This window comes from Haliotis rubra, unplaced genomic scaffold (assembly GCF_003918875.1).
Source record: "Haliotis rubra isolate DU_JTF1 unplaced genomic scaffold, ASM391887v1 Scf156, whole genome shotgun sequence".
Lineage (NCBI taxonomy): Eukaryota > Metazoa > Mollusca > Gastropoda > Lepetellida > Haliotidae > Haliotis > Haliotis rubra.
Genome location: NW_025765514.1, coordinates 1680942 through 1825120, shown reverse-complemented (window position 1 = coordinate 1825120; position 144179 = coordinate 1680942). Strand labels below are relative to the sequence as shown.

The window sequence follows — 144179 nt, the reverse complement described above, 5'->3', positions numbered from 1 at the left end:
TTCGTAGCGAAGTATAGGTCTGACAATATGGCTTCCATCACGAGTGGACGGTTATCTACAGTTGACTTATGAAGCAAAGTTTGATGGGTTGTTATTTTCATACTTCCAGGAAGTTGATATGATTGTGGCACCGATGACTATGACAGACAGCAGAGGCACAGTCATCGATTTCACAGTTCCTTACTTCTACGCCAACTCGGCTCTTATTCTCAACAAACAAGATCCCAACACCAACAAGTGGATGACTCTACTCTCCGTTACATTGCGTGTATCCTCGTCTCACTAATCTTCTCCACTGTTTCTTCCTGATAGAAGAAAGGTCACCAGTCCGTTCTCACTCGACAGACCCACGGATATGCTGACCATATGTCTATACTCTGGTATCATTTGTCTTATAGAAGAAATCAGCAGTGTTCAATAACAAACAGTCCGTATCATTTGGAATGACGACAGACTTTAATTGAATAATGCATATTCGACCTATTCGATAAGTCTTGATGGTGTAATTGATATAGTTCTTCCTTCCTAGTTTTGATTTTATCATTTAATATGAATAAATGCGGCATAGATGGTTCTTGATGGCCCCCATAAGGGGGCCTAAATCATCAGTGTTCAATAACAAACATATCTAAAACGCAACCCATTTTGGCAGTATGCTCATTTGTTGGTCATAATAACATGACTTCAATTTGTAGTGCGGCCCACTCACCTACTCTGACGCCCCCAAATTAGACAACCGGAATTTTTCGTCGGTGCTCGATTAATTTGAAAGCTAAAATTCAGTGAAAGTGCATTAGGAGCCCAAGCAAAAGACAAAGATCCGTTATTAAAGTCTTCAAATGTTTAAATATTCAAATTGTTTATTAATGTTCCGATGATTTTATTTCTCAGTGAAATAATATGCCAATAAGAAGTTAACAGGCTGCGACGTTTCGATCCTGATACATGTGCATCGACGTATATTTGTATTAGGAGGAGCATACCTTCCCAACACGGAGTCCGGACGCACGATGCTCAGCTGTTGGTGGCTGTTCCGCTGTGATAATGGCAGCCACCTACAGTGGTAACCTCATAGCGTTCCTCACCGACGGACGAGAAAAACGCCCTTCTCCAGTCTGGCTGAAATGGTGCAGCAGGACACGTACAATTGGGGATTTGTGGACGGGACATCACTGGTCACTCTCTTTCAGGTAGGAAGATAGGTTTTATGTCGCATTCTAAATTACTGCGCCTTGTGTAGCCACGTTTGAATCAGGATGCGGCTAGCATCAAAAGTACCACATTGTTGATGGCTTTACAATGCTGAGAATACCATGCCACAGATAACTTAACATTTGACCACTTCCAAGCTCCAATAATTGAGCTGGGCGCCGACGGTAAAAATAAGTACCTATTTTAACATATTTTGGTATAAAGCGATCAGGAATCAAACCACAGACCTTCTTCTTGCCGAGCAGACGCTGCATCCACTGGTCCACTGGTGCGGTTTCGAATCTTTCAGGAACGTTTTGTCAAAAGTATCTGTTTTCATGCCTGACTTGCAATAGGTGTGTGTGAGTTCCAATTGGCAGACTTCACACGTTGTAGCAGTGTCGATATCAAAAGGATCTTTTCTAAGACGAGTCAATAAACATTATCCAGTTTAACCTTTGATAGCCAATTACATTACCAGACAAAGCAACTCACATGTTGCCCGATCTGGAGGTTCCGCTTGTGGTGTATCCATGCTGTATTGACCACAAAGACTATCATGACATAGAAAACATTCATACAAGGCGATGACGGTACTGGAGGTTGTTCCTAGAGATCTGTGGTTTAATTAATTACCATTAGTTGTTATTTATCTGTAAATGGGACACTCTTGATTGTTTACATTGTTTGTTGATGATATAACATTATTTAGTATACATACGAAACATGTTTTCAGGACTCTAACATTTCCGTCTATCAGAAAATATGGCAACGCGTGGAGGAAACGACGGCAAGGGATCCTGATTGGTTGAGTCAAGATGGCAACGAGCACCTGCGCCGAGCGGCAGAGAGCCCATATGTCTATATTACAGACGCGTCTACCTTGGAGATGTGGGACGATCCACGGCGGTGTAATTTACAGATGCTGAGTGAGAACTTCCGTTCCATGCCAATTGCAGTTGGCCTTCCCAAAACAGCGAACAGATTCATGTCTTCTCCCAACAGTGAGTACCACATGTGTTGCGGTATGTTTCGTATTCGTGGTTTTCTTGCATTGATTATATATTTAATCCTGGCTATGGGTATTGGGTGAGTGAATGTACCCATACATCAACTTGACAGCACTGTTGTTGAATCGGATTATTTTGTTATCCCGCCTGACTACTATCAGTGGCCACGGTTTATGGTCTGTGCTGGCAAGGAATCGGATATAAACCCCCGTTAATAATTAGCAGAATTTAGACTATGTGCAGAATTTGGTAAATATGTAATATGATATTGACTGTACAAAGTAACACGAGAGAGATCATATCCCTATATTTTGTTTCCGGTAATCGCCTCTTTCGACAAGCATGGGTTGCTGAAGATCAATTTTAACCCGGGTCTTAAATAACTGTTATAGAAATCTTTATTCTTGTAAGATTGTATGATGTACAAATGTTCTGTCAAAATACAATCTTTATACTTTATATTTACCTTCACAGAATATTGAAGGTATTCGAAAGCGGCCTTCTGGATCTGTGGTGGAAACGGTGGAAACCCAAACATCAGTGTGAGCCTTCAAGCAGAAACGCAAAGAGAGTGGATCTATGGGCATTGCAGAGCACCTTCTACAGTTCGGGGTGGGGTGGCCATGGCACTCTTAGTCCTTGTGTTTGAACTGATTAATAAACGGAGATGTAAACAAAGTCAGCAAACAAAATCTCCATGAGATCTGATCCAGACATACCTTCTAGCACTTGACCGAAGCTGCACAGGGGCCTTAGGAAGCCTTATCATCTGTAAACCTGCCTTGATTATGAATTATACATGTATAGGCTTTCCAGTGTAAGAGAGTTACTCTTCTTTCGTGGCTTGGCATTTGTATTGCTAAATCATTCAGTTGGTTGTTCAGTGATCAATATGCACTATGTACTACAAAACGCTGTATCAGTTTTCAAAGTATAAATGAACTGTCACAATCCATTGCAGTAATGAACTACTGTGATATTATATACTACTTGTTAAAACTTAATTTGTTGTTACATGTAATTTCTATGGGCATGCAAACTTTTTTGATCATCCATCTATACTATTCAAAAAAAGAGACGCATAACCCAGAGATCTGTTGCGAAAATGTTGTATTTTCAAATATGTATAACTCGTCTACAAATACACTTTAGTTCATGAATTTTTACATCAGTTTAGAAGAAGAAATTTTAGATAACGGACACGTTGAGCGCGATGGTGACGACGTAGCACGGTCCCGACGTCGGGGCTGTGCTTTCACCTGAGGCAGTAGGATCACAGCCAATGTAGTACCCGGATGTACCGATCTTGGACTGCAGTGGTGACTCGAGGTCTGCCTGTATCGTGCTCAGACTAACATTCAGACGCTTGGCAACAGAAGATTGTTAATCTCCAGCGAGGATTCTTTCAATGGCGATGTTCCGTGTCGCAGCGTCAAGACGTAGCGTAGTCATTTGAACTTAAAACTCCTTCAAAAAGAATGCCGATTTCCGAAAGTAACCTGGATGTTTATAGACAGACAATACATGGTCTTTGCTGCACAATTTCAACTGGATGCTGATTGCTGTTGCGTTGTGGCGATGCCTTTTTAATCTTTGTAAGAAATCTCATCAAAATCAACATTTTCAGGTAAACTTATTTTTTACTTCTGCAATTGTGTAAAATCATGTTATCAACACTTTTGTTACATATCTTGACGATTGTCTGACCACAATAGGTAATTAATAGATTTTTAAAAATACAAAACGCATATGCGTTTCTCTTTGGGATAGTATATTATGTTTTTTTCTCTAATTTAATGTAATCGTGACTTATACAGTATGTGTTTTATATCCAATTCAAAATCATTCAAGATTTTCTGCTTTGGTTGAATGCTTCGACGTCCCTTCGTGTCCATACAGTGATCAAGTCTTCATTAACACAAGGCTTTCCTGGCATGTACTGCCAGACATGGCAACATACAATTGATGATAAGGGGAACCTGGTTGTTCCCAGTGAACTTTAGTTCGCTATTCAAATGATAATTGTGGTTTAGTCAGACAATAGACCGATCATGTGTTTCATTTTTAGCTGTAAATTCTTTCTACGTAGATTCTCTGGACATAAGATTATTAAATGCCCCTCAACGGCGTCCCTCTCTTTTGTGATCAGATGAAGAAAGCTGTATGGAATCCTTTGAGACCATATGATCCAAATACGCCAAGATCCAAAAACTTTCTTAACCTTCAGCCAAGCTTAGTTTTCTTTTGGCCAAGAGATGTCATTCCAACCAGATGAGCAAGTGCAATAGCACAGTTGGTCTCCATGTAGATGCCTTCTTCTTGCCTTAATGTCAAACAGACAAATTTCACTTTTATCTGTGCAGAAGTCTAGCTCTACACGTATTCTTTTCTCACTAAATTGCAAAGGACATTATTTTCAATATTGAGAAAATGTCCTGAAATGTTGTTGATAAAAATGTAACAGTATGTATGCAAGTAACTGTATGTATGGTCACCAAGTGTAGTGACACGTGTCTATGGATCAAGGACTGGGGTTTCCCTTTCAGGTTTTCGAGCTTGGTAGTGTTGTACAGGGGTTAAACGTTTGGATGTCTTCTGTGATGAAGTAGATCATGCCACATACTGTTTTGTCGGTAACCTAAGATGATACATGTTTTAAACTTTTGTTGCCTTATACTTAAAAAAACCTGTAGGAAAATGTCATGAAAAGGAAATAAAGGAGCAGCATGCTCGCTTAAGTTGTGACACTCAAATGCAGTGACAGGACTAAAAAAGGTCAACCGTCAGACATTTTGTCTGCGTTTGACGAGTTACTGGACGTGGGAACATGCCAGGAGTGAATGCTATTAATTAAACATCGCCATAATACGTCAAAAGCAGGATAGTTCTTGTCTGCACTTGCACGCCCTATCAACATGCAACAGAGCACCATACCTCGTTTATGTGATCGGTACGACCTCAGTTCACACCACAATTGTCCGATGAGTCCTTGCACAAAAAACTACATCCGAGTCTTTAATCTACGTCCAAACACAGCTCGTGTCACTGTTGACGTATTTAATAATTCAAATTGCAATGTCTTGGACGGGCTTTCACATCTCCGGATCTGAGCCGGATAGAGCACCACGGAAATCGATAATAAGAATGTATGCCAGTTCAAATAATTATCTACTTTCAACAAACCAAAGCCCAAACGATTCATGCTTTGCAAATGGACTTGAAAGAAATCGATGTTCTGATTTAACTGAGCCCAGTTACACGCATTTCGTCTTAAACATGTGTATATATCAATCTTTACTTAGCAATACTACTGTGTTATCTGCACTCCTCGGTTAATGAACCCAAGCAATTCTCACTTCTTTGTATACAGACAAATACGAGAGTACACACCTGACAACACCAACGTGTCGTTAACGTCAACAAACTTGATCATTACTCTTTTACAAGTGGGGTACCCAGCGTTACTATGGAGGATACATTATGAAGAAATGACACAGCATACTAATGGACGCTACACACGCTGACGGATATCAACACCAAAGTGTACAGTAGGCGTATGTCTGTTTGAGTTTGAAACAACAGAATCAAATTTCAGCGTTGTGTTCTGTAAATTGAACCGGGTGTGTTTTTGTATTGTCTTTAATCGACTATTTTGTGAGTTTATTTACGGACAAGCTTCCATTGTGGTTCTGATGATCCAAGAACAGTAATGATGACTTAATGTAAACAGGATGTCACTATGCAACGGCGATGTCAAATCACTGCATCGCATGCTACGGTCATTATCCAGTATCAGACTTCGTCCAGACACACTGTCTCTGAAACGAACGGACGAGGACAGTAATTTGTACCATGCGCATAATCATCTTACTGACGTACACATATTCGTGCGTTTGGACTCTATCTCTGGGTGAGTTAAATTCATAATGCTACTGTTTTGTATATAGATAGATAGATAGATAAGAGTGATGTAGTTTTATTCACACGTTTTGCGTATTGAGGTGTTTTGAACTATTCAAGGCCCATGGTCCCTAGTATGGTGATATACTTTCGGTTGTTGGCGATCTATAGCCCATTTTTATACTGTCTTGTCCTAATTCGACGTCCAATTTTAGGGAGATATGCTAGTTTTATTCTTAATACTGTGATATTCTAGTTGGTTTAACTGTCCTTCGTAGACAGGTTTTTTATAATTTACATGTATTTATGGTTAATTTGAAACTTGTTTTAGTCACGATATGGCTGAAATATTGCCGATGTGACTGTAAATTTTAACTCACTCACTCACTATTCAAGGGCATTTACAAACGATATGATATATATAATTGCGTGTTTCTCAAATGTCATTGTACTTTTAAACAGTCCCCCATTAGCAACCATGCATACGTGTAACATTCATGTAAGTATAGTGATGGTCTTTAGCTCAATATGACTCCTGTAGATGCACGATGATTTTTATATTCGGAATATATATTTTCAACGTAAAGAGAGTTTTTTTCATAAGGCCATTAGTACGTTTCAAAACAGTATTCTCAGCGTGAATGTATGACCTATGACATGACGATTTCGAGATTTATTGAGTTTTGGTCATGTCAAAATTGACGAGGAAAAGGCAAGTAAGCAGTACATTTAGAAGCTGGCCATCTGACTGTGTAGAATCCTATGTTATAAGTGAGTAAAAGGTTCGATGAGTCTGGTTTGCATCATGTAACCAGTTCGCTTTTTTATTTTATACCAGATATTTTGCTGAACATTGAGGCGTATGAGAAATGCCAACATCCTGTTGCGTGCCATAGAAATGACTCGGTCAGGGATCAGTTAAATGTATCAAATTGGCTGATTTCTGCAGGAGAGCAATTTGCTGCGTCGAAAACAGGTAACGTTTATCATTCATCTGGAATCTCAATAAAATATGTGCTTACAGTTTTCTTAATTTCTTTTCATTTTTTGCTTAAATCTGTTTGATGATGACTTTTAATTTTCATCTATTTCATTAAAATCGTCTTATATTCCCTACGGCTGCATAACAAAACGCGATGACATCCTGTTACACGTCATGTCAGAGCGCCCATGGTTCCTAGTGTGGTGATCTACCTTCAGTTGTTGGCGATCTATAGCCCGTGTTTTATACTGTATTGTCTTCTTTAATTGAAATGTTTTAGCTTTGCCCTCTAGTTGTCTCCCGCCGCAGCGCGGAACGGGGGACTAAGTATTCAGCAGCGTCCGTCCGTTCGTACGTCCGTCCGTACGTCCCGATTCTTGTTAACGCGATATCTCATGAAATGTTGTACCCAATGTCTTCAAATTTGGTGACAGCATACATTGGAGTATTACACAGACACCAGTTTATTTGGGTGACCTTGACCTTATCTTCAAGGTCACCACAACACTTTGACCATTTTTCAAACTGTTGTTAACATGATATCTCATGGACTGTTGTACCCAGTGTCTTCAAATTTGGTGATAGCCTACATTGGGGGATTACGCAGACGCCAGTTGATTTTGGGTGACCTTGACCTTATCTTCAAGGTCACCACGACACTTTTTACATTTTAACTCTTGTTAAAGCGATATCTCATGAATGTTGTACCCATTGTCTTCAAATTTGGTGACAGCATACATTGGAGTATTACACAGACACCAGTTTATTTGGGTGACCTTGACTATATCTTCAAGGTCACCACAACACTTTGACTATTTTTCAAACTGTTGTTAACATGATATCTCATGGACTGTTGTACCCAGTGTCTTCAAATTTGGTGATAGCCTACATTAGGGGATTACGCAGACACCAGTTTATTTGGGTGACCTTGACCTTATCTTCAAGGTCACCACGATACTTTGACCGCTTTTTAAAGCAGATATCTCATAAAACATTGCACCCAATGTTTCAAGTATGTTGACAGCCTACATTGGGTGATTATGCAGACACCAGTCATTTCAGGCATCTTGTATGTGACCCAAAAATAAAAAGTAGTAAATATAGATATTCCATTCTTTAGCGGCGGGGGACATTGCCATATCAGTGGCAAACACTTGTTTTATATTCATATCTGTGATTATCTAGTATTTTTACTGTCCATCGTCGACAGGTTTTAATCTTCAAAATGTTTTCACTTTTTATTGCATAATTTGTTTTCGTCACGATATGACTGAGATATTGCCGATGTGACGTTAACTTTTAACTCACTCACTCACTCATGTCAGAGCGTCTTTTCATTCGACAACGATAACGTTACCAAGGAGATCGTGAAAGTGGAGGTGGTAGTGGTTCTATTTTGATCATGATACCTTGAACAGGTTGCCATGAGGCTTTCCTGACTGCTGCCTTCCAAACGATCGTCTATATCTCACTTCAATGAGATTTTTAAAAAAACATTCTAGAATTTGCTTTTGATTAGTTTACTGTTTTAATCATGAATTTCGTCAAACACATGTAATTGGCAGTGGCTGTGCAGGTGTGTGTGTGTGTGTGTGTGTGTGTGTGTGTGTGTGTGTGTGTGTGTGTGTGTGTGTGTGTGTGTGTGTGTGTGTGTCTGTGTGTGTGTGTGAGTGTGTGTGCGCGCGCGTGTGTGTGCGTGCGCCTGCGCCTGCGCGCGTGCGTGCGTGCGTGTGTTGTAAAAGGATATTCCTCCTAGGAGGGTACGTAAGTCCCGAAATCTTTAAAGTTAATTTAAAACTTAGAGTAGTTTATGCGTAGTATTTTTGTGATTTTTAATTATGGCTAAATTTGACTACAATTGCCAGCGGCTGAGGGGTGATGTGAATCCAGCTAGGGTCCATGTAGGTAGCAAAGGTACTGTAAGTCTCCTTGGTCCCTACTATGGTGATGTATATTCACTTGTTGGCGATCAAAAGCCCGCCTTTTATATTGAATTGTCTTCTTTAATTAAAATGTTTTATTTTTACATGCTAGTTTTATATTCATATATGTGATACTCTAGACTGATATCCGCCATTCCATATTCCGACTTGTACCATCGGTTCCCATGTGTTTTCAGTAGTACAACTGACTTGTAGTAGTAGTACATGTCACTCATACACACATGTTAATGGTATAGCAACCAGGAAGGGTTCGTTGCTTTGTTGTTGTCTCTTTCTCTTACTTGCGAAGAGGTGGAAGGCGGAAGGTCAGAAACAAGCGTTATCTGGTTAATATACTTTCACTGGCGTAGCAATGATGGGATTTTAAAGAAACCATGATATATTAAATACATATTTCCATCTATTTGTTTTATGTATTTCAATGTTCTAATGCCTAACTGTTCCAATATGGATTCGGCTATGTCAACATGTTTTACTTTAAAAGTGAATATTTTTATAACTTTAATAGCAGTGGTAAATTGCTCCTAGTGACGATGTTATAGCAACACCGTGTTTTGAGTTTCAGTGAGATCGGTGCATGGAGATATGGTGGTCCTGGCATCACTCTCTCCCTGTCAGCGTCACTTCAGTCCCTCCACCAACAGGAATGACATCCCTATCAGTCTTTGCTCCATTGTCTGCACGACGTTCCTATCCAGCCACACAATATATGTCCAATCAGTGTTAAACGTCACAAACACAAGGCAAACAAACTTTGATGCCCTCGTCACACCCGATTCCATGGAAGACGTCATGAAAGGCATCAGCTCAATACTCAACCGTTTGAAGTGGAAGACGTTCGTTGTCATAACTTCATCTTATGACGGTAGGATATAAAGCACTGATTTTTATCCACACCTTTGATGACAGTGATTAAGGAAAATGACTTTATAATAAAAAAATATGAAAGCAACAATTTGTGAATATCCGAATTATTACAAATACATCAACCAGTTACAAACATAGTGTGCAACTGCCCACAACAAGAGCCGAATGTCCCAAAAGTATAGCCGATTTAATGCTCACTAAATGACACTTTTTTCACATTTGTGACTGCTCTGTTAACATTTAATGTCATATGTTGCGTCGACCAAAAACAAACAATATTATAAGTCAATATTCCATCAGAACAGTAGTAAAATATCAGACAAAATGGTTATATCTTATGAATTAATTTCCACATGTCTTTATTTACAGTTTTGACTGCACTACCTGGAGGCAGACTGGCATCGATCAAGTTACTGCTGTACATGATAGATGATCCCACCAATCCACTTGAAAGTATTGACCTGGCCAGTATCTACCAGCTGCTTCCGGAGGAGGACCTCAACCTTCTTGTGATGTGTCCATCCGACTGTATACAGAAACTCCTGAGTCAGGTAGTGTCTGTAAACTTCCGGTATGTTCTCAGTTCATGGCCCCATTGCATTCTACCTGGAATGGTTCGTTTCTGGAAACTTTTTCAGTTTTCATCATCACATAATAGCATATATACTCATGGAAACAAATAAGGGAACACATGAAAGTACAAGTGTTCCTTTATTCATTTCCCAGTATTTCACCCAGAGTTCAATACACACCGTATGAAGAAATCTGGAAAAGAATAAAGGAACACTTGCACTTTCATGTCTTCCTTTATTTGTTTCCATGAGTATATGACAATACCAGAAGGTGAGTTTAACATCTACTGTGGGTTCTAACGTTCTGATGCTTCTCATCTCAAAGCAATATAATGTGCTGTATTTGGTAATCTATCAGGTAACAATAACAAAGCAACACGAATTACTTCTTCGCTGTGTCATTTAGAACGAACTTTATAAGAAATATGCATGTGTGTATAATTTAAAAGACATAAGGCATGGATTATCTTTATACAAAACATGTACTGAATGCAACCCTGCATGAAAAGAAGAGTGTTTTTTTTTAACAAAGGCATATCAAAGAGTTGGTAGTATGAAGTGCAAACGTGTTTCTCGTCAGGCTCGCTGGATGGAATCAAACATGACAATGACGGAATCAACTGGGGGCTCCAAATGGCTGTTGATTCCTTCAGCTGGAAGTGTCATGGATATTGCTCACAGTCGTGAGCCATTCAAAACTGATGGTGTTGTGTTTCTGGAGTTCATGGCCTGCTCGAGGTATTATGCACCACTGGTAAGAAACTGTTAGGTGTAGGTTTGTCCCATTCAGTAACTGACTTACCATTAGGGCTAGGGACCCTCTACAATCATGTGACGCAAGCAGATACGGGTGCAAATTGATATTTAGCAACCCATGCTTGTTGTAAGAGTGACTGTGACTACAGGTGACTAAGGGGGTCGGATGGTCGAGGACGCTGATTTGATTAAACCATATCATCCTATCCAAGTTGTGTAGATCTGGATTATCTATAGGTGGATTGGCTGGTGCTCACTAGTGTTGGGAATTGGTTAAAATCTCATAATTGATGATTGGTTTATTACCACCGATCAATCATCGAAAATAATTGGTTAGCGTCATTTATGAAATTTGTTAATGCACAAGAAAATAAGGAAAAAAAACATGTAGTTACTCTGGAGCTTTTGGGGCAAATTTTCATATCTTTATAGGATGACTAGTGTGTTAGGAACATAAATTTCTTGGTGTCTTTAAGATAAATTCAATCATGACTTGGAACGAGCTTATAATGCTTATGAAATGTAACAGACAAAACCAACCTTGTGATAAATATTGTTGATGAAAACAAGTGTTCCAGAATTGTTTGTGTTCGATTATGAGAAAACATGATCGATTGTTTGGTCGTTTAGTCACTGCGACCAATCTTCGATTATTTCAATTAATCGGACCACCACTAATGCTCACTACCGTCATTTAGCTGGAATATTGTTGAGTGCGGTGATAAACGGCTTAACAACGAACCTGCAAGAAGACATAGTGTAGTACTAATGCTGTGTAGTGATTTCTGGGTCAAAAAGAAAACGCTTGTCTGTGTCACTCTACATCATTACAATGTGTAAATTCCTTAACATCCTCCAAGGACAGGAGCTGGCATCCTGAATTCGTACTGAGCTATTAGTATCCGCATTAGTGTTACTTCAGCCTTATCAACACTCTTGATAGGTATATATATAGCATCATTTTGTTACAGAACCTGGAGATTATCGCTCAGCAAAGGAGTAATAAGACACAGCAGGAAGCAGAACAGATACCAAAGGTAAATGTTCTCAACATCTAAGTGAGTGAGTGAGTGAGTTTGTTTGTTTTATTTCAGCAATATCACAATGGGGGACAACAGAAATGGGCTTAAAACATTGTACCCATGTGGGGAATCGAGTCCGGGTGACGAGCAAACGCTTAAACCGCTAGGCTACACCACCGTTCCACGAAGCTAAAGAGTGACTCAAATGGTTTGGGTGGCCACAAGTTTTTGGCTGAATATATCCCTGTCTATCGACATAGGTCGACTTAGGCATAATGTATCAGGCAACACCAGAGATATTACCTTGTAAAACCCCATGATTTCACTGTTGCAATGAGTGTTTTTGTCTATATATGTATCATGACAGCAGTATCTGTAACTGTAATATGTAAGTTAAGATAAAGCTGAAACACGTAAAAGGGAAATTTGTATTGCGTCAGGTTTTGTGGATTTAATATGTACTACTTTACTTCTGAACTTCACCTCGATATAATTTATGCATCAGTATTGTCTTTACGTATACCACAAATTGTGTTGAAACTTGACTTAGACATAAGGGCATGGGATGTCTTATATATCTTATATAATATGTATATGCATACATTTGCAGCGGGCGACCGCAAGTGATACTGTCGTTCAAGCTAAGCTTCAAGTGCTTATAAAAAGTCATATTGGAACAAAGGTTGAAACCGTGGGCTATATAGGGAGAGATCACTCTCTGGAAGTCAAGCATCAACTCTATCACGGCAGCGAATATGGATTTCAGAACCGGACGTTAATTGTGGGGACTCAGGAGGTATCTAAATTACTTTTGTTGTTTTAATTTGTTGCTTTCTTCCGAAGTGTTTAGTGGAGGAAGTCCATCTGAAGATAATACGGTAAACATTGATTTTTGGTCTTTCACTTTACGTACAATGACATTATGTTGTTGGCGGTTTGTTATTGTGTTGATACATTCCTCTGTGCATCAACACCGGATATCTGAATCTAAACATCAACTCTATCAGGGCAGGGTAGCTTGCTTTAAACCCTATGGCTCAGGAAACGTAACTCACGATCCCACAGTTAATGTAAATGCTCTTGAGTATTGCTTTGTCCTTCTATAAACGGTTATCAAAGATTATTTTTCCATTAACGAACTTCTGGATCCAACATTTACATAGCTCTGCGTTAGGATGTTGACCACCTCGCATTGTTTACAGTGTGTGCCTGAACGGGAAATTCTGCGTTTGTATTGTGGGTTGTGTATTCTGGGAATAGAGCTGCTGCTTTAACCTAGCTTCTATTCAAATCCAAGATCAATCGTATTTTAACACATAGTTTGCTTTGGTTGTTATTTAACGTAAAATTCCGGCTATATGACAGTGGTTTTAATTAAAAAAAATGAAAGCGAGTGTAAATATTTTAACGATGTTATATAAATAGCAATTGGTTTATGCTGACCGGTTCCAAATTAGCATAAGACTTCAGTAAAACGTTATGGATTGTTATGTGGCAGCTTCACCCAGACATCGATTCTTGCAGAACTAAACTGTGAAATCAATACATAGCAACACAAGACCAAACATTTACAAATAATGCTGAAACATTAGCAGTCTTAAGGTTACAACCACCAGATTCAAGACTGACTGACTGACTGAGTTTGGTTTTACGCCGCTTTTAGCAATATTCCAGCAACATCACGGCGGGGGACACCAGAAATGGGCTTAACACATTGTACCCATGTGGGGATTCGAACCTGGGTCTTCGGCGTGACGAGCCAACGCTTTTACCATTAGGTTACCCCACCGCCCCCCCGAATCAAGACAATGGATAGAAAAGTGGCAGCAATCAGTTCATGAATTCATGGTACTGTTGGAAGCTGGCATGAAATTTGTGTTTTCATAGAGGTATCCTTTCGAAATGATCTCAAAACGCCCTCATGCATCTGCAACAAGAAACGACAAATAGGAACGACATTGTCTTTGCCCTTGCTGTGCTTCATTTCAAGATCCCGCCTCATTAATGTACGATTTCTGTTCTTCCACCTGATGTTGCATAACTTGTCAATGACACCCGAATGGCGGTAACTCTAAACAACCTTCCAATGCAGAATGACAAGCAGTAGTGAGTGAGTGAGTCAATATTTATCGGTCACATCAGCCATATCGTGACGAGAACAATGAATCAGTATACTATAGACCAACCAGTCTCAACTGCCACCTACCAATATGAAGGTATGAATCGCAGCTCTGTATAAACGACCAGTGGATTTTAGAATATGGTTCATCGTACTTTGTAAAAGAAATATGGACTTGTTGAAATTAATCACAGGACCAAAATAATAAATATGTACATGAAATATTCGGGACAAAATATTCATAACATTTCATGGTATTTTGATGGTATTTCACAACAATGTTTTCGTATTGATACAGTGGGCGCCATTTGTGATCAAGAGGGTGGAGAACGGTTCTGTCAGGTTCGACGGTCTTTGCATCCAGCTGTTGCAGGAACTTGCGAAACAACTCAATTTCAGGTTTCAGTCTTTTAATGTTTGTTTGTATTACCTATTGCGTGTGCGTGCGTGCGTGTGCGTGTGTGCGTACGCGTAGTTTTTCGGGTTAAATCATACTTAGTATAACTCAAACGTGTAAGGTCAAAAAAGTTTTACTAGAACGTATTGAACGGTTGTGACTAGACTTTGTTTGTGTTTGTTAGTTACAGACTGATGGAGCCCAAAGACAAGGAGTGGGGGCGGGTACTCAATGGAAGTTGGACGGGGCTGGTCAAGCTGCTTAGAAATGAGGTACGTTACAATCAAAATACAAAGAAAGGTGACGGTTGTGCTGGCATCAATAGTTACTCCCAGCAGCAGATGTTCATAGTAGAGACTGACTGACTGAGTTTGTTCATTTACACCGCTTGGACCACCAGCAATGTTCCAGAGAACATCACGGCGGGGACACCCAGAATGTTCATTGTATTCACATTGTACCAATGTGGGGACGACGAGCAGTAGATCTTCGGCGTGACGAGACAACGCTTTAACCATTAGGCTAAAGTAGATTCATAGTAGAGAACGTGGACGACCAGCAGAATTATTACGGCTAACAACGTCTTTGTTATACATACACGTTTCATGGCTGGTTGTTGTCCATTCACTGAGTAATCAAGGGGTACTATGTTCTATGTTGTATATAGGCAACTGTAAATGCGACACTTTGTATCTGAGTCATTAAGCAATATATTTCTCAACATAACAAAACGTCAGCGAGCAGACAGAATGAACAAAATGAACAAAAATGAATTTTAAGTGCAAAACAGTTGACTTTTAAACCGAACGTGGTCCGTATTTTATACTTCCAGGAAGTTGATATGATTGTGGCACCGATGACTATGACAGAGAGCAGAGCCACAGTCATCGATTTTACAGTGCCATACTTCTACACCCACTCAGCTCTTATCCTCAGCAAACAAGAGGCTAAGACCAACAAATGGTTGACCCTACTATACCTGTTCGACTACGAGGTTCTTGTGTGTATCCTCGTATCCTTCATCTTCTCCACTGCCATCCTCTTCCTGATAGAAGAAGTGACACCAGTCCGTTCGTGGACGGACGACAGACCCACGGATATGCTGACCCGATATGGAGATATACTCTTGTATCATTTTGGAGCTCTTATGGCGAACGGTAAATCAGCAGATTTCAATAACAAACATTCTGAAATACCATTTAGAATGTGTTTGGGTATATAAATATTACTTTAATTGCATGAATTATACATTCATATTCACTTTTCGACAAATCATGATGTGATGCTGTGATTGGTCATATGTGTGTTTCTAAAAGAGAAAATCTGTGAATAAGCTGTTGATCAGTTTTCTAGCTTTTAACATTATTTACATATTAATATGAATAAATGCAGTAAGAGGGTTCGGTTGATCCTGACTTGACTCCGAATCAGATCAGGGTCCTTGTCCACTCTCCACACAACCCTGACAGTGATTGGGACTTCTCCAAAGAAGTGCTGCCTAGTGGAACCCACCAAGAACCTTTCTGAGAAGTCTAAATAAACTGCATCCTTCCGCATTACCAGAGAGTTACAAGGGCTGTGTTCCAGACAGCAGACCCGCGTACTCTCCTGATACTAGACTCTTTGTTTACATGTGCATCGATGTATATTTGTATCCCAGGAGGAGCATACCTTCCCAACACGGAGTCCGGACGCACGGTGCTCAGCTGTTGGTGGCTGTTCACTGTGATAATGGCGGCCACCTACAGTGGTAACCTCATAGCGTTCCTCACCGACGGACGAGAGAAACAACCCTTCTCCAGCATGGCTGAGATGGTGCAGCAGGACACGTACAAGTGGGGATTTGTGGGCGGGACATCAGTGGTCTCTGTCTTTCAGGTCAGTTTGTGTGAGATGATTTGGATTATCGCAATTTTGATTCATGTCCACATTTTTGATGGCTTTACAATTCTATGATAAAATTCCGCAGATAACCTAACATTTTACCGAGACATGGTAAAAATAAGTACCATACGTATTTTGTATAATGCGACCATCTTTGAGGGCCTTCTTCTGCCGAGCAGACGTTTATCTTTTGGTCCACAGATGGGTTTCGAATTTGTACCATGTTGTAAACCCTATCTTGGCTGACTTCACACGTTGTGTAGTGCAGCGATTGAAAAGGGATCTTTGCTTGACGAGTCATTAAACATTATCCAGCTTAACCTTTATTGCCAATACACATTACCACGTAAAGCAGCTCACATGTTGCCCGATCTGGAGATTCAGGTTGTTGTGTATTCATGCTGTATTGACGGCATGGACTATCACGAAATAGAAAACATTCTTACCAGGCGATGACAATACTGGCAGTTGTTCCTAGAAATCTGTGGTTTAATCAATTACTATGACCTGTTATTTATCTGTAAACGGGAACTCCAGATTGTTTACATTGTTTGTTGATGATATAACATTATTTATGATAAATACGAAACATGTTTTCAGAACTCCAACATTTCCGTCTATCAGAAAATATGGCAACGTGTGGAGGAAATGACGGCAAACGATCCTGATTGGTTGAGTCAAGATGGCAACGAGCACCTGCGCCGAGCGGCAGAGAGCCAATATGTCTATATTGCAGAAGAGTCTACTTTGGAGATGTGGGACGACCCACGGCGGTGTAATTTACAGATGCTGAATGAGAACTTCCGTTCCATGCAACTTGCAGTTGGCCTACCCAAAACAGCGAACACATTCATATCTTCTCCCAACAGTGAGTACCACATGTGTTGCGATGTGCTTTGTATTGTTGTTTTGTTGTTTATTTTGTAACCTGACTATAGCTATGTCAGTGAGTGGATCATACATCAACTTGACATCAGTGTTGTAGATTTACGTCAGATTATTACATAATTATCCCGCCTGATTACGGAAATTATGTTTGGCCCACCTTAGCATGTTGCACATTCACTACCAGGTGTCAATGGATCCCAAAACATTGAACCTGAACGCACCAGTATGAAAAATCATACCATGTTTCACACGTGCAAATGGCAAAATGCACGTGCCGCATGTGCAAGGGCGGCTATAAATGTGGGGTTAGGAACATGGCCATCCATCATTTCACGACTTTCCACAATGCGAATATTACTAGAAGACGAAAGATTGAAAACCATAGGGATGCTCCAGGCCGGAATAACACAAGCCCGCACAGCAGCACAACTGGGTATCTCGCAGTCTGTAGTCAGTATGTTGTGGACACGTTTACTACCACTTGAAGAGTTCAAGATAGGCCTTGAGTGGTCGTCACAGATGTAACACCAGACGCGATGACCGGCGGATCATCACCGGAGCCTTCCGTGATCGACGACAAAATGCGTCACAGCTGCAGCAAGAACACAGACAGGCCACATCTCCACACAGACTATACGGAACCGTCTCCATGCTGCATACCTTCGAGCAAGGCGACCTTACATCCCGTTGCCCCTAGCAAACCGTCACAGGCAAGCTCGGAGAGACTGGTGTCATTGTCACCAGCGGTGGAGCAATGTCCAGTGGTCCCATTTTATGTCCCAGCGATGAGTCATGGTTCACCATGGGCTTCAATAACGACTGTCATCGTGTCTGACGACGACCTGGTGAACGCTACCAGCCAGCCGCCATGATTGATATGGAAGGAGGTCTGTTATGGTGTGGGGTGGAATCACGATGACGGGCGGGACAGATCTCCACATCTGCCAAGGGTTCACTGGTGTCTACTACCGTGACCACATCATCACGCCACACGTCCTGCCGTTTGCAAGCCGCCACGGACAAGGTTTCATTTTCGAGGATGATAACACCAGGGCTCACCGTGCTCGCGTTGCCCTTGAGCATCTCCGGCAGCACCGAATTTAAACTCTTCCATGGCCAGCAATGTCCCCCGACCTCTCCCTCATAGAACATGTGTGGGATATGCTCGGATGACGAGTGCAGGGGCGGCACCCTCCATGTCAGGACTTGGCAGAACTGGGCGTGGCACTCCCAAGAGGAATGGCAGAGGATTCCACAAGCTGACATTGGTCACGTCATTAGGAGTATGAGACGTCGATGTCATTCTTGGTCGGCAGCTAATGGTGGGCCAACCCGTTACTAACCGGTTTGTAACATTTGGGTTACCACCCCTGGTGAACTTTGCAAAATCCACAAAGAACATCTGCTACGTTATCAATTTGTTGACAACTGGTTCTAGACATCCTTATTCCCACATGAATATTGTTTCCCAAAGACAATTAAACATACGTTTGCTTTAATTTGTCTCAACTTTTCAATATTCCCTACTTTTTGTGAGCAGTATATTTCACTCCAGACTAGACAGTCCAGTGATTGACATTATGAGCATTGATTTATGCATCTGGACTAAGTGAACTACGAGAACAGGTCAATGAATAACCACCTAACAATAATCATTCTTTGCTGAAGACAAATTTCATTTTTGTACAATGCGTGTTCTTGAGGGTCAGACCGACCCAAGGAAAAATAAAATTCTTTTATAGAAATCATTATCCTTGTAAGAATGTATCATTTACAAATGTTCTGTCAATATATAATCTTTACACTTCTTGTTCACCTTTACAGAATATTGAAAGTGTTCGAAAGCGGCCTCCTGGATCAGTGGTGGAATCGGTTGAAGCCCAAACATCAGTGTGAGACTCCAAGCAGAAAAGCAAAAAGAGTTGATCTTTTAGCATTGCAGAGCGCCTTCTATGGTGCAGGAGTGGGTGTGGTCATGGCACTCGTAGTCCTTGTGTTTGAAATGATAAATAAACGATATAAACAAAGACAGCAAAGACAGTCTGAAAGTGTTGAGGCAGAGTCCATGAGATCTGATACTTCATCGCAGGAACTACCCCATCCAGACATACCTTCTACCACCTGACCAAAGACAGTGTTGCACAGATGCCTTATGAAGGCTTATCATCTGTAGCCCTCATCTTGATATTACGATGATAAACTCCTGATACCTCAGCAAGGAACAGACCTGCTAAAACACATTTTAGCACGTGTTGAACCAGGAAGACCTTATGAAAGTATATCCTATGGGATCCTTCTCTTGTAATATCGGTACTGATTCAAAGACTTTAAGTAAAGGACCTTAGGTTTTGTATAGCTTGATCCCCGAGATGGTCATGAAATGAAAACACCAATGGTTGTAGCTGTCTGCAAATCGTTTAAAAAATGGAAATTTGACAGTTGTAAAGTTGAGGCCATCCTCCTTGTCACAGCCTCTTATGATTATATCTTTATTACTCTGAATGTTTGCGCATAGATCTGATTGAGAAACGGATGGTTTCACTGATGTCTCTCAGTACTTGCTCATGTAGTAAAACTCAGTGGATAAGAATTGGCAATTTGAACATTATTGAACGATAACATGTAATCAATAAACCTTCAGTTAAACATCAATTTCTTAGTTTGATGTTGCCAGTCTGAGCTGAAATGCATATGTTTGTGCATACAAAAACTTCAGCGGGAATGGGAAGCACAGCTGAGGTCCATGGAAAAGGAAACTTCTTGTCATCACTTCACGCATTGTTTACCCAGTAAACTTAAGATGACATTTACTATTGTTTCCTCATGTATGTCGTACTGGATAACTGTATTAAAATCAGACACATCTCTATATCTTTCAGCATTCACATGCTATATTAATTAAGCCATTTTCTTTCGTAGTTGAATATGGTTGTTCTTTGTGAAAAGGATTTTGTGGTACATTTGCTTGACTCTGCAATATATACTGAACCACAAAAGAAACGTCGCCTTTCAAACTCAAATGCAATTTTTTTTCTTACAAGGTGGTGTTTTTATTGTGATTGGACCCTTTTGTTAACATGTTTTTCAATCCAAATTGACAGTTATTACCAACATCAGTGTGTTTTCTGATGAAAAAGCATATCGACCAAAAGCACCGAAAAAGGCAGACATGGTAAAAGGTTTCGTATGACATTCATGAAAACGAAAATGCACGTGCATGTCCTGACTACCCTACCAATGAAAGCGAGTCCCAAACTCGGCTGAAATCATTTTGGTTTTGACACAATCACAATGCCTCGACTTACGAGAGATCAGAGGATCCAAGTCTTGGGACTATTGTAAGTTGTCCAGACTGCACGGAGGGTAGCCAATCATTTTAATGTATATGTTAGGACACTCTACCGACTGCAGGAGTGGTATCAGGTCACTAACAGCATCCAAGACGCAGTGAGCGACCTTCAGTAACAACCGTCAAAACGTCAAAACCGACAGAATGTGCGCAACCATCTGCAGGATCGCTTCCCAAAATCAATGGAAACAGCACGCCCGACCCGTGGGGCTGACAACAGACCCAGTAGTGCCGATACAGTGGGTCGACGTTTGCGCGTAAGAAACCTCTGCTGTCACAGACCATAGCGTAGTGCTATCCTCACCGTTCATCACCGAAAAAAACTATGGGCAGTGGGCAACTCAGCATCGAAATTACCGTTATCGACAATGGAGAACTGTGCTTTTATCTCATGAAAGCCGATATTGTGCTTCAACAGTCGATAGCAGAGAATGAGAGTATGGTGAAGGCGTGGGGAACTGTTTTTCCAGTGAGTGTATTGTTGAAGGAGACTCGTGGTGTGGTTTAAGCATCATGGTGTGGGGTGCAATCGGTCTGAACCAGTTATTTGATACCGAGATGTTCCAGAATTTTAATCTTGGTCCAGGATGAGGAAATGACGTGACAACTGCTCGCTATATTGACCAAGTCATAAGACCCCACGTTGTACCACATTTTGGACGTTGCAGAAATCACATCTTCCAGCAAGATAACGCTCGTGCCCACACTGCCAGAGCAACATTGGACTTCCGAAGACATCATGGCATCCAAACCCTACAATGGCCTTGCACTCAATTCGGATTTAAGTCTAACGAAACACCTTTGGGAAGAGATTCAAAGAAGACTGAATGACCTCCAACCAAGGCCGACAACTGCGGCTGGACCCAGTATGGACCCAAGTGCCTATAACCTTCATCAACCGGCTAATTCATTCCATGCACAGACGATACAACACTTTCATCAATGCCCATGGAGGCCACACACAATACTGACTTTGGGGTATCTTTTTTTATTTTGTTTGTGTGAACTCTAAATGTGATTCCCGTAAATGTGTTAACCATAATTGTCAAGTTCGAACTCAATTCTTCGTTTTTCACTGTTAGAGTGAATTAAAGTGTGTGCTTTCATTTCTTTTGTGGTTCAGTAAACTAGTAGGTTTTCGTACAGATTTTATGGAGCTTGATTTCTGTTCAAATGAGGAATAACTTCTGGTTTTATCAACGAGGAGGTCCATCGTTGCTACTTTCAAACTGGAAGAGGGAAGGGATGGTGATACCTGATTTAGAATAATGTTTTGGCGTTTGATGCGTCGCCTCAAATGTGCCTGAAAATGTTACTGACAGCGTTTCCTGTTTTGGACGTTCAAAGCAGGATCAAGAACTATTTCCTCCAGTCGATATGGTGGGCTCCTGCTGTTTGTTGACTTTTGGGTTCTCTCAATGACAAAGTGTATATTTTTATCCTTTTTTTGTGCAGTAACAATATTTCCTGGAGTGTGAAAATAAATCTCGCCAATCAAAGGAATCAGTTGACCTCCATCCTCTTGGATGCATCGGCATATGGTATGCCAGAAACAGACACAACACAGACTATATGGTTGTTTATGAATGATACATGATCACTGATATACCTGAAACCAAAGTTATAACTTCTTGGCCAAATTACCTTGATATATACTTTCTCAATCCTAGCAGAAATTCTTATACACATGAACAAAGACGCGAAGGAAGCACGGTGGTGCCTATGGACTCACACCATAGTCATGAGATTGACATCCAGTCGTATGCATCAGTGGTAATACACTTGCGTCCACATGGATTTCTGATGGATAGCATCTGTGAGGCAGTATACACTCATTGCCAAAAACTGGTATCAGTTTTTGTAACTCATAAGCACACGTTCATGACAGAATAATACATCCGTCAAAGAGGGATTTTGGCATCCCAGATTGGGGTGGCATTGTGATTACTAAAACACAAGCAGAAATGGGTCAGTTATAGAAAATAAAGCTTTTGATGCCATGGCCGATCAGAATCCTGTTAGTAGCTTTTGGCGGTGCCATTGATGTTTCTTGCTTCAAAGTTTCAACTTTAAGACAAAGTTCCAATAGGATGATCACTAGAGGACATAAGCTTGAATAGCTTGCAGTAAAACAACAGTCTGTTTTGGGGAGATGAAACAAAAAGCATATTACTTTCTTTCATGAGGTACTTCCAACCTCTCATTTTATTCGATGAAAATGCTATGTCATGAGAGATGATGACTAAAATGGCATGGTTGATAAAAGGTACCTTCAAGAATGGTTCTATAGAATCATATCGCACCACTAACAATAGTCAAAACATAAACATGGCACTCTCTCCTGCTTGCCAAAGGACAATATACAAGCTTTGTTTGACAAGCACGGTACAATAGGGGTCTAGCTAGGGGATACAACAGGCTGGTTTTACCTGATAACAAAATAAATCTTTTCTTAACAGCAATATAAGCCACAACCAGGACAACTCCTGAACAACAGTACATAGATACACTATGTACAGCATGGTTACACACTCACCACAAACATACTTCACACACACATTCACACACAGGTGATGTGCCAACAATGATCAACATACAGACAGGTAACAAGTCACTTCTACACTTATGACATACACTTGAGCCAATATGCTTTCCTTGCAGTAAGAAACATGGAAAACAATAATGGTTCTGTAACTCTACAACATCCCCTATAGTACTTGTTTTCTATGTAATTGAAAAGGCGCCTTCAAGTTTCTAAAATAATATAATTATATTATTTATTAGATCTAACAAACAGAGTTTACAATTAACCAAGTTTTATTGAGAAACTTTAATTTTCTCACTTTTGAAATTAGAGAGACATGTACACAATTGTTATCTGATTAATGATAAATTATCATGCCTTGAAAGAAAACACAAAAATGAAATCATAAAATGTTTACCCACCTTATTCAGTTCACCCTGAAACTGACTAGTCCTCAAAGTACTATGCATTACCTTAAGGATGAGTGACAAGAAGTTAACGATGCATACAATTCAGAATCAGGCTAGCTATTCTCGAAACGTTCGTAGCCCTACCAACTTCTTAAGCCCATTCTTAACACATTGGCTACGATCAAAGTTAAGAATTCTTAGGGCTACGAACGTTTCGAGAATAAGGCCCCAGATTACCAACATCTACTTCGCTTCATAACAATATGCACATGCGGAATGGCATATCATCAGCATTGGAATATGAAAATCAGTATCACCTAAGGTCGTTAATGCAACCAAGTGATTAACCTTTAAAGCTATAAGTATGGTATGATCATAAGTGTAGAAGCACTCCACCTAATGAGCAAATGGGTCATAGCTATGTACAATGACCAGAGAGATACAATTCATTAGAGGTGTGGTCATTAACAAACAGATGCATGCATACATTGTTAGTGCAACTTGATATGAGCATTATACTGGTAACATTCATTATGCCCTAATTCTCACTGACAAACATACATAACACTAAAGGTGGTAAGTATAAAAGTATCTCAAAGTATGTTAAAATCACAAGGACAATGTAAAAATAACATTCCATCTGCAACAATGGAGCAATGATTAGTGAAGACCATGACACGAAGCAGTATGAATTGCATGTCTTACTTTCAGCAACAGTTGACTCACCATATTCAAGCTATGAACATTTCTTAAAGAATTTCAGCTTAAGTTCCCCTGTAACCATTAAGGATTTGCAGTAATAGCTTTCATGTACAATAAGTTGGATCTGGAAATTCCTCCTCATGTTATGAAATTCTTGTGCAAACAGACTAGAAATACTAACTGCACCTTTCATAACTGAAAATATAAGCTGCAGATTTTAATAAAACAGGCTTATCAATGTTCTGAGTTTGAATGATATACTAAATGAAGTCTAGTACAGGCTATTACATTGGATTATTATCTTCATAAGAGCTGCTGTTTATAGTTTGTCATGCCGAGGCAAAACACTTAAGATTAGCTTCTATAAAATACTGGTTTGTACACTGAAATGGCACACTAACTTTCACAGAGATCTCAGAGTTTTCTTAATTGAGTGAGTTTAGTTTTACGCCGCACTGAGCAATATTCCAGCTATATGATGGCGGTTGAGTTTTCTTAAGGAAAGAATATACAATTCAAGACAATATCTTAACAACATACATAAAAATATTAAAAAGTCATGCTTATTCTTCTAGTTTAAGATCCACTTAAAATATGACGGTAACAAATGTATATTATTCCAAATATTGAAGACAATATTCTGCTATATCCAAGAGGGAAAAGATATTTGTATTGTACTGATAATTGTAAGGCATTAACAAACACTTTCGGTTCCAGTTACATTAAATGGTAGAAATATCAATAAATCTAAAACTGAGCCATTCAAGAATTTAATACATAAATGAACTTTGGTAAATGTAATTGACCATTTAAAATCTCTGAAAGCATTGATTCAAAATGAATTCCAACCTTGACACCAAACAATAACTCAACACATCATTAAACATTTTAAGGATTTTAATAATTTTGAATTACCTATAAAAATAATACTCAAAATAATTAAAACTGAAGATCATTCTTTCAAAACTGATGCATGAAAACAAACAGAAGAAGCAAACTGACACAACTTGAGAAACAAATCATAAATTCTAGAGAATATCCTGTGGTCAAGGTTCCCACTTGAAGTCAGGCAAAGTCAGAATGGACGGACAAGACCAATAGCAATTCAACTACTTTGGAGGCATTAAATCCAGTTATAAATACTCAAAGGAATGTTTAAAAGAAAATAATTGTGCCACCAGTAGTCAAGATATATTTCTACAAAAATGAGAACAACAAAACAAAACAATTATGCATCTATGTAAATTTCCTCATGTCGCAACATGCAAGTCATGGCTTTGTTTAAGTCTCCTTCCACATCTGGAGGTGTAGCTGGACCAGAAAACCATTTATTAGTTCTTCATATTTAATCTATGATATGATCTGAACTTATATTCTGAAAAGACACTTAGTCTTATCCCCAAATTATGGATTTGTTTGAGTATCACGATGTCAAGGTTTCATATTCATAAACAAAACGGATTAGAAAATAGCTTCTGGTCCCCAATATTCTGGTTGATCAAATTTAATGTACATAGGTTAATGGGTCTCAAAAATAGTTTTGAATAACATTCATTCACATATGAAGTCACTGCTTCATACACCAAGAAGAAAGAGGGAATCAGACCACGGCTGACAATACCTGTATTTGTGCCCGAGAGGAAAGAATTCTCACAACTTCCATTCTGTCAGATCAGACATGATTAATCCACTACATTATAACCTACACATTTAGGAAAGAAACAACACCTATACACATGAATATATCTTTGAAACAAAATATATGCCACTCAACATGTTCGTTTGCAAAGAACTGTATGTTTGATGATATGGGGATGCTTAAAGTGGCGGACAACAATTATCAAGATAGAAATCAGCAGATGAATACAGGTAAAACGTGGGTGAAAATACACCAGCCCAGCAATGCCAATGTCAATCTAATATATTAGGTGCTTAAAAAAAGACAGATGTGGACATTGAAATGTAGAAAACATTTGGCACATTTCCAACCAATAGCTTTTCAGAGCACACATACACCATTGTGAGCAATACAATGGCAAACAGACTCCATGAGGCCAGCATAAGTTCACAAAACCTTATATGCACCTAGTGTAATATGTTCCTAATACTGCTTACATGAAGAAAACTGCCATTTTGGTTTCATCAGATTTTTTGTGTCCTGCATTCAATTAACTGATATATTGAGGAAAGGGATACTTTCATTCATGACAAGAAGTGATCTGATAATTAGTAAGATGATTAAAGAAGATGATGAAATATTACAGATTTAGATCATTACTGAAGCAATGCCAACACAGTTTTCCCAGATAACCTTCCTTCTGCCTCCTTCTGAGGGTATTTTCATCTGTAGCAAACATGGCGGTCTAATGGTCTAACTCTCCTGAAACAGGCATGTTACTGGCCAACACGTGAGGTAGAGGGAGAGGCTATCTCTCAGTCCTATATTATAGAATGTAAGAATACTGTTTACAAGATCACTGTGCTGTCAGGAAAGGATATAACAAGTCTAATGTACTAGTTATGTACCTTATTTCTTTGCAGGGTCAAATTCTCACATTGATATCAAGAACTAGAATTCCAAATACTGTGTATGTAATCACTTTCAACAGTTTGACAGTACTCAGGGGTGGAAATAACCCATTGCCCAACATCCGAGTCCAGTGTTTTTTTCTGTCGGGCAAGCAAATTTTTATTTCACACTGTACCGGTGTCCAGTTGACTTTCCAATGTTAATTATGTTGTTTATTTAAAAAATCAGCAAGAAAACGGTTGGTATAGTGGGAAAATTATCAGGACAAGTGACTTTACATGTGCCACTGTACCGGGGTACACTATCAATTTTAAAGTTATTTCCACCCTGCAGTACACTTGTTCAGAAAATCCAGTTCTAAGATGAAGTAGATAGACAAAACCTTGGGATGAAGAATAACTTAATAAAATCATTACACCTTACATCGGTCACTTCTCCAACTGAACATAACCTTATAGCACTCTCATTGTATTCCATCAGACTGAAACTAGTGGAACATTAGCACTTCAACATGAGTTATGGCACAAGCTCATACCTGTACTTCTTGAAACTAATTTTAACTGAATTTTTCTCTTTATTTATCTGATTTGTAATTTATGAAAGATAATTCAATCCAGACTAATCAACCCCACATTAGATCAAGGATATAGAACTGGTCAGCATATATCAATAAAAAGTACATGCATCTGTACAGTGTACATAACAATATTTTTCCTTAAGCCTTAACTTTGAGAATAATACATGTATTTATATTCACATCAGACATGTAATGTGGTGTGGTGCAGTGTGGTGTGATGCAGTGTGGGGTGTTGTGTAGTTATGTGGTGTGGTGTGGGGTGGTGTGGGGTGGTGTGGTGTGGTGTGTAGTTATGTGGTGTGTAGTTATGTGGTGTGTAGTGGTGTGTAGTGGTGTGGTGTAGCTGTAATGCAGTGTATGTGATCCTTCATAAGGAAGCCTAGTGCTAATCCTCCACATGTCTGTAACAGTGTAATATAGGGTGTCACACCATGTCATTCTCAGACTCCCAACATCACAGCCACTGGGTCATAATAAAGCACCACATGAGTTAAATTTTTTAAGAACATCGTATAAAACATTCTTTCAAACATATCTACTGTCAAAGTCTTTCTAAAATGTTCTGCTATCTAAAAGGAAAGCTCAGGAAGTACACAATCATAAAAAAACATGGTAGGAGCTGACATGATATGAGGCCATAACTGGTTGTGTGACACGACCTTGACGAGAGTGTGCAAGTGCAATAAGTTCACATGAGCTATAAAACTTCAAGTCTCTTGACAAACTTGAGCTTCTGGTCTTCCAGCACACATTGTCATGTCTAGACAAGTAGAATAATGTCTTGAAGCTGCCATCATGAACTGATGTGGGATTGTCCATCCTCTGTATTTCTTCAAGGTTCAGAAGACACCGAGCCACCACACAGTTCCAGAACTGCGTCCATGGAACAGCAGATCAAAGAGAACACTAGCTACCTGGGGCACTGGAAGCAAACCACTTGCACAAAACAGCCTTCCTGATTACTGTCTCAACTCTTAGGTTGTAGCATGAAGATTCAGAATTGTTCGTAATATATGGCTGTTTTGACATACCCTGTTACAATTTCAGCATTCAGGAACCCAATTTATTCTACCCAAGTTTGAGGTTACCCAAGTGGAAAAGGTGTAATCATGATTCTGCTATCCTCCAGATATACAGAGATGAGCATTTTACATTTGCAAAAACGTCATGTTGTCACAAAGGCAAGTGTTGACAAGACAGCACTTTTCAAAGAACCTCTGCTGCCGCCTTTAACTTAGCAAGCCCTAATTCTCTGGCTTTGTTCTTCTCATTGTCCTGCACTTTGTGGCTCTTCATGTGAGCACTCCTGCTCTTCACCTTGTAGAACACTCTGTAAACAACAAACATTCCACATCATGTAAACATGGCCAGAAAATACAAAAAAAGATCGGAATGTGCTATATAAGAAACAGATGCAGTTAATGTTCTTGTCATTGAGACTGAGGTACCTTCTCCAAGTTCTGAACCTGCATGTTTATCTCAAAATATTTAAATGTTTCCAAGTGAGTGAGTGAGTGAGTTTAGTTTTACGCCGCACTCAGCAATATCCCAGCTATATGGCGGCGGTCTGTAAATAATCGAGTCTGGACCAGACAATCCAGTGATCAACAGCATGAGAATCGATCTGCGCAATTGGGGACCTATTCTACCCCGGATCTTCAAGGGTCAAATGTTTCCAAGTGTTCATCCTATTCCATGTGTTTGTCTTGCTCATTTAGCGGTATGTGAAAATGCATTACCGCTAGTTTCATATAACATCACAACAACTGCTGAAAGTATTTATATTACAGACATTTGTGCATATATCTGTTATCAGAACTTTATTTAAATCATACTTTTGTAACTTTAACCCAATAAATTTCAAAGGTAATGCAAAACACATTATCTATATATCATGGGACCTTCTATTATCGCGGTAGTTAATGTTGTCGCCATCGGGATTATGAACGGCTACTGACATTTAGTATTTTATATATATTTTCAGTTGACTGATGTTTAATTTTCATTTCTGTCACAAATAATGTGACACATGGTCACAACTCGTTTAATACTATTGCGGCAATTCCGATTGTCTCGTTTGACCCGGAAATTGAAGCAACTCTCTATTATCGCGGTATTGCTATTTTCTTACTATGGCACGCGGTACAAGCAGATGACACTGTGAAACGTTTACTATGACAAGTAACGAATCTAAATAGTTTGATCATTAAAAAATATTTAGGAATTTCACACACATTAGTAATATCATCATGCTTTTTACCCAAACATCAGAAACTTCTATTCATTTGGATACAAGGTAACAATTACGTTACAAAATATTGTTTTTCCGGCTTAAAACGTACCATACAAGTTGCTGTTGTGTGCAGAGTGAAGTTGCATAATACGTCACTTCCTGTTATATTTTTAGCACGGAAAATATGCAAATGACCTTATAGTTGTCGCAGGATTGCTCTTGATGAAGTCAGTTTTGATTCATCCTAAATGTAAGGGCAGTAGGGGTCATACTAGTTTCAAAATGTTCTAGAACTTATTGAAAAGATGAATGCTTTAATATTTCTCCGATTACACATAACATTCCAATGAAATAAATGACTTTTTCAAGAGCAATGAATATATTTTATGTAATTTGCATATGTAAACAGCCGATGCCGGGCGTGGTGTTTCTGCTTTCCCGATGTTTTCGTGTGCCGCGATAATAGAGAGCCCGCGATAATAGAGAGTCCCAGTATACATTGTCTGTAGAGTGAGTTAGTGAATTGGGTTTTATGCCGCTTTTAGCAATATTCCAGCAATATCAAGGCGGGGGACACCAGAAATGGGCTTAACACATCAAAACCGGGCCTTCGGCAACGCCTTAACCACTGAGCTACTCCACCGCACCTTATCTGTAGAATTGTGTCATGATTGTGCTCTCAATGAATTGTGCGGGAAACAAGTAGAAAATAACATGGACCTTACCTGTTGCAGAGTTTACATGGGAAGATGTCTCCAGTGCCATCAGTAGCTGGTGGTTTGCTGGGTGTGGCCGGGCGAGGTTTGCGATGGACAGGAGGGTGTGGAGTGGGATGGGGATGGGGGTGTGGTGGCGGCGGTGGTGGTGGCGGTGGTTGAGGGTGTTCTGGCATAGTATCATGGAATGGAGGGGGAGGTCGTACTGGGCCCCCTCCATGCATCCTTGTGTGGCCATTCAGGGCCTGCTTGGAGGTGAAGATCTGAAATATAGGATACACTTGCACACTGCAGTTTGGAAAAACAATATTTACCTTAACAAATCTACCATATCCAAATATACAAGCCTGTTCATTTCATGTGCTACTTGAATGGTTAACAGTTTGTACTCATCAAGGAAACATGAAGCATATTCTTCTATGTGATGTACTCTCAGGGGTTCAACATTTGTGCAAAAAGCCACTTGCCACAGGGCAAGTGACTTTAAGAAAGTAACTTGTCCTGACTAATTTTCCACTTGCCCTGATTTTATGACATAATCATGATGATGTAATATAAAAGAATAAATCAACATGGTATTTGATGTTAATGTTTACTGGACTATTTATTGAAAAGTGATAAATAGGAAAGAAAGATAACTCACTTTATTATCATTGCAAAATTTAGTAGCTACATTTTGATATGAAATTAAATCCTAGTCTATTTGCAGTTTGAAACCATAAGTGGAAATTATCTAGTAGCCCATTATTTGATTGCCCGAAATGAAAACTGACTTGTCCCGGGTGTCGGGCGATGGGATTTTTGAACTCCTGACTCTAGCTCTAAATGAAATGTGGGATCGATGTAGTCAGGGAGATGATCTTGATAATATTGCAACTAGGCTGAACATGATGATCAAACTATCTGAAAACTTCATACATGCAGCATATTTCTTAATTTTGGCAAATATATAGTGTATCACTATGAACTGATTGTATTATTACAATAACACTATCAAATCCAAAGTAACAGTTTCACTGCAATGAAACATTGCCCTCTGTGTGGACTACCTGATGAACGGATATAAGTAGGTTACAGGGATTTACAGGATGCAAATTTCCACGTCCTATACACATAAAAATTGAAAATGGAAATTTATTAGCGCATCGACAGGAAACGCAGAAAAAGTCCAAATACTTTTTGTAAAAATTTCGATCAAGTAACAATAACAGTAACTGAATCACAATAAAATTACAACAAACTACTAATAACAATATTTAAGTGTCTGGGACCCCCATTTTGTAGTCCAGGACCCCTGAAAATTAAGAGTATGAGTTCCAGGGACCCTCATATATAGGACTCAAGGTAAACCCCAAAGGTTATCAAATGTGATGACCACTGAAGAAAAGGACAACAGAAACTGCAGCAGTTATTAGAAAGTAGACACATTTAAGAAATAAGTCAACTAATTGTGGGAATCCGGTGTGTCAAATTACTTTAAAAAACCAAGGCAAATACTTGCCCAAGTCTCTCTCACATCTCAATGGTTAGAAAGTTTTCTTTCCAATGTGTTGTTGTTATTCAGACAACATGACTTTGTTGCAATGCAAAAATATGTCAGGAAAATAGAATGTGTGCATTAGAGACAAGTCAGTGAGTGAGTGAGTGAGTTTGGTTTTACGCCGCTTTTAGCAATATTCCAGCAATATCACGGCAGGGGACACCAGAAATGGGCTTCACACAGTACCCATGTGGGGAAGACAAGTCAGTGAATCAGTAAGTTAGGTTTAATGCAGGTTTGACATTTCAGAAGAAAGTTGTCATCATGAGGAGATTAATGAGAAAACAGCAGTCAAATACAAACACTGAGCATGCTGAGAAACATGTGGTCCGTTCCTCAAAGCAGTTATCGTAACTATGTTTATCATTACTCCCATACTTTAACATAGGCCTATGTCCGTTGTTGCGCAACGATCCTTTTGTGGAATGGGGTCCTGGTTTGCAGGCATTATAACAAACCAACATTGCTTAGTTTCCAAACTTATAACATTAAATACTCTTATTGGTTATTCATAAAAAATTAATAGAATGACATGAAACTCACAGCATTGCATTCTGGGTAGTCACAGGTGTATGTTGGGGCCGGGGAAGAGGACATGGAGGAGCTCTCAAGGTCAGATTTTATCTCCTGGAAATACATGAGATACAATCCAGATGGGAGACTGACAACATGATACAGGCATACTCTTTACATGACACCGACATGCAAGGCACTGAGTCAAGATAACATGGCACACTATGCAAGCACAAACTACACACGAATCTGCACACTATACATAACTCCACACTCCGACACATACTAGACACAACACCACAATGCAGAGATAGAAGCTAACATTTACAGTCCACTAGTCTTTACAATGAGCTACACAACACACAGTAGCATACAGACTACATATAAAAAAACACAAAGTCACACTACACATGGAACACACATACACATTACACATGGAACAACACATATATACTCCACATGGAACACAAAGTCACACTACTCATGGAACACATGCACACACACATGGAACAACACACAGAGACACATTACACAAGGAACAACACACACATTGAACAACACACAGACACATTACACAAGGAACACACGCATTAGACAAGGAACAACACACAGACACATTACATATGGGAAAAAAACATGGAACAACACACACAGGCACATTACACATGGAGCAATACACACAGACACATTACACATGGAACACACACACACACAGACAAACTACACATGGAACAACACACACAGACAAACTACACATGGAACAACACACACAGACACACTACACATGGAACAACAGACACACTACACATGGAACAACACACAGACACTACACATGGAACAACACACACAGACACACTACACATGGAACACACAGAGACATACTACACATGGAGCAGCACACACTGACACACTACACATGGAGCAACTCACACAGACACTACACATGGAGCAACACACACAGACACTACACATGGAGCAACACACACTGACACTACACATGGAGCAACTCACACAGACACAATACACAAGGAACAACACACAGACACATTACACATGGAACAACTGACAGATACCCACTACATACAGAACAACATACAGAGACACACACCGCAACACACAAACATGAACAGATCTTTTTTTTAAATGATCGTCTAAAATTCTGTAAAATCCATCAGAAATGATCTGCTGTATACTGGACACTCTGATGATCAATTCCAATCAGTCACTGCATGTCACTTAATCATGTTACTTTCCCCACATCCCAATGTATACTTATGATACTTTCACACGGACACCCCTGATTCTGAAACTGATCAAAATCTGCCAACAAAATATCTGGAATAACAGACAAAGCCTATATCAGCTGTCTTTGCTGTATAGATGATGTCACATGCACAATCAGTTGTATTCATCGGAGTCATCAAATCAGTCCTTATTCAACAATCGCATACCGGGGTTATCTCTTCAAAACAGAGCATCTCATAGTCATGTGTGTTAATTAAAACTCTGTAACATGCACATCATCATGGCTCATAAGTGAAAAGCTTTCTCATAAGACAGGCTGTGAAAATGCAGAGCTCAATTCACTGACTACTATATACATGCCTCGATGGGGGTTATTCATTCAACAGTACCACTCAAATGTTAAGCTCTTGTTGTATACAGAAGTTTATGGTGACTTACGTTTGGTTCTCCAGAGTGTGCAGAAAAGCTGTCCTCAGAGTCGGACTCCTCTTGCTGGTGCGGCTGGTGCGGCTGGTGCTGCTGGTGCTGCTGCAGCTGTTGGGGCTGTTGAGGCTGTTGCTGAGGCTGCTGCTGTTGCTGCTGCTCCTCTCCCTGGGGTCGGGATCTCAGATTGTACAAAGCCTCCTGTTCTCGTTTACGCCTCAGTGCTCTTAACTTTTTGTAATCTTCAGGGCAAACTTTTTTCCACAGGTAGTAGAACTGAATACACTGCTTTGTGGTCTTTGTTTTCACCTAGAAACAGAGCAACTCATCACAGTAATGAAGCAGCAGTACAAACCCCATGTTTATGGACACTTCTCCTGACTGCTTGATCTACCTTAGAAATGTGTGTGGTGTTGCTTCTCATAATGTTCCAACACAAGGACAAATGAACATACAAAACGTGTTCCTATTGGAACATATACAACTGATTCATGGTGGACACATGAACATATAACTTCTGTAGAGGAATCCACTTAGAACCATTATGAAGAGTCATTTTGATTGTTGTTTCATTAAAGTGCATAAACCACAGAAGTTACGTAAGCAAAAGGTGTTCTGGAGATTGTTACATCACATTCAAACCTATCATATTAATATAGCACATGATCGAGAATGTCTTGGGCAAGAAGGAAAACTCACTCCACACCAAGGCTTGTTCCTCACAAAACTGATTTCCCTATTTGTAATTCTTAGTATTGTGGTAGCTTTCACAACTTTGTCTAAGTAATCATTTTGTAATTGGATTATCAATGTTCGCTTTGTAGGGACTCTTACTTTCTGCAAAGACACTATGACAAAAAAAATAACAATAATAACTAAATTTGCAGCATCTTGAATGCTATATAAGACAAACCCTTACATCACTAGTTTTCATTCAACCTCATTTCAAGCAGTAAAATATGTCATACAAACCTCATTTGAAACAGCAAAGAAATCCTTGCTGAACCGAAGCAGTGCCTGGTGAAAGGCCTCTATTTCCTGAGATGTCCATGGGTCAGATTCTAGATACACAAAAGAAACGACTTTCAAAATGCTGCGTGCCACAGTGAATCAGGAACTAATTGTAACATGCTCTTTCATTTAGTCAGCATTCTTACTAGCCTTCAAAATGTGTCCTGGCTACAAAAGGCTGTGACTGGCCATTTTCCATGATATTACTTTAGTATGTAAAAATAGGATCTGCATGTACAATCAGTGTCAATCTCTGTCAAACACACTTCGTTCCCAATATTATGCAACACATATACCATCAAAGATACCTATGTCACAATAATTAGCAATACACATTTTAAAGGTCACATGCAACGTAAAACACAACTTTGCAGATTCTGATACCTTTCGGTACGGACTTACCGAAACAAATAATCAAAAATGCAAATTCAACTTATAAAGTGGAAAAATAAGGCGATGAAAAAAAACGCGCGAAATCGGATTTCAAACGATTTACTAACTTTCCCCCCAGCGCTTGGGTCATGAGCAGGAGTAGTCTAATCAAAACAAATAGTAAATAATCTACTCATTACATAAAAGAACCTTGTTAGGATTTAGATCTACTCAGCTATGTGTCAACCAGTGAGGCGTTTGACATTTCAAGATGGAAAACCTTCGCTGGCGGTGAATACTCGATGAAGGCTTTGATGTGAGCTATTTTTCTAATGTTTTGTTGATATTTCACAGGCGTGAGCTTTCTATATGTTAAGACAGTAGATTACCGATTTAACTGTTTATATACTTTCATTTATCTATTTCACCACACGTTCTTCTTACCGAGTCACTTTCTCAGTTCGATATTTAAAGGTCACATGCAACCAAAAATCAAACATAATTAAAACACAATTATCACTTATTCATGACATATAATATACATTGCTGGTTATGAAAAAACATATAAACAAAATTATAAGCGTACAATCGCAAATCAAAAGTGCAATATTGTGTACTCCGCTTTACTTCCCAAGAAACGAAGCAGCCGGGATACCGAACCCAGTCAGAGCGGGTGGGTGTGCACTCAAGTGTAACGGCTGGTTCATTTGCAGATGCCCTCACGGGTCATTGTGTGTGTATATATAGAGATGTTGGGTTTTGTAAATACATGCTCATTTTTTGTGTATAACATTTTGCAATCAACAGACATCATAACATGTCATGTGTTCAAGTATCACACCTGCCTGTCTGTGTAATTACATAATGTGACAGAGGCCGAACTCGGGCCATTAATCAACGCATTTTGTTTATGGCGTATAGCCTGATTGGTGTTAAGTTCAAATTGCATGTGGTCAGTGATAGCAGCTGTGTATTGAATATTGTCATTAGCAGACAGGCAGGCAGACACACAGGTGTCAATAACACAAGACATTGAGTTTAGTCTGTGACAACGACATATCTATATCACAGTTGGAAATTCTGTCAACGCTAAATAATGGCATTGCTTTTAAGTATCGAACTGAGAAAGTGACTCGGTAAGAAGAACGTGTGGTGAAATAGACAAATGAAATTATATAAACAGTTAATTTACTGTCATAACATATAAAAAGCTCGCGCCTGTGAGATATCAACAAAACATTAGAAAAATAGCTCACACCAAAGCTTTCACCGGGACAACCGCTTCCAAGCTGCGCGAACCTACTTCACTGCGCACGTGCTATAAGCGCAGCCCAGCTGTTGAAACCCGTTTTCCCCAGAAAAGTCGGGGGAAAATTAGTGAAACGTTTGAACTCCGATTTCGCGCGTTTTTTTTCATCGCGTTATTTTTCAACTTCATAAGTTGAATTTGCATTTTTGACGATTTGTTTCCGGTAAGTCCATACCGAAAGGTATCAGAATCTGCAAAGTTGTTTTTTACGTTGCATGTGACCTTTAAAAGCAATGTCATTATTTAGCGTTGACAGAATTTGTAACTGTGATATAGATATGCCGTTGTCACAGACAAAACTCATTATCCAGCCTCATGTAAGAATGTCGAGTTTTGATTGGTTCACGTGACCCGTCACGATCCGCGAGCAGGGAGTACAAAAGTCATATTATCCCGCCACGCCTCAGTGACCACGCGAAGTGAGAAAAGCGTGCATCGCCAAGCCTTTAGTAACGTGCGCTGCATTGAGGTCAATCGATCAGCTGTTGTCAACATGGCATCTCACATAAATAAAAGCAAGTCGATTCGATGCGTATTGTTTTCTTTTAATTTAGGAAAAACATTCGGCTAGATAAATGCGTTATCACATCGTGTCTTGGGAAATCACGGGGTTTTATCAGTCCGGGTAAGGTTGTATTCCCCTCCAGCTCGGGGAATACAACCTTACTCGGGACTGATAAAACCCTGTGTTTCCCGAGACACGATGTGATAACTTATAATGTCTGTTTTATTGACACCTATGTGTCTGCCTGCCTGTCTGCTAATGACAATATTTAATACACAACTTCGATCACTGACCACATGCAGTTTGAACTTAACACCTATCAGGCTATACACCATAAACAAAACGCATTGATTTATGGCCCGATTTCGGTCTCTGTCACATTATGTAATTACACAGACATGCAGGTGTGATACTTGTACACATGATATGTTATGATGTCTGTTGATTGCAAAACGTTATACACAAAAAATGAGCATGTATTTACAAAACCCAACATCTCTATATACACACACACAATGACCCGTGAGGGCATCGGCAAATGAACCAGCCGTTACACTTGAGTGCACACCCACCCGCTCTGACTGGGTTCGGTATCCCGGCTGCTTCATTTCTAGGGAAGTAAACCCAAGTACAAAATATTGCACTTTTGATTTGCGATTGTACGCTTATAATTTTGTTTATATGTTTCTTCATAATCAGCAATGTATATAATATGTCATGAATAAGTGATAATTGTGTTTTAATGATATTTGATTTTTTGGTTGCATGTGACCTTTAAGCAAATACATAGACTTTGTGATGAAACTGCAACCAACAATCTTGTCAACCAAGAGCCTATATTCATCAAACAAAATGGGTTTCAAATCCTCATACCTTGATACTTGAAACCTGTTATTCCATGGTTCTTCGGCAATTTTGGTGGGTCATCCATTAGCATCAACATTGCATTCTGAAATATTGTAGACAACATATTGGTACATGGAAAGACTAACAATTACACTGTAGACAACATGTATTTAACAGGCCTTTCCCTCACCATATAGTGTAATTAATATATTCATTCCGCATATAGCCATGGTGATGATTTGTCAGGGTTTTACATGACGCATGATTCCTGCGTATTTGACACAACAATTTTCTAAAAGACTCAAAATATTATCATAAGAGTCAAGCTTGACGCAAGTTTTATGAGTGACCCTCAGAATTTTAGTTCAATAAAATCGATTTGATAAGCAAACCATGATCGTTTTATTGCAAACTGTGTTAAAAATGCTGGTGATATTAACAGAAAGTACGGAGTGGCTAAATATATAGCCATGCTAGAATGCGGTAAAGATACCAGCCAATAGCATTTCAGTATGTTATTCACTATATTTAGACAGCCAATAGACTCCCAGATATTGGAAATGACTCCCAAAAATAAATACTGTGAGTCAGCATGACTCCCATTTTTCAAAGTTTGTGTAAAACCCTGATTTTTTCAAATATTTTCAAGCTATATCACAGCAACTGTAAATAATTAAAGAGCAATCGATATTGTGAGCATTGATTCACACAGCCAACCAAGTCATGATCTGACGAATTTTGCTGTCTCTTACAATCAGCAAAGGTTGCTTGAGCCTTACAACCACACCCCATCCACAGTGATAGATAAATACTCCATGTTTTGGATGTGAGTTATTATTGAAATCATTTTTTCCTCAATATATCACATGGGTACCAGAAAAGTATACATTACAAGATAAATCTGGAATACTCATTATTATGCTAGAGCATGTCACAACGTTCCAGATCTGGTAGAGAGGCTAACATGCCAAATGACAATACCTGCACATTTCCCTCACACAGGTAGAGTAGATGGAGAGCATATTCAACATTAGAGCCGTTGCCCTTCACAGCTGCAGAACATGCAAAGTCCTGGTAATATTGCACTGTAGACAGAAAATAGAAACATCACAATCATAATCATAATCATAATCATAATAATCATAACAGAACAGATACACATGTAATTAAACTTTCAAATTAAATGTCTGACTGACTGACACTGAGTTTTGGTTTTACGCCGCTTTTAGCAATCTTCCAGCAACATCACAGCGGGGGACACCAGAAATGGGCTTCACACATTGTACCCATGTGGGGATTCGAACCTGGCCAAATTAAATGTCACAGAAATAGCTAATAAGATAAGATACCGATATAATTACAATCAAGAAGTGTATGGTCTTATGCCTCTGTGCTGCAAATGACAATGATAGTACACCTCCCCCTTGAAACATTCAGTAACACATTCACCCCTATAACCTCAAAGCTACTCTAGTGCCCCCTAGAATCATGTAACTGTAGTGAATGAAGTAGGTTCTCTTATATTGTAGATACTTGCTAATTCTGGTAATAATCCAGAGATTTGAGAAATTATGTAGTGCAGATATAATAAAGAAAATTATAAGGATTTTTTTACTGCACAGGCTTTTGAAATGTTCACAACTTCAGATTAATCACAGACGGTGTCGGCCCGGGAAAGCGACATTTCATTTTTTAGTATAGCGTCACACCAGATTCTGTCGGGTATTGCCGGGAAAGCGTCAACATGATAGTTGCAAAGAAAACATCAGGTTACCGTAAATTAGTTGAGCGTCCATGTGTTTGGTATGTTAACAAACATATGAGAAGTTCTGTTTGATCCAAATTAATGCTATTAAAATCTGAGAAGCCATGTTATCAGTAAAGAAAGAGTTTAAAAACAAATTGTTTGATACAACAATAGATCAGACAGTTTTGTTACTTTGTTGTGTAAACTATAAATTGACACTGAGTTCATCCTTATAGTTTCATCCCTTATAATAACAAGAGTGATCAGAAGATGACAAATAACTCCGGCCCCCACATATATGAAAGAACAAATCATCTGACAATTACACCCAGGAAAAATAAAAATGCCAAAAATCTGCAAATAGCAAAAGGCACCATTTCAAGATCTGCCTAACATATCTGCCAAGTTTTGCTGAAAGATATGCACTGGTTTTCGAGTTGTGCTCCGGAAACGAAGCCAACCCCTCCCTTTTGAGACTAAGTCCGAATCGTTTCCATAGAAACTGGGAAAAATAAAAATGCCAAAAATCTGTAAATAGCAAAAGGCACTACTTCAAGATCTGTCTCATATATCTGCCATGTTTTGCTGAAAGATATTAAGAAGTTTTCGAGTTGTGCTCCGGAAACGAAGCCCACCCCTCCTTTTTGAGACTTAGTCCAAATCATTTCCAAGGAAGCTGAGAAAATAATAAATCACAAAAATCTGTAAATAGCAAAAGGCACTACTTCAAGATCTGTCTCATATATCTGCCAAGTTTTGTTAAAAGATATTGAACGGTTTTCAAGTTGTGCTCTGGAAACGAAGCCAACCCCTCCCTTTTGAGACTAAGTCCAAATCGTATCCATAGAAACCGGGCAAAAATAAAAATGCCAAAAATCTGCAAATAGCAAAAGGCACCATTTCAAGATCTGCCTAACATATCTGCCAAGTTTTGCTGAAAGATATGCAACGGTTTTCGAGTTGTGCTCCGGAAACGAAGCCAACCCCTCCCTATTGAGACAAAGTCCGAATCATTTCCATGGAAACTGGGAAAAATAAAAATGCCAAAAATCTGTAAATAGCAAACGGCACTACTTCAAGATCTGTCTCATATATCTGCCATGTTTTGCTGAAAGATATTAAGAAGTTTTCGAGTTGTGCTCCGGAAACGAAACCCACCCCTCCTTTTTGAGACTTAGTCAGAATCATTTCTATGGAAGCTGAGAAAATAATAAATCACAAAAATCTGTAAATAGCAAAAGGCACCACTTTAGGTTCTGTTTGATATATCCACCAATTTTTATTGAAAAATATTGAACGGTTTTTTAAACAAAATGATTACGGACGGACGGACAAGGCGTCGACTACAGTAGGACCTCGTTTATCCGAACACTTTGGTTTTTTATGGAATTGTTCAGACAAACGAATCATTCGGATATCTGAATCAGGACCTAGGCGGTCGGCTACCAGCAAAAACAAAACAACTAAAAATAACAGTGAAACATAACTACATCTTTACTTAACATAACATCTTGCATAACATAAATTACATCGGCTTGAAAAAGTCTTTGACTGATGATTGTTGATGTACAGAGTTGTTATTCGCTGCTTGGATTTTTAACAACAGCTCAAGGTTTGTGAGGTCGCCGACATTTTCAAATCCATTGCATCCATTGGCTGAATGTGTGCGGTTGCGTTGCCACTTGGGTGGCAGGAAATGGACAGTCACGCTGTGCAGTTTCAGATTTTAACAGTTGTGACTACCCGCATTGTCAACAAGCATATTGACCCGCCTTACACGTGACCTCATCTGTCGATCAAAAGACAGCAGCCAATCATGAAACAGCTCTGCTGCCATCCATGCCTTGGTGTTGTTTCTATATCTAGCATACACCTCCGTCTTTATTTATGCCTACTCAATCAATGACTCGAATCAGTGTCAACTCAATGTCATTTAATTGTTTCTTCTCTAACTAACCTACACGCCCTATGATAAATATTCAATAAACAATGAAAACAGATCAAACAATGAATTAACTAGCAGCTTTGCGGCACAATGTTTTGACACGCGGTAGACATGATAGCACTGTTGAGGAGCGGTAAACATCAGACATCTTGCCGACGTTAGCCTTGGTGTTCGTATATATGAGGCAAATTTGTACATATTTGGCTGTTTCGTTACTAAAATTGACCGTTCGGATACGGAAACCGAACATTCGGATATACAAGGTAAATTGTAACTAGAAAATCTTGTTTTTTGTGAAGAATGTTCGGAAACCGAGGTATTCGGATATCTGAAGTTCGGATATACGAGGTCTGACTGTATATCACCCGCATTACATGCCGCGGGGGAATACAAATGAAATGAATAAATGATTGTTACTAAAATGGCTCATGCACAGGTTCTAATTTCATTCATGGAGACAGTCAGAGGCGGTAAACACTTGTTTTCCGACAAGTATAAGTTCAGATGCAAGACGTGAAGGAGTGAGTGAGTTTAGTTTTACACTGCACTCCGCAATATTCCACCTACATGGCGACGATCTGTGAATAATCAAGTCTGGAACAGACAATCCAGTGATCAACAGCATGAGCATCGATCTGCGCAGTTGGGAACCGATGACATGTGTCAACCAAGTCAGTGAGCCACCCCACCCAATCCCGTTAGTCACCACTTACGACAAGCCTGGGTTCCTGAAGATTAATTCTAACCCGGACCTTTACGGATTCAGATGTAAGTAAAGTCGCGGAGAAAAGAAGTACTGTAACTGCGTAATTGCTGGTTACAATGCATCTGTGGCAACATGCTGTTCTGCAGGTGAACCACACCCACACTCCTGTACCCTTTGAGATGGAGGGTGAAGTGTTCAAGTCCAAACTGATTCACCCGGGCAAAGACCGAGAGAACCATCTATGGAGATGAAATACAACGTGACCACAACTTATAGTTTGGCATGAAATGCATGTGGACCCAGTTTTTTTTTAAATATCTCTTCATCCAATGACCCAGTCGATCTCAAACTGTGCAAGTGGATGTTTTGTCAGACAACCTAATCACATTGGAAATCACCGATTTTATGCATTTGTATTAAATAATCTGTCTATGTAACTGTCAACAAAATAAACAGCAGAACACAGACGGCTTGCAGAGGGAGGGAGCCAATGACCTGTAACAGCGGCAGTGTTGGGTCATAAAGGTCAACGTTCGTCAATGTAGGTCAGCTATGCTGATGACCCTGATGTCAAAAGAATCTAACTTTGGATGCCTACCTTTTTGTACAAGGTTTTGTTTATTGGTTGTTGGTTTATTTTTCACAATTTTTAGCATGATGTTCTTTTTCATGCCAAAAGCAAAAGTTGTACGTTTCATGTAATCCGACACCTTATAAATCGGTTTGCTATGTTTGCTCTCTTTTTAAAAAAAATCCAACACATTTCTAATTAAACATTTAGCATCATCTGAATAAGCTTTCATGATGACAGCTAGAAGTAGTCAATGTGAATGATCCAATCGGTCTATCACTGTGCAGTGCACAGGTAACTATCATGAACTGCATGTGCATTTACCTTTATGACCCAACACTGACGCTGTTAACATGCAAACATGCAAATAATTTTCCCTTTCACACAGATGGAAAACCTAAAACAATGATTGGACTCACCATCCTCATCAGAGTTTGACCCCATTCCTCTAGGTTCCCAAACCAGGTCTTCCCCAAACACATGTTTTGCTGCTCTTGATCGATCAGCTGAAAATATAACACAAAAGTACATATTCATGAAGAATTGCTGAAGTACAGCACATTAAGTAAAATCAATGTAGAGATTCATGCCCATTTGTTACCACCTTTAGTACTTCTGAAGGTGCATGTCCACTGCAAGATAATCATAGTGATCATTATAATAAGAACACATTAATAAGACAGAATTAATAACAGAAATAGTGAGTGAGTGAGTTGAGTTTTACGCCGCACTCAGCTATAATCCAGCTATATGGTGGCGGTCTGTAAATAATCGAGTCTGGACCAGACAATCCAGCGATCAACAGCATGAGCATCGATCTGCGCAATTGAGAACCGATGATATGTGTAAAAACCAAGTCAGCGAGCCTGACCACCCGATCCCGTACGTCGCCTCTTACGACAAGCATAGTCGCCTTTTGTGGCAAGCACATGGATTGCTGAAGACTGATTCTACCCCGGATCTTCACGGGTCAATAACAGAAATAGTTATCATGACTTGTAGGCCCTGACACATGATACCAAGCCAAGCCTTTCTTGAAATTGTTTCTGAACTCAGTACCTTTATAGCTTGATATATTACTGTCACATACCTTTTATGATAGAGTGACATTTAATGAAACAAGGCAGTGGAGTTTATATTACAACCGCTGGCAAGTGTTTCATTTGTGTTTCAAATAACTGCAATCACAATGATCTCTTTTCAATGACCATCCGTTTACAGGATATCAAATCAACCTTTGCTGGTTCTAAAAGGCCATTTACCAGATCAGGTGACTGAGTATCATCATAACACTATGATGCTAATACAGGGATAAACCTAGGATGTGTTTCTGCAGCATTTCCACATCAAAATATGAATTGCTGCTGTCAGAAATTTGGGTTGTGTGTGGACACAAAATATTTGAAAACTTCACATCCAAAAAATACAAGTGCGGCCTAAGTAAATAAAATGCAATAAATATTGTTAGTGTCACCACAATCCCGCAAAAGACTATTAAGTGAACCAGTTTTACTCCACATGCAATAATATCCCTGACTGGTAATAAATTCAGCCAATGAAAGAGTGTGTTTCTAAAAATCTTTCATTTGGTAACTTTTTGGTTTCGGTTTTCGTTCATGATAGTGAATGATCAGGTCTCCCAAAAAATTATGAGGTTATGTAAACAGTTTATTAACATGCAAATTAAGTAAATACATTTAGCTGAAAACTTGAAACACCCAAATCTAAAAGGGGCCCACATAAAATTAACCTGGTGGGGCACTTGGACCCTCCTATCACCATTGGGGTCCACCCAAATCAAGGGTTCAAAAAATCCCATTGCCCGACACTCGGGACAAGTCAGTTTTCATTTCTAGCAATCAAATACTGGTATCTTACTTGTCTGTGGGCTACTAGATAATCTCTGCTTACGGTTTCAAGCTGTAAATAAACTTGGATTTCATTTCATATCTGTTCAAAATGTAGCTATTAAATTTTGCAATGATAATTAAGTAGAGTTATCCTTCTTTGCCATATATCACTCCTCATTAAATAGTCCAGTGAACATTAACATCAAATAGACAAATACCATGTTGATTTATTCTTTCATAATTACACCATCATGATTATGTCATCAAAATCAGGGCAAGTGGAAAATTAGCCAGGACAAGTTACTTTCTTAAAGGCACTTGCCCTGTGGCAAGTGGCTTTTAAAAAGATTTTTGAACCCCTGCCACATTTAACCAGGTGAGGCATTGGCCCACCCAAAATAAGTTCTAGGTTTATCCCTGCTAATATCATAATATCAATCACTAGATTGTCTGGTCCCAGCATGTTTAGACATATAGCTAGAATATTGCAGGGTGCAGCATTAAAACAACAAACAAGATAACTTTGGCTTTGACACTTACAGTTATAAGCTGGTAACTCTGCTTGGTATTGTGTTCCAACGTTGACATGTCTGAAAGAGGGATGCTCACTTTCACAATTCTATTACAAACAACACGTGAACTTAATGTCATAACTCTTAAAATATATGCTTACTGACTGACAAGAATGAACAAAGAGTGAGTGAGTGAGTGAGTTTGGTTTGACGCCGCTTTTAGCAATATTCCAGCAACATCACGGCGGGGGACACCAGAAATGGGCTTCACACAATGTACCCATGTGGGGATTCGAACCCGGGTCTTCGGCGTGACGAGCCAACGCTTTAACCATTAGGCTACCCCACCACCCCAATGAACAAAGAACGAAGACAAACATATATTGTTCAAGTACTCATCAATATTGTGTCATACTTACATTTCCAACCATATAACATTTGAACAGTCATATTTAACACATTCTGGCATACTGTGTAATACACACCTTGATAAAAATAACTCAATCGATATGTAGAAATATCCAGTTGCCATCATTAAAATCTATCATATCTAAAATCATTTCATAATTACAACTAGAAACCTTAACTACCAGTATTAAATTTGGGCTGAAGCAAATGTTCCATGTAGGTCTGTTACGTCAAGGTGATGTTACTTACGGCTGAATATCGGTCTCTGGTGGAGCCTCTTCTTGTTCTTCCTCAACAACCTCTGGTATGGCTTCTGGCTTCTGCCCATGGCTCGCTAAAACAATTGTTTACATTCAGTCCTTACTGAATCATTTTTAAACTATCATAGCACATTCTTAAAACCTGTTTTTACTTAATTTAACTCAGAAAAAATGGATTCAACGATATACAACATCTGATAAGAAACATATTCTTTTTCAAAATCAAACATGTCGAGAATGTGACTATATCAAGCAGTCTTTAAATGTTTACTTACCTCTCCTGTTAGCCAGAGAAAGCTTTGGTGTGATTGGTGCCGACCTGGGAGTGATGGGTTTGATGCCTGGTAAGGTCCAAAATAAGCCACTGCCACTTCTAATAGGACTCAGCATTGGTGGTGGAGTGTATGGTGGAGGAGTGGAACCTCGGAGTCGCCCATCACCTCCATCCCACAGACGTGGGGAGCGAAGACGACTCTGGAAGCTATTTAGATGCAATGGAATAAACAGAGGAGCTGGTCTATGTTTTCGTTTCACCTTCATGGGACTGGCGGACATGGGATTTCTGAACACACCGGCACCATCAGATCTGGACAGCATATCATCAGGGTGACTCTTAGCTCTCCCAATAATTGTGTCATCAACTCTACTTTTTGGTCTATATATTGATTCAGATTCAGTGCGACTTCTTGGTCGCATGAATGTGTGATCAACACTTTTTGATCTTTTTAATTTGTGATCGTCTCCTGACTTACTCCTCATTCTAACCCTGCTCAAAGCATCCAAGTCTTTAGTGACTGATGGCTTAGCAAAGCTATCACCACCTGGTCTGGTGAGGAGCATAGCAAGACTGTTCTGCGAAGTTAAAAGTTTCTTAGGGGAGCTCCTATCTAAATCAGCAGACAATCTACGTTTAAGTTCACTATTCTGTTCTACAATTGGCTTAAAGTCACTTTTGTGTTTCGGAGCCATGCTCCCTTCTCCCAAGACTGGACTCTGAACGTCCATTGGCAAAGGTTCTGATTTAATAGTATATAAGTGAGGCATTGAGGTAATGCTGTCCAACATTTGTTGTGGTGTTGGAAGAGACTGAATTGAGACAGACTGTGGCATGTGGAGAGGGTTAAATGTTGACTGAATATTTGACAAGTTATCTTGTTGAAGGGTCACAGATGGCTGACTCTGCATCACTGAAATGTCACTGGGGATTCCTGTCTGTGTTTGACTTGTGGGCTGCAGTAACAGACCCTCCTGAAAGTTGGCCATACTGTTAAGTAGCTGAGCAACAGTCACCTCTTGGTTGTCTGTTACAGGTGACAAAGATATTGGCCCCGTAGTCAGATGTGGGGCACTGACAAACTGGGTCTGTCCACTGCCTGACAGCACATGTCTTTGTTCAAGATGAGGCACTAAACTGAGTGCATTTTGCAAGCTGCTCTGTATAGCCACAGAGTTAAGTGTTATAGGTGGAGACTGGAGGGGCAATAACTGCTGTGGCAGTTGGAGTTCCAAATTTGGTGGCAAGTCTCTAGCAGCAATATCCAAGTTAATTTGCTGTGGTAAGTCCTGAGACTGGTGTTGAGCAATCTGAACATCTCCTGCAGATGTAAACTCTACATTCTGAGGGAAGGGATTTTGCTGGCTGCTACTCTGAGCAGTCTGGGGGTCCACAGCCGCCAGATGCTGCTGAATCTGCTGTATTTGCTGCTGCTTTTCTGCTGCACTATCCTTCGAATCATCCAACATCTCCTGCACAGGAATGTGTGTGATCTCTGCCAGCTGCTGCAGCTGTTGCTGTTGCTGGGGTGTCAGCTGAATGAACTGTTGAGAAGATGAGATTGGCTGGGAATGGGTGGTGATTACCTCTGCTTGAGATACCTGCTGCTGCTGCAACTGGTGTAGATGATGCTCCTGCACGAGTTGATGAAGCTGGGTTGCCTGGAGCTGAGCTGGCAGCCCAAGTTGTAAGTGTTGCTGCTGCAACTGCTCTATCTGCTGTGCTGACAGTTGGGGCAACTGATGAATCTGTCCTAATGGCTGCTGAACTTGTATCTGTTGAGTTGGTTGTTGCTGCAGCTGTTCAAGCTGCTGTACTGTAAGTTGAGGGAGCTGGTCTGTTTGCACACTTTGAACCAACTGCTGGATCTGCTGAGCAGCTTGTTGAGCATGTGAAGTTGGAAGCTGATCCTGGGCTGCTGCCAGCTGATCTTGCTGTTGTTGTTGCTGCTGCTGCTGCTGGAACGCTTGGGCTTGAAGATTCTTTATTTGTTCTTCTATGGAATTAGTACTTTGTTCTTCTAGAATTTGTGGATTGGGATGAAGCTGAAGCTGCTGGTGGATGACCTGCTGTGGCTGCTGCTGCCTAAGAAGCTGACTGTCATGACTGATCTGACCCTGGTGCACAGTGACAGTGGTCAGTCCACAAGCCTGTAGCGTACTCTGACTGGTGCTCACTTCTGGTGTTGTGGACAGTGTCTGGAATGCCTGGCTGATGTTGGGCAACACTGGACTCATCTGGACCTGCAGCTGTGTTGGGTTGGCTGCAGCTACTGTTTGTCTTGGGGAAGGGGGGTGGAGGAGGTCCCATCTCTGTCTTTTTAGCCGCCTTCTTTTCTTCTTTACTCTGCACATACAAATAAAGCATTTACTCAGAAGACGGTGATGAGAATAGAATATGAGGTAAATAATAATATGAAATCCCCTTGCAATAAAAATTATACAAACCTGTAGAGGTTATGAATTCTTTGAAGAAAGTCCTCCTTGGGGTACATATAAGTATTTGAGTGTCCATTTAAAATCCCACGACAGTTGTAACTATATTTTTTAATAAAATATTTACAAAACAAAAAACTCCTTTTTGTATTGTGAAACCACCCCTACAGGGCCCCCTCGGGGCCCCCTACAGCCAAGAGCAGCATGAAAAGTGAGGTGCGAGGTTGACGGCTAGAGTTACCTGCTCTTGGCTGTAGGAGGCCCCGAGGGGGCCATGTAGGGATGGGTCTCACAAGACAAAAAGGAGTTTTTTGTTTTGTAAATATTTTATTAAAAAATATAATTACAACTGTCGTGGGATTTTAAATGGACATTTAAATGCTTATATGTACCCCAAGGAGGACTTCTTCTGAAAAAGAATACTGTGATTTATTAGTAATAAGAAACACTTTTCATGTTTGACCATAATGACCATAACAGTTTTTTTCGGACAATAGAATGATTGACTATAGATCTAAAATTAACTTTTACAGTAAATTTTACTGATACATTTATTTAAAATGAAATAAACAAACCTTTTTAAGATATCCTCCATGAAGACGCATATGACCATTGAGAGCTGGAATATTTTTAAACCGCCTCTGGCAGATGCTGCACTGGACAGGTGGCTTGGTTTCATCACTACGAAAGAAATCAACATGAACTTATAGCCAGTGAAACCGTCTTTTGTAACAAATATGGTACACATACAACATTACAAACACACAGAGCATTTCTTACCTCATCTTTACCTGACTTACCAACCACTTATTTAAAATTTTATTGCAGAATATTGTGCAATCGGAAACATTGTTACTGCAAACAAGAGTTATCTCCCTTGGCAAACCTAGATTGTGATTCTCATGAAACGTAAAGTTCCTCTTACAAAAAAAAACACTGTACAAGAATGGTTGTCAAAATGGTTTATTGACCAGCTAAATCCTGTTCAAAAAAGAGACTATATTTATAGTTTTAAAATTGACAATTCCACCCAAGGATCATGGCTGCAAGCATACTTATCTCCCCTTGATCATCATACTGGTAAGGTAATGTTCCTACCTTGAAGTCTTGTTCTCCGTCTGTGGTGCTGGTGTGGTAGTGAACCATGCTGGTCGCTGCTGTCCTGTGAGTGGACTGGTGGGTTGGTTGTGGGGAATCGGACTGACTGGTGTCACTGGGCTCACCTGAGCAGCATACCCTGGCGACTGATCCCCACTGTGTGGGCTGGGTTGGCTGGAGCCTGTGGTGCCTTCAACAATAAGAAAAGAAAAACAAATACAAGCATGGGTTCTAACAAATGCTGATAACTGCTCTCATTTAGACACCAATATATAACTTCAGGACAGTACCCCCAATCTGACAACCAATTAAACTCTATTGGCTGAAACCTCAAACATACAAGAACTTGATCCATGGTACAGGCAAACTTCCAGAAACTCAGCTATGGACATGATATAAGGCTCATACTCTCAGTACTCTTACATATTAATTTGTGACCATGTGCATGATGTTTGGACACAATTAAATGTAGGTGGAAGCAAAAATAATCTCTCTCTATTGAATCTTATAAATTAACTTCCAATTAGTCACATCAAAAATATGTTAAAGAAGTCTTGGTAGCCTTGAAGACAATTCAATAAAAGTTTTCAATGTTACAATTTTGCTACAAATTGGACAATGTTGGAACTGAACAAAACTAACTAATAATGTAAACAGAGTAAATACTTTATCTCATTCAAGCTGGACTTGTAATACACAGTGTGGACCAGTGAAGTAATCTTTACACACGTCTTTGCCACAAGTCTTTGGGAACTGGAATTTCTGAGTACGTCAAAGGATGATATTCAGTATCTCTCTGCTTAGACCTTACCTACAAAATCATACACCCTGGCTCTTTCCTGCCAGGATTGGTCCTGGGGTGGTGTAGCTTGTTGTGTGGATACAACAGTGGTTGGCAAACCAGACTGGGGCTCAAACTGGAATATCTGTCCTTGTGGGTTGGGGCTTGTGTAGCTGGGACTAGGTGAGGGGGTTGTGTTGGCGCTGTAGGAGGGGGGACCCCATCTGCATCCGACTCACAGCCTCCTGCACCGCCAGCTTCTCTGCAGGTCGGGGTTTTCCTGTGGTGGTTGTAGGAATACCAGCTGCAGCCATACTGGCTTGAACACTGCTAGCAATGGCCTCAGGTGACTGGTGGTGGTTTGCCTCCAGGTGACGCCTCAGAGATCGGGCATCACAATAACTCTTCTCACAACCCTCCATCTGACATTGGTATGGCTTCTTCTCTCGATGTGTCATCATGTGACCGTTGCTGTAATACCAAGTAGCCATCACATTATGTGCACATTCAAAGAATATTTGGAAAAGAAAAACATGACCACATGGGTCTTTCTCCATGTGTGTGAGTGAGTGAGTGAGTTTGGTTTTATGCCGCTATTACGGTATTCCAGCAATATCACACGGAAGGGGACACCAGAAAAGGGCTACACACAATGTACCCATGTGGAGAATTGAACCTGGGTCTTCGACATGACGAGGGAACACCTTAACCAATAGGATACCCCACCGCCCACTCTCCATGTAACAAATCACCATTAACATGATTGGAATGTTAGGAAACCATCATCAGCCAAGTTGAGCAGGGTCAGCTGACCTTTAACCATGATGGTCAAAGTAATCAACTGATCAGATGAGACAGACTACTTTGGGTTGTTTTTTTTGTAATTTATTGCCTTGCTCAGCAATATTCAAGCTATATGATGGCAGTCTGTAAACAATCACGCCTGAACAAGAAAATCCAGCGATAGACATCATGAGCATTGACCTATACAATTGGAGTGAGTGAGTGAGTTAATATTTAACATCACATCGGCAATATTTCAATATTTCATATCGTGATGAAACACAATTGGAAGAAGATGATATGAATCATCCAAATCAGTGATCCCAGCTGATCCCATTAGGTGCCCTTAAGACAAAGGCTAATTACAAACCAATTACAACCATAAAAGGACCCAGTTTTCATCCAATGCATCTTAATAATATGTACATTCTAATGAAAGCAATGTCATCATAGTGATTGTCTATTTGTGGCGTCTGAACTAACAAAGTATACATTCCTTATATACATTCTGTTTCTTGTATATTTTGTTCAGTATCAATCTGACAAGATCACAAATAACAATCAGTCCTTCTGACAGGATTAAATTATTCATCGTTCATCACAAAAAACACAGAATTTGAAAAACGAATACAAAAGCGCAAGCAAAGAAGGTACTGGTTATTGAACATCCAGGATTGACATTTGAAAGCATATAGCTTTCCTTTAAGGGTTGGTGATTGAAGCAAATGCTAGTCAACGATCTTCAAGTAATTTGATAATCAACATTGGTGTATGACTCCTGAAAGTTTCTAGGACTTATGTGCTACCCCACAACGGGCGAGTGGCGAGTTTAGTTTCCCAGCTTTCAGCAATATTCCAGCAATATCACACGGAAGGGGACACCAGAAAAGGGCTACACACAATGTACCCATGTGGAGAATTGAACCTGGGTCTTCGACATGACGAGGGAACACCTTAACCAATAGGATACCCCACCGCCCACTCTCCATGTAACAAATCACCATTAACATGATTGGAATGTTAGGAAACCATCATCAGCCAAGTTGAGCAGGGTCAGCTGACCTTTAACCATGATGGTCAAAGTAATCAACTGATCAGATGAGACAGACTACTTTGGGTTGTTTTTTTTGTAATTTATTGCCTTGCTCAGCAATATTCAAGCTATATGATGGCAGTCTGTAAACAATCACGCCTGAACAAGAAAATCCAGCGATAGACATCATGAGCATTGACCTATACAATTGGAGTGAGTGAGTGAGTTAATATTTAACATCACATCGGCAATATTTCAATATTTCATATCGTGACGAAACACAATTGGAAGAAGATGATATGAATCATCCAAATCAGTGATCCCAGCTGATCCCATTAGGTGCCCTTAAGACAAAGGCTAATTACAAACCAATTACAACCATAAAAGGACCCAGTTTTCATCCAATGCATCTTAATAATATGTACATTCTAATGAAAGCAATGTCATCATAGTGATTGTCTATTTGTGACGTCTGAACTAACAAAAGTATACATTCCTTATATACATTCTGTTTCTTGTATATTTTGTTCAGTATCAATCTGACAAGATCACAAATAACAATCAGTCCTTCTGACAGGATTAAATTATTCATCGTTCATCACAAAAAACACAGAATTTGAAAAACGAATACAAAAGCGCAAGCAAAGAAGGTACTGGTTATTGAACATCCAGGATTGACATTTGAAAGCATATAGCTTTCCTTTAAGGGTTGGTGATTGAAGCAAATGCTAGTCAACGATCTTCAAGTAATTTGATAATCAACATTGGTGTATGACTCCTGAAAGTTTCTAGGACTTATGTGCTACCCCACAACGAGCGAGTGAGCGAGTTTAGTTTTACACCGCTTTCAGCAATATTCCAGCAATATCACTGCGGGGGACACCAGAAATGTGCTTCACACATTGTACCATGTGGAGAAATAAACCCGGGTCCTCGGCATGACGAGCCAATGCTTAAACCACTAGGCTACCCTACCACCCCTACCCCACAACGAAGTATACTTGTGGTCTCAAATTAGGCAAGTGAGCATGTTCAAAATTGGCTACCAGGTAGGATAAGTGAGGACCGTTAACATTCTAGTGCCTCACAGACAGCTTTGGTTACCCGGGGTAATGATGTCCACCATGCTGTATTCACTTAGAGCATGTCCCTGTAGCATCACGTTTATCGCTATATAAGTGACTGTATTACTATTATAAAATTACGGTTCCTTAATCCTAACGGAAATCAAGCTACAATCATAAACATGTTAAAATATGCACACAATCATCACAACTATATCACATCAAAACCTGCTAGTATATATGGAAAACAATATCAGAGCAAAATAAACGCAAAAATCTTACAGATGATCCTGTCGTTTGAAGCCCTTCTGACAGACGGAGCAAACATATTTGCGCTCATCGCTGTGTGTGAGGCGATGCTTGGCCAAGGCACTGGAGTTGTTGAAAGCTTTGTTACAGGTGGGACACTGTATCATAGTTTTAGACGGAGACACCTGAGCCTTGGGCTGGCGGTTTTTACCTTTGGCTTTACTAGCACCATCAGTAGGAGATTCTACAGACTGTCGCCGCTCACCACTACCTGCTGTCAGACAAGTGTGTAATGAGATAACATTTCAAATTGTTCTTTAAACATTATAAATAGCCAATACAAAACAAATAAACAAGCAGAGATATCTGAACTTATCAAATAATTGTTCAACTGTACAATATTCATGAAACATCAGAGGCATTGTTAGGTCATGAGTACTTCAGTTACATTTAAATCAGAAAACATATTTTATTGTCCACAAGTCCATCTCAAAACACATCAAATGACTTTCCAACCAATTCAAACAGATTGTGGTGTTTGATCAGCTTATTCCAAAAATACCCCAAACAACTTGATGTTAATTTTGTGGCAATTTTGCCAAACAGAAACTCAAAAACATGTTTTCAAAGTGTTTCAGCTTATTTCAATTGTGTTTATATGTACTAATTTACTGATAGCAATATGCTAAAACAAAAATATAGTAGTTGTAAACTAATATTGAAACTTCACAATAATTATGAGTGAGTGAGTGAGTTAAAATTTACCGTCACATCAGCAATATTTCAGCCATATCGTGATGACAATGATTATGAAAACACACAAATCAACAAATATAAATGGTGTTTCAAAACAAGTCTTAATCCTAAAGCATGTTATGAAGGATATTTACAGCAATGTTCACATGTATATATGTTTTACAACTGCGTACATAATTGGCTATTATCCAATTCAACCCTATGTCTCCGAATGCAGCTTCTCCAGCTGTTTGCACATTCAGAAGACAATCCACAACATAAACAATTTAGTCAGATCTTCGTTGATATTTGAACATTTGAGGTTGTATGTTAAGATAGAAAATGAAAATCACCTTCTGAATCCCCAGTTGTAGCACTTAAGTTACTTGTTTCTGTAACTGAAAAAACTTGGATCCGAGAAAGGCTGAGGTGAAAGTGACAATGTGTCATGCACATTACTGTCAAATAAATCAAATGAATGAGTAGGATGGCCCTCTGTCAAACGGATATTCTGAGCTGGGTTTCCCATACTGCCAAGAATTCCATCATCTAAGTGTGGCAGGTTTGGAGCAGAATTTGCAGCATTCATATCAAAGGCACTGTCTGGCAGCATGTCGCTGTCGTTGTAGTTTATAGCACTCAACATGGCATCCCCTGCACCACCTGCAGACTGAAACCGAAGTCCTTGCGCTCCAGCTTGAGTTACAGAAGGACTCTGTTGACCAGTGTCAGGATACGATACCACTAAAATGTTCAGGGGTGACATGCCTTTATCCTCAGTTAGATTGCCACCAACTGTCTGCATGTCTTGTCTTTCAAAACCACTTTTCACATCTTTTCCACTGTCACTATTCTGTGTAAAATTAGAATCTGACATTTTTGTGAAAGGTACATATAAACCTGAATTAACAATGTCTTGCAGTGCTTGTGTTGTGACTGGATCAAATGTTTGCCTTAATCCTTTTTCTTCTTTCACTACAGGAAGAGTTTTTAGTCCTTCTGTGAGCAGTGGTATGGAAGCATTGATTGAGAGCGGAATCGTGGGGAAAACATACGAAAGAGATGTTCCCTGATCTGGAAATGCCTGACAATTTTGTAGATCAGCTGCTTGTATAATGGGCAATGGCAGTCCTGATGTATCCATCTTGGGAATTCCTGATAAGACCAACTCTGAATTATCTGCCCCTTTCTGACCTGCTTCCATTGCCCAGCACAAACAACACACATCCCTGAAGACTTTCTAGTAAACACGAGTCACCATTCTATTCATCATTTTATGAACAAGCGTAGTCTTTTTAGTTGATATATTATGCCGTGCAGAATGAGTGGCCATCTGTTGTGTCACATCTTGGCAATATCCTGAGAAAACACAGATGATAAGTTTAAAATACAACAAATGTGAATCACAATATAGACAGGTTCCATTTCACATTCATGAACCATAATCCAATAGAAGTTACATACGTGACAAATGGTTATGTTAAATATTGGTCATCTGATTAACACACATTGGATTTATTGAGGTCACACACAATAAGCTAGTCTCAATTTGGACAATTCAGATGACACGTTCATTTATATAAAAGTTAAAATACAGTTCCGTAACTGGATTAAACAATAGAACTAATAATGTGCGACAATACTTAACACCGTACATCCAAAGATCAACTGATGTCAATTTATCACAATCCGCTAAATTTGACAGATCACATTCATAACGCAATATTACAACCGGAATTTCGGCGATTGTTTACTGTTGTTATTTTGCGGCTACACGTATCTCCGAGATATCTAAAACGAAAGCAACATACGAAATCGATAATCTTTTATTGACACAGCTACTCACAAGTTCCTGACACAACGGTGCAATTTTATAACGATGTCGTAGCTTCCAGATATCTTATTGCGAGAAACGTCAAATGATTGAAATGCGATTTCTAACTCGTAGAGGGTCACTGTATTAAAGCAATACATACTATGAATAACGTGATGCACATGCAAATTAGAAGCTATTTCAAAGATCTTAAGATGTCAAACTATTGCAGACACATACCTTCAGATCTTAAATTAATACAATAAACAGCACAGCAAATGTGAAAGTTGGGGTAAAATCAGGGCAGTCGAACAGCCATAAATTGCCACGGCTGCTTCACTCATTTCTACTGCGACATTCCCTAAAGAGTGCGTGTACAATTTACCGTTACGCTAATCACATAAAATATTTAACCAGAGTGGACAGGTCAAGAAAACACACTAGATATTTACTTCCATTTACCCTCTATCAGATACCAGTTCTTACATAAATATATTTTTGTTTAAATGAAGAAGCTTGCCCATTGATATACTTTCGAGCCGGATGGTAAACAGGTTCCCAAAGTAGTGCATGACGTCAGGTCATGCGAAAGGTACATGGATTACCACTAGCTATATTTAATATTATGGCATAGAATCGCCTGGTTGCAACCTAACATTTCCACTTGCAACAACTAAATATAACATATTAGTTTATTGTGATCCTCACAAAGTTCGTGTCTTTTTCTGTCATTATCCTGCCCAATGATGTAAAACGAAGTACTGATTCGTTACCACGACTATTACACCACGAGATGAATCATATTAATTATTAAATGATTGTCAAATCTTGAACCCATAGCGCCACACAATTTTCCACGATAAATCTGTCATATTGTTATCAGTGACCCGCCCCCTACAATCCGAGAAAGCATTGTCTTTTTTTTTCAAAGCATTGTAAAATCATGTATACATATTATTTTCAGGTATTATCATGAATAAGTACGTTTATTTTCTAATTGCTGTTCACCACAAGTTTGCAGCCTTTGTGTCATGCTCTAAAAATCAGTTCACAACTGATACAATTTAAGTTATTAATGTTACAAGTATTGTTTTTCATTAAAATGTTTCATGACGTACGACTGTAGAAAACGACTAATGTTTTTATATTTTTTTATTAACAACAATTTGAAAGGACAGTTTGTGAGATAATAACAACAATGAAAATAATAATGATAAAGTTGATGTTTACTAATTTATGTCAAAATATAAAACGTCGTTATATATAATTTTAAGCGGTACTTTATTATATACGGCCATTATCATCAGTATTATAAAGGTCAGGAACACACTGTATAAATTAACACTTGTCACTAAACAATATATCACCTCAACACCTACATAATGAACCCTTACTAACAGGGCACCCCCTTCGTTAATTGAGGATAATAATAGGTTGCTATAGCAACAAACAACAATGTAAATCCCCAGCTAATTGAAACGGGTTAATTAGTCAGTTACACCTGGCGACCAATCAAATTAATATTTATTCTTTATGTGGCTCCTAAAGAGGTTACCTTTCCAAATTAGGAGCAGCAGAATTATGTACATGTCTAGTGTGCATTTGTGTTGGTATTTCTTCGTGAAGATCTGTACATGTTGATGATTGGTAATTGTTAATGCAGAGACATGACTTTTCTGTGTGATTTTTTAAACGAAAACATACAACATAGGAACGAATACATTCTTTTCATGTGTACATCTGTAGTCTTGAACCATACACGACGTTATGCCTTGGTCCATAAGAAGACCGTTTTGAGAACCATTTAAAGGAAAATAGGTCGTGTTGAACATATTATTGAAATAGTACACAAGTGCCCGAGAAAGCTACTTTGACCTGAAATATAGAGTGTCAGTTTACACCATCTATATATTGAATAAGGGAAGTAACTGGTAAAAATTCACAATTTCCCATTTGTTCTTTCGTCATCAGAATATGTGCTTGTGACGTCATATTCAAATCTGATATGGCGGAAAGCCGTCGAAGCAAAATGCCAACATACGATTCTCCACCTGGTAAGATGTCATTGACTGTTATTTGAGCTGTCTTTACCTTAAATTTTGATAAATCAGTCACATATTTGCCACTCTGGACAGAGAACGCAGAATAGTCTTTTATCAACAGTCATTCTGAAGGTGAACTCTACACATATTTTCATCTCGATTTTACACAACCACAATTTGCCAGCATGGAAGATATGAAACGGATGGATTTTTTAGCAGTGACTAGAGTGTGTGAATCATGTAAACATCTTTTACAAGCCAAGTCTGGATTGTATTCTGTTTCCGCACCGTGAATCAAATATTAACTAAGACACAGAGTCCTGCATTTTTAAGAATACAGCAAAAACTTCAAGAAAAACTTGAAAATGAGCAACCGACCATTCGAACTGGGATGATCCTCCACTGAGCTCCTGTATTTGGCCTATCGTGATATTCTGTAAATCAGATCGAGTAATCGTGTAGATTAATGTTATAGATCTAGATAAGACAAAGAGATATCATTAAACCATATGCGTTACATTATTGATGACTGCTCATCATATTCAAGCGATGCAAAATAGGACAAACAAAATTCAATAAATATAATCTACTGACAGGTGTTTTGGTTGTGTTTATTTGACAACTAGATCTGTTCGTGGTAGAAGAGATAGGACAACAGCAGCATCAATAAAATGTATATTCAGTGCTTTACTTTATCACATCTGCCCTTCTCAACATGGTCAAGACAAGATTGATTAAATGGGCACTGATCTAGAGCAATTCCCCAGGACTGTTTTTCACTTTGTTTATTTCTTTTTTTTAACCATGGGGACCCAGAAGATATTCCAGAATCCCATTTTACGACCTTTGAGGGGGACCCCTGTAAGCACAATTGATTGTATAAGGGTGTATCCTCACATTCAGCAGCAAAGATGATGTATAGTTTCGTATTTCAGTTAATTGGGAAATGTAGTCATCTTTGAGACACTTTAATATTTCAGGTGCTGTACAAACTGATTGCAAAATATGTCCATTTATTGTGGTAACAATTCCAAACATTTTGAAGGTTAATTTTCCTTCCTACTGACTTCAAATGTTAGGATCGAAGGAAAACTCAAATCAATATACATTTTTGGTAATTTCGGCTTATAATCCAAGCATGATAAATGTTTTATAATGTATTAATGGACTTTTGAAAAATATTTAGTCAATCTGTTTTTAGTGAATTTGAGAAATGTCCGTATTTTACCCATACAGGCCTATCCAGAAAAGGCTTGTGAAAATATGTCTATCTCACATCGAAGAAATTCTCAACAATAACGTAAATAAAGTGGATTGGTACTGTTGAATGCTGCAAGAAGTGAATGAAATCAAAATGCAAATATCAAAATTAAAACTAACAAAAGTTATGTTAAATATATCAGGCAGTTACCTTGTTCCAGGAATGTATCCATCAACGTGATCCATATCCACATAAAGGAACAATATCTCATCAATCTAGTGCTGACAGAAAAGTATTTTTGATAATTTATCAGTATTTAGTAAATGATAATCAATCTCATTGATGTATATCAATATCTAGCCCTGATGGCTTGTATCATCCATATACTATACATATCTCAACAAAAGAAACCTATGATTAGTGAACTAATCACAGATTATGTCAGCACCATACCCATGGTCACAGGTTTCACCAAACTGGTAAACATCTGTCACCTGTTTCAGATTAGGCCAGCAACAAATATACTATGAGGTGAATATGATATGGTTTATGAATGTATTGTAACAAATATCAATATTTATTCAGGGATACTTTGTTTGATAGCAAGGAATTAAAATAACAGACATAATGTAATTACTGAGGTTGAAACCTTTCACTAAAGTTTCAGTGATGATTTCTGTAAAGCAAAGGAGCAATACTAAGTGGACAATGCCACATATAGTCTGAAGACAGTGCTGTAAGTAGCCTTGGCAAAATGACACAGGGTACACTGCTGCATGGCTTGGATATATTTGATTTGGCTAATCACACTTAGATAAAAAACAAATTAGATCCCAGTGAAAAGAACACTGTTAAAAATGTTTGTAAATCACAAGTATTGAATTGAATTCATACGTATTATTTCACCGAATACGCGAGTGGACTATTTCACCCTTTCCTTGAACAGACACACCCGTGAAGATCTGGGCTAGAATTGGTCTTCAGTAACCCATGCTTGTTGTAAAAGGCGACTAACAGGATCAGGTGGTCAGGCTCGCTGACTTGGTTGATACATGTAATCATATCCTAATTGCGTAGATCGATGCGCATGCTGTTGATCACTGGATTGTCTGGTCCAGGCTCGATTATTTACAGACCGCCGCCATATAGCTGGAATGGAGTGCAGCGTAAAACTAAACTTACTCACTCATTGCACAGACACACCATGATAAAACTGAGATACTGTTGCAACAAACCCAATCCACTCACTTGTAATGAGTTGAAATGTTTCACAGCTGTTCCTGAACTTTGAACACAAGCTTAATATATATTTGGAGGCTCATGGTTTTCCAAGCATGCAAATTGAAAATTGTATTTTTATTATGGAAATCCAAAACAAATCTATCAAATTTTGAAAAGTTTATTTTTATTGCTTTACAATTTTGCACCAATTAGGGCTGCAATGAATCCACTATGCTTATTATGAGGCAAATATGATACGTATCAAGAATATTGGGTGACCATATCACTGTCCAGTTCAATACGTAAGAGTGTTGACTATTTACCTGACTGGAGTGGATATATTCCAGTTAGCATATTTCATTTTGATAAGTAACTCAAATGCAAGTAAAAATATTCCTTTTTTAGTTTTTAAAAACAATCCTGATCACAAATAACTAATTGAATTTGTGAAGGGATACTGTTCAATTCGTTCAAGTGAATCGTAACATCCCCAGTTGCAAGTGGTTAACTTTGTCATGAAAATTAATGCAAGCTACAGAAATGAAACACCACTACTGTTGTCAATGTTACTGGGTCCTTTAGGTTTCAGAGTTCGAAATACCCCATATACTAGTGTGCCATGGCACAGTAAGTACAGAAATGGCCCGGCTAAAAAATGTTCTCGGTGCCCTTTTGACACGCTAATTATTTTAAGAGACATAACTCACATTTAGTCATTTAATCCCCAAAACAATGTTGTTGTTTTTCAAATTGAACAATACCAGACATATTTGAATGCTCATAAGGGGTGGTGGGGTAGCCTAAGTGGCTCATCGCGCCGAAGACCCGGTTCGATTCCCCACATGGGCACAATGTGTTAAGCCCATTTCTGGTGTCCCCCGCCGTGATATTGCTGGAATATTGCTAAAAGCGGCGTAAAACTAAACTCAGTCAGTCAGTCAGTGAATGCTCATAAACCCATATCTTTATTTAACAATAAACTTCAAATGATCATCATCATTGTCATTTATTGTAAAAATATGTGAGCATACTCGATTTCAGAAAGGCACACCTAAAATATTTGTCTGGTGCCCTTAGGTACACTTAGAAAAAAAGTAATTCTATCCTTGGGTTTTCCCTGAAAGCATGTAGAATAACTGGACCATAATTTTTCAACTGAGGTTTTGACAAGGACTCATTGCCTTTCATGCAAGCTTATTTTGTTAACTAATTGTTTGACCGGCATTCTAGAAATTGCTGGTTCAATAACAACAATCCGACTTCAAGAATAACCTATGAAGATCCGGGTTAGAACTGGTCTTCAGCATCCTATGCTTGTCATAGATCGGGTGGTTAGGCTTGCTGACTTGGTGACACATGTCATCGTATCTCAATTGCACACAATGATGCTCATACTGTTGATCACTGGATGGTCTGGTCCAGACTCAATTTATAGACTGCTGGCGTATAGCTGGAATATTGCTGAGTGCAGCGTTAAACAATGAAACCAAAAAACAACTTCTGTTTATTGTATAGAGCGATATTTCATGGTAAATTCTTCTACCTTTAAGTCATATTCTTTGGTTTATCTGACACTGTCACAGACACTAGTAGTAACTAGGGCTGCAACGAATCCGGTGTGAGGTGAATATATGATACATATCATGACTACTGGGTAACAAATACAAATATTGGGTAATGAGTACGAAAACATGAAGACAGCTGAAGCATTATTCATTATGTTCAGTAAAACAATAACAAAATTACACTTTGACATGTTTTGACCGAAGTGACCTTTCTTAATATATCGTGACAATGACCAGTGACCAAATTACTGTAAAAATAAAATATATATGAGTGTTGACAATTATCCTGCGTGGTTTAGATGTAGTCCCTTTTGCATATCTCGCTTTGATAAGTTACAACCAAGTTCATATAATGAAAGTTTCCTGTGCGATTCAATGAATACGAAAGTGAATCAATCATATCAGTCCCAGTAGGAACCACTATGTATTTGAGAAGGAGAATGTGTAAGTGAATTTTGGCATTGTCAACCAGAAAGGTAACATTTAACACCCTGTAGTATATCAGGGCTCCAGATAATTTTTCATGATCAGGAGTACGTACTCCTTATTTTTTCGATATAGGAGTCTTGGACAACAATAAGAGTACATTTAGAGTACTGAATGGAATTTAATGGGGTATCAGTAATCTTGTGTTTCGTTTCATATATGCACCACAACATTGCTACTCTTGTGTAAACAGGTCAGGAAACAATAAAACAATACTTTTTCAGATAAATATGTCTGTAAATGATTCTGAAACCGTACACCATTGCTATGGTCCATATTTGCTACCTTTTTAAAATTGTTTCCTACCGCATCGTGCTTATTTTATATCCGTTACATACGCCGATACGGCCCTTATCTGTAGCCCTGTATATGTTTCATTACTGCAGTGTTCATGAATAGTGTTTGACCCTCTGACAAATCCGGCAGATTCACCAATGGTCCGATAGAAGTCTACAACCCGCCGGCCCCAGTGTCTGACTATATTTCACAATGACTTTGACTGAAGTTGTTATATGTGACATGTGAAACTTGTTTGCTGTTTATAAATCTTATGTTTGTTAATAATTTCAATACCCATTATAAGAAAAGTTGAATCTGAAATGTGTGTTTAATTCTATTCTATGGGTCCTGTAAATTTTCAATATGTGATGGCTTGGAAAATAGATTTGTTTAAAGAGCCTGAGGTGTTATTGTTACATTGACTGTTAATAATAATATACAATTTTAGAATGCCTCTGAATTTAACAAAATATCAGCTTTAGAAAATCAGATTATAATTTCGAATGTTTTTTATTGTTTCACAACATGCCTGGGTGCCATTGTACAAAGCGATCTTAGCGCTAAGGTGACCATACTTTAACATAGACTTAAGGTAGTTTTAGGGCTAAGGTTTTGTACAACGGCACCCTGGTAAGGACACTAAGTTTGAAATTACGTATAAAATCTTGTACATGTGGAACTGGTGAAATTGATCGTTGGTTTGAGTAACAGCCAGTGATCAATGATTGATCATGAAAGATGTCAACCTGTGAAAATGATTGATGTGTTATCAATCATGAATTAGAAAAAAGCATAAATTTAGAGCTGTCATTCTGTATAAAAATCACAGCATATGAAACTGCAAAACTTGAATACTAGTGTATCATTTGTTCTGTACTATAAATACAGCGACATTCCTTTATGATATTGAAACATTCTGAAGCTTTTGTGTATTTGCGCATGTGATACTCAATTTATTGTGGTGTGATTATGTAGCCCACACAAATCATTCCACACCATGCTTTTGTTTGTTTGGTATTTTTGCCTGTTTAGTTCAGACAAAGGTTGTTAGTATGTGTTAACACTCACGCAGGTCATGTCAGCATTGTTCTGCATGCCATATGTCATGACATGTACTGTGGCTCAACCAGGAAACCAGTTGTCCTATATGTTGTTAACGACATATCATAATGCAGTTGGAAGTTCACACTGCATTGATCTGCATGTCCATTATGTATAATTAATTTGTTGGGAAATAAAGGCTGACATCCGTCAGCAATCTGCAACATGTCCAACTTCACCTCCATGTTATCTATTGACATGTGGGACAAAGTTCAGTCAGACCAGCTCCTGTAGCCTGCATCAAATACTCTCTGCAAGCACTGACTGGGAGCTCTATAAGAGCAGTATTTACTGGTAGAATCAGACAGAAGGTTGTTGAAATTCTCCCTGCAGGGAGTTTGTGTGGGAGATCTTCAAATGGAGGTTGTTCACAGACAAGGTAGGGTGTTGTATTCCTTCTTGTTGAGATAATATCTCGACACTTCGTTTTCAGTTTCAGGCTGTTGTTTTGAAGCTTGGAATTTCCGAGTTGTTTGAAAAACATAATGTTGCAATGGTTTGATACTTTTTCCATGTCTCCCTCCCTTTAAGAATAGAGCAGACGGCAAATGAAAATATGGCTGGATTCTGCATTGATCTTTCAATTGGCTCATTATTGACGGGTTCAGTCAATATTCAGATTGAACTGGTATGTGCTACTTCATATTGCTGTGTTGATGAGTTTTGTTGAAAAGTGTTGCATACAGAATTGACCTGAAATCTCTTGGGACTTACTTCAGTTCACCACACAACAAGTTGAACAACAAGGCTTTTGGCAAGCTGTCATCGTGTGAGATAGGTGTAGGGAAGATGAGGTCAAAGGTGTGTTTAAGTGTGTCATGTGCATGAATGTATGTCTAAGGTCAGTTGTATAACAGTCAGTGGTGGTCATATATCATTCCCCGTGCTGATGTCACTATTTACAGTTTCTATATTTAGTATAACCAGGCTATAGTGGAAGAGTAGACACCTAGAATAGGACAACATGACAGATGAACCTGTTCAACTAGATTTAGCATGGAATCAAAACTCTTTCTAATGGCATACAAATAAACAGCCTTAGTTACTTTCTGAATGGAGTTGGGGACTTATTTTATAAACTTCAATTCAGATTCACAAAGATTCTTTTATGTGATACTGTCCATGTGTTGTACAAACTGTAATCATCTGATGTATTGTTTTATTTTTGGAATAATCTTGAATCCATTTATAACTTTGATTGATTTAATTCCAGTGAAAGGAGAGATTTTTGTAATGTATAGGGGCTTCTTCATGACTACCTGGTTTAGAATTCCAGTGAGCAGGCTGATGATGCCAGATCAATGTCTAACTCTGTTCCAGACAAACGATCATATTGAAATTGATATAAGGCACAGTTCCATATTAGCAGAACATAATAGTTACATTTTGTCAAAACACAAGTCAATAACTAGTATTTATTGTGAATGAGTTATATTTGATACATATTGCTCACTATCATTGCTCTACATCACATATCAGCTGGTGTATCATCATGCAAATGATAATTGACATAATTGATTCATGAACAGACCCAATAGGAGCCAGTAAACCTATGTACATTTAGTTTTGTCAGATCATATTAGTTTGTCTTGTACATATTGTGATTGGTCTAAAACCTTGTTAAGCCAAACATGCACCCAGAATGCACAAGTGTCAAGATTGGAAAGTATACTCATCCCAAGAGACACACAATAATATTCACTGTCCAGGGAAGCTATGGGCAGGGCTTCAGATAAGGGCGACCGCCTGTGTGGTGTAGTGGTTAGAGCGGAAGGTCGTGGGTTCGATGCCTGACCACGTCATACCAAAAGATTAAAATATGGTACTTATTGGTCCCTGCCTGGCGCTCGGCATTAGTGGGTACAACAAGGACTGGTTGGCTCGGAGTCAGTAAAATGTGTCTGAGTTGGGTATTCATGCTTCACTGCGGCATGGTGTCTCAGTGGGCTAGCACTATAAAACCAGCTTCAGTCTGGGCTATAGTCTGTCTCACAGTCCCTGAACCACATTAATTTCCCTACTGCCAAGCCCATTCTGCAGTGCTAAAGCCTTAAAGATCACATAAACCCTAGGGGGGTAAAAATACATAAATCACTAACTGGCATCGTTATAAATGAAACCCCGTCATTAAAACTACTCATTTCGACCTTTAATTGACTTAAATCGACCTTTTTGACAACAGTGCACAATTCTCACCCGCGAACGAAATTTCAACCAATCAGAGCGGCGCGACTCTGTGACGTCATATGAGGAATAGCTTTGAGGGCCGATGCAAAATTCATCTACATTTTAGGGGGTAAATTATCTTGTTTACAGGCTTGTATAAACCTGAAATCGTGACAATTGTTGTGGAAAATGAAAGCTATATGTTCTCACAATCTACTGTCATTTAATTTTGTCTCCTGCTTTGCCTAGTTTCCGAAGTTACAACTTGTTTTCATAGACGCTTCTGTCACAATTGATTGGTGTCGTTAGGCCCTATTTGTATAATGACTGATCCAAATTGATCCCATTTCTGTGTTTTTACCTCGATATTTAATCATGTCATGTAAAAATCTGTTTGTATTCTCAAAACAGTGTCGGCCCATAAGTTTTCACATGCAATACAGCAATTAATACTCCCTTGTTGTAACCCGTGTTAGGTGGTATAAACCTACACATGTTATTTGTCATCATTCACTTGATGGTCAGTTAATGAATTTATAACAGGTATAATTAGTGGTAACACACTTAGATTACCCGACAAAGGTTCCCATTTGGCATTTCTTGTGTCTGGAGTAAATATTCAACATTATAAACATCGATCAAAGGATTAACCGATAACACGCTGATTGATTAATTACTTTTTATCTTACACAGCGAATTGTCAAAAGGTAGTGTTTATGTATGTAGATTTACTAATCTATACTGAATACACTCTGCCGTGTCGGTGTCTGCGAAAAACAACGCCCTTCTTTCAAAGGATTAACCGGCAATACATTGATTGATTGCCCATTATTGGCTAACTAAATTACTGTTTTTAATGAAAGCGGACATTATGCAATTAGTTGCCAGGTGTGCTATCTTGGGTGACCATTGAGACTATACACCAATACCTGAAAAGATTTATCACTTTTCGTATATTAAACTGTTAAAAGACACATCATTTGGAACAGTTTTGTGGATATTGATGGATACATTCCTCAAACAAGGTAATGGCCTGATATTGTTCCTATAACTTTAATCTGTTTTAATTTTAATATTTGCATTTTGTTTTTGTTCATTTGTCGTAGCATTCAACAGAATCATTGTTTTCGCCGTGAAGTGTAATGAGACAGACAACATACACTAGGGTGTGTGCTAATTATGATTCACATTGGCAAACTATAAAATGTCTAGATATTACAGTTCTGTTATAAATTCACTATAAGTATCAGCAGATCGTCAGCTTTTATTTAGTTTCAAAATGCATAAAAGTATGATAATAAACTAATTAGGATTATAAGACCAAATATAAAGCACATTGACTAGTATCTACATACTGGTGAGTGGACATTAACCATGTGAATGTAGCAAGAAATTTATTGCGCAGTATTGTGACTTCGACCCCACCTCGCCTCGTGGAAGAAATCGTTATGTTATAAGTTGTGTCATGCAAAATCCTTTTGGTTATGATTCCAATACATATTTAACTACTTAGTAGAAAGTAGTTTTGATTTTCTAACTTGATGAAACAAACTATAATCTCATTAATTCTAACAGACTTTACGATTTTCAAAAATGGTAGCCCTGTCGGGAACATCCGCCAGTCTGTGCATAAATGCTATTTAGGTTTGTTTTCACCGAAGTTACAAAATCAAAACTACTTTCTACTGGTAGTAAAATATGTATTTTATTGATGGCCAATAGGATTTTGCGCGTGACATAGCTTGATAACATAACAATTTCTCTCCTGGCAGCGTAGGTGGGTGTCAATATAATACTACTTACAATATTATTGTTACTTCGACCACAACCTCACTTCCGAGGAAGAAATCGTTATGTTACAAGTTGTGTTATGGAAAATCTTTATGGTCATCAATCATATACATATTTTACTATAACTAGTAAGTAGTTTTGATTCTTTAACTTCCTTGAAGCGATCTTAACACAAGTAAGATATCGCTTCAGGCTTCCTGGCAACGCCAAACCGCGACTCACAAACATAACCCATTTAGCAACTAACTGCGGGGTCCTGTGGAAATCTGTGCATGGTGACACCATCACCCGACCCAGGAGCAAATTGACGACAAAGCAACGATTCGATCATGTAATGCGTTCATGCCGAAATCATCAAAATGATGAGCGTGCTACACACTTTCTATACAACTAACTGAAAATCGTTCCTCATATGACGTCACTGCAGTGCTCTTACGTAACCTGTCTGTGGTTTCGTTGGCGGGCGAGAGGGAAGCAGGCGACTGTTTGGCCACTTTTAATCGCTCGGTATTAATTAACCACAAGTTTTTAAAGAATAAATTTGGTGTTCCGCATAAGACTAACCACAAATCTTTCATATGTAATGGTTAAAAGAGTAACAAAAAACAAAGTTTAGTGGTTCTTTAAATAAAGCAAGTCTAGATTTCCTCAGGTTCAGGTTCTGAATCTCTGGTCTCCCTAGGGCTCCTTTTCAATATAGATGGGGTTGTTTGTTACTATCAAAATTATATATATTCAGAGACTAAGCCTTAGTCTATCTGGGCTAGTACAAGCTGCCGCACATACACATACACACACATGCATGTCGTCATATGAGCGAAATATTCTCAAGTACGACGTTAAACCCAATGTCACCTCACCTCACCTCACCTCAGATACGGGCCGTATCAGCGTATGTACGGATAAAAAATATGCACGATATGGTAGGAAATAATTTAGAAAACATAGCAGATACGCACCACAGCAATGGTGTACGGGCTTAGAATCATTTACAGACGTATTTATCTAAAACATATCAATCTATTTCAAGCAGTGTCCCATCTTTGGATTTACGTGATAGCAACACATTGGGGTTTCCCTTGTTGTGTTTTGGGAATCCTGGTTGCTACGGTTAATTTTGATTGGTCAAAATTGCACACATGTATGTAAACATGGCGGCACAGAAACAAATTACAAGTTTCTTTCAGAAACAAGACTGTGCCTCAACGGCTTGTAAACCGTCAAGTAATCAAATTGCTGTACGAATAATGAACGGACAGCTTACTAGTGTCACTTGTTCGTCTTGTCGTAGTCACACTCCATTAATTCCATTCACTACTTCAGTAGATGTACACTTAAGGTTTTCAGTACTCCTATGTTGAAAAAAATAAGGAGTATGTACTCCTGAAGTTGAAAAATTATTTGGAGCCCGGTATAGGTGTTAGTTATTTCATTCTCATAATGAATACTGATCATGTGATCATTGATTTATTTCAGACAGAACAGTAATTTTCAAAATGTACTATATTACACCATTTCATAACTTGAAGGACCCTCATATTTCCTCTGAGGGCCGATGGGGTAGTCTAGCGGTTAAAGCTTTCACTCATGCCGAAGACCCAGGTTCGATTCCCTACATGGGCACAATGTGTGAAGCCCATTTTTGTGTCCCCCGCCGTGATATTGCTTGAATATTGCTAAAAGCGGCGTAAAAACTCACTCACGCACTCACTCAAGCACTCACTCGCTATATCCTCTGAGGACCCTTCTAACAGATTATTGGGGTCAAGGGACACACATTTTATAAGTCATGGTAGAAGCCTGGCTTATGTACTGGTACATTTTCAGTCATGTGTATAGTGCAGGTCACTATTGCAGTGTTGGTTAATTATATGATTGATAAAGCTCTGTGTGTAGAAGAAACTGGGTCTTTTCATCATAGGTTCCCCCACTCCTGATGATTATGTCATATTGGTTTTGGTTAGTTTCTGTCAGCGTTCCTAATCCCATTGTTTCCGGAACTTAACTCTAAAACTACTTGAACAATCTTCACCAAATTTGGTATACTGCCTCGCCAAATCATGTAGATGTGCCTCTTTGGGGATTAGAGTTTATTTTTTCAATTTCACTTTTTTCTATTTTCATGGCAACAATTTGGAGTTTTGAAGGGTAATGTTCGTTTCCAGAGCAAAATTCTGAAACTAATTGACCCACCTTCACCAAATTTGCTATACTGCCTCTCCATATCATGTAGATGTGCCTTTTGGGGGTTTGAACTTTTCTTTCAATTTTATTTTTTTCTGTTGAGGTCTTAACGTTGAATTGGGGGAAGGGGGAGACATCTGTTTTTACGAGTAAAAACACTTTCTAGTTTGAAATAATTGTACATTGATGGGTAGGTCCCACAATTTCTTGAAGAGAATACAGATGATTTTCTCCTAGCTACTCTTGAGATTCATTTACTCCTTACTGCTTGGAGACAAAAGTCACAGTAAAGGTGTTGAAATAAGTAGTTGTTTTTATCTTGGTGTTCTAGTTTTGCTGATTAATTAGTAAGTTTAATGATTGATGAGTTTATGATGATTTAATCATCAGTTTACAGTCAAATCACATGAATCAACCCTATCCATCCTTTCATACATACATTTAGAAACCTAAATACAGTGATGAAGTTATTGTAATTCCTACACAGCCCATACAAAGAAATTGGTTTCTAACCCTTGTAATCTGCAATGTGCTTTGAACGTCCTGTTGCTTGACGCCTACACTAAGTTTCTTCACCTTCCCGATGGGTAAATGCAGACGTCCTCACATGTTTACAAACTCCTACACCAAGTTGTTTCCTTTCCCCTCTCTTACTCCAACATCCATGTGTGCTGGCTCTGCGATGAGTTGTGAATGCTAAAGTACATGCATCTGTTTGCAGGGATTTATCTAGTATTCCTAAGTACCCTTGATAGGTGAATTTTTAGACATATATTCTAAGTGGGGATATTTTAATGTCCTTATCAGTGATGGAAATACAAAAATAAATATTATATTTTAATGCAGCATTCAGTGTAATTATGTAACACTTAAGTATTCAAGCCTATTCTTTTGGTCTACAGTTAGTAAAATACAGGTTATCTCTAAAAAGTTATATAGTTGCAACTAGGGTAATGTGAATTTGGAAATTTATTAATTTCGTGAGATGGGACAAGTATATAAAAATACAATTTATAGTTAAAATTTTCAAATTCCAATTTTGGAATATTTACTGATATTTGCTGCAGAGTAAATAAATAATCTGTTTCCAGAGTGTAGTGTTTTGGACAGGAGTCCAAACTGTTGATTATATATAGGTTGTTCTTGCCCCACACATCACATATTGCAGGGAATTGCTTGTCTTGGCAGGAGTAATGAATGCATGCCTTGCTCTCGTGGAAGATGTTTCCATCATGAGCAGTCAGATATACTTGACAAGGTGATTTTATTTTAAGATCTGTGTGATGATTCAGATGATGTGATTGTGATTTCGTGCGAAATTACTAAGCCGTTGATCACGGTTCTATTGTTGGGAAGATGATTATCAGCCAGCTAAGAATACGTCGGCATTAACAGCTTCAGACTGGGGTGAATACTGATGGAGCAAGTGACCCATTTACCTGTGAATATTAGAGGCCAGAAATACTTAACCAGGAGAACCAGTCGACAGTGCTTTTAGAGCCACTAGTCCGAAGCGAAAGTCTAGTAAAACTTCTTTGGGTCTAATATCATTATGTAATACCAGACTGTGTACTCAGATAAAGACTGACTGGAAATTAGTGTTGGGAAGTGGTTGAAATCTCACAATATTGGTTCATTACCAAAGGGAATCATTGAAAAAAATTGGTTAGCTTCATTTTTAAGATTTTCCTACCCAGGTTGTTATTGCAGATAAGTATAACATGGTTCTCTGTTGTTTTTTGTTTTATTTACAGACTCAGCAAATTGCATTTGCAAATTTCACTTCCAATTTAAAATGCTGCAACTTGCTACCTTAAAGTGATGACTAATATATCATGAACATAAACTTCCTGGAGTCTTCAAGATATATTCAGTCATGACTTTTCAGTAAGTGAAGTATGTTTTCTAGGAATTAAACATGTTTTCAGGCCCTGACAGCGACTAAGATATGTTCCGTCGTCAAGTGTTTCAAACACTAAAACAGTAGTTCCAAAATCGTTTGTTTTTGATTATGAGAAAATGTGATCGATTGCTTGGTCGTTCGGTCACTGCGACCAATCTTCAATTATTTCAATAAATTGGAACACCACTACTGGAAATAATGCTCAAATACAAGTTTGTGCTAGTAGACTCAGAAGTGTTGGAGCAGACTGTAGTATTGATGTGGTTTAGAGTTCATTTAACAGATAATTTAGAGACCTGACCTCGACACCTTGTGAGGATTCTGGGTTAGAAATTACACCCATTAAGCTATGCAGGTAATAACATTCTTATTATATGAACAATTCCTGCACTAAGCCTGCTCATGTCGACAAAGTGACATATATGCTTCATTACGTAGAAGATTTCAGTGGAACCCTTCCATCAGTATTTCCCCTGTAAACCCGGTAGGCGGGAGTAGCCTAGTGGTTAAAGCGTTAAGCTCGTCATGCGTCAAGGCTCAGGTTTGATTCCCCACATGGGTACAATTTGTGAAGCCCATTTCCCTGTTGTCCCCCCACATTGATATTGCTGGAATATTGCTAAAAACTGCGTAAAACCGTACTCAGTCAGTCATTTTAGTCCCCTGTAAAACCCGGTCTTCGCTCTATGTATATCTGTACTTTGTAGAGGGTCATCATAAAGTCTGCAGAAAATAACCATAATTACTAGATATTTTTAAAATTTTAACAACATGAAATTAAATTGGTTTTTTTTTTTTTTTAACATGTTGCTCAAACAGCGCAGCTATGAAATGTCTTGGTTCAATGCTGATCTTTAGAAACATTGGACACATTAATTCTGCACTTGACTTAATAACTACTGTTCTTGAATCCAGTCTGGAAGTATGCTATAGTTATATAATCAAAATGGTATAACCATCATATAGTCTTTCATACAGACCCTGAAACAAATATACCTAATGCAGCCCATGCAAGTCTAGAATGTGTGGCAAGTAGTGGTGTAACGATTCATCGATAGTATCGATGTTTGCATCGTCAACTACGCTGATATGAGTGCATTGATTCAAAACATATTCAGGCGATATATCAGGATATTTATATCGCAAGGGTCCATAATACATCGATGTATCGCCACAAGGGACGAGATATATCCCGATACTACTTAAATACTATAAAATACCTAAAGTTGTAAGGAGTATTACATTAGGATTAGGAGGGAGTCTCTCTTGAAATACTTTCTGAATTTTAAAACAAACTGAACCTTATAGGAATTTATAGAACAAACTTTATGGATAACAACTTCTTTTATTCTTGAGTCGGCGTTTCAATACAGATTCTTGTAACCGTTGTCAGGCATGTCAAAATTTAGAAAGCATACTTAAAGAGTTTTTTCAGTGATTCTGGTATACATTACATGAATTGTCTGTGAAAGCATTTGTGCAGAAACACAACTTTCAAAGGGAAACCTAGGATCAAGGTATACTGAATATGTTTGATTGTACTTTTTCAGCATTAAATGCTGAAACTTTATTACATGGGCAGCATTTTAAGTGTGTGTGAATGTAACACAATTCTCCTGTATAACAAATAAAGATTCAGTCATTTTATCTGTCATATATGTCCTGTTTTAGAATTGTAAAGTATCGGGATCGTGTGAAACCACCATTATTATCATTGATTATAATGGAAGTACAAACCCACTGGTTCCTTTGGAAATATTTCTTCTGATATGTCGCTCCAAAGCTCCAGATTAAACTGGTATCATGATGTGTCGCTCCTCGCCACTCTTACCGTATACACAGCTCATAGTGGCAAGTGGAGATTAGTGTACTGAGAATTTTGAAAAGTACTGATAATTGATGATTGGTTCATTACGAGTCAATCATCGAGAAAATAATTGTGGTTTTGTCATTTATGACGATTCATCGATCACTATTTCCAACCATGAATTGTTATTTGAAGATTTAATGGCAAAAATAACTAAAGGCGACTAGTATGAAGCATAAATTTCTTGGAATCCGACTGGATATAAATTAGGAACAGTGTAGTGCTGTAAAATATAACATCTAAAACCAACCATGTAGAAAATATCGTTGCATGGAAAACAAGTGTTCCCTACATTGTTTTTGTTTGATTATGTCAAATTATGATGTTTGGTAAAAATTAGTTTATCGATCAATCTTGATTAGATTTCCATTTCGGACCACCACTAGTCTAGATTAGCACTGTTTCTGAAAATAAAGAAAGTGTTCTGGGCTCATTTTATTGTATTTTTTAACATAATTTTTCCTTGTAAACAAAGAGATTCAGAGACAAGATGTTAGTCTGAATCATCGCGGAAAATATGGTACAACAATTTTACTTGTCATTGTCGTGGATGGAAGTACAAACCACTGGTTTCTGGAAATGGATAGCTTCTGTCACATGTCCAGGAATGCATCTAGGCTCCCTAATTCTTAATTTGGGAGAAAGTGGTTATATTGCTCAAAGTTCTTGTTCTTTTAAGATGAGACGTATTTCAGTATTGCATTCAAACTCTAAGCTGTGTGAAACTAAGAACTGGAGCTTCCATCTTTAGTATGGTCAGTGATATGTATGTCATCCCAACAAACTGTGTGTTAACTGGGTAACATGAACTTGGAAGTTGGTAATTCCAGTGTGGAAATATTTACTGACATTTGCTTCTGACTGTTGTGCAAATGTCGGGGAAGGGGAGCTGTTTACAATCAGGCGAAGTGAAAAATACACATTGTTTTATTCCCTCACCAGCAGCAGTACTAATCTTGAAGTTGAAAGAAGAGGTTTTCGTCACATAAAAATTGAAGGAAGCAATTAGCATGTTCATCTGTCCATCCACTTGTAAGCAGGGGGGTAGAGCAGTAAAATGTTTCATCTTGAAACTTTCTATACAGATCAGGGCGGTGGTGTAGCCTAGTGGTTAAAGTATCCACTCATCAAGCCAAAGAACCGGGTTCGATTCCCCACATTGGTACAATGTGTGAAGCCCATTTCTGGTGTATTAGCTCAATCACTCTATACAGATCAGTCTTGTGATGATCATCTGATATTATAAAAATACGGAATATCATTATCTTTACTGAACTGAAGATCTTCACTATCAGTGAACCAAAGTGTAACTAGCTAAACTCCTTTTCGGAATTGTCCAGACCAGGGGATATGTCATTTCCTGATAACTCTGGGCGGTGGGGTAAAGGGTCAACTTGTCACGCCGAAGACCCGGGTTGATTCCGCACATGGGTACAATGTGTGAAGCCCATTTCTGGTGTACTCACTCACTCACTCACTCACTCACTTACTCACTCCTGATAACTCTTGCTTATATACAGAACAAATTTGTTTTCATCCAACTGAAAAATAAATATATTAAACATTTAACGTAACATGCTTTGAACATTTGAATGAAAGTCTGAAGTGCACAACAGTGTGAAAGGGTTCCAATTTAGTCAACAGTATATGCATAATTGCATAAGAGATTGGAAAATCATGTTCTCGATCGCTTTGGGTGATATTGATGCAGTTCGATAAAGTACATGATCAGGTTGACATATTGAAATCAATACAGTATCTGCTTCCCTGCCTCTCTGCAGGTAGAAACTCATTACAACATTGCAGACAGGTATTGTTCACAGGTAATAAAGTGCAGAAAATAAATGGGCCGTTTTTTGCATTAACGACTCGACGTCCTTGATGGGATATGCATGAAAGCAGCTTTATTGATGAAAGCCAGGCAGCAGAACCAGTATAATTATGGGTGATTGTAATGAATAAATGTGTTCTAAAAATTAAATTAAAAAAGGTTACTTGTGCATTAGCATCATATATATTCCTTTATGGATATTTTAATGAAAATAGACTGCTCCGGTTGAAATGCATTTTTACTCAACTGGTGTTCAGAATGTCACCAAACCTGCTAAGTTTAAAAATCAAATGTAGATCAGGGGTGGAAATAACCCATTGCCCGACGCCCGAGTCCAGTGTTTTTTTCTGTCGGCCAAGCAAATTTGTATATCACACTGTACCTGTGTCCAGTTGACTTTCCAATGTTAATTATGTTCTTTATGTAAAAAAATCAACAAGAAAACAGCTGGTATAGTGGAAAAATTATCAGGGCAAGTGATTTTACATGTGCCTCTGTACCGGAGTACACTAGCAATTTTAAAGTTATTTCCACCCCTGTAGATGATGTACATGTTCCAGTTGATTGTAAGTCTTTGTGTGACAATACTATACATGATACTTATTTCTGGATTGATCAATTATAATACACTTTCAAATTAGTTACTACTTGTTTTACTGACCCCACTCCCTAGTGTTTCGTCTGTCAAATGTCACAACATGAAATTTAATGAGTGTTTGGAGTTTATTACTAAACTAGCAGATGGTACAGTCTAACCTAGAATGTCATGTTCAGAGATTATTCTAGACTAATATTAACTCTGAGTCCCTGAATATTTATATAATTGTGATAGTAACAAATAAACACATTTGTATTGATGTATTGATTGATTGTATTGATGGTGATGTTTGCACAATGTTTGATGACGAGGATGTGTTGTGTATGATGCTTTTGTACTACAACAACAACAAATGTACTTTGGGAAATAAAAATTTTAAAAAAAATAAATAAATAAATAAACACATTTGAATTGAAAAGGAGCCCCAGTGAGTTGGGACATTCTCTGAATAAACAATGTTGATCAAAACAAGCAATTCCTTTTTAATTGAAAACGACATTGAGAAATGAGATTCAGAACCTGAACCTGAGGAAATCTAGACTTGCTTCATTTAGTGCTTTAGCATTGCAGGGAGGGCTGGACAATAGGGAAAATAATGTGCTTCGGGGACTGTGAGACAGACTAAGATTATTCTTCCATGGACTTTTCAAAATGGGAAATTCTTCAGACATGTTATGAAAAAATCGAAGATCAGTGTTATGAAATAGTGATAGTTTGTGGTTTTATTTTCTCAAAAGCAAAAAGCTCAATTAAACTTGGTATTCCTTCTCAGGTATAGGTCTGTGATTTGAAAATGTTTTTGTCAAGATTAGTGAAACGTGAAGGTCAGTTTTCAACTTTTTTTTGGTTATTTATACAAGTTTTGTTGCTTTTATCTACAAATATACAGGCATGGAAATATGGTATTTGTTGCTTTAATCTCTATGAATCCCAACAAATCTAATGTTGGTGATATGTCTTAGTTGAGGTCAAGGTCAACATACACACGCATTTTTATGTGAAATGTATAACCTTTATTGCCAGTTACTGTTACACTTTAACGTGGATAATTGATGGATTGTTTGAAGTTTTATTGAGTAAGGTCAACTGGAAATACTTGATGGTTCATAAAGACTTGGAGGAAATGGAGATTTTCCTTGATGGTTCATAAAACTTAAACACTTAAAATTTTCTTTTTCTTAAATAAACACTTAAAGTTTCATGAAAACTTTGAAAGACAGTGGTGAAGGTATGTTGAAGTACACCATATGCAGTACGTCTGTGTTGACACTCTGTTCTGCTCTGTTTCAGTTTCTGTAAATGGGGTTCCCCTAAAGGGCCACCCTGTGCAGATTGTCGTTGCCTCAGATGACCACACATTTGAGCTTGATGAAGAGAAGCTGGAGAGCATCCTCCTGCATCCCTCCATAAGGGATAAGAAGGCGGTGGTCGTGTCAGTTGCAGGTGCTTTTCGCAAGGGAAAATCTTTTCTCCTGGACTTTTTCCTGCGCTACCTCAATGCTGATGTAAGTATGATTCTATTCTTCTTTCATCATGTTTCAGGGGCGGTGGGGTAGTCTAGTGGTTAAAGCGTTCGCTCGTCATGCTCAGAGATGCCAACCCATACGATTTTATCGTATTTGTTACGAAAAAACTAAACAAAATACACTAGTACGATAGCAGTAAAAATATATGATCTTTTAATAACATACATTAAATTAAATTATCAAATAGCATATGTACCATACACAATAAATTTCAACCACATTTTATTCAGTATCAAGCTATGTGTGGATACTTAATACTGATTTAGGCGAGTACACTGTTAATAACAAGCTCTTAGAATATCTATATATATTTTTTATTAAATATGAAAACCTTTAGGAAAAGTTAATACTAATTTTGGCCAGAAAGTACTAAGTTTTGCATCAGTTTTTGGCCAGAATACTAATTGGGCTAAATTAGGGTTGGCATCTCTGCATGCTGAAAGCCCGGGTTCGATTCCACACATGGATACAATGTGTTTCTTGTGTCCCCTGCCGTGATATTGCTGGCATATTGCTAAAATCCAACTCACTCACTCACTCTTAGCATGCTAGAACCCTGTGATGATGGGTTTGAATCTTTAGTCCCAGATTTGCCCAGATTATGACTCTTGGTTTGTCAGTGACATACATATGGTTGTGGGTTGTCTCCCTTCGAGGTTTTCTTCCCAGTCAAAGTAATTAAGTTGACAAGCCAACTGATGACTGAAAGGCTAATACTGCTCATATAAGGGGTTGACCCAAAGTCTCTCACTTCTTTCTGTTGGATGCTTCGCAGTAAGAAAGGCAACTGAAGGCAACTTGTAAAAGTAACAGAAAACAAAGAAAAAGGGAGTGTATGCAGTGTTCGAAATACCCACTGGCCCGCCAGCCCGTGGCTAGTAAAAATCCAGTCAGGCCAGTAAATTTCCACAGTCACTGGCCCGAATGGCTGGTGAATTTTCATGGGGTCATTTTGTAAATACATGTATATCACTCTCTCCAACTTGTTAAGTTATAATACACTTTTAAATCATGCAAGATTATGGCCTGATAATAATGGTCATCATATTAGCACCGTAATGATAAAACCCATGTCTACATTCAGTAGCCAGTGAATAATTTTGTGGGCTAGTAACTTTCAGGCGTATCTAGCCTGTCTGGCTAGCAAAATTTGGAAACTATTTCGCACACTGAGTGTATGCATGGCTGATTTAATAAATATGCAAAATATAAGATGTATTTAAAAGAATAAGAATCATGCTTTGTTCTTCAACATTTGTATTGGTGGACAAAACATAGAGGTAAGGCCATTCCACATCAAAAGGGCTGGTTCATGACAAATGAGAATGCTTTATGAAGTGTATTTTATATATTTATTCATAAATGCACTCTAAACTAAGCTGTTATGATTTTTTAGATGTAAGTGGGTTGTTTTTTTACTCTGGACAAAAACTAAATCAATGTAAACATATATTTACATGGTTGTTCTGGTGGTGTTGTTTATATTTTTCAAGAAAATATTTTCTCCTCAGCTTTCAAAGAAAGAAAACTTTATTTGATTCAGATAAATATAGGCTTGCCATGGCATTCATATGAGAAAAATACATAAATTCCATATTTATGGAGCAGGGGAACTTTTTACCATGTATAAATGCCTTCTTGCAAATACTTTCATGTTAAAATTTTTAAAAGCAAGGTTTATGAGAATTGTATACAGTTTACATTGTAATTTTGGCAAAAATCCTTGTCTCACATGTTTTTCTGCATTCAGATGGAGACATGTATTTCCATTACTTGATGACATAACTATATGCATGTCTGTGCCACAGCTGGTAATAATAATCCACAGCTGTGCTGGAGACTATTGCCTTTTACTTCCCTATTCACAATATTGATAAACAGGGTTTTTTTATGTGTTGTTTATGCAGGTGTTACTGCGTAGTTGATGGTTGGAAATCAGTTTGAGAATATTCTGCTCACTGTCCATATCAAATGCACAATAAAACATGTTCTTTTCCCTGGTGTTCTATTTCAAAGCCAAAGGTAATTCGTAATAAATCCTTTATCATAATAATATTTCATTTCTGACATTTTCAATTTATATTCAGAAATTTTCTCTTTTTGAATGGTTTAATGTGGTTTCACCATGCTGGCTACAACTCCGGTTTCACATTTGCTGTTATTTGTGGAAAAAAAATATCCATGCTCGCTGATTAATAACTTTCTTAATTCTGTATGTGCAATGATAAGCAGTGCAAGATTATTCAAAGGTAGACATTAAACTTCATGTTTTTTGTGATTTTATGTTAAAAATAGATATCTTGATTATGTTGAATATTGTTCAGTAATTTAAATGTTATTGATGAGTGAATTACCATCTTACAGACCATTTCTGGTGTCCCCCGCCGTGATGTTGCTGGAATATTGCTAAAAGCGGCGTAAAACAAACTCAGTCAGTCTTACAGACCAGGGTACCATTGTACAAAACAACCTTAGCACTAAGACTCTGGTGAGCCTATGTTTAGGTACGGGAGTTACAATCATCTTAGCCCTAAGGTTGTTTTGTACAGCGGTACCCTGAAAGATAAACTTTAGCCATAATGGCAATGTTGGAAATCGAGAGTGAAGGTCAGGAGGTCCAGGTTTACTGTAATGTTCACAGAGAGAGAGAGAGAGTTATTAAAATGGACTCCGTCCGTGCGTGCATCCGTCCGTGCACATTTGTCTTTTCCGGAGCAGAACTTTAAACCGTTCAATATTTCTTCACCAAACTTTGCACATGGATAGACCTGGTGGTGTACTAGTGCCTTTTGGTAGTTTTGGAATTCTGAATTAAATACTTTGGCATTTCCATGGCAACAAATTTGACTAGACCGAAATTGGTGGTAGTGCTCTTTTCCGTAGCAGAACTCTGAAATCACTCACTATTTCTTCATCACACTTGGCACATAGATTGGTCCGGTGGTGTGCTGGTGCCTTTTAGTAGTTTTGGATTTCTGAATAAAATATCTTTGCATTTCCATGCCAACAAGTTTGACTTAGACTGAAACTGGTGATAGTGCTCCTTTCTGGAGCAGAACTTTTAAAACCTTTCAATACTCTACTTTCACTTTTCTATATACACCAAAACATTTGACATAATCATGACTCGTAGACATATTCATGAAGGATATTTTGCCATTGTGGGGGATATTGATGACTTTGTCTTCTTGTTTAGTTTACAGACTATGTTGAAGTTGGTATGTTGAAAAACAAATGAAGGTAATATGCACTGAACTGGATTTTTTGTAATAACTGTACTAATAGGTGATGATAAAACGTTAAGCTTTTAGCATGTCGTGTGATTATGAACAGAACTGGAGTGATATCAAATGATGGAGCCGTGACTTAATGTACTGGCATGGTACTGCATGGCATTATGATGAGGCTTTGTTATGTAGTGTTCCCCGGACTGGCTTGGTGATGATGACTCTCCACTGGAAGGCTTCTCGTGGCGGGGAGGATCCGAGCGAGATACCACTGGAATCCTCCTGTGGAGTGAACCTTTCATCTGCCATATCCCGAGTGGAGAGGAAGTAAGTTGATCATATCAGTGTTAAGTATATATGGGCTGACTTACATGGTGTTGTGGAGGTTGTCCTGCCATTGTGTTTACATATTTAGTTTTTAGACAATATCTATAAACAAAAAGCCAGTTTTTGCCAAATTTGGTTTAACTTGTAGACATTTCATTAGCAGATCAAGTTAGTTCAGTCCAACAAGGGAGGATTAGTATATTAGCAGGGGTTCAAAAATCCCATCGCCACGACGCCCGGGACACGTCAGTTTTCATTTCGGGCAATCAAATAATGGTATCTTACTTGTCCGTGGGCTACTAGATAATTTCCACTTATGGTTTCAAACTGCAAATAAACTTTGATTTAATTTCATATCTGCTCAAAATGTAGCTATTAAATTTCGCAATGATAATAAAGTAGAGTTATCTTTCTTTGCTATTTATCACTTTTCAATAAATAGTCCAGTAAACATTAACATCAAATACCATGTTGATTTCTTCTTTCATAATTACATCATCATAATTATGTCATTAAAAATATCAGGGCAAGTGGAAAATTAGTCGTGGCAAGTGGCTTTTTAAAAAAAAATTGAATCCCTGATTAGATATTAGCAGTAGTGAAGGAAAGAGGAAACTTTCTGTATATAAGAAAAGAGGACATAAGTACATGAAAGAAGCACAAACTATTGGTACCAATCAAATTGTGGGGGGTACTTTTCATTCATTATGATTTACAGGTGGCTGTCATCTTGATGGACACCCAGGGTGCGTTTGACAGCGAGTCCACCGTGCGTGACTGTGCAACAGTGTTTGCCCTCAGCACAATGATCAGTTCCGTGCAGGTAAGCTGAACGTTCATAACTCTGGACTGTTTGTCCTTTAAATTTGTAATGGGAGCTCTGATGCTTGACTTTACCGCTACGGTAATAAACACTAAACAAGATGTTTCTTTCTCATCTCAATACAATGGACATAGTCATAGATAGGTAAATGTAGAACTTTGCTATTTATCTTAATATTGATGAAATGATAGAAACCATTAACTCCTTACAAGGTGTAGAAAAAAGTTGTCATTAATTATTTAGTATTCTTTATTTGGAATACTCATTCAGCTTGAATGTCACTAAATGGAGCATCAGCAGCATTCAGTCAACTTGAGGCTTTCATTGTGAATGTCTGTATATCCATTCTTCAACTAACATTCATCTGTCTTTGTTTTCGTCTTGAATAATCTATAATGGAAGGTAGTTGTGTTCTGATGGTTGTGTGGTGGTGACCAAGCTGTAGTACAATGCCGTCTGGTAATTCCGCGCACCTAAGCACATCGATCGCAACACGGCAACTAACGTCTCTTATTGTTTGTGGTTTACGTGACTAAACATGCTGGTATGCATCATATTTACCTAGAAATATAAGTTTTATTGACGACCACAAGATTCTAACGTTGCATTATGCCATACGGTTGACCTTACCAGCGTTCTGACAACATCACTTGCTGTCCGGTAATTCTGCACAGAAACTGATGCACATAACATCCAGCTGGAAGCGTATTACGGCCAGATTGTTTTTAAAAATCACTTCATCAATATAAGGAAGAGTGTTTCATATTAAATCCAATTATGAATAACGAAGAAAAAGGTTTAAAAGTCTGAAGAAAACGAATTTTCATAAAACTGTCAATTTATCTGTCAATTACTGTTATTTACTTACCTTTAGTGATTAAAAGCCAGTCCCTTGTAGAAATGTCCCGATTTCAAGCGTAAATGTGGTAGCAGACGATGTTTACCTTCGATACGAAATACGCTATTGCAGCAGCGCAGAATTACCGGACGCACGGAATTACTGGACTCATTTGTATATTTACCTGAAACTGTACAATATGTGTGTTGTATTCCAGGTGTACAACTTAACACAGAACATACAGGAGGACGACCTGCAGCACCTACAGGTAACTACACAAAGCTGGCTACACTGTAAAGTAACATCTCTATAAACTATAAGTGATGGCAGAAACGTTCTCCACCTGACTAGGAGGCCTGTGTTGATTTAGATAGCTGCTTATTATTTTTTGACACTATCTCCTCAGCACACTGCTGCTAACAGGCATAATGCTTGCTTGACAGTTCTTGCTTCAAGTAAGGGTGTATACAGAAATCTAGTGCTGCCTACCTTTCAACTCTTGCAAAGGAAGAAGTACCATCCCCTAAAGTGGACACCATGTCATGGATAGCTGTTGGCCGTTTAAGTTGGATATACTTGATCAATGTGTGTCTCTTCTCATCAGCACAACTATTGCCACATTTCATCGTGGACTGTCACATTTCATCGTGGACTGCCACTGTTTCCAATAGGTAGATGGTGCTTGTGGAGCAAAGCAGTTTGTGAAAATATGTTGAGTTTTGAGACTGGGGTTCTATGCAAATCTACGTCATTGTGAAAATGGTGTTGTTTGTTTTCCAGCTGTTCACAGAATATGGAAGACTGGCTTTGGAAGCAAATGATAATGTGTCCAAACCATTCCAGGTAAGGTGACAATTTCCTCAGACCAGAGATATGTAACCAGGAACAAGAGAAAACTGTGATAATAACCACTGAACTGGGAACATAGTAATTGATAGTTAACAGGAAGATGTATCAAAACGAAGTCTATTCTTCGATGTGTGTACATATTTTTTGCTACTTTAGTAGCTGAGCCTTAAGTCTGTTTTGCTTGGTTTATATACGGATCTGCAATAGTTCAAAACTGAAATATAATACAGAATGACAACATTTCTGTATAAATCAGAAGGTAATGATCACTTAAGAAATATAAGTAACAATGAAATGCTAATTGCAGATTTTTTTAGTGATTATTGCAGATTTTAGATTCATGGTTTTAAAATTTATTTTAATCTTCTTATGTAACTGCTTATCAATCCAATGAAACTTTCAGATGATTATTGAAATTCTGTTCAGTGCATTCTTTACAAAGCAATCAACCTACTTATCAATTTTTTAAAAATTATTTTTAGCAAATTCCATAACAATCATGCATGCACATGATACCTGACGCAACACACACACATAACCACATAACTGACACAACTGCTTGAGAGAATAATGAAAGGTGCATATCGTATATTACCGCAGGTAAGCTGAATTTTGTTATGTTCTAGAATCTGCACTTCCTGGTGAGAGACTGGAGTTTCCCCTATGAAGCAACTTATGGTGAGGCAGGTGGAAAGAAGATCCTGGCCAGAAGGCTGCAGGTAAGTCAAGTTTACAGACTTGAGTCACGCTGAAAGATGTTGATTTGTTGCAGCAACAAAGTGACTACATAGTCAATAGCATGTAGGGATATTAATGTTCATACAGTTCAAAGTTGTCTTTTGATGTGTGTAACAGATAAATCGTCATAAAGGGATCTCCAGAAAATTGTCCTGAAAATGAAATTATCACTTCAGATAGTTATTCTTAATATCAGTTTTATGATGTATGCAGAGTTATGTCCCTTGACTCTACAGCTGTCATGGTCAATATGCTGACTATCTTTATATCAAGTTGGCATATTGGCGTATGAGTTATATTGCAATATATCCAACACACAGAGGCATATTTTAAGACATATTTCAGCCAAAAGTATCTTTGTTATATTACATTTGTACTATTTAAATGGTGAAGTAAGAACTATGTGACTGATGGTCTGGGTTAATCTTAAAATGATCATGTCAGCTAACTCACTCAGTAATACATACTGGATCATATGTGACAGGACAAATATACTACACTGTTACATCATCAACATGGAATGTAAACAGCACAAAGGATGTGTTATTTTAGCCTGCTGGTAGTAGATCATTCATCAGTGATACGACTTTCTCAAAATTTTGACACCAGGAAGATAATTAGTGCATTCTACACGAAACAGTATCTTTGTAACTCGTTCCATTTGTCATCAGATTTCCAACAAGCAGCATCCTGAACTGCAGCAGCTGCGTCAACACATCAGCTCCTGCTTTGAGTACATCTCCTGCTTCCTCATGCCACACCCAGGCCTCAAGGTGGCCACCAACCCACGCTTTGATGGACGACTCAAAGGTGCGTGTCATATTCCTGGATATAGGACTGTATGCAGGACAGAGTGAGTGAGTGAGTTAAGTTTTACGCCGCACTCAGCAATATTCCAGCTATATGGCGGCGGTCTGTAAATAATCGAGTCTGGACCAGACAATCCAGTGATCAACAGCATGAGCATCGATCTGCACAATTGGGAACCGATGAGATGTGACAACCAAGCCAGTGAGCCTGACCATCCGATCCCGTTAGGCGCCTCTTACGACAAGCATGGGTTGCTGAAGGTACATTCTAACCCGGACAGAGTGAACTCAGGGTAGAGGGAGACAGTTTGTGTAAAGGAGTAAGCCATGTATTATGGAATTAGGCTCATGAAGACTTATTTTACAATTCGCAGATATTGATAGTCTCATTTCTTTTATATAGGAACTAGATTTTTTGTTAATGTATCTTAATGAAATGTTCTTGAGGTTATATGACATTTTGACATTCCATGTCAGTCCGTTACTTACGTGAGTGACCACAGAACAAGCATACTGAGAACTGTGTCAACTAGCTGTAGGCTAAGCTAAGCAGATATTTGACTTGCGATATGATGGACTGCTTTGTGTTGCAGACATCGAGACAGAATTTAAGGAGCAACTGCAGATCCTCATTCCCCTCCTCCTGGCCAAGGACAATCTGATCATCAAGGAGATCAATGGCTGTCAGATAACCTGTAGGGACCTGGAGGAATACTTCAAGGTAACAACTAGGGACAGTCAGGAGTGAGTCATTGTTGAGGGAACTATATTCCAGCCTTTTCAAATCACTGTTAAAATTTCAATCTGTACCAAACGAACAAAAGACTGAGTTTCCACCCACAACATCGGCTTACAATGACACAGAAGCAACTGAACCACGCTCAATCTCTGTACTGATAGGCTTTAACAAGAACAAGATGCTTGGCACTTTACCGCCGTGAATTGTTCGAAGGGATGGTAACAGCTGGAAATAGAAAATTAACAAGTCATATGCGTTGTTGATTTTGCATGACAAAACCCTAATGGAGAAAAATAGTGAAGAATCTCTTTCGTGCAAGTGACAGTGAATATGACTTGTGTGTGGTAAGAAGCTGTGTACCCACAATGTTGTTGTTTTCCTACAGGCCTACATCAAGATCTACCAGGGAGAAGAACTACCAGAGCCCAAGTCCATGTTGCAGGTGAGTCAAGGGAGGTAACTCCTCTATGTTGGTGTCTGTTGAAGAGTTACAAGCAGATAGGCCTTGACATGTTCCAAACTCTCCTTAAAACCTTAGTAATGTATCTAGTTACAGTCAAAGCATCACAGTAATTTCCCCTGTTCGGATTTCAAGGAGACTAAGAAAAAATGCAGATTTAATGTAGTCATGTGTCTTAGTGATTAATGAGGATGACCTTTCGTGTGTGACATGATGAAAGAACAAACTTAAAGCAGAAAACTTTCATTCCAGCTTTCAAGATTTTGTCAGTGCAAGACATAGTAAACATTTTGAACATTCTGTTCATTAAGACTTGTGGTAGTGACACAATGTGGCTTGAACATCTTTATTCGAAGTGGTACAGACTGATCAGAATATGTTGCACTATATGGCTCTAACGATGTCATCCTGTTGTTCTGGTTGAATATTATTTTCAGGGATAATATATCCTGTTTCTTGTGGCAAGTCCCTGGTGGAACTCAACCCCAAGAAAATAATAGAATTTACACTCTAAGAAAGTGTAATCCCCAAGTGTAACATGTTTTACATTAGACCACTACTAAAAGACAATGTGCAGTCACAGCTTGTCATGGGTTCACAATTTTGGATTCACAAAATTGAATGTGCCTTGGTGGCTATTTGCACCCTATGTACGTGTCGATCTTGTTGATTCTTATGGTAATCGTTCTCTCCAGGCAACAGCAGAAGCTAACAACTTGTCTGCCGTGTCCCACGCCAAACTACAATACACCAGAGAAATGGAGGAAGTAAGTGCCGCCGTGTGTACTGAAAAGTTCTGGAAGGACTGCTTATGGCCATTATACTGATTTGAGACATCAGTGTAAACAAATGTTGTTCTTCTTTACTTATCATGAAATTGTAACTCATTATAATGTTTTCAAATTGGTTCAGAACTGTTGCATGTATGATTTTCTTTAAATTTTGGAAACCCCCCAAAAAAAATGGCTTTTTGAAGAATTAACCAAAGAAATTATTGTAAAATCAAAGATAAAATGGCTCCCTCTTATGTGCATTTTTGCTACAAACTTTCAACAAAAAATTTTTTCTGGGAGGGGTATGTTGATAAAGGGTATCTTTTGAAATGGTATTTCATCAAAATATGAGAAATGTGCAGTTTGATCCATTCTGAGACCCATGGGGTAAGAATTTAGATCTCCAGCACAATGGTTGTAAAGGGTGACTAAATAGATTGTATGACTTGATTGCATGTCATATCTCTACTTGATGTTCATGATGTCCCGCAATGGATTGTGTGGTCAAGACTTTAGTAGATGCAGACTTGTAGATGGCTTCTTGGAGGTAATATTGATTAGTGCAGCATCATAAAAGCAAACATCTGATAAAGAAGGTGTCTGTTTGTAGCTCATCGGTGGTGACAAACCCTACATGAACCCTGATCAATTGGAAAGAGAGCACTGTCAGTGTTTGGAGCGAGCGATGGACCTGTTCTCAAGCACCAAGAAGATGGGAGGGCCGGAGTTCAGCAGAATGTATGCAGACCAACTGAAGGAAGAACTGGAGGAATGTTTTGACAACTTCCAAAAACACAACGCAAGCAAGAACATTTTCAGTGCTGCCAGAACACCAGCAGTGTTGTTCACTGTGATGGTGGCGTCCTACTTGGTGGCTGGTATTCTGGGAGTTATTGGACTTGAGTCACTGGCCAACTTGTTGAATCTTGTGATGATTGGTTTTCTCGGTATCATGTGTGCATGGTTATATGTGCGTTATAGTGGAGAATACCGGGAAATCGGAGCATACATCGACCAGCTTGCAGATTTTATTTGGGAACATGTAAGTTCATCCATTTTCTTATTTGATTCAAGTCATTTTGTTATTTCTCATGGTACTTCATTTTGAATTTGATTTCCTTATCATCCATTCATTTGACAGTTTTTAAAGATCAGCTGTAATGAAATGATATTTTGTAATAATATCTTGTCACAAATTGACTTTTCATCTAAGTTTATTTTATATGACTATTTTGTCTGGCATGGACCAGGATAAAATGGCTTTGAAAAGTTCAGATATTGACTATGCGTAAAAGTATGAATTTTAAACAGTGAGGCAGCTTGAAAATGTGATTTTTTAGTTTTAACTTCTACCCCTGAGCTTTGAAATCAGTATTCAAGATGTAAGACAAATTTATCTGGTATGATGCGATAAGTACCTCATTGAACAAAGACTCATGTTTCCCCTCTGTTCCAGGCTTTATCCCAGGTGTATTCCAAAGCTGCAGAGCATGCCGCCCAACAGGCGGCCAAGCAGGCCACGCGGAAACTAAAGAAGAACTAGCAGTGCCATCTACTGGGCATTCTAGGTGTAGGCTCAAGATAGAGCTTGTGCGTTACTAGAAACCCCACAGTGCTAGATGAGGAAACAGTGGACTGTTAGTATCAAACAATGTGACAGATGTAACTTCGTCAAAACAGGTGCCCTCTCAGCTCTGTATCAGCCATAAGGCTAAATTCTCAGAGATGAATGAGTAGCCTATTAGAATTAAAGGGGAACTGATTTGTAGGCATGTCACTGGATGAGAGGATTCCATCATAGTTCCCACTCAAGGCAGGAATGGCTGTATTGTTGTATATTAGGTAATCAGGTGTGTGGAAATATCAAAATTTTAAACTTTTCTCTTGGCAAATGAAATGTAAATGTTCCTTTGTCCGGAGACAGTCCACTTGTCCAGGTTGTTAACTCAACACGATCAGGATTTTCTAACCACTAAACAGGCCTCTCACTGTCAATCTGATGAGTCAGTATTTTGTCCTAATGGCTTTTCCCACCATTTCCATGCCGTAATCAAACAAAAAAACATTTTTTTAACAACAAGCAAAACATTTTACAATGTGTTTAGCAATTGACTATTTGGTCCCCTTATGAAGCAGTGAGAGTGAGCTGTCATTTGGGTTGGTCATACTCACAATGTTTGCATTTTATCAAGCTATATTTAGTTCCTGGAAATATTTTATTAAAATTGATGCAAGCTCTGCTAAATTTTAAGGCTTTCTTTCTGATGGTCACATGCATTGATTTTCCACACCCTGGTAGTCCATAGTTTGTCAAGACAAGCTCCCCTTTAGGGTGGCACCTGGGGGGTTAATCTGTTCACATTACACATGTACAGATGGTTTAATTTATTCTCTGTTTACCCCCGACATTTCAAGTTATTTTGTATAATCACGGTTGTCATATCCTTCACCAGCCATATCGCTGTAGTAACATGTGAAACAGTTAAACACTAGTCACACAAACTGCGTTCTAAACTTCTTGAGATCAGAGAATTAGAATAGATCAGTAGCACAGAATGATTAAGGTAGCCAAAGAATGTAACAAGTGCTAGTTTTTGTATCCTGCATTCATGCCATGTTAATGAAAAGATGATCAGTCTATTCTGTTTGTGATGATATTGACGTTATACTCAGGAAATCCTAGTAACCTTCTCAGTAGTTCATATGTTCTGTACTAACCTAGAATCAATGAGTTCAATGACGATGAAACCCATAAAGCAAGGATGGTACAAATCTTATTGGTCCATTAGTTTCTCTATTCATAATATAGTTCAGATGGTTTGATACAGAGTACTCTCCCATGAAAATCTACAGCAGTAGTTATTGTATTGCTTGTACATACTGAATAGGGCAATAAGGTTGGTCTGTGGCGTACACATTCTGTATGCTATTTGCTGTATGCCTGTATGAATGATATGGTCAAGGTTGTAGATCTGTGAATTGTTCAGTCTTAGCCATGTTAAGATGATCTGGCTTTTTGAGCAAATTGTTTTGGAAGTGGCATCCACAGGAAATTGTAGATGACTTCTATCCTGTTTCATAGCTTTATAATGCATTTGTTGACTCCTAAGGACAGGAGTACCAGCCCCAACTGAGCATATATATCACACTTGGAAAGTTAATCCCTTTATTGGTGTCAGTTTTGTCCATATTTGTTTAATGATTACATCACCTTGTGTTCAACAATCACACAAAAGGCTTCCTATATCCATTTCATAGGGGCGGTGGGGTAGCCTAGTGGTTAAAGCGTTGGCTCGTCATGCCATAGACCCAGGTTCGAATCCCCACATGGGTACAATGTGTGAAGCCCATTTCTGTTGTCCCCCACCGTGATATTGCTGGAATATTGCTAAAAGCAGCGTAAAACCAAAATCAGTCAGTCAGTCAGTCCATTTCATAGAACGGGGAACAGTATGATACTAAATAACAGGAGTGGGTTTGAGTTTTTGAATTGTAAACTTTAGCCTTAAAAAATAGTAAAATGTAAAACAAGCCCTCAATAGTATGGACAGACTATTAAAAATAGCTACACTGGATAAAGTAGTTGATTTTCCGTGTCAATGTAGCTGCAATAGCCAAGTGTATGTATCCATATAGTGCCTTCCAACTGGATAAGTCATTGCTCATGTGTGCTGTAGAAGTTACCTCCCCTTTCTCTATCCTACTCCCAGCCTTCATTCATGTTCAGTGTTAATCAAGCATTCAGTGTTCAGTGTTTCACTAATGGTGCATATTAATGTGTTGTGTACATAAAATATTTAGTCCTATTTGGTGTTTGTAAATACACGAGTTAAAGGGTATAATAGTTTATACATGTACATTCAATTAGTGCTATTGTTACCAGCAGTGGATATACTCAGAGACAATGTATAGCCTGTTTATGTTTCGAGGCTTGTTTATGGCATCAAGGTGTAGTGCTGGGATTCAGCGTTGCAGAAGTAAGTCTTGATATTATCAATCAACACTTAGAATTGTTGCTTTCATCAAAAAGGTGGCATGTATTTGCGAGTTTCTTTTGAAAAACCTATTAAAACTTTACTGTTGATCATGAAGGGAAAGTTAGACCCATGTACATACTTGTAAATATTTGATAATCAAAATGTTTTGTACAGTACTGCCGACAATTGTCAGGTTATGTGTGACCGTTCCAGCACATGCCTGCTTCAATTGGTGATGGATGTAACGAATCGAATCCTGGGTTTGTAGGTTATTTATTGTAGTCCGGTGGAGAGTAATGCTTGTTACAATTATGCTGGATAATGACATTTTATAAGATCTTTTGTCACCATGGACAGTTTTCTGTTTACTAACTTCAGTCATTGTGTTCTAACATTCTCCAAGGACCAACAACTGATGCTTTGGTCGTGTGAAGGTGACGAGTTTGCCAATGATAATGCGATAGCTTGTATTATTTTTATTTGAGCATGTGTACATTTTGAGTTTATTGCCTGCTTGCCAAATGTTCCTGGAGAAATGGACGCGAGAAAAAGATGCATTCCACCTTTTCTAGACTCTGGATTAATAAGCAGCAACATGTGACAATTGTCTTTCATTTTCATTGAATGTATTTTTATAGAAAGACAAAGTTTTGGTCAGCGTCATGCTCAGTCATCTCATGTTGCTTGTCCGACTGATCGTGTCCGTTTCTGTTGTATGTGATGGGATTGTATGTTTATTTTGTGTTCCACATATTTTTATTCTTGTTAATAATCTTGAGTCTACATTTCGGTGTCAGTATGTTGGTATGGATTGTTTGTGAACCTCAGTGATATGTGGTTTATCGGGGTTGTCTAGACTACCAACACACACACACTCTACACTATCCACAATACACCATGCTTCAAATACTGATATATATTTCACTTTTATATTAGTCAGTCTCCTATATGATCTGTCATCTTTGGAAAGTCGTTAGATTCTGAACTTTCAAATTTTGAAATGGTGTACTGTTCTGTAAATAAGACATGCTACTGATGTAGTTGTGACCATTAAGCCATAAAATATTTTAAATCGTTTCGTTTGAAAACTATTCCCTATAAAATATATTTTTCACAAATTCAGAAGTACACTGATCCAGGTGATGAATATTTGAATATTTAAAACAAAGACTTGAATTTTGGCCTCGCAGGTCTTTCCTTAATCTTCACTTATGCAAGTAGTATGGTGGTACCAAGCAATAAATAGTTACTGAATGCAAGACTGCGTTGGTTTCGCACATGGCATCAGTTAAGTCGACTGTCTGCGCCATGACTGGTTCCAGATCGGGTATGATGTCCCTCTTAGCTGCAGTGTGTTGATTCTTCCATTGTTTACAGATGTGGATGATTCATGTGAATCGTTTGTCCCAACAACAACCTAGGTGTGGGTAGTTAGTGCGGTCATCTGGGCGGGAAGGGCGCATTTCTCCATGAACCAGTCATCCCTTTGTTATATGAAGAGATCGTCTTGGTGACGTTTCAAACATTTTATAAATGTTTATACCCACTTCTTTCAAGGATTTGATATTTTTATGGTATTATGTTGCACGGAACCAACATGAAAATCTGGTACCTACTAAGAATAGTGCGCAATCTTTATCAAATTCTTTTCATGTTGCAGCGAAAGTATTTGTCATATATCGGCAACACTTTGTTCGTCTTTATTTTTGTACTGTGTCCATACATGGTGTTGCACTAGCACTGCTGCAGTAGAAGAGGACATCCCAAGGTAATTTATCAACAAACTTCATGTACAATAATTTCCAAAAAATTACGAAACAACTGAGGACATTTCCATCAGCAACGCAAATCTTGTGACACGTGTAGTCTGAAGTATGGTCCCATCAGCTACTGTCCTCCAGTCCAGTGCAAGTAGCATCGGTACAATGACTGATCATTCCAACACATAGAAGGTGATTGGCTGATCTCTCTACAGGTGCGTGTCTGGTCCGAGTTCCAACTCCCTCGCCTGTTTTTGTTGCACGCACTCCTCAAAAAGGAGCTCAAATGTCAAATGATGTAATGGTATTTTTTAGATTTAACCTATGCAAAATGTTTGTACCTACCTTTTGGATGTGTTTCTTTAACATCTAATTACCATTGTCGAGATTGAATAAAATTTCATCCAATTTCTCACTGTATTGTTATATGTGATTACAGCCTTGCTGACCGCCTCCTGGTGTAGTGGTTAGAGCGTCCGCCCGGAGAGGGAAGGTCGCGGGTTCGATCCCCGACCACGTCATACCAAAAGACGTTAAAATATGGTACTTGTTGGTCCCTGCCTGGCGATCGGCATTAATGGGTACAACAAGGACTGGTCGGCTCGGAGTCAGTATAATGTGTCTGAGTGGGGTATTCATGCTTCACTGCTGCATGGTATCTCAGTGGGCTAGCACTATAAAACCAGCTTCAGTCTGGGCTAGTACAAGCAGCCGCACATACACACACACACGCATGCACGTCGTCATGTGAGCGAAATATTCTCAAGCACGACGTTAAATCCAATTTCACCTCACCTCACATCCTTGCTGATGTTAATCATCAATGCACACTTTGGAAGGCTAGAAGTGCTTAACAAGGTCCATGGGGCGGTGGGGTAGCCAAATGGTTAAACCAGTCACGCCAAAGACCTGGGTTCGATTACCCACATGGGTATAATGTGTGAAGCCCACTTCTGGTGTACCCAGCCGTGATATAGCTTGAATATTGCTAAACGTGGCGTAAAACAACTCATTCACAAGGTCCTGGTTCCAGTCACTATGTGGGTTCAATGTGTGTTTCCCCGCCGTGATATGGCTGGAATATTTCTAAAGGCAGCGTAAAACCCAACTCACTCACTTTGGAAGGCTAGATTATCTCAGAACTGATTGATGGATGACCCGTCCCTTGCGGCAGCAATTCGTCTTGCAGAGTTGCATCTCTTGATCATCATGGGTTTGTTCCGATGTTAATGTTAATCGTTTGTAAGCACGATACCATTGCTCAAATGTCTAACCAAATAAAAGTTCTAAGACCTGCATCTCCTACTTCACACATTAAAGTGGGCGGTGGGGTAGACTAATGGTTAAAGCGTTGGCTCGTCACGCCGAAGACCCGGGTTCGATTCCCCACATGGGTACGAGTACAATGTGTGAAGCCCACTTCTGGTGTCCATCGCCGTGATATTGCTGGAATATTGCTAAAAGCGGCGTAAAACCATACTCACTCACTCCCACATTAAACTGTGATGTAACTGGAATTGTGTTCTCTGCAGCGTTGGATTAAGTCATTCATCAAATATATCAAAACGATCTTGACAGAAGTTCGATTTATGATGATTAATATTATTGAGCAGAGTTGTCATTAATTATCACAGGGATTTGACTTGCAGATGATCATTGTTTCTGCTCAGTGTAGGGTAGATTACTTACGTACACCATTGAATCATGAGATTATATCGCCTAGGAAAACGTTAAATGCTAATTCAATGACTTATATATATATATATTAGTCCATACAGCAGCGAGGTAGAGTGTCAGCGAGAGTAACTTATTCTTATGTAAAAGGGGGCGGTGGGGTAGCCTAATGGTTAAACCGTTGGCTCGTCACGCCGAAGACCCGGGTTCGAATCCCCACATGGGCACAATGTGTGAAGCCCATTTCTGGTGTCCCCGCCTCGATGTTGCTGGAATATTGCTAAAAGCTGCGTAAAACCAAACTCAGTCAGTCAGTCAGTCAGCAGTCTTATGTAAAATGCACCAGGTGTGGTGAGGTGAGGTGAGGTGAAATGGGTTTTACGTCGTGCTTGAGAATATTTCGCTCATATGACGACGTGCATTCGTGTGTATGTGTTTGTGCGGCTGCTTGTACCAGCCCAGACTTAAGCTGGTTTTATAGTGCTAGCCCACTGAGATACCATGCCGCAGTGAAGCATGAATCAGACACATTATACTGACTGTTGTACCCATTAATGCCGACGCGCCAACCCGCGACCTTCCGCTCTCCGGGCGGACGCTCTAACCACTACACCACGGAGGCGGTCCGCACTAGGTATAGCTTGGTGTGTAGCATTGTCAACATAGTGTTCCTTGTATGTCTTTATGCCAAACAATTATAGACATAAAGCTAACTTTGTTTTGTATACAAATTAATGTTATGTATAAATTGCACGGTATAGTGATGATTGGTTCAGTTAAAAATGTTTAAAAAGTTGTAAAACTCTGGCACTCTGGCTCCCTAATAGTCTTTTCAACATGCCTCATTATATCATAGACTACCAAATATTAGAGTGAGACAAACGGCGAATAAAATAAACGCAGACATTTTATTCAACAACAATTAAATTATGTACATTTTACAATATTTTAACTCAAAATAGCGAGAATGTCCCAGATTTCGACCCAAATAATCATCGACACCCCATAAAATTCACAACCGGCAAAATCTAGCCCCAAACTTCAACGAGAATTATGAAGCCGCCCATCATATGTTAACTAAACAAACAAAGGACAAGTCGCTAGAACAATTTTAATCTGTTGTGATCAATGGGTGAGGCTTACTAGTATTTGAAAACACGGTATTGATTCCCTTACTCATTGTGGTTTTCGCGACGATTCGGGCACCGAGGTTTGTACTTGAAATGTGGCTTTAGCGGCAATTGGTATTTTTCAAATGTGGCTTTGCCGGGCGAACACCCTCCCGCCGATGGCAAAAACAGTTTGTTTGAAAAGAAACTCGGGTCCGCCTTTGATCATTAGTAATCTATGATAGACGTATATCCAGATAGAACTGACACACAAACACACTTTTACTTTGACATTTAACGGAATATCATTCCCAAGGCAAATCTTCCTGCACACCGAGGTGCTGTTTTGTACAATAAATAGTGCATTATGTCCTGGTGTTGAGTATCAACCTGTTTTGTATTAACCTTTCTAAATGCTTAGAGAGCTATATCCCACAAAGGGAATACAATTTGGGAAACAGAATCAAATATGTACAAGATTTTTGACGGATACACGCCCATCAACTGCATATGTGAAATACACCATACCGAAACAGTTTTACTGTGCCCGATGTATTGCCTGCAATGTAATCTGACCAATTTGCACGGTCCTTTGTAATTGTTTTGGTAGTCATAGATTATATTTTAATAATAGATGGACAATTTATTTTCGTAACCCGGCAGTTCTTGTTCAACCGGATCTCTGCCCGAGACAGATGCCTCAAAATGAAAGAAACACGGAATTGCCAGTCGTATTCCATTTTATTTTATTTTCTCTTGACTGACGTCGGTGTCCAATTGTTCTTCCTCGCTAAGTCGGCCTTTTCGTTTTTTTCGTGACGACGATCTGTAACGTATTCGAGTCTGGACCAGACAATCCAGTAATCAACAGCATGAGCATCGATCTACGCAATCGGGAGACATGTTTCAACCAAGTCAGCAAGTCTGACCACCCCCAATCATGTTAGTCGCCTCTTACGACAAACATGGGTTGCTGAAGGCTAATTCTAACTCAAATCTGCACGGTGCATAGACGCTGGTAGTGGGGTCAGGGCTGCAGTAAATAAGATAGAAGACGCCAAAGACCTGGGTTCGATTACCCACATGGGTATAATGTGTGAAGCCCACTTCTGGTGTACCCAGCCGTGATATAGCTTGAATATTGCAAAACGTGGCGTAAAACAACTCATTCACAAGGTCCTGGTTCCAGTCACTATGTGGGTTCAATGTGTGTTTCCCCGCCGTGATATGGCTGGAATATTTCTAAAGGCAGCGTAAAACCCAACTCACTCACTTTGGAAGGCTAGTTATCTCAGAACTGATTGATGGATGACCCGTCCCTTGCGGCAGCAATTCGTCTTGCAGAGTTGCATCTCTTGATCATCATGGGTTTGTTCCGATGTTAATGTTAATCTAGCCCCAAACTTCAACGAGAATTATGAAGCCGCCCATCATATGTTAACTAAACAAACAAAGGACAAGTCGCTAGAACAATTTTAATCTGTTGTGATCAATGGGTGAGGCTTACTAGTATTTGAAAACACGGTATTGATTCCCTTACTCATTGTGGTTTTCGCGACGATTCGGGCACCGAGGTTTGTACTTGAAATGTGGCTTTAGCGGCAATTGGTATTTTTCAAATGTGGCTTTGCCGGGCGAACACCCTCCCGCCGATGGCAAAAACAGTTTGTTTGAAAAGAAACACGGGTCCGCCTTTGATCATTAGTAATCTATGATAGACGTATATCCAGATAGAACTGACACACAAACACACTTTTTACTTTGACATTTAACGGAATATCATTCCCAAGGCAAATCTTCCTGCACACCGAGGTGCTGTTTTTGTACAATAAATAGTGCATTATGTCCTGGTGTTGAGTATCAACCTGTTTTGTATTAACCTTTCTAAATGCTTAGAGAGCTATATCCCACCAAAGGGAATACAATTTGGGAAACAGAATCAAATATGTACAAGATTTTGACGGATACACGCCCATCAACTGCATATGTGAAATACACCATACCGAAACAGTTTTACTGTGCCCGATGTATTGCCTGCAATGTAATCTGACCAATTTGCACGGTCCTTTGTAATTGTTTTGGTAGTCATAGATTATATTTTAATAATAGATGGACAATTTATTTTCGTAACCCGGCAGTTCTTGTTCAACCGGATCTCTGCCCGAGACAGATGCCTCAAAATGAAAGAAACACGGAATTGCCAGTCGTATTCCATTTTATTTTATTTTCTCTTGACAGACGTCGGTGTCCAATTGTTCTTCCTCGCTAAGTCGGCCTTTTCGTTTTTATGTGCATATACGCTTTAATTTTCCAGTTGTGTGACGACGATCTGTAACGTATTCGAGTCTGGACCAGACAATCCAGTAATCAACAGCATGAGCATCGATCTACGCAATCGGGAGACATGTTTCAACCAAGTCAGCAAGTCTGACCACCCCCAATCATGTTAGTCGCCTCTTACGACAAACATGGGTTGCTGAAGGCTAATTCTAACTCAAATCTGCACGGTGCATAGATGCTGGTAGTGGGGTCAGGGCTGCAGTAAATAAGATAGAAGACGCCAAAGACCTGGGTCGATTACCCACATGGGTATAATGTGTGAAGCCCACTTCTGGTGTACCCAGCCGTGATATAGCTTGAATATTGCAAAACGTGGCGTAAAACAACTCATTCACAAGGTCCTGGTTCCAGTCACTATGTGGGTTCAATGTGTGTTCCCCACCGTGATATGGCTGGAATATTTCTAAAGGCAGCGTAAAACCCAACTCACTCACTTTGGAAGGCTAGTTATCTCAGAACTGATTGATGGATGACCCGTCCCTTTGCGGCAGCAATTCGTCTTGCAGAGTTGCATCTCTTGATCATCATGGGTTTGTTCCGATGTTAATGTTAATCTAGCCCCAAACTTCAACGAGAATTATGAAGCCGCCCATCATATGTTAACTAAACAAACAAAAGGACAAGTCGCTAGGAACAATTTTAATCTGTTGTGATCAATGGGTGAGGCTTACTTAGTATTTGAAAACACGGTATTGATTCCCCTTACTCATTGTGGTTTTCGCGACGATTCGGGCACCGAGGTTTGTACTTGAAATGTGGCTTTAGCGGCAATTGGTATTTTTCAAATGTGGCTTTGCCGGGCGAACACCCTCCCGCCGATGGCAAAAACAGTTTGTTTGAAAAGAAACACGGGTCCGCCTTTGATCATTAGTAATCTATGATAGAGGTATATCCAGATAGAACTGACACACAAACACACTTTTTACTTTGACATTTAACGGAATATCATTCCCAAGGCAAATCTTCCTGCACACCGAGGTGCTGTTTTGTACAATAAATAGTGCATTATGTCCTGGTGTTGAGTATCAACCTGTTTTGTATTAACCTTTCTAAATGCTTAGAGAGCTATATCCCACCAAAGGGAATACAATTTGGGAAACAGAATCAAATATGTACAAGATTTTGACGGATACACGCCCATCAACTGCATATGTGAAATACACCATACCGAAACAGTTTTACTGTGCCCGATGTATTGCCTGCAATGTAATCTGACCAATTTGCACGGTCCTTTGTAATTGTTTTGGTAGTCATAGATTATATTTTAATAATAGATGGACAATTTATTTTCGTAACCCGGCAGTTCTTGTTCAACCGGATCTCTGCCCGAGACAGATGCCTCAAAATGAAAGAAACACGGAATTGCCAGTCGTATTCCATTTTATTTTATTTTCTCTTGACAGACGTCGGTGTCCAATTGTTCTTCCTCGCTAAGTCGGCCTTTTCGTTTTTATGTGCATATACGCTTTAATTTTCCAGTTGTGTGACGACGATCTGTAACGTATTCGAGTCTGGACCAGACAATCCAGTAATCAACAGCATGAGCATCGATCTACGCAATCGGGAGACATGTTTCAACCAAGTCAGCAAGTCTGACCACCCCCCAATCATGTTAGTCGCCTCTTACGACAAACATGGGTTGCTGAAGGCTAATTCTAACTCAAATCTGCACGGTGCATAGATGCTGGTAGTGGGGTCAGGGCTGCAGTAAATAAGATAGAAGACGCCAAAGACCTGGGTTCGATTACCCACATGGGTATAATGTGTGAAGCCCACTTCTGGTGTACCCAGCCGTGATATAGCTTGAATATTGCAAAACGTGGCGTAAAACAACTCATTCACAAGGTCCTGGTTCCAGTCACTATGTGGGTTCAATGTGTGTTTCCCCACCGTGATATGGCTGGAATATTTCTAAAGGCAGCGTAAAACCCAACTCACTCACTTTGGAAGGCTAGTTATCTCAGAACTGATTGATGGATGACCCGTCCCTTGCGGCAGCAATTCGTCTTGCAGAGTTGCATCTCTTGATCATCATGGGTTTGTTCCGATGTTAATGTTAATCGTTTGTAAGCACGATACCATTGCTCAAATGTCTAACCAAATAAAAGTTCTAAGACCTGCATCTCCTACTTCACACATTAAAGTGGGCGGTGGGGTAGCCTAATTGTTAAAGCGTTGGCTCGTCACGCCGAAGACCCGGGTTCGATTCCCCACATGGGTACGAGTACAATGTGTGAAGCCCACTTCTGGTGTCCATCGCCGTGATATTGCTGGAATATTGCTAAAAGCGGCGTAAAACCATACTCGCTCACTCCCACATTAAACTGTGATGTAACTGGAATTGTGTTCTCTGCAGCGTTGGATTAAGTCATTCATCAAGTATATCAAAACGATTAATGATTTATGAATTAATATTATTGAGCAGAGTTGTCATTAATTATCACGGGGATTTGACTTGCAGATGATCATTGTTTCTGCTCAGTGTAGGGTAGATTACTTACGTACACTATTGAATCATGAGATTATATCGACTAGGAAAACGTTAAATGCTAATTCAATGACTTTATATATATATATATTAGTCCATACAGCAGCGAGGTAGAGTGTCAGCGAGTAACTTATTCTTATGTAAAAGGGACGGTGGGGTAGCCTAATGGTTAAACCGTTGGCTCGTCACGCCGAAGACCCGGGTTCGAATCCCCACATGGGCACAATGTGTGAAGCCCATTTCTGGTGTCCCCCGCCTCGATGTTGCTGGAATATTGCTAAAAGCTGCGTAAAACCAAACTCAGTCAGTCAGTCAGTCTTATGTAAAATGCACCAGGTGTAGCTTGGTTTTAGCATTGTCAGCATATTGCTCCTTGTATGTCTTTATGCCAAACAATTACCATAGACATAAAGCTAACTTTGTTTTGTATACAAATTAATGTTATGTATAAATTGCACGGTATAGTGATGATTGGTTCAGTTAAAAATGTTTAAAAAGTTGTAAAACTATGGCGCTCTGGCTCCCTAATAGTCTTTTCAACATGCCTCATTATATCATAGACTACCAAATATTAGAGTGAGACAAACGGCGAATAAAACAAACGCAGACATTTTATTCAACAACAATTAAATTATGTACATTTTACAATATTTTAACTCAAAATAGCGAGAATGTCCCAGATTTCGACCCAAATAATCATCGACACCCCATAAAATTCACAACCGGCAAAATCTAGCCCCAAACTTCAACGAGAATTAAGAAGCCGCCCATCATATGTTAACTAAACAAACAAAGGACACGTCGCTAGAACAATTTTAACCTATTGTGATCAATGGGTGACGCTTATTTGAAAAAACGGTATTGATTCCCTTACTCATTGTGGTTTTCGCGACGATTCGGGCACCGAGGTTTACTTGAAATGTGGCTTTAGCGGCAATTGGTATTTTTCAAATGTGGCTTTGCCGGGCGAACACCCTCCCGCCGATGGCAAAAACAGTTTGTTTGAAAAGAAACACGGGTCCGCCTTTGATCATTAGTAATCTATGATAGACGTATATCCAGATAGAACTGACACACAAACACACTTTTTACTTTGACATTTAACGGAATATCATTCCCAAGGCAAATCTTCCTGCACACCGAAGTGCTGTTTTTTGTACAATAAATAGTGCATTATGTCCTGGTGTTGAGTATCAACCTGTTTTGTATTAACCTTTCTAAATGCTTAGAGAGCTATATCCCACCAAAGGGAATACAATTTGGGAAACAGAATCAAATATGTACAAGATTTTGACGGATACACGCCCATCAACTGCATATGTGAAATACACCATACCGAAACAGTTTTACTGTGCCCGATGTATTGCCTGCAATGTAATCTGACCAATTTGCACGGTCCTTTGTAATTGTTTTGGTAGTCATAGATTATATTTTAATAATAGATGGACAATTTATTTTCGTAACCCGGCAGTTCTTGTTCAACCGGATCTCTGCCCGAGACAGATGCCTCAAAATGAAAGAAACACGGAATTGCCAGTCGTATTCCATTTTATTTTATTTTCTCTTGACTGACGTCGGTGTCCAATTGTTCTTCCTCGCTAAGTCGGCCTTTTCGTTTTTATGTGCATATACGCTTTAATATTCCAGTTGTGTGACGACGATCTGTAACGTATTCGAGTCTGGACCAGACAATCCAGTAATCAACAGCATGAGCATCGATCTACGCAATCGGGAGACATGTTTCAACCAAGTCAGCAAGTCTGACCACCCCCAATCATGTTAGTCGCCTCTTACGACAAACATGGGTTGCTGAAGGCTAATTCTAACTCAGACCTCGGTGCATAGACGCTGGTAGCGGGGTCAGGGCTGATGTTTCTCATTAATAAAATAGAATCACACTTAACATTTTAAGAGTGTGTGAGTTTAGTTTTACGCCGCTCTTAGCAATATTCCAGCAATATCACAGCGGGGAACACCAGAAAATGGGCTTCGCACATTCTACCCATGTAGGGAATAGAACCCGGGTCTTTGGCGTGACAAGCGAAAGCTTTAACCACTACGCTACTGCCCCAACATTTTAAGAGGTGAGGTGAAATTGGGTTTATCGTCGTGCTTGAGAATATTTCGCTCATATGACGACGTGCATGCGTGTGTTTGTGTATGTGTGGCTGCTTGTACTAGCTGGATTTTTTTATAGTGCTAGCCCACTGAGATACCATGCCGCACTGACTCCGAGCCGACCAGTCCTTGTTGTACCCATTAATGCCGAGCGCCAGGCAGGGACCAACAAGTACCATAGTTTAACGTCTTTTGGTATGACGCGGTCGAGGATCGAACCCGCGACCTTCCGCTCTCTGGGCGGACGCTCTAACCACTACACCACGGAGGCGGTTACATTTTAAGAGTAGATATGTACTTGGTATGAGTATTTAACATAAGAAGAAAATTTGATACAGCAGATCCCTTCTAAATCCAACTCACTCACTCATCCTGTTTGACCAAGGAGGTTGCACTGCTGTGTTTGGTGTTAAACACCAACTCACCAATATTCCAGTTGCCTGTATATAATGGAGTGTGGTTTGACTGATACGACCAGCAACGATCCGCGCCGTCTGGTGACGATGACACACAACCATCAGATTACACTTGGTGCATTGGTTGCCCGAGACCAGTTTTAACCTGGAACCCTAATGGGATGAACGACCGAGCTGTGTCTTTTGCTCAAGTGAAATGGCGACAGATAAGACCAAAGTGCATTCAATGTCCGATATTGGAGTGAAATATGGTCGATATAGCGACGTGCGTGCGTGCGTGCGTGTGTGTGTGCGCGCGTGCGTATATGCGTGTACTTGTCCGAACTAATGCCGGTTTTACAGTGCTAGCCCGCTGATAAACCATGCTGCAGTTGAAGCCGACTCAGACACTGTCTGCTAACTCCAGTTCTTGTTTCATCCTATTATGCCAGGTGCCAGCCAGGGAAACAACAAGTACCCTCGCTTCACGTCGCTTGTATGACGCGGCTGGAGAAGTCAATCCGGACAAATGCCCAGTCAACTTGAATGTAAGCATGAAAGTCCTTGAATGTAAGCATGAAACAGAATATCTTTAATATAAATATGAACATATACAATTTTCTTTAAACAGTCAGCGGGTCAACACAGGGCAGTTCAACCCAGATATACACTATACATGTTTTATACACTACGATCTGTGTCATGGAATGCAAAATTTTCAAGATAATTTCATGTACATATATTTACATTCTCTGAAAATAAATAGAGTATGAAATAGTTTTATTCCTGCTTTTAATGGCTTCCTAGTAAGACAGCGTGACCATGAAGAGATGGTAAATATTCACGAAACGAAGAGTATAATGAGTATACTGAAGCAATAACAGCTATAAGAATGTGCCGACGTCCTGTATGACAATCACAATAATAATAAATAATAATATGTGTACATTTATATAGCGCTAAGCACCAGTCTAGGCTGTGTATGACGTATCAGTGCAAATACTTTCTCCTGAGAAATATATCTCAATTTTGACCTGAAAGTTTCCTCTTCTTGGGTGTTTCTTTGTTAGCTGACAGAAACTTCCGGGGAGTTGCAGAGGTCAAGAACCAATCTGTTTCTGCATTTGAGAGATCCCCGCCATTTGCTGTCCTTGAGATGTAGATATGCAACATAGTACGCTGTTCATGATCTCACCACATCACACGTTATGCCTAACGGTCTAACAGCACTCCGAGGTGCACCATTAGCAGGATAGGATGATGAAATGTGTTGATTATGAATCATTCCTCCGTCAGCACAGTGCTGTCACCCTGGATCCCTCTTCACAATAAATGAGACAAAACCTTTTCCATATCTCACAAAATGGCCAAAAAGAACTTCTTCAAGTTTGCTCCAACGTCTGAGACTGGGTAAGGAACAGGAAGCTGATGCTATCTGACTCCAGTCACTACCTCAGCTCTCCACCACCTTCACGTCAAAGTTCCTGCTATGACGCGGCAGACCCGGAGCTGCTAGCGCTGCTTCTTTCCGACATAAGCATCCTGATGACGGAGGGAACACCACTGCTTTCTGATTCCTCCCCGTCCTCAGTCACGCCCCCTGACTCCACCATCACCTTCTTCTTCGCAGCAGCTGCCCTCAGTGCTTGTCTGTATTCCCTGTCGCCCTCCATCAGCTCCCTAGGAAGACAGCGTGTGGCTATACTACACAGGGCATGGCTGTACTACACACGGCATGGTTATACTACACAGGGCATGGCTGTACTACACAGGGCATGGCTATACTCACACATGACATGGTTATACTGCACAGGGCAAGGTTATACTACACAGGGCATGGCTGTACTACACAGGGCATGGCTGTACTGCACAGGGCATGGCTGTACTGCACATGGCATTACTACACACGGCATATATGTACTACACAGGGCATGGCTGTACTACACAGGGCATGGCTATACTATACAGGGCATGGCTGTACTACTACACAGGGCATGGCTATACTACACAGGGGCATGGGTATTTACTATACACAGGGCATGGCTATACTATACAGGGGTATGGCTATACTACACAGGGCACTGTACTACACAGGGCATGGCTATACACACAGGGCAGGCATGCTACACACACAGGGCATGGCTATACTACACAGGCATGGTTATACTCTACACAGGGCATGGCTATACTACACAGGGCATGGCTGTACTACACAGGGCATGGCTATACTACACAGGGCATGGCTATACTACACAGGGCATGGCTGTACTACACAGGGCATGGCTATACTACACAGGGCATGGCTATACTACACAGGGCATGGCTATACTACACAGGGCATGGCTGTACTACACACATGGCATTACTGTACTACACGGGCATGGCTATACTACACAGGGCATGGCTGTACTACACACAGGGCATGGCTATACATATTACAGGGCATGGCTGTACTACACAGGGCATGGCTGTACTACACAGGGCATGGCTATACACAGGCATTATACTACACATGGTATGGCTATACTACACTGGGCATGGCTATACTACACAGGGCATGGCTATACTACACAGGGCATGGATGTACTACACAGGGCATGGCTATACTACACAGGGCATTGGTGTCCTACACAGGGCATGGCTATAATACACAGGGCGTGATAATGCTACACAGGGCATGGTTATACTGCTTAGACATGGCTGTTCTACACAGGGCATGGCTATACTACACAGCATTGCCATACTACACAGGGCATGACTGTACTACACAGGGCATGGCTATACTACACAGGGCATGGCTGTACTACACAGGGCATGGCTATACTACACAGGGCAAGGTTATACTACACAGGGCATGGCTATACTACACAGGGCATGGTTATACTACACAGGGTATGGTTGTACTGCACAGGGCATGGCTATACTACACACAGGGCATGGCTAAACAGGGCGTACTACTACACAGCATGGCTGTATACACAGGCAAGGTTATACTACACAGGGCATGGCTATACTACACAGGGCATGGCTGTACATTGCATGGCTGTACTATGGCATATACTACACAGGGCATGGCTATACTACACAGTGCATGGCTGTACTGCACATGGCATTACTACACACGGCATATATGTACTACACAGGGCATGGCTGTACTACACAGGGCATGGCTATACTATACAGGGCAAGGCTGTACTACACAGGGCATGGCTGTACTACACAGGGCAAGGTTATACTACACAGGGTATGGCTATACTACACAGGGCATGGTTATACTACACAGGGTATGGTTGTACTGCACAGGGCATGGCTATACTACACAAAACACGGCTATACTAAACAGAACACGGCTATACTAAACAGAACACGGCTATACTACACGGGGTATGGCTATACTACACAGGGCAAGGTTATACTACACAGGGTATGGCTATACTACACAGGGCAAGGTTATAATACACAGGGTATGGCTATACTACACAGGGCAAGGTTATAATACACACGGCATGACTGTACTACACAAGGCATGGCTGTACTACACAGAAAACGGCTATACTACACAGGCATGACTATACTACACAGGGCATGGCTGTACTACACAGGGCATGGCTTACACTGATGTCTATCTCCCTATTCCCGCCTGTCACGTACACTGATATCTTACTCGCCTGTAAGCTACCTCCCCGTTCCCACCCCTGTCAATGTTTCAGTTCTTTTACTCACCCATAATCCACCTCTCCGTTCCCATCTTTGTCCAACCTCTTGACCAGTTCGTCCACCTGCTCCTTGGTCATCACGATGCCAGCAGACTGGAAACACACCAGCAAATGTGTAACCAAACTTTCACCTTTACGTGTTATACACAACCGTAAAGCAAAATTATACATATAATATACATATTATAATTATACATGCCATCCACATGTCATACATATGCATGCCCATATGCAGTGTTAACAACATCCCCCGAATTATATTTGCTAAAAGACCATTTAAAAAATGAAGGTAGCAGGACTCGGACCATGTGTAACATAGGCCGTACCTGTATGCCAACATGAAACTCTTGCTTCGTGATGGACATATTGCCGTCTTTGTCAAAGTCCCGGAAGAGGTCAATCAGACGGTATCCCGCATCCCGGATGTAGTTCTTTATCTTGGTCATTGGGTTGTTGGCGAGCCACCGTTCCCACTCGACCCCTCTGAGGGTGGTGAGCTTCAGGAGCTTCTTCTTCAGGCCACCATACACCACCATGAGATTCCGCTCCCTCTCCAGCTTGTCCTTCAGATCAATGAAGCTGTCCATCACCCAGACATTCTGGCAACAGCGAGATGACCACCCGAGGTAAGTGTACAGTTCCAGTGATGGAAGATGGATGCACAGACTAATTTCACACCATATAACATTTATACCCTACCAACAGTTCCAGCCACCTGACTTAAAGACATTAAAGGTACTATTTTACACCACACTTCTCGCATTTCTCTCAATAATACTATAAGCCACCATGTAATTTATTCCCAAAAATAATTACGTATTTAGATAACAATATTAAATTAAAAGTTGCACTAAATCGACTCTCGCACCCTCTACCGGCCGAACATTATTTCAAGTGAACCCCATATACATGTAGTTATGTCCCTTGGAGCGCTCTTTACGAATATCCTACTCACAGCTTGTGATTTGTAAGAAGTTCGAAACACACTGACAACACCGTGTGAGACAGTTTTCGATGTACGGAGCAATTGTTTACATTCCATATAAGGCAAGTGTTCTCTGTTTGGAAGCTGTTCGCCTCGAAGTTTTAATTATCGATTTCAGGCAAACGTAAGGGATAATAAGTCTTTCATTGCATCAACAGGAAGCTAAAGTGAGTGCATATGCCTCAATATACTAGTACATATAGGCCAAGATATTGTCGAAAATGTGTGATATTGTGCCTTTAAGACCGACAGTTCCAGCCACGGGACTTAAATACAGACTGTTATACCCACCAACAGTTCCAGATACTTCAGACAGCTGCAGTCGTTCCTGTCTACTGCCACCAGCAGAGCCAATGACCCGTCACTGCCGAGGGGATTCGAGCTTATCTGAAGAGGTGAGGTGAGGTGAAATTGGGTTTAACGTCGCGCTGGAGAATATTTCGATCATATGACGACGTGCATGCGTGTGTATGTGTAGGTGCGGCTGCTTGTACTAGCCCAGACTGAAGCTGGTTTTATATTGCTAGCCCACTGAGATACCATGCCGCAGTGAAGCATGAATACCCCACTCAGACACATTATACTGACTCCGAGCCGACCAGTCCTTGTTGTACCCATTAATGCCGAGCGCCAGGCAGGGACCAACAAGTACCATATTTTAACGTCTTTTGGTATGACGCGGTCGGGGATCGAACCCGCGACCTTCCACTCTCCGGGCGGACGCTCTAACCACTACACCACGGAGGCGGTCCTTATCTGAAGAACATTCAATATACGATATATACGAGTACTCTGTTTTGACACCCCAAATGTATTTAGAAGCGGTGCTGTCATGAACAATGTAATGTTTAGACAAAAGGAAATGGCGATGAATGCATAACGCCCTTTAGAAAGTGATCATATGTAACATATGTTATATTTTGGATTACATTTTCTCAGTAATCTAGATTCTAGTAATTTACTGAGAAAATGTACTCCAATGAATCACATATGTTACAAATAAGAAATGACACTTAGTGAATAAATATAATTGCAATTCGATTTTCGAATCTCTCCAGAGATTACAAATAATGCTCACTCTCTTCCTTTGCTTGAACCACCGAGTTTCATATTTGACAGCTTGTGTATCAGATACGAGTATTAATGCCCCTACCTTCAGTGACTGCAGCACGTCATTTACTTGCAGACCAACTGCCACGTGACCAGCTCCCTCTTCCGGTATTCGGTTAAAACTAATATCAAGGTCAAGCAGTGTCCTATTGGCCTTCAGTGCCTTCCCCATAGCCTCTGCCCCGGCAAGTCCGAGTCCGTTCATGGAGAAGTTGAGAATGCGTAGACCATAGTTCTCCTGGGGAAGAGGAGACACAGACATGACTGTGAGATAAAGTAGACTAAGCAAAATATAACCATTATATATACTACTCAACGGAAGTTAAGGATTTTGTTTTATGGCTATAGTTAATCTAAAAAAATATCATTTTTAATCTTTAATCTTCGACACGAGGGCCTGTGGAACCCAGGAGTGATGGAGGTCGTAGACGTTCGCCACGTAAGAGAAATCAATGGGCACTGGTGTGGAGATTACAAACCAATTATTTCAGAAAGAAACTAGATTGTAATCTATGATCCTTGCTCGCTTAAGGGGACAACTCTGCACAGGTTATTGCTGTACCTTCCACATACATAAACATGCCCAGACAAACCAAAATTCAAAACACAAAAAGCGAAGGGGAGGTCAGAGTAACCTGACACTTTTATCCAACCGAGGGGACTAACTTGTAAAGTGTCTGAGGGTTTCATATTCCATTCAGCTGCTTGACTAGATCGACCGTACCTGACCCGTATAGATCCGGGCTAGAATTGTTCTTCAGTAACCCATGCTTATCGTAAAAGGCGACTAACGGGATCGGGTGGTCAGACTCGCACATGGCATCATATCCCAATTGCGTAGATCGATGTTCATGTTGTTGATCACTGGATTATCTGATCCAGACTCGATTATTTACAGACCGCCGCCATGTTGCTGGAATATTGCTGGGTGCGGCGTTTAACAATCAATCAATCAATCAATCAGTCAACCAATCAATCAATCAATCGTACCTGAACCCCCTCGGCTATGTAGATGGCCCCTCGTGTCCTGAACCTGTTCCAGCTCAGGTCCAGAGTCTCCAAGGATTCGTTGTATGAAAGTGCCTCCTTGAAGTGGAGAGCACCTTCCTCCTCGAAGTGGTTGTGGCTGAGGAACAGGTGGCGGAGAGATGTGTTCTTCTGTACAACAAGCACAAGCTTGACAAACCAACCCTCGTTTCAGAAAGAGAACGGCAAGGTACGTTTCTTATTTCTAAACGTGTAATCTTATACAGTTAATTAAGTCTTACGGGGTTCTCTTCCGCGGGCCTTATATCAAGACGGTAAGTCATCTTCTGTCTCTGCTGACATTATATATAGCTTGAAATGAATCCTGTTTCTTAAAAGTATCATGTAATATGACGGACAGTCGGAAATTGTGGAGTATTGTTTTCTAAAGGTTCAAGAAACACGATGGTCAACCGGCAATGGTGAATTAACCTGATTCATTACAGTGAGGGAACACGGTGTTCAGCGGAAATACGGGCGGTGGGGTAGCCTAGTGGTTAAAGCGTTCGCTCGTCACGCCGAAGACCCGGGTTCGATTCCCCACATGGATACAATGTGTGAAGCCCATTTGTGGTGTCCCCGCCGTGATTTTGCTGGAAAATTGCTAAAAGCGGCGTAAAACTAAACTCACCAACTCAGCGGAAATCGAGAAGTATCCTGTTTATTAAGGACAATCCTTTCCCGGCAAAGATGAAGTATCCTTATTGATGAAGGATACTTGTAATACGATGGTCAATCGAGAAGTAATCTGTTTCCTATCATGCAGTTCCACACACTTGTGTCCTGCTTTTGAGGTGCAATCGAGTGCTCCTTTCACCAAGATTTCGAAAAGCGTCCCACGTCGCTTTCTCAGAAGTTGTTCTACGGAGCTAACAACATTCAAGGCCTCAGAGGTGAGTTGAGGTGAGGTGAGATGAGGTGAGGTGATGAGGTGACATTGGGTTTTACGTCGTGCTTGAGAATATTTCGCTCATATGACGACGTGCATGCGTGTGTATGTGTATGTGCGGCTGCTTGTACTAGCCCAGACTGAAGCTGGTTTTATAGTGCTAGCCCACTGAGATACCATGCCGCAGTGAAGCATGAATACCCCACTCAGACACATATACTGACTCCGAGCCGACCAGTCCTTGTTGTACCCATTAATGCCGAGCGCCAGGCAGGGACAAACAAGTACCATATTTTAACGTCTTTTGGTATGACGCGGTCGGGGATCGAACCCGCGACCTTCCTCTCTCCGGGCGGACGCTCTAACCACTACACCACGGAGGCGGTCCCTCAGAGAAGTTTTCAAAACGTGATGTCAAATGCAATTACCTATTTTGCGTCTTATGGTTCAAACACATCTTCAACATGATCTGATGAGGTTACATGTTTGCTACTGTTCCCTGTTTATAGTTTCCTAATGGTGAGGTATTCTGTCTTTGGAACAGGAAGGAGCTATAACATATATTACCCACTCACAGATTCAGCCTGTTACAGAGTGGATTCACACATAAACTTGATGCCCAATAGCTGCTCAAGTCTCAAGTCAAACCTTACCGATTTAGATTCATATAAATATTCACAGTAGCTACACTTACCAGACACTTTCCAACCGCCCATACACACACGTTTATATTAGTGTACTGACTGACTGAGTTTGGTTTTACGCCGCTTTTAGCAATATTCCAGCAACATCACGGCGGGGGACACCAGAAATGGGCTTCACACTTTGTCCCATGTGGGGATTCGAACCCGGGTCTTCGGCGTGACGAGCCAACGCTTTAACCATTAGGCTACCCCACCGCCCCTTATATTAGTGTACGGAAGATTAGTATTATGTATGGGTCTCATGTTCTTTAAAAACTTGAGTCTAAAATAACTTACCTTTAACATCTGGCATATGTTCTCTGCCGCTGAATCTTTTATATCGTTGCCTGCAAACGAGGAATAATTGGTAAGAATGGAACTAAGTCTACTATTGTATTGATATAAGTTTCAGGTAGGGAGGGAGGTAGAGTGCAGATCAGGGACATACATTGGTGCAGGTGGCTTACCTGAGAGGTCCAGCTTTGTGACGGTATCATTCTTCATGAGAATCTCACACATAGACAGAGCTCCTGCACTGCCAATCTTGTTCTCAGACAGAATCTGAAACACAACTGTCATCTCAATCTTTGACAACAGAACACAATGGTTCTATATGTGACTAGCACCAAGCATTTAGTGAATGCCCCACAACCCTGGATATCATCAGGAATCAGCAAGCATTTAGTGAATGCCCACAACCCTGGATATCATCAGGAATCAGCAAGCATTTAGTGAATGCCCCACAACCCTGGATATCATCAGGAAGCCCCAAGCATTGAGTGAATGCCCCACAATCCTATATATCACCAGGAAGCCCCAAACATTTAACAGGAATCGTACATTGAGTGAATGTCCTACAACCCTGGATGTCAACTGGAATCAACAAGCATTGAGTGAATGCCCCACAACCCTGGATATCATCAGGAATCAGCAAGCATTGAGTGAATGCCCCACAACCCTGGATATCAACAGGAATCAGCAAGCATTTAGTGAATGCCCAACAACCCTGGATATCAGCAAGCATTGAGTGAATGCCCACAACCCTGGATATCACTGGAGCCCATTGAGTGAATGCCCACAACCCTGGATATCATCAGGAATCAGCAAGCATTGAGTGAATGCCCCACAACCCTGGATATCATCAGGAATCAGCAAGCATTGAGTGAATGCCCCACAACCCTGGATATCATCAGGAATCAACAAGCATTGAGTGAATGTCCCACAACCCTGGATATCATCAGGAATCAGCAAGCATTGAGTGAATGACCCACAACCCTGGATATCAACTGGAATCAACAAGCATTGAGTGAATGCCCACAACCCTGGATATCAACTGGAATCAACAAGCATTGAGTGAATGCCCACAACCCTGGATATCAACTGGAATCAGCAAGCATTGAGTGAATGCCCCACAACCCTGGATATCAACTGGAATCAACAAGCATTGAGTGAATGCCCCACAACCCTGGATATCAACAGGAATCAACAAGCATTGAGTGAATGCCCCACAACCCTGGATATCATCAGGAATCAGCAAGCATTGAGTGAATGCCCCACAACCCTGGATATCATCAGGAATCAACAAGCATTGAGTGAATGTCCCACAACCCTGGATATCATCAGGAATCAGCAAGCATTGAGGGATGCCCACAACCCTGGATATCATCAGGAAGCCCCAAGCATTGAGTGAATGTCCCACAACCCTGGATATCATCAGGAATCAGCAAGCATTGAGTGAATGCCCACAACCCTGGATATCATCAGGAATCAGCAAGCATTGAGTGAATGCCCACAACCCTGGATATCACCAGGAATCAACAAGCATTGAGTGAATGCCCACAACCCTGGATATCATCAGGAAGCCCCAAGCACATAGCAGTTTACTCTGCTCACCAGCTCAGTGATATAGATGTTGTCTCTCAGCATCTCGGCCAGACTCACACAGCCCGCCTCATCTATCCAGTTCCCCTCCAGATCCAGTTTCTCGATCTTACTGTTGGTCTAAAACAGAGATAAGGACTGATCAATGCCTCACGTTAACATGAAAGAAATGAAAGATATATTCATGCATAACGAAAGTGTGCACTATCACTCCTTACCTTGAGTGGGACACACATAGCCTTGGCTCCCCGGGGCCCTAGTCCATGGAATCTCATGTGCACCTCCTGGTCGGTGATGTGTTTTACGAAGTAGGTGGCGGCTGTTACTCCGATGGCGTCACATGCTGCAGTGTAGCGTCTCCCACCTGTGAGATCATCCTTGAGACGAAGTTGCTCGGCGTTCAGCCACTCTGTTAGGGCAGGGATTATTGCGTTATTTGTGAATTTAATGTGCAGTTTGCATGGCAATGTATTGAACGTAAACAACGATGTAGCGGTTTTGCTTTAATTAAAACTGTTTGATTGATGTATCCTATATGGACTAGACATCCTAAATGTGATGCTGGGTTTGTCAACATCATACTCGTCAACCTCAGGATCTCCTCACACGTTTATCTCACATTCTGTGATATACATCCAGTACAGTTCAAAGCGCGTCACATTCGCGGTCCAGAAGGACTCGTGACACTACTTACTGTCCATGTCCATGTCGAGGTCAGTGTCGTAGTCAACCTCACGTTCTTCGTCTGATTCCGACTCGGACTCGCTGACGTCACATACGACCTCATCTGATATGTCCAGGCCATACTGTGTGATGAGGATGTTGCGCATCTCCTCTGCCTCACGTTCTATGTCTGCCATGCTCCGTCTGGACAGACGTGCACTACCTGAAAAACAAATTTAATCAAAACCGGTTTTCAGAAGGAATACTATTGCAAAAGCCCCTCACCCCTCCAAACTACATAGGCTCTAAATAATTTTCGCCACTGCCAGAGTGTTATTTACATTATTTTCAAATTAAACATAATTTTTATTCGGATTAAATTTCATTTCGACCTTTTTGAGATGGTGTCCTTTTCGACTTTGCACTGGTCAGTGAGACTGCATTGTCTTCTGCGATGTCAAAGTCGGGGTCGTCTTCTGCCATGTCAAGGTCAGGGTCGTCTGTTGCCATACCAAGGTCAGGGTCGTCTGCCCAGGACATTTCGGAGGCTGAAGCTGGATCACGAGTTGACCTACTTCCATGTTCCGACCTTGACCCAATGTGAGACGCGACCGGTGTCGGAGATGTTGCAACTGACTCTAGCGTCTGCTGGGAGCCCGCATCGTCCTCCATGACCTCCTGTAAGAATCAGAATATGTTTACATCACACGAAACAATGAAGAATGTGTATTTGTGGGGAAGTGTATAAAAAGAAACACAGAAATCTGTTATTTTGCAGTGTTATACCTTGTAGACAGAGTTCCCGAGGTTAACAGTGTTCTGAACACATAATATTACAGAAAGATCTGCCTTAGTGTAGAATTGTCTAGATCTGATTCATGTCTATATGAAGGGATCTGGTTATTGCCCTCACCTAACGTTACATTTCAAGTTACCAGGGGCTCCTTTCGCGAAGCAACCTTTACTAAGGTTAACCTTAACTCCCATTCTTTAACATTGCACTAAGGTTACCATAGTGACTTAAGATCACCTTAGTGCTTTGTGAAAGGAGGCCCTGATGACCAGCATTCTGTGTGATGTTAATATACCCTGCCAAGGACAATTGTTACGGAGAATCGAATATTACCATCATTGGCTTTATTGCTATAAGCACTGCTCTTGTAGTATACTACCTCTTAATTTGTACTGCCCCTCTGTTTTGTCGACCCATCAAGATCCGGGTTAGAATGAACCTTAAGTAACCCATGCTTGTCGTAAGAGGCGACTAACGGGATCGGGTGGTCAGGCTCGCTGGCTTGGTTGACACATGTCATTGGTTCCCAATTGCGCAGATCGATGCTCATGCTGTTGATCACTGGATTGCCTGGTCCAGACTCGATTATTTACAGACCGCCACATATAGCTCGAAAATTGCTGAGTGCGGCGCAAAACTAAACTCACTCACTCTATTTTGTCTTGCAATAGTGATACCTTTGTATTGAATTGTATTGGTTTGTGAACCTAATTCATTTTAGTATATAAGTTAATTACAACACAATTCTTTGTCCTTTGTCGGTTTCACACCTAGTCCTTTACCAACTGATTGCCGGTGAACTGTTCAGTTTCAACTTCAGAATGAACCCGTAACACCACTGACTTGACTGACAGGAAACACCCAAACTGTTATCGGATGTCTACAGAATGACATATAGGCACACCTACTGGCCTATGTCACAATGTGGGAATGTACATTTATCATAGATAGGGATGTTTTATACGATTGTAATGTCCACTCCGTCCATCACTGAAGCCTGCTTACCACCAAGACACAACAACACGACAAATAATGTAACGATATTAAATTACCTTAGTTGAACTAAAGTGAGTGGAACAGATCACATTCAGTGTGTCAGAAGTACAAGCGACACAAGAAGGCAGCGATTAGAATGTGTTTCGTAAGTCCTGAAGGTGTTCATCCAGCCATACGTGAACGCGGAGGCTAATCCTGCGGCAAGTACTCATAGTGACTGCCCCTCCATCTGCACAGGTAGATTGAGTGGAACGTAGGAGAATGCTACAAAGGATGTGCACGCTTCGTTGAGTGGCATTATGCCAAAGTTACCATACCGCTCCTGGCTGTAATTCCAGCTAGTTAAGCGTGTATGTAACAGGGTTAAATGAGCGAGCACACTGGGTTCAGTCTTGCGGGAAAAAACCTCGAATTATGTGGACATTGTAGTTATTATGTAATGACCTTCCCAGTGTACGAATATAATTAAAATGGTTTGAAATGGTTAAAAGATCTACCATGAATTTAATTAACTATATGGATTGTCGACTACATGTTGGGGGTCTTAGTTTGAGACAAACGGAAGGCTTATGGTAGACCAGATTGCATTTAGGATCCATCGGAGATTACAATGTGACATGGTCTCAATGAAGTACAGGGATACGAGAGGTATATATGTAAGACCGTGTACATCTCTCCTCAGAAAGTATATATATATATGCGTGTCATTCTTGAACGGGGGAATGTTTATATAAACTTTTAGGCAAAATAAAGAATTCACTCATTTTAGGTGTTTTACCCACAGTTTGCATTGTTTTTTTCACCTTCAGTTTCCATTGGGTAATTTTACCTTCAGTTTGCGTTGGATTTTTTTACCTTCAGTTTGCATTCGGTGTTTTTAACCTTCACTTTACAGTGTTTTTGGACCTTCGGTTTGCATAGTTATTTGGACCTACAGTCTGCAGTGGGTTTTTTACCTTCAGTTTGCATAGTTATTTGGACCTACAGTCTGCAGTGGGTTTTTTACCTTCAGTTTGCAGTGTTTTTTTACCTTCAATTGGCAGTATTTTCTGGAGATTCAGTTTGCATCAGATTTTTTACCTTCAGTTTGCAGTGGGTTGTTTTTTAACCTTCACCTGCATTGGGTTTTTTACCTTCAGTTTGCAGTGTTGGGACTTTTGAGTTTGCAGTGTTTCGGGGATTATTTTCACCCTAGTTGTCTTGTTTCAGTCAAATCTTTTAATAAAGACTTTCTTTTGTCCCACAGTGTATAACGTTGATGGTTAAAACAATTACCTTCTATGCAAGACTTCTGACTTTTGAATATCATTCAAACTACATCAAAAAGGGCAATATAAAGTATAATAAGTTTGGGTTTGTTTAGGTACTTGAAACATTAAAAGGATTCCTGTTAATTATGTCTATGTAACCATTACTCATACCTGAAACGGTTTGTAAAAGGTAATCTGTGGGTGAGTAATACTGTGTAAATACTGGTCCAGTGACTCAAGAGTGGGGTAAGGAAAACGTTCCAGCCACATGACCCACAACTAGTTATTCCAATACATTCTGGTTGTCACCGTTTATCTCCGACGAGAAGGCAGGTGGACATTGGACTGGCCTGCTGGGTCTCCTGACATGTCCCCACATGAACATCTGTGGGGATGTACGCCGGAACGTTTTTACACCGACGTGACCCAGCATGGGGTAGCTCTTGGGTGGAATGGGGGACAATATCAAGGGCATGAATACGCAATTTGATCATCAGTATGACGTCATGGCATGTTATTAATGTGTCGTCTATCATTGTGGACACACAAGATATGGATCTACATGCCCGCAATTTATCTTACAGATATTTATCATTCCATATTTCTTGTCGTAAATATATAATATATTTGTAGAAATAACTGAAACTGATTAACTGTTTGAAATATTGGTTTGAAAATTATCAGACATGTTCAAACGGCTACCGGGCGGTGGGGTAGCCTAGGGGTTAAAGCGTTGGCTCGTCACGCCGAAGACCCGGGTTCGATTCCCCACATGGGCAAAATGTGTGAAGCCCATTTCTGGTGTCCCCAGCCGTGATATTGCTGGAATATTGCTAAAAGCGGCGCAAAATCAAACTCACTCACTCACTCAAACGGCTACCAAGTAGCCTTTTTCTTTCGTGCTTTCTGGGTTTTTTCTTTCTGACACTATAATGTTGTGAACTGCTGGTATGGTCAAACAAATATGGCTAAAATGAGTGAAAATGGCAGATGCTGAGAACACCAAATAACCATTTAAGTACAACAAGTCCGTAATCCAAAATGGGGTCCTTACATACAGCAGGCCAACACTCATGACTTGACACGGACTCCTGACGCATCCACATGTGACGTCTCGTCAACAACACAACCACATTTGGTTGGTGCATCTACGGAAACATCTACGGAAACGACGCCAAACTGCTACATTAACATCTCGGATAATTCATGGGTTACGACCAGTCAGTCACAGAACACTACGCAGTCAATCAATTTAGCTTCCAACCAGACAGCATCTATGGTTCTGGGCAAGACTGATAGTCCACTGTTCACAGATGAGACCAGGTTTGGTCAGCTCTGATTGGTCAAGCTTACATTCGCTTGCAAAACTCGGTTTTGAGAGTTGAAGTGTTATGTTGGCATTACAGTCCATGGGAAAACTCATCAGTGGTTATGGCTTATTGAATGGAAACAAAACGTCGAAAGCAGCAGGATAATGCCTGCCCACCTGTTGTCTATGTTGTATAACATTTTTGCACTGTCATAGCCTACTTTTTCACGAGACCTTTCCCAACAGAAAGAAATGGGATAAGATGGTTGACACGTACAACAGGATTGAAACCAGCTGGTAACGCTTGTCCAGTCGGATAAATTTTAGGCCATTGATGGTGACCACGCCATATTTGAAATGGTTAATCTTTCAGTCATGTGAGATTTGGTAATGAATGTATTATTTTAAAAGATTGATCAAACGTATAACCAACTATTATGTTATTTCCAATAAAATAAAACCCCTTTTTATGAAGCTCAGCTACCCTTGTCGGCTACAATATGTATTTATATATTTATTTTTGTCCCAAACGTGACAAACATGCAATTGTTCAGATGTGAACATGTAGAAACGTTCATAACCAATTCTAAAAGATGTGCAAAATTATTAAATTATGCATAATTCGTAGTCCAAAAAGGCCCTATGTCCTACCTTGTCCTTCGGTTTTGATACCCGGGCCCTACTTTTGCTGTAGGAGTGGAGTACACTGGAGTACACTAGACTGCTGTACAACAGAGTGGAGTACAGTGGAGTGGTCTACAGTGGAGTACAGTAGAGTGCTGTACAGTGGAGTACAGTAGAATAGACTAGAGCTGAGTAGAGTGGAGTACAGTAGAATAGACTAGAGCTGAGTACAGTAGAGTGGAGTACAGTAGAGAATAGACTAGAGCTGAGTACAGTAGAGTCGAGTACAGTAGAGTACACTAGAGTGGAGTACAGTGGAGTGGTCTACAGTGGAGTACAGTAGAGCGGAGTACAGTAGAATACACTAGAGCGGAGTACAGTGGAGTGGTCTACAGAGGAGTACAGTAGAGCGGATTACAGTAGAGTGGTGTACAGTAGAATAGACTAGAGCTGAGTACAGTAGAGCGGAGTACAGTAGAGTGGAGTACACTAGAGTGGAGTACAGTAGAGTGGAGTACAGTAGAGTGGAGTACAGTAGAGTACACTAGAGTTCAGTACAGTAGAGTGGAGTACAGTAGAGTGGGTGGAGTACAGTAGAGTACACTAGAGTTCAGTACAGTAGAGTGGAGTACAGTAGAGTGGATTACAGTAGAGTGCTGTACAGTAGAATACACTAGAGCTGAGTACAGTAGAGAGCGGAGTACAGTAGAGTACACTAAAGTGGAGTACACTAGAGTGGAGTACAGTAGACTACACTAGGTGGAGCACAGTACAGTAGGAGTGGAGTACAGTAGAGTGGAGTACAGTAGAGTACACTAGAGTTCAGTACAGTAGAGTGGAGTACACTAGGAGTGGAGTTCAGTACACTAGAGTGGAGTACAGTAGAGTGGTGTACAGTAGAGTACACTAGAGCTCAGAGTACAGTAGAGTGGAGTACAGTAGAGTGGAGTACAGTAGAGTGGAGTACAGTAGAAGTAGACTAGAGTGAGTACAGTAGAGTGGAGTACAGTAGAGTAGTACACTAGAGCTGAGTACAGTAGAGTGGAGTACAGTAGAGAGTACACTAGAGTGGAGTACAGTGTAGAGGTCTACAGTGGAGTACAGTAGAGCGGAGTACAGTAGAATACACTAGAGTGGAGTACAGTGGAGTGGTCTACAGTAGAGTACAGTAGCGGAGTACAGTAGAGTGGTGTACAGTAGAGTGGAGTACACTAGAGCAGTGGTGAGTACAGTAGAGCAGGAGTACAGTAGAGTGAGAGTACACTAGAGTGGAGTACAGTAGAGTACAGTAGAGTAGAATAGACTAGAGCTGAGTACAGTAGAGTGGAGTACAGTAGAGTGGAGTACAGTACCAGAGTGGAGTACACTAGAGTGGAGTACAGTAGAGTGGTGTACAGTAGAATAGACTAGAGCTGAGTACAGTAGAGTGGAGTACAGTAGAGTGGAGTACAGTAGAGTGGAGTACAGTAGAATAGACTAGAGCTGAGTACAGTAGAGTGGAGTACACTAGAGCGGAGTACAGTAGAGTTCAGTACAGTAGAGTGGAGTACAGTAGAGCGGTGTACCGTGGAGTGGTGTACACGAGAGTGGAGTACAGTAGAGTTCAGTACAGTAGACTAGGGCGGAGTACAGTAGAGTGGAGTACAGTAGAGTGGAGTACAGTAGAATAGACTAGAGCTGAGTACAGTAGAGCGGAGTACAGTAGAGTGGACTACACTAGAGTGGAGTACAGTAGAGTTCAGTACAGTAGAGCGGAGTACAGTAGAGTGGAGTACACTAGAGTAGAGTACACCAGAGTTCAGTACAGTAGAGTGGAGTACAGTAGAATAGACTAGAGCTGAGTACAGTAGAGCGGAGTACAGTAGAGTGGAGTACACTAGAGCGGAGTACAGTAGAGCGGAGTACAGTAGAGTGGTGTACAGTAGAATAGACTAGAGCTGAGTACAGTAGAGTGGAGTACAGTAGAGTGGAGTACAGTAGAGCGGAGTACAGTAGAGCGGAGTACAGTAGAGTACACTAGAGTTCAGTACAGTAGAGTGGAGTACAGAAGATAGGAATACAGTAGAGTACACTAGAGTGGAGTACAGTAGAGTGGAGTACAGTAGAGTACACAAGAGTTCAGTACAGTAGAGTGTAGTACATTAGAGTTCAGTACAGTAGAGTGTAGTACATTAGAGTTCAGTACAGTAGAGTGTAGTACATCAGAGTGGAGTACAGTAGAGTGGAGTACAGTAGAGTGGAGTACATTAGAGTTCAGTACATTAGAGTTCAGTACAGTAGAGCGGAGTACAGTAGAGCGGTGTACCGTGGAGTGGTGTACCGTGGAGTAGTACTTGACCCCTATCACTGTAGTTCTTCAGTTGTCACAACACCTGGTATAACTGTGTTATAACATAATCTTTCGTACGATATTGACACTACTAACCTGTCAATCACATTTCCACACTGACATATGAAGCACGGTTTGCCATTGTAGAAATCTGGTAACCAAGGTTACGCCTGTCAGAACTCCTATATACCCTGACCACATACTTGGGTCCACTTGCGGCTAGTTTAACAGGCGGCTCATAGTAATCAGCTCCAACAATGCGTCATAATAGCGCTAGATTATGACTTGTGACCAATATCCTGTGTTGGATTAGCATATGCGGTATTATCTGGCACTTCTACAGATAAGCTCGCTACTTGTCAGGTCAGAGGTCACCTGACTCCATGTGTGCGGATGCCTTATCAGGTTAATACAGTGACCTTGACATTTACATCAGAAGAAACATTTAAACGAGTGAGTATGGTTTTACGCCGTTTTAGCAATATTCTATCAATATCACGGCGGCCGAACCGGGATTTGAACCCCTTATCGTGACAGGTTTCCTGCAACTCTACTCAGCGAATCACGGTGCCAATGCGGATGGGCGGCCCAAGATCCCTCGTCAGTATATTACGACATCCAGTCAATAACATCATGTTATGTTGGTCGCAGAACACCCATGAGAACGAATACCGTGCTGGCAAACCAAAGCTTAGCATCGAGAGAACTGAGATTCGATCAGATTGGTTCGAGATGTCATACGTACGGGAAAACACCAAAATTCCTTCTCTCTTAAATTTGCAATAAATTAATTACATGGTAACTCAAACATATAGACATTTTAACTGACAAATAAAAGAAATGGTTTAGCTGGGCATAGAATATTTGGCGTCACAAAGCCACAACTTGATTGTACACATAACGGTCAGTCGTCTACGAGCTGGAGGGGCGGTGGGGTAGCCTAATGGTTAAAGCGTTGGCTCGTCATGCCGAAGACCCGGGTTCGAATCCCCACATGGGCACAATGTGTGAAGCCCATTTCTGATGTCCCCCGCCGTGATGTTGCTGGAATATTGCTGAAAGCGGCGTAAAACCAAACTCAGTCAGTCAGTCGTCTACGAGCTGGATATAGTGTTAACAGACAGAGAATCACAGTCGGGATGATAATGTGAAGAAGACAGTGTGTCTACCGCCAATGACTATCACCGCTGCCCATTCACGAAAAGGTTTCCTGTTTGTTTTTAACGCCTGTCTCGGCAATACCTCAGCTACGTGACGGCGGGGTCCAGAAATTATTGACATTAATCTACACAGTTGTAATACGATGACATACATCAACCAAGTCAGCGAGTCTGACCATCCAATCATGTTAATCTCCTGGAACCCGATCCACAAAGCGTTCGTAACGTTACGACCTGTCGTAACTCTATAGTTTATCATAGGTTTACGAATGTCGTAGCGTTACGAACTCTTTGTGGATCGGGGCCCTGATCCACAAAACGTTCGTAGAGCTATGACATTCGTAAGCCTATGATAAACTATTGAGTTACGACAGGTCGTAATGTTACGAACGCATTGTGGTTCGGGACCCTGTTGCGAAAAGGGTTGCATGGTGCCAGTTCTAGCCTCACATGTTACTGAACAAGAACAAGAAGATATGACTGTTCGGAAGCCTAAATAACTGGCTTACAAGATGACTCTGTACCTTTTCTATTGTAAATATATTAGTTTTTACCAATTTTACAGGTAATGCCAAAATGTTCGTTTTAAATGGCAAAAAATGTAATCCATCGGTAAATTACGACAATCAAATTATCCAGCCTAGAATTAAAATTAGGTATTATCCCATGCCGAATCGCAATCCCCAACGTACACTGGCTGTTGAAGGTGTAGGATTAATTAGCGGATTATATAATTAACCCAGTTGTTGGTGATTATCGTGTTGGATATGGATCATGCACGTGTGTCGTACTACACAATGAAACAATCGTCAAACAGTGATTAACCTGAATACTCGAGTGAGTGAGTGAGTAAGTGAATATTGTAACATCGGCAGTTTAAGGCTTGTCGAGGTGCTCAGACTGTGTGTGCGTGGATGTATCAATCCTATTCGTTCCGGTACGATCGGTTCTTTCTTGTCAATCAGTTTTTTTAATTTTCAGTTAAACCTAAACTGTATCATTTTTCATAAGGAGTTCTTCGTACGAAAACAAGTGTGTCGAATTGTGTTTATTTCCCTAATTTCCAGCAATTAATCTCATCATTATGAACCCCAGCATCACCAGCCTGTATCTTTTTAACTGTGAGCATGGTTTTACGCCGCTTCTAGCAATATTCCAGCAATATCACGGCGGGGTCACCAGAAATAGGCTTTACACATTGAACCCGGGTCTTCGGCGTGACGAGCGAATGCTTTAACCACTAGGTTATCCCACCGTTCCCTTTTTAACTGATTAAATTATATTTTTTTAAATTATTATCATCAGTAAAGTAAATTTATCATAGATGACAAGGATGCTCTCACATCGGACATGAAACCAATCACTCAACACATAAATAGCAACTGTAGCGACTATAGTGAGTGAGTGAGTTTAGTTTTACGCCGCACTCAGCAATATTCCAGCTATATGGCGGCGGTCAGTAAATAATCGAATCTGGACCAGACAATCCAGTGATCAACAGCATGAACATCGATCTTTGCAATTGGGAACCGATGACATGTGTCAACGAAGTCAGCGAGCCTGACTACCCGATCCCGTTAGTCGTCTCTTACTACAAGCATAGTCGCCTTTTGTGGCAAGCATGAGTTGCTGAAGGCCTATTCTACCCCGGATCTTCACGGGTCGTAGCGACTATAGATAAGCAAAACACAATATGTTTACATAAGACATCAGATAAGCCAAGTAACCGCATACACCAGACATTTAACACCACAGTGATACGTATTCATTGTCATGCAATAAAACAAGGTATGAATTAATTACGAAGGCGTGGTGTGTCGACTACAGCGTACTTCAAGATCCGTATTGGGACATCCGAAACTACCCTAGCGTCACAGCACACCTGACACCGCTCCAGGTAAGTTGCCCAGGTGAGACCCGTATTCCTTCATTGTCTTACCTGGAAGAGCAGGTATTCATCGTCTCAGCGGGGGGATGTATGAATATTGCTTCCCGACACCTCATCAAACCATGAGCTCGAATCATAACAATCGCGGAGCTAAATGACGTTGTTTGGCGCTTTTGTTTAATGTCAATATGTAACTGTTTATCTAAAAATAAATAATGATTGTTACTCTCACAAGTCCTCATATTTTCGCGTAACTGAATATGGAGCAATTGTCTATTTCTCCTGTTAGTTTAACGCATCTATACATGTAAGTAATCCATGTTTATATGATGTTTTGTGTTTTCCTTGATGGGCATTTCAGAAGTTGTGTTGATGAACGACATTAGAATCTATGTCGAAACGTTGCTTTTCACAGAATAAAAGAAGTTGAATATCCCTAGAAATTGTCATCATTCTTGATGTTTTGAGTTATTTCATTTTGAGTCAGTTGTTTCTAAAATTCAATATATAATTCAAAAAGATAATTTGATAACAACATCTTTTGGTCAATAATACAAATCACGTTCTCTATATTATAGACATAATCGAAACTTAATTATATCGCTGATTCTAAACTTCCAGAACAAATATATGAATAAGAACATTATTTTCAAAATCAAATGGCCATCATCGGCGGGTCCTTCAACCTAACACCGGACACTTACCCCAATATAAGTAAGATGTCTGGAGGAGTTCAGTTACGTCCACGTGGTCATGTTGCTTTTCCAACTGTACGTCTATGTTGCCGGGGTGTACTCTGTACGTGCAGGTTCCCGGGAGTGTACAGTGGACCTAGTCGTTGTGTGATGTGCAGACACCCTGGTCGGCCGGCCGTACGTTGTCAACGTCCCAGAGCTGAGTGACGCTGGCTACCGACACTTGGGACGGGAGAAGTCAAGCGGCAAATCCCACCCCGGCTCGAGTCCCTGGAGTATAAAGGGCTTGCGTTGTGCCACCGGCTTTGAGTGGGAGGAAGGGTTAATCGCTATCGTGACGATACTAATTTATTACACTGTAACAATGTTTGACATTCCACAATGAAGTCCTAGTTTATCATTTATTTTAGATATGAGAATATATACTATTAGCAAAGTAGGGGATATTCAGTAAAATAGCGTCATAACTATTGGTCTTTTATAAAAGGCGGTGGGGTAGCCTAGTGGTTAAAGCGTTCGCTCGTGACGCCGAAGACCCGGGTTCGATTCCCCAAATGGGTACAATATGTGAAGTTATTTCTGCTGTCCCCCACCGTGATATTGCTGGAATATTGCTAAAAGCGACGTCAAACTAAACTCACTCACTATAAATCGATAAATAGTTAAACGGTATAACAGGAGCATCTGACCAAGATTTGTATGGGTTGTTGAACGTCAGATGACCATAGATTTTGTTAAATGTCTCAACGAGACATAATCCTTATCAAATTCCAATGGCAACTTGGTTCATTCCATCGTATTCTTCTTGCAGGGCAACACCAAGTTCGTTGAGAGCAGTTGGTGGTTGTTGACGTACGCGCCGTCCTAGGATCTTCCAGACATGTTCGATGGATGACAAGTTTGGATTGAGTGCTGACATGCAGGTTCATCTGTGTAGCAGGTTACGATCACTTGAATGTGTATTTGAGAGGCACTTGGACCACGGTTTCGCAAAACAGTCGTTCTGATGAAACGGTCTTGTGCTCCAGTTGTCGCCCTTGGTCGGCCAGATCGACGTCTGTCATCAATGTTATTTGTGTGTTGATATTGTGTCTGTAATCTGCTAGTTACTGATTGTGAAACTACTTACTGACTAGCACAATGCTCATACTGCCCCTGATGCTAATTTCGTGGCCCTCACAAGCTACACTAATGATGGTGATGGTGTTCGTACTATACACTAATGATGGTGTTCGTGGCCCCTCACAGAGCTATACACTAATGATGGTGTTCGTGGCCCCTCACAGAGCTATACACTAATGATGGTGTTCGTGGCCCCTCACAGAGCTATACACTAATGATGGTGTTCGTGGCCCCTCACAGAGCTATACACTAATGATGGTGTTCGTGGCCCCTCACAGAGCTATACACTAATGATGGTGTTCGTGGCCCCTCACTAGATACAGATGCCCCTCACAGATATACACTAATGATGGTGTTCGTGGCCCCTCACAGAGCTATACACTAATGATGGTGTTCGTGGCCCCTCACAGAGCTAATGATATACACTAATGATGGTGTTCGTCGTGGCCCCTGGTCACAGAGCTATACACTAATGATGGTGTTCGTCGCCCCTCACAGAGCTATACACTAGTGATGGTGTTCGTGGCCCCTCTCAGAGCTATACACTAATGACGGTTTCGTGGCCCCTCTCAGAGCTATACACTAATTGGTGGTGGTCGTGGCCCCTCTCAGAGCTATACACTAATGATGGTGTTAGAATCAAACCCCTCACAGAGCTATACACTAATGATGGTGTTCTATACACTAATACACTAATGGTGGTGTTCGTGGCCCCTCACAGAGCCTATACACTAATGATGGTGTTCGTGGCCCCTCACAGAGCTATACACTAATGATGGTGTTCTAGAATCACGCCCCTCACAGAGCTATACACTAATGATGGTGTTCGTGGCCCCTCACAGAGCTATACACTAATGATCAGAATCACGCACTAATGATGGTGTTCTCACTCACAGAGCTATACACAATGATGATGGTGTTCGTGGCCCCTCACAGAGCTATACACTAATGATGGTGTTCACGCCCTATACACTAATGATGGTGTTCGTGGCCCCTCACAGAGCTATACACTAATGATGGTGTTCTAGTGGCGTGGCCCTCACAGAGCTATACCTAGAAACAATGATACACTAATGATTCTAGAAACACGCCCTCACAGAGCTATACACTAGAGATGGTATGGCCCCACTAGCTATACATGGTGTTCGTGGCCCCTCACAGGCTATACACTAATGATGGTGTTCGTGGCCTCACAGAGATAGTGTTCGTATCACAGAGCTATACACTAATGATGTTCTAGAAACACGCCCCTCACTATCGTACCCTCACAGAGCTATACACTAATGATGGTGTTCGTGGCCCCTCACATAGCTATACACTAATGATGGTTCGTGGCCCCCCTCAGAGCTATACACTAATGATGGTGTTCGTGGCCCCTCACAGAGCTGTACACTAATGATGGTGTTCGTGGCCCCTCACAGAGCTATACACTAATGATGGTGTTCGTGGCCCCTCACAGAGCTATACACTAATGATGGTGTTCGTGGCCCCTCACAGACCTATACACTAATGATTGTGTTTGTGGCCCCTCAGAGAGCTATACACTAATGATGGTGTTCTAGAAACACGCCCCTCACAGAGCTATACACTGATGATGGTGTTTTAGAAACACGCCCCCAACAGAGCTATACACTCATGATGGTGTTCTAGAATGACGCCCCTCACAGAGCTATACACTGATGATGGTGTTTTAGAAACACGCCCCCAACAGAGCTATACACTGATGATGGTGTTCTAGAATCACGCCGCTCACAGAGCTATACACTGATGATGGTGTTCTAGAATCACGCCCCTCACAGAGCTATACACTAATGATCGTGTTCTAGAAACACGCCCTCTCAGAGCTATCCACGGATGATATTCTAGAATCACGTATGCATCGGGGTGGTGTTCTAGACTAGCCACGCCCCTCTCTGACGTATGTAACGGGGTGGTATACTATAACCACGCCCCCTCCCAGAGCTATCCACTGATGATATTCTCGAACCACGCCCCTCTCAGAACTATCCACTGATGATATTCTAGAACCACGCCCCTTCCCAGAGCTATCCACTGACGATATTCTAGAACCACGCCCCTCTCTGGCGTATGCAACGGGGTGACGTTCTAGAACCACGTCCTTCACAGAGCTATCCACTGATGGTGGTGTTCTAGAATCACCTCTTTCTCTAACGTATACATCGGGGTTGCGTTCTAGAACCACGCCCCTAGTAGAGCTATCCACTAATGGTGGCGTTCTAGAACCACGCCCCTCGCAGAGCTATCCACTGGTGGTGGTGTACTAGAGCCACGCCACTTTCTAACGTATGCATCAGAGTGGTGTTCTAGAGCCACGTCCCCTCCCAGAGGTATCCACTGATGGAGGTGTTCTAGAGCCACGCCCCTCGCAGAGCTATCCACTGATGGTGGTGTTCTAGAGCCACGTCACTTTCTAACGTATGCATCAGAGTGGTGTTCTAGAGCCACGTCCCCTCCCAGAGGTATTCACTGATGGCGGTGTTCTAGAGCCACGCTCCTTTCAGAGCTATCCACTAATGGTGGCGTTCTAGAACCACGTCCCTCCCAGAGGCATCCACTGATAGTGGTGTTCTAGAACCACGATCCTCTATGACGTATGCAAGGGGTGCCGTTCCAGAACCACGCCCATCTCAGAGCTATCCACTGACGATGTCCTAGAAGCAAGCCCCTCTCAGAACTATCCTGATGGTGGTGTTCTTGAGCCACGCCCCTATCAGATATATCTAATGAAAAAGTTCTAGAACCACGCCCCTCTCAGAGCTATCCACTGACGATGTTCTAGAAGCAAGCCCCTCTCAGAACGATCCATTGATGGTGGTGTTCTTGAGCCACGGCCCTATCAGATATATCTAATAAAAATGTTCTAGAATCACGCCCCTCTCAGGACTATCCACTGATGGTAGTGTTCTAGAGCCACGCCCCTCTCTGACGTATGCATCGGGGTGTTCGTGGGTCATGTATAGATGATGGTGTCCGTGAGTCATGTATAGATGATGGTGTCCATGGGTCATGTATAGATGATGGTGTTCGTGAGTCATGTATAGATGATGGTGTTCGTGAGTCATGTATAGATGATGGTGCCCGTGAGTCATGTATAGATGATGGTGTCCGTGAGTCATGTACAGATGATGGTGTCCGTGAGTCATGTACAGATGAGGCTGTCCGTAGGTCATGTACAGATGATGGTGTCCGTGGGTCATGTATAGATGATGGTGTCCGTGAGTCATGTATAGATGATGGTGTCCGTGGGTCATGTATAGATGATGGTGTCCGTGAGTCATGTATAGATGATGGTGTCCGTGAGTCATGTATAGATGATGGTGTCCGTGAGTCATGTATAGATGATGGTGTCCGTGAGTCATGTATAGATGATGGTGTCCGTGGGTCATGTATAGATGATGGTGTCCGTGAGTCATGTATAGATGATGGTGTCCGTGGGTCATGTATAGATGATGGTGTCCGTGGGTCATGTATAGATGATGGTGTCCGTGGGTCATGTATAGATGATGGTGTCCGAAGGTCATGTATAGATGATGGTGTCCGTGAGTCATGTATAGATGTTGGTGTCCGTGAGTCATGTATAGATGATGGTGTCCGTGGGTCATGTATAGATGATGGTGTCCGTAGGTCATGTATAGATGATGGGTCATGTATAGATGATGGTGTCCGTGAGTCATGTATAGATGATGGTGTCTGTGGGCCAAGTATAGATGTTGGTGTCCATGGTTTATGTATAGATGATGGTGTCCGTGGGTCATGTATAGATGATGGTGTCCGTGGGTCATGTATAGTTGATGGTGTCCATGGGTCATGCTTAGATGTTGGTGTCCGTGAGTCATGTATAGATGGTGGTGTCCGTGGGTCATGTAAAGATGATGGTGTCCGTGGGTCATGTATAGTTGATGGTGTCCATGGGTCATGTATAGATAATGGTGTCTGTGGGCCAAGTATAGATGTTGGTGTCCATGGTTTATGTATAGATGATGGTGTCCGTGAGTCATGTATAGATGATGGTGTCCGTGAGTAGTGTATAGATGGTGGTGTCTGTGAGTCGTGTATAGATGATGGTGTTCGTGAGTCGTGTATAGATGAGTCCCGTATAGATGATGGTGTCCGTGAGTCATGTACAGATGATGGTGTCCGTGAGTCATGTATAGATGATGGTGTCCGTGAGTCATGTATCAGATGATGGTGTCCGTGAGTCATGTACAGATGATGGTGTCCGTGGGTCATGTATAGATGATGGTGTCCGTGGTGTAGATGATGGGTGGGTCATGTATAGATGATGGTGTCCGTGAGTCATATAGATGATGGTCGTGTCAGATGATGGTATAGATGATGGTGTCCGTGAGTCATGTATAGATGATGGTGTTCGTGAGTCATGTATAGATGATGGTGTCCGTGAGTCATGTATAGATGATGGTGTCCGTGGGTCATGTCCGTGATAGATGATGGTGTGTCAGTGGGTGATGATGTTCGTGGGTCATGTATAGATGATGGTGGGGTCCATGGGGTCATGGTGTTATACATATAGATGGTGTCCAAAGGCCAAGTTTAGATGTTGGTGTCCGTGAGTCGTGTATAGTTCATGGTGTCCGTTGGTCATGTATAGATGATGGTGTTCGTGTCATGTATAGATGATGGTGTCCGTGAGCCATGTACAGATGATGGTGTCCGTAAATCATGTATAGATGGTGGTGTCCTTGAGCCATGTATAGATGATGGTGTCCATGGGTCATGCATAGATGATGGTGTCCTAATGTCATGTATAGATGTTGTGTCCGTAGGTCAAGTATAGATGATGGTGTCCGTAGGTCATGTACAGATGATGGTGTCCATGGGTCATTCATAGATGGAGGTGTCCGTAAGTCATGTATAGATTATGGTGTCTGTGGGTCATGTATATATGATAGTGTCTGTTGGTCATGTATAGATGAGGGTGTCCGTAAGTCATGTATAGATGATGGTGTCCGTGAATCATGCATAGATTATGTTGTCCGTGGGTGATGCATAGATGATCGTGTCCATGGGTCATGCTTAGATGTTGGTGTCCGTGTGTCATGTATAGATGATGGTGTCCGTAGGTCATGCAGAGATGATGGTGTCCATGGGTCATGTTTAGATGTTGGTGTTCGTGAGTCGTGTATAGTTCATGGTGTCCGTTGGTCATGTATAGATGATGGTGTCCGTGAGTCATGTATAGATGATGGTGTCCGTGAGTCATGTACAGATGATGGTGTCCTTAAATCATGTATAGATGATGGTGTCCGTGGGTCATGTATAGATAATGGTGTTCGTGAGTCATGTACAGATGATGGTGTCCGTAAGTCATGTATAAATGGTGGTGTCCGTAGGTCATGTATAGATGGTGGTGTCCGTGAGTCATGTATAGATGGTGGTGTCCGTAAGTCATGTATAGATGATGGTGTCCGTGAGTCATGTATAGATGATGGTGTCCGTGGGTCATGTATAGATGATGGTGTCCGTGAGTCATGTATAAATGATGGTGTCCGTGAGTCATGTATAGATGATGGTGTCCGTGAGTCATGTATAGATGATGGTGTCCGTGGGTCATGTATAGATGATGGTGTCCGTGGGTCATGTATAGATGATGGTGTCCGTGGGTCATGTATAGATGATGGTGTCCATGGGTCATGTATAGATGGTGTTCGTGGCCATGTATCTAGGAAGGTGTCTTTGAGTCATGTACAGATTGTACTCTCTTGTGTCAACGAAGTCGCTCATGTCAATCAATGACGATGGTTTTCCAATTAAATGTATCGATGAAGGGCCATGTATCATAGCTCATGAGTGAGTTTTACGCAGTAAACACCGTTTTAGCAATATTCCAGCAATATCACGGCAGGGAACACCAGAAATGGGCTTCACACATTGTGACCATGTGGGGAATCGAACCCGGGTGTTCGGCGTGACGAGCGAACGCTTTAACCACTAAGCTACCCCACCGCCCCTCAATGATTGTGAACCACACATCGATGATGGTGTCCTGGAGAAATATATCGATGATGATGTACAAAAGAGGTCCTTTTTTCTTCTAAAGATACAGCCCGATATGTAAACGCTGCCGTGCGAACCACCAGCCTCCCGAACCCATCCCCATGTAAATGCTTCACATCAACAGCAACCCGGGCGTCGGGGTGGCCTAGTGGTTAAAGCGTTCGCTCGTCACTCTGAAGACCCGGGTTCGATATCACACATGGTCACAATGAGTGAAGCCCATTTCTTGTGTCCCCCGCCTTGATATTGCTGAAATATTGCTAAAAGAGGCGTAAAACTAAAGTCACTCAATCACAACAACCCGTGAAGATCCGGGTCAGAATTGTTCTGCAGTAACCCATGCTTGTCGAAAGTGGCGACTAACGTGATCGGATGGTCAGGATCGCTGACTTGGTTGACACTTGTCATCGTATCCCAACTGCGTAGATCGATGCTCATGCTGTTGATCACTGGATTGTCTGGTCCAGACTCATTTACAGACCGCCGCCATATAGCTGGAATATTGCTGAGTGCGGCGTAAGCCTAAACTCACTCACTCACACATCCACAACAGCTGTACTTACCACCAGTTATCCTGTCGATATCATCCCAATCGTATCAAACCGACCCAAACACAGCTGTACATTACATGTTCATACTCATTGTCTTGATAGGCGGGCATTATCCAAAGTATATTTAAACCCTTGAGCTAATTCCTTCTGAGAAGTTACATAACGTTAACCCTCATGTACCTGGAAACATAGTGTCCTCGGGCCATGCACACACAGCCAGGTAGCCAATGAACTGCTACAAATGGCCCTGTTGTCCACTAGGCCTTGTTCTCTGCGCTCATTGCTGGTCGATCTACAGCAATACATAAAGCTCAGGAGTGGATAATGGATAATTGAGTCCTTACATATGATTGAGTAGTTCGGGGTATCATTTACTAGGATCTGTGAACTCGGCTTAGCCGGGACTGACATCCACAACTTGACGTACTCCCTCAACCAGATATAACCGTCATCAGTGGGCGGGTAAACGTCATAGATTTAACTACACTTCGGCAATAGCACAGAGGAGTGAGTGAGTATAAAGTTACGGTGCTTTTAAAGACCCTCTAAGATGGATACCACAAAACTGGGTTTACCGTATATTGGATGTAGAGCACTTACTTTCTTTGATATGCAAATCATTGGGCAAGATGAACTTTAAACTTGGTAAACATGAGGGGAGTCGAACATTGACTTGCTAAGTGGCGAAAGCACGGTCTACTGGGCTTGCCAACCAATGAGACAACACTCTGTACCCGTCTAGTTACAGGCTGCTCTTGACACAGAGCCTGTAACTACAGGTGTTGCTGTGGAGCGATGGGTTAGCCTAAAGGTTAAAGTATTACGCCACAGACCCGGGTTCGAATCCCTACATGGGTACAATGTGTGAAGCCATATTCTGGCGTTCCCCGCCGTGATATTGCTAGAGTTGTTGCTAAAAGCGGCGTAAAACCTCACTCACTCAGATATGTTATTGTAAATCATGCGCACTTACTTGAGCTGAAAGGCCGTGCCGTGCCCCTTTACATGAACTCTTCTTCTGATACGCATTAACCTGATTCCTACGCTACGTAAAATACCTACATTCCCGTCTCAGATTCATCTCCAATACGCATGTCTTTAATGATGCTCCTGATTCATTTGCACGTTTGCATGTACGTTGGCACCAAACCAGGTAAAAGATCGTTTCTCCGAGACTAAGGCACATGTCGCTCTTTGCGCTAGAGTGAGTGAGTTAGTTTAACGCAGACTTGGACATAATTCCAGCTACGACGTGTCAGCTTGATTGGGGAGAAAGCCCACAGTGATACAGGTCTACGACGTTAACCACTTTGGTAAGTATATATACCTCACTAGAGCTAGAGGAATAGTTCGCAGTCATATACACATGTTACGTAGGACTTAGTTACGCTGCTACGGAGTAATGCTCACTATAATTCAGAATTTTTTTCAACTTAAGATAAAAGTTGTTTAACAAACGATCATAGTTTCAAATCGCTATTACTGGTTTGTATTACAAAGGGATAAGCGCAGTAGTTGGAACAGTGAAACAAATGCACGTGCGGTACGTGATGAGCGTTAATTTAGACTTACTCTCTTGTTCTCGGTGTTTCATTTAATGTGCATACCCCCGTGTAATACAAACCAATAATAACGATTTGAAACTATGATCGTTTGTTAAACAATTTTTATCCTAATTTGAATGAAATTCTCAGATTTAAACGTTCAAACGGCAAGGTAAAAAAATTATGAGGATTCGCAATCTTAATTTCACTTTATTTGATTTACATTTTTGTTTAAATTGAAATCCATCGGTACGTTTTCACTGCAAACAGACTATAGTAATGCTCACTGATCTCTACACCGGTCGTTTTATACGCACAGTATTCACGCCAAGCTCCCTATTGAGGGTTCCGTTAGACACTGGAGGTATAGTTTTAGGTGTCGCGGTTGAAGTAAGTTATTCCAATAATGACGTATACATGAAGCTTCCGTTTGTACACGATACATATGCAACAGTGCCGTCGACGACGTCGTAAAGTAAATAACACGCGTTGTCACGCGTTCGCAAAAGACTGAAGTTACCCCCCTAAAGACTTATGTAAAGCTTTGCAATTATGATTATAATTCAGATAAACTTCTCTCTTAAAGCAGAGATACTTATCCTTTGTTCAAGGTGTATACACACCTAAAGCACCCCGATCTCATACGCAGCGTAATGCATACCTCGTCACCCTCTCGGCGAAGGGTTACAAACACGTACCAACACATAGTGTATTGATTGGGCAAAAAGAAACGTCTGAATTAACATTCGTTGCCGTCAAAGCCATTCACCGCGTCTTCCTTTATGCCAAAGACATAATTGCGCACATCATGTTACGTCAAGCTTAAAGACATACGTCTCTCAACGATCAACTATCAACTACGAAGGTGTCTCATTAATTCGGAGTCATATACAGAAGTCGCCGTTTATGAAGGGACGCACACGCATGCATCAAACTGTTTCTTCACTTGAACACTGCTCAGAAATACAGACATAAGTCTGTTAGTTTTTATCCGGCTTTGAACAGTCTCCCCAGTTATGTCACGGTGTGTCACGCTGTGTCAACTAAAGTGGGTGGAAAGCCGTAAGTGTTGCAGGTCTCAGGCTTACCACACCGGTCAAACCACCAAGCAAACCTAGAAACATATTAGGGACGAACACTGAATCATAGGTTTCTGGTGCAACCAAGGGAGGCCACCGTGCACAGCGAATAGCGAATAGCGAATAGCGGCGCCTTAGCCATGTGTGATCACGGCGTCACAGGACTGAGTGAGTGAGTATGGTTTTACACCGCTTTTAACAGTATTCCAACAATATCAAGGCCGAGGACACCTGAAATGGGCTTCACACATTGTACCATGTGGGGAATCAAACCCGGGTCTTCGGCGTGATGAGCGAACGCTTTAACCACTAGGCTACCCTACCGACTTCACAGGAAGATACAATGACGTTAACGTTTAATTTCGCGAAATAATTTTAGGTGATTAGTTTATTGAAATAAAACAGGAGGCATTTTTCATATTTTGTAAATAATCGTTTAATTCTATATTTGCTGCCATTTTGAGCACATTTGTGCATAAATTATTTGATAACAGAACTGATAGAAACAGCGGAAGCTTGTGTCGTCCAGCGGTCTGCAGCAAACATTGGTCCTCTTGAGCAACGGAAACAAGCAATGGAAATGATCACAAATGACTAGATGAACAAGATGGAACATGAGAGAACGCATAGGTTAGGATCTCCTCGGACGTTTCCGGGAACTCCCGAGTCTGAGCGGAAACCACCGAGGAGATCCGAGCGTGCTCAGGGAGGTTCGTGGAAAATGACAGTGGCGAGTCCAAGGCTACACCTAGGCTGGTGGGCACTGAGAACCTCCGTGAGGTGGTTGCGCTCTCTCACTAGTCGGTCTATCTCGTCGCGAAGAGTCGTGTTGGCGTTCTGAAGCTTCTGAGTCTCCTGAAGACAAAACAGATTTGTATTAAATGAAGCACAGAGAAATATGCACATGTTTATAAACCAGAAAAGTATTTATGTCGAATTCGGAACTTCAGCGTTCGGGATCTCTGATTACAGTATCTAATCACACTAGGAATGAACTGTTCAAAAGGTACTTTCGGTAAGTGAATCTGATGTAACGAAGAACTCGACAATACTTTGGTAAACAATAAAACGGTCTATAAACAATCAACTCTGGAACAAGAAAAACCGGTGACTGAAAGCATGAATGACGGGTCATGCCCTCCGGGCACGATGACCTGCAGTTAGTCTGGCCACTCGATTCCCATTTTAATCGGGTTTTATGATAAGCTTGCGGTATTGTGGACATTTTCCAACATGACTTGTTTACTGCTTACTTAGGAATGAGTTCATTTCGTCAGTGACGCTGTCAGACTACCCACATTGCCATCTGTTTGTCCTCATTAGCACATTTCGGGAATATAACGTCCCGTGCCGCCCAAAACGACATAAAGACTGGTTACAATAGGATTTGATTGGTTACCGACTGTTTGTCTTCGTTACCCAACGATGACCATCTATGCTCATACCTTCAATCACCGGTTTGACTGTCCAGACTCGAGTATTAACAGGCCATTTAGCAGCACCTATGCTATTTCATTCACTTGCTAACCCTACTTGATAAATGGTGCTCCATCCATGAAATCAAAGTTAACACACGTTGTTGTAATTACAACACGTGCGATGATTACGTGGTCCGTACCCACATCGATATCATAACAGCAATAATAATAATGATGATAAAAATAACAATGATAACACATGTGATAGAAAATGACGATTGGCCAACTATGTTTAACTCCATGATAAAATATATGATAATCTTTAGTCACCCGTAAAAGGATTTCTGTTCGGTCCTTTTTCTTTTGGCGGAACTTCATGGCGGCGCGTCGGTTCTGCTCCCTCCGCCGATGTTGGCGCTCAACTTCCTCAGGACGTAACTGAAGAAACCAACAATCGGCAGTCGTTTATTGCAGAAGTTTTGACAAAACACACATCTTTGATAAAAGGTCGCATGCCAGTATATGCTTATATATATATTCATTGCAGATGAGAAAGTTACATACATGTACATATATCGCTTCTACAGGAATCCATCAACATGAATATTTTACTCCAAGAGTTCGATTCCGGATTCGCTTCCGTATTTGGCATTATTTAGATTAGCATAAAACATTACAACACTAGGTCTATTTAGGAAGCTTAAGAGATAGCAATTAAAAGTCGTAGACTCTGTATTACGAAGGACTAAAAAACAAACAGTAAACTTCCTTTACACAAGGTTACGTTTACCTAGAGTTACCTGACTCTTTCTGCCCGACCGGTGAAGAGGCAGTGCGGGCCAGTCTGAAACTAAGTAACGCTGCTAAGTAGACACGCATACTGTGAGTGTGCAAGACTGACACCTACAGACACTACGGGACACGTCATAGTAAAAAAACATGGCGTAATGTGTTGACGGTCGTTGCCATCCAAATAACTGAAGCTTGTGTTCTACAATATCGAGTCTGATGTTAATTGGTTACCAGGTAACCGGGTAACATGTAAAATTATGTTTAACAGTTGTGTATACTGTGAAATGTTTTAAAATAATAAAAAATGTTCAATTGCAACTAAAAACCCATTTATTAATTGATCATGTTGTGTTCATTCAGTACACTAAATTTTAATTTTACACTTTTAATTTGAATAGATATGTGAGTAGGTATCAGCTTCAGTTGTGTGTTTTAGAGTGAAAGTGAATCTACTAATGTGTGTGACTACCACCTACCCCCATTTGAAACAAAAATAAGATAAAATAATAAAATAAGTGAAATTAAAAAAACAATCCCCTTTAAAAGGCTCATTGATTTTCAAGGTGAATGTTTTCGTAACATACCTCTGCGGTGTGACTTCATCTCTGTGACATCATGTTCTACCTGTTTTGTATTCTAAAAAACACTGACTATTTGTAGTTCGGGATCAACCAAAGTCGACACCGACCCTCCCAGCCATCAATCCCTCCCAAACCACCCACCCAACCCTCCCGCCACCATCCCATCCCATCCAACCCTCTCCACCATCCACCCAGCCATCAATCCCTCCCGCCCCATCCAACCTTCCTCCCCACCTTCCCCAGCCATCAAACCCTCCCACCTCCCCCCCACCCCGCCAAACCCTCGCCTCCAACCACCCCATCAAATCCTCTCCCAAGGGGACGATCAGTCATTGTGACGTCACGCCCAGTATTCCCTCATTTTGATTGAGGGTGACATTGACATTTAAAAGGAATGAATGTCATCAGATATCGTAAATGACAGATAAAGAGCATATAAACAGAGTGGGATCAACAAGCCAGGTAGCGACAGACTTGTATCAACGGAATGTGACTTTCACAAGTAGGTCTGTTGCCTGTGAAATATCTACTGTATAGGCAATGAAGAACGGGGCCGAAGAATTTAATAAAGTGTTATACCAATAATGAATTATGGTACCAGAAAAAAAGAAACTCGCTCTGAACATTCACACTACAATGCATACATTTCGTCCACGTTCGCCATAACTATTCATCTAATCACTATGATCACATCAACCATCTTCACCATCTACAGAAGAAACGTGGATAAACGACAGCTAAATTCTCTTTCGGTGGTGCAGTATATGAATTTTTTTGTAATGTCGTCTATTTTGTCGGTATGTCTGTCTAGTCAGTATTCGCGTGTTAGGATTTAACTTAATTTACATCACGGCTCGCGCAAATCAACAAAACAGCTGCCTTGTGCATGTGATAACACTGCAGCCTCCCATCGCCATTGAATTGTCTCCCACGTGTTGGCAGGTCGTGTTGACGCGCGGGCGAAGAGACAATGCATGCTTTGGACAATCTTCAGTTTATGATAATTATATCAAATCTGAGTGATCTTCAATTGAAACACCATGTTTCACAACAGACAATGCAAATTTTGAACTTTTTTTACAGTTCAGAAAACTGTTACACGTTTCCCCAGTTAAAGTCGCATTAATTGTTTTTGCTTAACAGAGTCAAATCAAACCTGGCAAATCGCTAATTGCATTTCAATTTTATCAATGTTATCGTATGAGTAGGGATGTGAAAGGTCACAATGAGACCAGATAGTTAGTCCTAATGAGACGGATACAACAGGTTCAGACCGGTCTTGTTATTAACATGTAACCAACTGTCGAGAAACCCATTGGCATCAATGAAAACCGTCATGATGGTCATGTACAACCAAACGCGCACAGAAAACTTTTATCCTTTGCTTATGTTGGGTATTAACATTGTTATTCAACATCACAAAAATATCACGTGCTGACTATTTCATGATGGCAGCAAATCTTTGCACAACCAAAACACGCCCGAAGAACTGGTTTGGACCAGTCGCTACCACTTGAAGGCAATGCTAATTGCAACGTGTTTCCAGCTAGACTTCATTTTTCCGGTTGTTTCTGGTCACAGGTCGCACATGTTCCAACACACTGCTTCCAAATGACATGTATATTAACGTTTTCCATTACTGACACGACTGTCCGTCTGTCTGTAGGTATCCGGTATGGGTCTGGCAGATATGATGCTACCATGTTTGCCGCGTGTATTGATCAATTTTACGTGTAACTCCCCACAACCGACGCCGACTCGCGTGCAATCCCGTCACACTAGCTCATGTTGCCCTCGCCCGCCTTGCCGTCGTTTCTGCCTAACCATTGATTTTCTGCTCGTGCATCGTGCAGGTAGAACCCCCCACTCCCCATGTGTGTCTATATCAGCTGATTTCAGACACAGACTCAAGCCGATCAGCAGGAACTAAAATCAATAAAGTTAGCGCGACCAAAACCACGCGTGTATGCTACTAATGGCGTCTAGTGCACATGGACGTGCATGCACCACACACACGTGTAACCGTCTGGACGCTACGGCTAAAAACATGCTTGACCTCAGACAAACAGCTGATCGCTGCACACAGGCACGCTGCAACCACATGCATGTTTCATTCAAATTCGCACTTAAGAATTTTAAAAACTGTAAAATTTAAAATGCAAAATGTATGTTAATGTTTATCGGATCAAATAAGTATGAGAGAAATGATTTTGAACTTACAGATGTTTTTTCGGGGCTGTTGAATTCCACCTGTAACTCGTCCTTGCCTTCTGACAACCGCCTGGTTTGGATGGTACATTTTAGTTCTTCCTTAATGAGAGGCGTTAGACGACCAGTCTTGAGTACTTCCACTGTCGCCTGCACAAGTCCCTCATCATTTACATTACAAAAAGTCTCATTCAAAAACTCAGGCATAAACAAATCGTCTGTTTGGCTGTCCGAGCTGTCCATGTTCGGAACGGTTGTAGGTAAGCAACGCTACCACAACTGATGAGAAAAAATATGAACCAATGTTATGTTTTACGATAATCTCGAACCGAAGTGCTTTGCACGTAATCAAAGAAAACTAAAGAAATTCATATTTAGTTTCAGTATGACATTTTAGTCTTACCTAACATTTAAATAACTGCAACATGACCAAAATTTAAAAGAAATTATTTTTCATGAATGTAAACATTGCATGATTCTCGTGGATTTATAATAAATGCTGACGTAATGGCGGCCAACCGAATGTAATCATTGGCTATCAAGTTGATTTAATCAATTTCAATATTATAAAATACTCTCAATGAAACTAACGCTGAATTTAGTTTTCAAATCTAGAAAATATATTCAGAGAGAAAAATTATATTAAAACATTATAGAGATTGAGTAACACGCTGGAGCAAGTTATTTCATTGACCTAATGTTGCAGCATAGCAGTGGCATCCGGCAGCATTGTACCGCGTGTATCGATCGACGGCTGCCGTCAAGTGTCTTGAGACTGATACAAGGGAGGTAACTCGTTCTGACATAACTTACGCACTATGACGCATAAATTGCGCTGGGCAGTAGCGGTTACCCCCGCTCTGTGGTGACTCACGCCGCTTAGCTGCAAGAGGTATTGACCAACAGGACGACGGGAGAGTGAATCACCACTAGCCAACTGCAGTACCAAGTCACCAGACTAGCCCATAGCCTATACCGAGGGAGTAGGTCCTGACAGGGGAGGGCTACTTCTCCAAACCTTATGCAGTGTTGGGACATATATCTACATACAATATTATTGGGATGAGACGGAATTTCTGACAATTTCGGCTTGATGTTAACTGGGACCACTTATAGTTAAACATGTAATCAATTGATCGCTTTGGGCTTCAATCGGTCGCCGGATTCAAACATGAAGGCATATTCTGTCTGTATGCCGGACATTGAGTATTCGAGTATACATGCACCTGACGTTGAAGATCTCTGCGTGGATTTGAAAATATGAATGTGGAATTTTTTTTGTTGAATACATGTAGGAATCAATAATAAACATAGTAGAAATATCTTGATGAAATCAAGATATTTAGGTTTGTAAAATTATATATATCGTTACTTTAGTATCAAGGATGGGCTTAATTTTAAACTCACCAACTCAGCTAACTGCGCGTCAGCATACATTGTTGCGTGTTTTAACAATGGGACTATTATATACAGTTCAGCTGGTATGAATATGTTTTAACAGTTCAACAACCGTTTTAGTCACTTGCGATTTCGCCTTTTTATGTGTTTGCCAGTTACTGAGATTTATCGCCAGTCGTTGGTATGGTGGATCTCGCCGTCAAGAACTGCTCCGCGTCGTGTCGGATCCGCCTGCAACTGGTTCGAGCAATTCACACAATTGGCTGTTCTTGCTGTTAGAATCATACACGTGCACGCTGGTGTCACCAATCTCGTTAAGTCACTCACTCACTCATTCAGATACTACAGATATAAACTCTGGACGAGAGAAATTCACCAATTAAATGGGATTTGTTGTGATATTTAACTATTGTTTATCAGGCAATTAACGGCGCGTGAAGACAACTATCATCCACACTGTTCAATTAAGTAGGTTATTGACGTTCATACAGAGTGGAGGCGGTGGGGTAGCCTAGTGGTTAAAGCGTTCGCTCGTCACGCCGAAGACCCGGGTTCGATTCCCCACGTGGGTACAATGTGTGAAGCCAATTTCAGGGGCATAGCTACCATTATTAAAAAAAGCCCAGGCTTACACATGATTGTTGCTAAAAAGGTTGGGCAAGCCCTCAATACTATCTAAATATAAAACTTTGGAACCTATCGGGCTTACACGAAAAAACTGGCTTGCTACACGCCTGGATATTGCTGGAATTTTGCTAAAAGCGGCGTAAAACCATACTCACTCACTCACTCACTCACTCCTTCAGAGTGAAAGGTTTTAACGTGTGTTATACTAATACGCATTGTTTTTTATCAGACTAATTGATGACGTCACAAGCAATCATTACTGTTGTCATGTAACCATATTTCAACTGTGATGTGGGGTACGAGAAATCGCCTTTTTTAAGTAGATTAAGTGAGTTGTATGTGCTGTGTACCAGGGAAGATCCGGGTTAGAATTGGTCTTCAGCAACCCATGCTTGTAGTAAGAGACGGATATGGCGATCAGGTTCAGCGACATGGTAGATGCAAAGAATGGTATCCGCATTGCATAGAATATGATGCCAATCACTGGATGGTCCGGTCCAGACACGATTATTTACAGACTGCCGTCTTAACTGGGTGCGGCGTTAAACGAAACACAAACAAAAACATGTGTTGTGTACGGATTTGTTTTCATCTACTCACTTTGAAATTTATTAATAATAAACTCGTATCAGAATTTATGGAAATACAAATATCGGCAGTTCGTAAACCCAGCATGACAGTACGAAGCAAGTGTGAGACATTTCGTATTTCCAGACTGAAAGAAAGTATGGTACACTTACTACTAACTCCCGTTCAAAATAGGAGGTGACAACAAAACCACGCGAAACGCAATAATTATTCACAGCAGTTATTACTAACCGCCTCAGTGGTGTAGTGGTTAGAGCGTCCGCCCGGAGAGCGGAAGGTCGCGGGGTTCGATCCACGGCCGCGTCATACCAAAAGACGTTAAAATATGGTACTTGTTGGTCCCTACCTGGCGCTCGGCATTAATGGGTACAACAAGGACTGGTCGGCTCTGAGTCAGTATAATGTGTCTGAGTGGGGTATTGATGCTTCACTG

The 144179-nt window shown here is 40.3% G+C and overlaps 4 protein-coding genes across 5 annotated transcripts; 1 reads left to right on the top strand and 3 right to left on the bottom strand.

Annotated features, from left to right (window-relative positions):
* Nucleotides 1-27383: 27383 nt before the first annotated feature.
* LOC124270916 (transcriptional-regulating factor 1-like) lies at nt 27384-57110 on the bottom strand. The gene is given in 20 exon segments (XM_046705977.1): nt 27384-28953; nt 30582-30835; nt 32656-32739; nt 34309-34602; nt 35266-35354; nt 38364-38439; nt 39318-39421; nt 43725-43811; nt 45696-45745; nt 46325-46409; nt 46611-48955; nt 49286-49332; nt 49620-49725; nt 50143-50338; nt 50954-51149; nt 51151-51394; nt 54086-54326; nt 55141-55233; nt 55235-56146; nt 56841-57110. Coding segments are annotated over 19 exon segments (5145 nt in total). The 5' UTR covers nt 55665-56146; nt 56841-57110; the 3' UTR covers nt 27384-28829.
* A 1441-nt stretch (nt 57111-58551) lies between these two features.
* LOC124270969 (atlastin-2-like) lies at nt 58552-90571 on the top strand. 2 transcript variants are annotated; one of them, XM_046706040.1, is made up of 13 exons: nt 58552-58654; nt 78126-78340; nt 81781-81915; nt 82634-82738; nt 83794-83844; nt 84357-84419; nt 85052-85144; nt 85835-85973; nt 86566-86693; nt 87097-87153; nt 87867-87938; nt 88555-88986; nt 89401-90571. In XM_046706040.1, exons 1-13 carry the CDS (start codon nt 58606-58608, stop codon nt 89485-89487), a joined length of 1626 nt encoding a protein of 541 aa, XP_046561996.1. In that variant the 5' UTR covers nt 58552-58605; the 3' UTR covers nt 89488-90571. The 2 variants fall into 2 exon arrangements, with proteins under 2 accessions (XP_046561996.1, XP_046561997.1); XM_046706041.1 differs by lacking the exon at nt 58552-58654 and adding an exon at nt 64738-64874.
* Nucleotides 90572-104374: 13803 nt separating this feature from the next.
* On the bottom strand, nt 104375-118272 carry LOC124270915 (leucine-rich repeat-containing protein 74A-like). Its single transcript, XM_046705976.1, has 13 exons — nt 118093-118272; nt 115151-115436; nt 114790-114981; nt 114314-114504; nt 114108-114215; nt 112682-112775; nt 112512-112561; nt 110607-110774; nt 109660-109854; nt 108798-108893; nt 107848-108120; nt 107529-107614; nt 104375-105485 (listed from the first exon to the last, which is right to left on the bottom strand). Exons 1-13 carry the CDS (start codon nt 118270-118272, stop codon nt 105293-105295), a joined length of 2112 nt encoding a protein of 703 aa, XP_046561932.1. The 3' UTR covers nt 104375-105292.
* Nucleotides 118273-136545: 18273 nt separating this feature from the next.
* On the bottom strand, nt 136546-141422 carry LOC124270968 (cyclic AMP-dependent transcription factor ATF-3-like). Its single transcript, XM_046706039.1, has 3 exons — nt 141146-141422; nt 137883-137990; nt 136546-136989 (listed from the first exon to the last, which is right to left on the bottom strand). The coding sequence occupies exons 1-3, from the start codon at nt 141374-141376 to the stop codon at nt 136837-136839; spliced, it is 492 nt and encodes a 163-aa protein (XP_046561995.1). The 5' UTR covers nt 141377-141422; the 3' UTR covers nt 136546-136836.
* Nucleotides 141423-144179: the final 2757 nt, after the last annotated feature.

Bases quoted from the DNA above. Each gene is read 5' to 3' on its own strand.
- LOC124270969 (XM_046706040.1), top strand. From the start codon at position 58,606: ATGGCGGAAAGCCGTCGAAGCAAAATGCCAACATACGATTCTCCACCT. The intron at 83,845-84,356 runs GTAACTACACAA...TTTGTTTTCCAG, and splicing joins ACGACCTGCAGCACCTACAG to CTGTTCACAGAATATGGAAG. The intron at 84,420-85,051 runs GTAAGGTGACAA...GTTATGTTCTAG, and splicing joins ATGTGTCCAAACCATTCCAG to AATCTGCACTTCCTGGTGAG.
- LOC124270915 (XM_046705976.1), bottom strand. From the start codon at position 118,272: ATGCCCTTGATATTGTCCCCCATTCCACCCAAGAGCTACCCCATGCTG. The intron at 114,216-114,313 runs GTAAGGAGTGAT...TCTCTGTTTTAG, and splicing joins CTATGTGTGTCCCACTCAAG to ACCAACAGTAAGATCGAGAA. The intron at 112,776-114,107 runs GTGAGCAGAGTA...GTTGTGTTTCAG, and splicing joins ACATCTATATCACTGAGCTG to ATTCTGTCTGAGAACAAGAT.
- LOC124270968 (XM_046706039.1), bottom strand. From the start codon at position 141,376: ATGGACAGCTCGGACAGCCAAACAGACGATTTGTTTATGCCTGAGTTT. The intron at 137,991-141,145 runs GTAAGTTCAAAA...TGGTTTCTTCAG, and splicing joins ACAGCCCCGAAAAAACATCT to TTACGTCCTGAGGAAGTTGA. The intron at 136,990-137,882 runs GTGACTAAAGAT...TTTTGTCTTCAG, and splicing joins GAACAGAAATCCTTTTACGG to GAGACTCAGAAGCTTCAGAA.